Below are 140,406 nucleotides of genomic sequence, written 5' to 3'. Positions count from 1 at the left end.
CTGCGCAGGCGTAGCAATCCTTGGAGGAGGTGGGAGAAATGATGGAGAGATCGCTGAGAACGAGCGGCGTCCTTGCCTTTCTGACAGTCTTCCCGCCTAACCCAGCGTTCTTACTCTGCTTGGGTCTCATTTTCTAGGAGAGAGGGGAGGGAGACGGCGCTGGAGGGAAGCGCTCCGTTTCCATGACAACTGTGTGGGTGAGGTGGGGGCGTACGAAAACACGATTGCCGCCCGCTCTGATCTGCCCCAGCGCGGGGCTGCTCTGGATCCGCCAACCAACTATTACCCATTGGGGCGGGGCACCCTGGGGATATTCCACCTCAGGCGGGTGCAGTAACCATGACAACCCGTCAACCTTCCAACCATGCCTGGGGGGGCCCCCCTGTCCACACGCTGACGTCATGGCGCGGGGAGGGAGAATTTAGAGGGAGAGTTTGGCGAGTGGGGAGGGTGATCCTGGTGCAGGTATGACTTTAAGCAAATGCGCGGAGGCATTAGGCAGGAATGAATCTAGAACACGGGTTGGGTGAGCTGGAAGAAAGGATGATGGAGTTAAGTCAGGCTGAGAAATTTGCTTTGCATCCTGCAGGAATCCTCAAGGTCATTCAACAAACGGTGCTTCATTCATTTAGTCAACAAATAGTTATTAAGCACCTACTTGGTTCCAAGTGCAGTGAATACAAAAGACAAAAATTTATACCTTCACGGAGCTCATATTTTAGTTGGGAGTAACAGACAATATGCAAAATAAGATACATAAGTGAGGAGGTGTTGAGTACTATGGAAAAAATGGAAGTAAGAAATGGGGTTGGGGAACATGGTGCTCGTCTGTATGTCTATAATTTTAAAATAAGGTGGCTAGGGGAGACCTCCCTGAGAAGGTGACATTTCAGTAGACCCGTGAAGGAGGTGAGAGAGCAAGTGCTTCCTGTGTTCCAGGACTGCGGAGGAGGCCAATGGGGAGGGGAGGGCAGGGAGATAGATGGCCCAGATCTCCTGGATCCCTGTCAGGACGCCGGCCTTTATACTGAGTGGGAGTCACAGGAGGCCCCTGAGCAGAGGAAGGGCATGATCTGACGACTTCGGTTTTAGTAGGATTTCTCTGGGGAACTGCGTTTAGGAAGCGAGAGTGGAAGCTGGGTGCCCAGTGAGTTAAGGAGAGAGGTGGTTCAGGAGAGGGGTGGTGGTGGTTCCAGCCAGGGTGGTAGCTGTGGAGGTGAAGTGAAGCATAATGGGGTACAGGAACTGCAAGAAAGAAAGGAGACAAGGATGACTCCAATGTCTTTGTCCTTAAGCAGCAGGAAACTTGGAGCTACCAGAAGCAAGAAGGACAGGGCTGCAAGAGAATCAAGAGTTCAAGTTTGCCCAAACTTGAGATGCCCTTTACTCCACCAAGTGCCAATGTCAGATAGACAGTTGGATATTTGAGACTGGACTTCAGGGGAGAGGTTCAGGTTTGAGATATAACTTTAGGAGTTGTCAGTGATTAAATGACATATAAATCCTTAGGAATAGGAGAGGTTAGAGAGGGAGCAACTATAGATAAAAGTCCATGGCCTGAGGCTGGGGCACTCCAGAATAGACTGCTGGCATCAGCAAAGGAGGTTGAGCAGGTGCATTCAGTGAAATGAGAGGAGAACCAGGGCTGTCTGCTGTCCTGGAGGGCAAGTGAAGGGTGCAAATCAAGGACAAAGGAAGAATCAAGGAAGCCAAGTGCTACCTAGAGGCCAAGTCCAGCGAACCTGAGAACTGACCCCTGGGACCAGCAGTATGGAAGTCATTAGTAATCTTGAAGAGGGCAATTTGGGTGATGTGGTGGGGGCAGTAGTCTGATTGGATGGGTTCAAGAGAGGGTTCATTGGGGCACCTGGGTGGCTCAGTCAGTTAAGCATCTGCCTTCTGCTCAGGTCATGATCCTGGGCTCCTGGAATCAAGGAGCCCCACATCTGTCTGTCGGGCTCCCTGCTCATTGGGGTGTCTGCTTCTTCCTCTCCCTCTGCCCCTCTCCCTGCTCATGCTCTCTCTCTCTCTCTCAAATAGATAAATAAAATCTTGAAAAAAAAAGAGAGGGTTAATTGATTGATTGATGATTGAGAGGGTTTGGAGAGAGTCAGTGTATATGGTCAAAGGGGTATATCTGGAAGAGGGCTTGGGGTCTTGAGAGGTTTATTTAAGATAGGAGTTGTAATAGTATGTTGTGCGCCAATTCAGGATGATTCAGAAGAGGGGAGATTGATGGTGCAGATGAGGGATGGGAGAGTGTCTGGAGCAATGTCCTCGAATAGGCATGGTGAGTGGGACCCAGGGCAGGAGTGGAGGGTGGTCTAAGGGGCAAGAGCTGTTCAGACACAGAAAACAGTGCGGGGGGGGAGGACACGGAGGCAGGCAGGAGGCAAGATGTGATGTCAGGAACATGTGAATGAATGTTCTCTTCTGTTCCTTAGGTTGTCTCAGGCGAGTAGGAAGCAGGGTCTGAGGTGAGAGAGAGATCCTGAGGTTAGGGAAGACACAGGAGAAAGCACTGAGATAGTGAATGAGTGGCCAGGCCAGTAGACAAATAGACCCAATCATTCAAGGTCATTGGCTTTGAAATTGAAGTGAGTTGGGTTTTTCTCTGATCACATTACTCTCAGTGTATGTAGGTGCACAGTGGTAACAAGGTAACTTTCTTTTTTTTTTTTTTTTAAAGATTTTATTTATTTATTTGACAGAGAGCAGGAACACAAGCAGGGGGAGTGGGAGAAGGAGAAGCAGGCCCCCCACCGAGCAGGGAGTCCGATGCGGGGCTCGATCCCAGGTCCCTGGGATCATGACCTGAGCCGAAGGCAGACGCTTAACGACTGAGCCACCCAGGCGCCCCACAAGGTAACTTTCACCGGGGCTAGGTTTATATGAGGTCCCACCATGTGCCCCATGAGCGGTCAGGGTCCAGTGGTCACGGGCAGCCCATGCCGGGCCTTACTGAATGCAATCCTACAGGTAGTGAGTTCTGAGAAAGGAAGGACAAGGTCTGATTTGTGTTTTCGAAAGACACCCCCCCGCCCCTGCTGTTGAATAGAGAGTAGATGGGAAGAGGAAAGATTATTGGCTAGACTCAAAGGAAAAATCTGGGGTAGGGGCAGGAGGGGGAGAGGAAGAGGGATGGAGGAGACTAGGCAGGGATGGTGGGAAGGGTAGAAATGAACTGGAAGACATTTGAGAGATAGTAGGTACAGGGCACGTGACTGTCAGTCTGAGGAGGGGAGGGGAGCCCTAACAGGGTGACAGCAAGTATTCTGGTCCAGGTTCCAGTTGGAGGTATGGAGTCAGGACATGGTGAGTATAAGGTGGTCAATGAGTATTATGGGTTGAATTTTTCCCCCAAAAGAGATATGTTGAAGTCCTAACCCCTAATACTTCAGAATGTGACTTTTTTTTTGGACATAGGGTCATTGGAGATGTAGATCATCTAAGATGAGGTCATACTGGAGTAGGGGGCGCTCTTAATCCAACATGACTGTTGTCCTTATAAGAGGAGGAAAGAGGTACATAGAAGGAAGACAGACAGAGATTGGAGTGATCCTGCCACAAGCCAAGGAAGGCCCAGGGCAGCCAGAGGCTGCAAGAGGCAAGGAAGGATACTGCCCTAGAGCCTTCAGAGGGAGTACAATACTGCCAACACCTTGATTTTGGATTTCTAGCCTCCAGAACTGGGAGAGTACCTTTGTGTTTTAAATCACTGGTTTGTAGTACTTGGTTATGACAACCCCGGGGAAAACTCATATGCTGGGCATCTAAAGGAGGCATCCAGGATGCTGGTGGCCCCAGAGAAGAGTGGGTTGGGGGGAGTTGGATCTAAATCAGGTCTGGAGCTCATGGGAAGGCTGGAGACAGGGAGCCATGGGCAGAGGTTAGGCGTGTGGAGCTCTGCAGTTGTGGGTATAGGAGGTCAGAGAGCAAGGGCCCTGGGATGGGGGTAGATCAGGGAAGCCTTTCCAAGGCTTGTTTTCCAAACTGTGGGTTTGGAAAATACTTAATGGGTTGTAACAAGCACTAAAGAAACAAAATAAAGCAGAATCGGAAAAAAATCAGACTCTGCTGTATGGAGTAAGGTACATGTTGCTTTGAGGAACTTTAGTTTCTTACATATTTTCAGAGGTTCTTGAGACACATCTCAGGATAGTGGAAATTGCTCAACTCCGGAGCCAGCCTATCAGGGTTCAAATTCTCCCACTTACTTGTTATGTAATATTGGACAGGTTAGTTAACCTCTCCGGGCCTTACTTTTCCTCTCCGGAAAGGGGGGATTAACCCCAGAATCTACCTTGTTGGACTGTGATGGGTCAATATGTATTACGTATCTGAGCAGCTCCCGGTATGTAATAATTGTCCCGCTAATATTACTAAGATTATTATTTTGTGAAACTTTTGTTCTGGGTGTGTGTGTGTTGAATCAAGATGTGAAATGAATTTCTCGTTGTGGTTTGCAGTAAAAAGTGAAAGGAACAGAATTTAGGAGAGGAAGTCTCAGCTCTGTTCTTTAAACCTGTCAACTAATTGGATCAGGCCCACCCCGATTATCCAGGATAATCTTCCTTACTTAAAGTGAACTAAATATAGACTTTAATCGCATCCACAAAATACCTTCGTGGCAATACCAGGATTAGTGTTTCAACAGCTGGGGACTGTAGCTTTGCCAAGCTGACACATCGAACTGACCACCATAACCACAGACCTAATCAATAAATAAGCAGTAAAGCATGCTAGATGGTGGGAGGTGTTAAGGAGGAAAGAGAAGGAGAACAGGGTAAGAAAGATCAAGAGTGTGAGGATGGGAAGGGCCTCACAGAGAAGGTGACATATAAGCAAAGGACCGTAGGAGGCAAGGAAGGAAGCCATGTGGCTATCTGGGGCAAGGGCAATCCAAGGAGGGGGAAGGGTAAGTGCAAAGGCCCTGAGGCAGGAATGTTCCTGGAGCATTCAAGGAACAGCTAGGAAAGAGCGGGTGGGAGAAGAGGTCAGAGAGAGAGGCCAAGACTTGGGCTTTTACTTAGTGAGACAGGGACCATGGGAGGGCTCTGAGCTGAGGAGGAGCACGAGCGGACTTGTGTTTTAACGGGATCACTTTTGTTGGGGTTTGAAGTACGCTCTAGGAGGTCAAGAGCAGAAGCAGGGACACCAGCGAGGAGGTGACTGCCTCAGTCCTGGTGAGAAGTTGTGGTGGGGATCAGGTAGGTAGTAGTGGGCTGGGGGAGATGGTTAGATTCTGGGTGTATTCTGAGGGTAGAGCGGACAGGATTTCTGTTTTGGATGTAATCAGACATTTGAGCAGGTATTTCATTGACAGTGGTTAAGTGATGAGAGTGGAATGTGGTGACTGACGGAGGAGAGGGAAGGAAGGGTGGGAGGGATAGGGGAGAAGGAAGAAAGGAAAGATAAGGAGAAGAAGGGAGGGAGGAGACCAAAAGGACAGACTGAAAGACACATAAAGGAACAGGAAGAGAAACCTAAAAAGTGATCTCTCAGCATGCTCAATACAGATTAAAGTTAAAAAAAAGTTAATGGAGTTACCTTTTCCTCTCCTTCATAGGAAATCCTCCAGAATGGGGACGTCTGGGTGGCTCAGTCGGTTAAGCGTCTGCCTTTTGGCTCAGGTCATGATCCCAGGGTCCTGGAATCGAGTCCTACATCAAGCTCCTTGCTCAGTGGGGAGTCTGCCTCTCCCTCTGCAGCTCCCCCTGCTTGTGCTCTCTCTCTCTCTGACAAATAAATAAATAAAACCTTAAAAAAAAAAAAAAAAGAAAAGAAATCCTCCAGAATGGCCCCAATTCTGGTCAACAGTGGAAATTAGCTTTAACTTCTACGCACGCTTCACCAGGACACCTAGACCTCCGCAGGTGCACAAATTCATTTTCCAAGCCCCACAAAATGGTAGGCACCCATGCGCACAGTGGGAACCTGAGGTTCAGGGATTGGACCTTAGGCTCGCATGCCTCAGGGCACAATGGGAACTCTGTGGGGTTCTAGGTCAATCTTTAGTGGATCTGATTTTCCTTCCCCAGCGCTAAGTGGGTGCAGAACTGCACCTCCTAAGCCCAAAGTGGATCTGGAGGTCACTTCCAAGTATTCGCTCCTCTGCATGGAGTGCAGCCTCAGTCTCCTCCTCTGTCCTGCTCGAGAAGGGGCAAAGTGACCACACAAAGCCCCTGAGCAGACGTTTCTGGTTGCCCTTCCAGCCTACCCTGCCCCTTGTCTGCCTGCTCTGAGCCCAGGAGGCTGCCTCGTGAGCTGTCCATCTGCCTAGCTGCCTTGTCTCTGTGTTCACGGGGGACGGGGGAGGTGCTGGAGGATGCCAGCCTGCTTGCATCCTGCCTCAACTTACCCACACCTGCAGAGCTCCAGACGCCTCACTTCTGCCCCCGGCTCGCTGTCTCCAGCCTTCTCATGAGCTGAGTTAGACCAGCTCCCCTCTCAACCCAGACTCCCCCTGGTGCGAAGAGCATTCTGGATGCCTCCCCTGGGTGCCCCGTGTATTAGTTTCTCAAGGCTGCCTCAGTTTCCAAGGGCAGCCGTAACAATACCACAAAGTGGCTTAAAACAACACAAATATACTCCCCCACTTCTGGAGTCTAGAAATCCTGAAACCAAGCTGTTGGCAGTATCGTACTCCCTCTGAAGGCTCTAGGGGAGGATCCCTCCTTGCCTCCTGCAGCCTCTGGCTGCCCTGGGCCTTTTTTTTTGAAGATTTTATTTATTTATTTATTTGAGAGAGAGAGAGCACATGAGTGGTGGGGGGGGGCAGAGACAGAGGGAGAAGCAGACTGCCCGCTGAGCAGGGAGCCCCACGACTCCGGGCTCTACCCCAGGACCCCGGGATCATGACCTGAGCCAAAGGCAGACGCTTAACCGACTGAGCCACCCAGGCACCTGCTTTCCTCTTCTTATAAGGACACCAGTCACGTTGGATTAAGAGCACCCCCTACTCTAGTATGACCTCATCTTAACTGATTACAACTCCGATGACCCTATGTCCAAAGAAGGTCACATTCTGAAGTACTGGTGGTTAGGACTTCAACATACCTTCTTTTTTGGAGGGGGACAAAATTCAACTCATAGCACCCATTGAGCGCCTTATGCTCACCATGTCCTAACTGACCCCATTCCCCCAACCGGAACCTGCACCAGACACCCGCATGTCACCCAGACGTCTCCCTTCCCCTGGGCATCCAGGGGAGGCAGCCAGGACGCTGTGACTCGTGGAGAGTCTGGGCGGAGTGGGGAGTTGGGTCTCAGCCTGGTGTGGAGGTCATGGGAAGCCTGATGGCAGGGAGCCATTGGAACAGGTGCACGGAGCTCTGCAGGTGTGAGGTGTTGGAGGAGATGGAGCTCAGGGTCCATTGCTCCCTTGGCTTCTTTAGTGTCCTCACCTTCTGTCAGCTACCCTGCCACTTAATTACCAGTTGAATAAATGACTTAACTCGTTAAAAAAACAAACCCCGCCAACTTGACAACCACTAACTACTTGACTCCAGCCCTCTCCTCTGAGCCCCATCGCAGGTGTCTAGAAGCTTCCAGGATGCGTCACCCTGTGAAGTGCTTGTGGATGTCCCCAGGAGCCTCCCATCCTCCACACTCCAGACCCACCTCAGCATCTTCCCCTCCCTCACTTCTCCGGGTCTAAAGTGCACCCCGTTGTAATGCCCCCAAGTACGGCGCACAAGACCCCTTGTCCCTTTCCATACCTGCTGCCCACGCTTTGTCAGAAACGGTCCCTTTATTAAACTATGAAGCTCTCCTCCATTGCCCCATTTGAAAGGTCAGCACCTTCCTGCCCAATGCAGCTCCCTCTTCCTCTGGGGCTCACCCTGCTGCCCGGGGCCCACCACAGCTCTGGGGTTGGGGGGTCCTCTTTTTATCTATCGTTTGACTTAACTTGGGGGTCTCTGTTGTGCACAGAGCTGTGTTTTTGGAAAAGCTGTGTTTTGTGAGGTCCTGAACTGGGCTCTTTGGTTCCGTGTGACTAGCGTATACATGTAGGGGCCCACGGTGCAAGTTGCAGTCTGGAGATGCACCGTAAAGGTCAAGTTCTCACCAGGGTCTGCAAGATTCTCGACTGCCCTCCCCACGTGACTCTCTGATCTTCACTCTTAATTACTCAGCCGGCCTCCCACCACCGCAGGGCCTTTGAATCTGCCGTCCCCTCTGCCCGGAATGCTGTTCCTCCAGATGGTCTCTGCTTGCCTCATTTCGTTTGGATTTTGCTCACATGTCACCTCCACAGAAAGGCCTGCCCTGACTGCCCCGTAGAAAACAGTCTCTCCTTTCTTTCTGCACCCCTTTACCATATCTGCTTTTCCTGCAGAGCACTTCCCACCCACCTGTCATGTTACTATGTATTTGCTGATTGATGGTCAATGCGCCCCCTGCCCCATGAGAAAGTCAGCTCCGAGAGGGCAGGAGCCGTACCCACCAGTGCCTTGAAAGGCCTGGCACAAAGTAAGTGATCAATAAATATTTGTGGCCTGGTGGAATAAAAGAAACCCTGATACGATTTGTGCACGTGTGCATTTCCAAGGGGCCAGGGACCATATTTTCCGTCGCCTCTCCAAAGGGGGTCTGGGAGCCCAAAGTTTAAGAACTACCATCAAGTTGGTCCTGGAAGATCTGTGGTCTAGCGGGCCAGGAGGGGGACCCCTGGACAGAGCCCCAAGAAGGACATGGAAAAGGAATCTGGGGTTAAGGTGGAGGCTGGGACATGGGGACCAGTCCCTAGGTGACCTGTGTTGGGGGACGTGGTGGGGGGCACGTCGTGAGAGGAACCCAGACCCATTCCTGTTCTGTCTCCTGTTTCCCCCGCATTGGGACAAATGTGGTTCCCTCCCCCAGCCTCCAGGGGGAGAAGACAGAACCAGAGTGATTTCAAAGACAACCAGAAATGCTCTTTATTCACCAGAGCTGAACACCAGGACCCCAGCCCTGAGCCCCAAACTGAGCAACTTAAAATCTGAAGGGAGCTCTTTCTTTTCGTTGCCCCTAAAAGAAAATCTAGGCAGTTGCCTTTCCCATCCGGGCACTAAAACCCCTTTCTTGTTGGAGCTTCGTTGATTAAGTGTTGGAGGATGGAAAAAAAAAAAATGGGAGGGGAAAAAAAAACAAAGACCTTTAGCAAACCAGGAGGATTTGAAAGGTGGGTGGGAGTCCGTGGAGAGCTGCCCTCCTGCAGGGGGAAACGCCCATCGGTGATTTGCAGGTTGGGGGCAGGAGTGCAGTGGAACAGAATCAACAAGAAGGTCGACCGAGGGGAGCTGAAGGGTGTCGCAAGCACCCCAAGGCTCTCCACTCCCAGATAAGCCTTGGAAGACCAGGTGCCCCCGTCCCCCTGCAGCGTGTCTCCTCCCATCCCCAGCTCCTGATGGAATGCGCTGCTGGGGCAGGGAAGGAACAGTCCAGGGAGGTTTGTGATGAAACCGTGGGTCTACAGGTGACTGAAGAAGGTGGACAAGGCTGGTCTCAAGTCAGAATCCCATCTTGGAAGTTCTTGGGCTAGAGTGTCCAAGCCAGTCTTGTTCACTCTCTCCAGATTCTAAGGGCGGGCCTGGGAGAGCACGCCGGGTCCTGTAGGTCCAACGGTCCAAGAATTCCAAAAGGAATGGAACCATGGAGCTGAGAAGTCAAGGGGGCAGGGCTCATGTCACCAGCAGCCCCAGAAAGACGAAAGATCCATGAACTGGGGGCCCAGAAGGAGCCACAAGGCCGTGCGGTCCAGGGGCAGCGGTCCTGCCGCATCCAGAATCCACAGACACCCTCAGTTCAGAACCCCAAGGCCTGAGAGGTCCCGGGGGCGGGGGCAGAGCTGGCCTGGCTCCCCAGTAGCCTGCATTGTTTCAGGATCCAGCAGGGAGTAGCTCTGGGAACCGGAGGCTCCCAAAGGCTGGTGAGTCAGAGGGAGGGTCCGGGGACTTGGCAGGGAGCGAACCAGGAGGGTTGGGGGGGCGCGGGGCGGGCATCTCGCGCTCCTCAGCGCTTGACCTTGCGGCCGGCCGAGTTGCGCCCGCCGCGCCGGTAAAGAGACTGCTGGCCGCCGTTGAGCGGGCAGTACTTGAGCGTGTGGGCTTGGCCCCCGGTGGCCCCGCACAGGGGACACACATAGTGCCGCAGGATGGGGCACACCACCACGCCCTCTGAGGTCTTCAGCTGGTGTGAGGAGTAGACATGGCGCGATTCCCCGTTGTGCTTGCAGAAATTGCACAGGGTGGCCAGGCCTGTGCTGGCCCCCAGCTCTGCCAGACCCTGCTCCTGCCCCAGCTGGGGCCCAGGCTTCCCCTCCCCATTCCCCTCGGCCTCTGGCCTTTGCCCCCCACTCTGGATCAGGGCCAACACCACCTGGTTCAGGTTGAAGTAGTCCTTCCACATGTCAAAGGGCGGCAGCTGCATGGCTCCCAGGCAGAGGCGGGGGGCGGGGACGGGGGCGGGGGCGGGGGGGCGACTAGAGGCAGGCCAGGGCTTCGGGGGCGGGTGGTCAGGAGCAACAGGTGCTTTTCTGGAGCAGAGAGGAACTGCACCCCCCCTTTTATACTCCCCCAAACACCCCTCTAAGCAAAGGTGGAGCTTAGGATTTAAAGGGCCCACTCCCTGCCCACGATCCCCATCTGACCGTCATCCCCCACGGAGATGGGGAAGGAGGCCCTTCCCCTTGTCTCTGGTCCTTGCTCAGCCTCCAGGGCGCCTCACGACTTCTGCAAAGGCCCTTCCTTTCCCTGGACCTCAGTTTCCCTACCCATTCCATTAAGATCCATGTGTTCAAATGCCCCGTCGCCCCCATCCTCCCTTACTCCAAGGCTAGGGGCCTCCAGATACTCCAGAACCATTCCTGATAATAATAACAGGTCCTTACCACGAGCCAGACGCTGTGCTGCACAGTAGTTATCTGTGCGATCTGATCTCATTCTCACAAAGTCTATGTGGGAAACACAGTTATGAGCCGCACATGATAGACGAGTTACCTGAAGCTCTGAGAGGGATCCCTGGCCTGGAGTCACAGAGCATGCAAGTGCCAGAGCTGGGACTCTAACCCAGGTCCTGAACTGGGAGCCATATATTCAACAAATATTTTTTGAGTGCACACTATGGTGTTCAATGTTGTATAAATGAGATCTATGTTCTAGAAATGAGATCTGTGAGATCTATGAGATCCACATGATTTGAGCCTCATAACTACTCAGGGAAGTGGGCATTATCACTTGCATTTTATAAAGAAGGATATGAGGCTCAGAGAGGTTAAGGAATGTACTTTAGGTTGCTCAGCAGGGAAATGACACAGTTGGAATTCACTCCCAGTCTGACTCTAGAAATACTGGGAATTGATCTTAGAGGCAGCAGAGGACTGTGGCTTGGCAAAGTCTCACTTAGAATGCCCCACCATGGCCCTGTGCATTGTCCCACATCCTACCTGATCTTGGGGGCCGAGAAAAGCCTTGCCTCCTGCCCACACCCCCTCCAGGAATTCTTCCTCCACTAACCTCCATCTGTCCCCTTGACCGCTCCATGGGATACTGGAAACTCGGCAGTGACCATGCCGAATCGGGTGCCTGTTTCACGAGCTACTAGCCCACTGGGGGAACAGCCAGCAAATGAGAAAACAATAGACCAAAAACACCCGATTGTATACAGACAGGGTGCTCCGAGGGAGACTGGGCTGCGGGGAAGTGGCCTAGAAGCTGAGACCACAAAGAAGAATCTTCCAGAAAGAGGGAAACAAGATATGGAGGTCTGAAGTTTGGGGACAGCAAAGCGGTTGGGGTGGACGGAACAGAGTGAGGATCCCAAGATCCCAGACCGTGGATTGCTTTTAGGGGCTGTTTTGGCAATGGTTGGGGCCCATTGGGTTTGTCACGGTGATCGGCAGCGTGACTGGATTTAGTGGGCAGGGAACCAGGGATGCCAGATATCTCAACAATCCACATGACCAAGATCTGTCTTGGGCCCTATTTAACCATCCAGTGTCCCCACTGGACACCCATATATGTAAAAAAACGCATTTGTGATGATCTAGATGATCTAGTCTAGAACCTCGCTGTTGCACATGAACACTGGTGCTCTCATGGTATTTTCGGATACACGGACTTTTCCTGGGATGCAACCACTGTGTACATTGTTATTCAGAGCTGTTCATTATTTCTAGAAGCCCCACCACCCCAGGAGATGCTGATTGTGGCAACTGTCCAGACAACACACAGTTTGTCCCTGTCTCACTCGTGGGAGTCTACACAGAGATGCTAGTATCTGCCGAAGGAGATGTGTTTTAGATTGGCCTTTTCTGAGCATCCGTACATGAAAACAGATTATTATTTTGTTATAAATGGCTGTCTTTTATTTCCCCTTTGTAGCTCAGTTAGGACAGGATATTAATTTTTGAAAATACAACCTGTGCGTTGGTGGGCTATATTACCTATGAGTTTAATTTCAGAATATTATTATTTTATTTTTTAAAATATTTTATTTATTTATTTATTTGGCAGAGAGAGACACAGTGAGAGAGGGAACACAAGCAGGGAGAGTGGGAGAGGAGGAAGCAGGCTTCCCTCTGGGCAGAGAGCCTGACGTGGGCCTCGATTCCAGAGCCCTGGGATCATGACCTGAGCCGAAGGCAGACGCTTAACAACTGAGCCACCCAGGTGCCCCTATTTTTATTTTTTTAAAGATTTTATTTATTTATTTGTCAGAGAGACAGAGAGAGAGAGTGATCACAGAGGGAGAGGGAGAAGCAGACTCCCCGCTGAGCAGGGAGCCCGTCTCAGGGCTCAATCCCAGGACCCCGAGATCATGACCTGAGCCCAAGGCAGACGCTTACCCGACTGAGCCACCCAGGTGCCCCTAATTTCAGAATATTAAAGAAGCATTTCAAAATGTTAGATAAAGCAAGTGTTGGGTCTTACAGAGTAAGAACCAGTGATATAGGCCAAAGTCAGCCCATTGGTCTTTGCCTTCCGAGGAATAGGGAGCCACTGAAGGCTATAAGCAGGGGAAGGACATAAGAGAAATACATTTTAGGACACTCCTCTGGTTGCTGTTGACTGGATAGGGGCAGTGGAGCTGTCCCCATCAGCTCACATTGTCTCAGTTTGGTCAGGAAGCAAAGTCTGAACAAAGTCTGTTAAAAATCCCCAATGGTAAACACCACATTATGCTTTCAGAAAGAGCTTAATAAATGCTTATTGAGTTAATGTATTTTTTCTGTGGAGGGGCTCATGGTTGGGAGGCAACAAAAGGAGGAATTCATGAATGTCACAGGAAAGGTTTTCTTGCCATATGATTTCCCAGCTTTCTGTAATTTTCTTTTGAAGTAATGATTTGGATAATGACTTGTTCGATATCCGAGGACATATCTGTCCTCGGATATCGAACCCATGAGCCCTGGGAGGTCGGGCCAGGGCTGTCTCAGGCGCTGATGTGTTCCCAGCGTTGCCCAGCTCAGGGCTGGGCACTGAACAGAGCAGGAGATATTAACAAGATGAAAGAATGGGGGCACCTGGCTGGCTTAGTCGGTGGGGCGTGTGACTCTTGATCTTGGGGTTGTGAGTTCAAGCCCCATGTTGGGTGCAGAGATTACTTAAAAAAAAAAAAAAATCTTAAAAAAAAAAAAGATGAATGAATGGATGGAGGTGATCTGACTCTCCAGACCACGTTCTATTTCCTTGCTCTAAATATCCACAGACCAATTATAAGTTTGCACATTGGTGACTCCTGTATCTTGAGTGCTCACGATGGTTGTCACTGTTCAGTTCTAATGTCTCCTCCTCCAGGAAGCCCTCTTGACCTTCAGGCTGAACCCCTGGGTCAACTTCTCTAGGTGACCACATCCCAGTCCTGCCCACTCTGAGTTACCACTGACTGGGGATGGGTCTGTCTCTCCCTCCGGACTGTGGGCCCCTGAGGCCAGGGCTGAGGCTGTCCCCACAAGGCCCTGTACACATCTCAAGTCACTTAACCCTCATCCCTTTCTTCAGTCAAGTGCTATTATTAGTAATAATTTGCAAAGGTGGCAACAGATGCTCAGAGAGGTTAGGTGACTTGTCTACGGTCACACAGCTGACAAGCAGCAGAGCTAGGATTCCAACCTGGATGTGCCAGAGTCTAAAGTCTTTGCCTTTAACCACTGACCTCGATAAATACTTGTCAGCACAATGAATGAATAAATGAATGCATCCGAGCTTTCCATAGAGTCTTCCAGACCACCTGGTCTAGCTTGCCCCACTTTCTTATTTTGCAGATGTTGAAACAGGCCTCTGGATAGGAAGGATTCAAGAACTCAGTTCAAGCTACGGTTCCTGGCCAAGGTCCCTGGATTCATGTGCACACTAAGCACTTTCTGGAAACCTATAAATAAAAGTACACCCCTGGTTATATAGTGAGCTGTGAAGTTTTCTGCTGGTTCACCTCCCCGAAGAAGTGAGTCAGACCTCTCTGTTCTAGAGTGTTGGGGTCCTTGGGTCAGGCAGTGGGGTGACTTGAGCACAAAACACCCCAGGTTAGTTGGTGGACAGCATCATGGATAAATGCTCAGTAATCAGCCCCGGGTTCTAGCCCGGCTCTACCACCTGCTTGCTGAGTGGGCTTATTACTTAACTTCTCCTAGCCTCAGTTTCCCATCTGTCAAGAGGGAATGACGTCAGCACCTGCCCCAGAGCACAGAGCCTGGTTCATTGGATGTGTTTATTAAATATTAGCTAGGATAATTAAGACACAGTTAAGGCGATAATTTTAAGGGCCCTTATTTACTAAGCATCTCCTTTGGGTCAGCATCATGCTCTACCCAGACCCTGTAAAGTAAGGTGTATTAAGAGCCCCATTTTACAGATGAGCAATGGGAGGCTCAGAGGGGTGGAGGGGCTTGTCCAAGGTTATACGGACAGTGTGGGTAGGCTGGAGCTGAACTCAGGACATCCTCCCATTCCTGTGAAAGTCTCCAAAAGTGGTTAGCAGAGAGCAGGGCTGGGGCCCCCGGGTGGCTCAGTCAGTTAAGTGTCTGACTGTTGATTCTGGCTCAGATCACGATCTCAGGGTCATGGGATCAAACCCCGTGTAGGGCTCTGTGCTGGGCGTGGAGCCTGCTTAAGATTCTCTCTCTCTCTCTACTCTCCTCCCCCCAAAAAGCAGGGGAGCAGGGTGGGATTTGCCCGTGTAGGGACTGTAGGATGAGGTGGGAAACTGGGAAGGATGGGGGTAGCTGAGCCACATAGATTTTCACCGGTAGAACACATGAGACCTACTCGCCAAGGATGGACCTTCTTGAAGGCAGAAGAGACCGGAATCTACCGTGTGGAAGAACAAAGCTCCTGGAGGGAGAGATCAGGACGAGTATGGGGGTCTCCGGGCTAAGTGCGCTCCACAAAGTCACGGTGAGGACCTTTCGCTCAGCAGGTGTGAGTCCTTGCGTGTGGACAGGGACGCGGGGACCGAGTGCTGGTCGCTGCAGCTGTCGCATCGGCTGCAAGCGTGAGGGTGACTACGGACAAATGGGGGTTTAGAGGTTCCATGATTCCCCTTAACAATGGCACCTACTGTCTGGAGGCTCAGATTCTGTTGCTTGCAAGTCTGTTTTTCTTTTTTCCTTTATTACTTATCCCGCGCCCCACCCCCACCCCTACCCCCCACCCGCACTCGCTTTTTTCTAGGACTCTGTTACTAGGGCCATGGCTACCCTTCCTCCCCCTCCTTGTGGTATTTTGCTAGATCAGTAACTTCAGGACATCCCTCCTCAGACAAACTTTCTTCCCTGGAGCGGCTGGGGCTGTGTACTGGGGGAAAGGCAGAGATGATACTGATGAGAAATTCATCAGCCACGGTGTTTACTCCCTCACATCCCCCACCCCCACCATGGCCATCTTGTCTCCAGACTCCAAGGCTGCCTGTTTACTTGTGAGTTTCCCTCTCAGCCTGGTGCCTGGAAGTCCCGAGAGGGGCGGGTGGGGCAAGGGTGAGTCAGGAGCAGGGGTCCCAGAGAAAGTGGGGGAGACACAGATAGAGAGGCGGTCAGGATTCCTAGAGGGACCGAGGGGCATGCTTGTGTAGAGACCAAGATGGGGAGGGGAGGGGGCACCTGGGTGGCTCAGTGGGTTAAGAGGTTAAGCGTTTAGCCCTCATGATCTTGGGGTCCTGGCATTGAGCCTGGAGTCGAGCCCCCACAGGGAGCTCTGCACTGGCTCCCCACTCAGCAGGGGAGTCTGCTTGCCCCTTTCCCCTGCCCCTCTTCCCCTCTTCCCCTGTCCCTCCCCCTGCGCATGCTCTCTCTGTCTCAAATAAATAAATAAAATCTTAAAAAAAAAAAAAAGAGACGGGGAGGTGAGAGACTCCCCCAGGACCAAGGAAGTCATGGCCATTGTCCTCACGATCTCTATTGAGTACTGGCCAGTTGGAGCTCATGGAAGCCACCCAACAGCTCTGACAAGTAGTCTTCTAATATCCCCATTTTACAGAGCAGGAAACTGAGGCTCAGAGGGGCAACATCTCTCATCGATGTCCAGTGAACCTGGATTTCAAAGGCAGGTCTGCAGAGAGAGAAGAAGGACACCCTCACATTCAGGGCGATTGCAGGAGAGAGGCTCCAGCAGAGAAAGTTGGAAACAAGAGACAGAAAATAAGAATAAGATACGTAGTCTGGTGGTTGGCATAGAAAGATGGAGAGAGTATTTGCTCATTCATTCAACAAATATTTATTGATTACGCAGTGTGTGTCTGGCACTGTTCTCGGTGCTAAAGATACAGAAATAAGCAAAACCTACAGAAATGCCTGCCTTCATGGAGCTGGAACTTTATACAGATAACAAATAAGACAAATGATAGATAATATATTGGGTAAGGCTATGTACTATAGAGAAAAAAATAAGGGGGGTAGGGAGATAGAGAGTGGTCAGGGAAGGTCTCTTGGAGGAGGTAAGCGAGGGAGTCTTATAGACACGTGGGGAAAGAGCGTCTCAGGCAGAGGGAACAGCCCGTGCAAAGGCCCTGAGGTCAGAGCATGACTTAAGTATTCAAGGAACATCATGGTTGGGTAGATTGAGAAGGGGAGCAGGGGGAGGTGAGAGACGGTGCAGGACCCTGTGGGCTACTGTAAGAAATTTGGCTTGTGCTCTGAGTGAGGTGGGAGCCGTGGAGGGTGGGTTTTCTGAGCAGAGAAGGGACATGATTAGATTCAAGATCTAAGGGGTCCGTCTGGCTGCTGGGTGGGGGAAAAGACTATGGGAGTTGAGGGTAGAAGCCAGGATCCCAGTTCAGTCTGCAGGAGGGGTGATGGTGGCTTGGGCAGGTGTGGGCAGAGAAGGGGAGGGAAGCCGTTGGATGTTGAATATCACGTAGCAGCAGAATCACGTAGCAGCAGAATAAGGTTTCTAAAATGCAAATCAAATCGTGTCGCTCCTGCTTCAAACCTCTCATTCTCTGTGAACCTCAGAATACAGTCCCAAAACTTAGCCATGGCCTACAGGTCCCTAAATGCCATGTCCACACTCCCCTCTGGCGCCCATGGCCTCCGCTGTGATCTCTCTGACCTCGTCTCCTATCTCTCTCCTGCCATCCAAGCCTCCTTTCTGACCCTCAGATGTGCCACGGAGCTTTTGTACTTGCTGTTTTCCCCTTCCCTGAACCATTCTTCCTCCCCCCGCCTTTTTTTTTTTTTTTTTGTAAAGCCAGCTCCTTAGCTCTGTCCAAATCTTGGCCCGAGCCCAAATCAGCCTTCCCTGGCCATGCTCTGGGCAGCTCACCCTCTCACCCCCAGGTCCTCTGTCTTGCCCTCGTTTATTTCCTTTTCTCTCATTACCCTGTTGATCATCTAGTTTAACATTAGCTAGTTTCCTAGAGCATGAGCCTCACAGGGCAGTGTCTGGGTAATATTCTCTACAGTATTCCCAGGCTTGGTATATCCTGGACAGTAGGGATGCGTGAATGAATGTAATGGGTCTCCATAATTCCCCACAGTCCACGCCTTTGTTGAGTCAAAGCAGAGATAGCATGAGGTCTGGAGTCACAGGTTTGAATCCCAGCTCTCTTACTTCCTGTGATCGCTGTCACAAGTTCTTCAATCTGGCTGTGCCTTGAACAGGAGAAACATCTTAAGGATCTCTGTGAGGACTTAACACATGCTAATCAGTCAATAGGTGCTTCAAACAGTGTCTGACACCCCTCAGCTGTTTCAACAAATATTAGCAATTACTTTGATCTTTACAACCATCAGAGAGCACTGAGTAGGTAAATGTTTGTTGAAGGAATGTATGAATGCCAAGCTAAGGAATTTGAACTATGTGTTAACAAGGGCCCTGGGGAGCCTAGGAAGCTTTGTGAGCGGGAGAAGGTCATGGTCATGTCTGAACTTTAGAAGACATTCAAGGCCTTCTCTCCGTTCTGGGCCATGGCATATGCTAGTCCCTCTGCTTGAAACATTCCTATCCACTAACTTCTATTGCTGGGTCAGGTGCCTCCTCTGGGCTCCTGCAGCCCCCTGTGTTCACTTAATCCCAGCCCTGCTTACTCGAGGTTGTTACTGTCTGGGGGATGGGTCTGTCTCCCCTGCAGGACTGGAAGCCACATGATTTCAAGGCCAGGAATGTTTTGATAACAGCTGTGTCCCTAGCACCTGGGTGGCTCAGTCGGTTATGTGTCTGCCATCAGCTCAGGTCATGATCTCAGGGTCCTGGGATCGAGCCCGGCATTGGGCTCCTGGCTCAGCGGGAAGCCTGCTTCTCCCTCTCCCTCTGCCTCGTCCTCTGCTTGTGCTTGCTCTCTCTCTTTCTCTCAAACAAATAAAATCTTCAAAAAAAATAGAATAAATAAGTGTTAAAAAAAAGAGGTAAGTTAAAATAAGGCAGTTAGGATGGGCCTGATCCAATCTGACTGGTGTCCTTATTAGAAGAGATTAGGACACACAGAGAGGCACCATGTTCCCACCATGGTGACGTGAGGACACCATGTTCTCACATGTGGCCATCTGCAAGCCACAGAGACCTCAGAAGAAACCAGACCTCCTGACACCATAATCTTGGACATGTGGCCTCCAAAATAAGTTTCTGTTGAGCCACTCAGGCAGTATTTTGTTGTGATGGCCTTACTAAACGAATAAAACCTACACTCTTTTTTAATAAAAGTTTTTATTTATTCATTTAAGCAATCTCTCTACCCCACGTGGGGCTCAAACTCACCACTCCGAGATCAAGAGTTGCATGCCCTTCTGATGGAGCCAGCCAGGTGCCCTAAACCTACATTCTTCTTCTTCTCCTTCTCCTCTTCTTTTTTTTTTTTTTAAGATTTTATTTTATTTATTTGGCAGAGATAGAGTGAGAGAGAGAGAGAGAGCACAAGCAGAAGGAGCAGCAGAGGCAGAAGCAGACTCCCCGATGAGCAAGGAGCCCATCATGGGACTTGATCCCAGGACGCTGGATCTTTTTTTTTTTTTAAAGATTATTTATTTATTTATTTATTTGAGAGAGAGAGAGAGAGAGAGAGAGTGAGAGAGAGAGCGCAAGAGGGGGTAGGGTTAGAGGGAGAAGCAGACTTCCCGCCGAGCAGGGAGCCCGATGTGGGACTCGAACCCGGGACTCCGGGATCATGACCTGAGCCGAAGGCAGTCACTTAACCAACTGAGCCACCCAGGCGCCCAGGACCCTGGATCTTGACCTGAGCGTAAGGCAGATGTTTTACCAACTGAGCCACCCAGGTGACCCCCAAACCTACATTCTTAAAAGTTATTTTTGCGGGGTATACAATTTTACGTTTGAAGTTATATTCTTTCATCACACTGGAGATTTCATTTCATGTTCTCTTGACTTCCACTGGTGCTATTGGGAACTCACCTCCATTTTTTTTTTTAAGTTTTATTTAAGTACTCTACACCCAACAAGGGGCTTGAACTCACCATGCTAAGATCAAGAGTTGCACGCTCTTCTGACTGAGCCAGCCAGGTGCCCCAAAGTCACCTCCAGTTTAACATCCTTCTGCCGAAAGTAATCTGTTTCCTTCCTGGCTGCTTTTAACTGTTTTACTATGAGTTCTCAATGTGTGCATTCCTTTTTGTCTTGTGTTGGATTTGCCGGCTTCTTCAAGTTGTAGTCTGATGTCTTTTATCGGTTCTGGAAAATTTTCAACCATTCTGTAGATATTACCTCTGCCCCATTCTCTCTCTCCTTTCCTTCTAGGATTGGAATTAAGTATATGTGTTAGACCTTTTCCCTAGATTATCTATTAGCTTCTCTATCTGTGTTTTCAATTTTCCCTTTCTTGGTGCTGTCTCCTGGATAATTTCTTCCGCCTTCTCTTCTGTGGGGTCCACCCAGCAGTTAAACACACCTGTGGAGTTTTAAATTTTGGTGCTTGTCTCTTTCATTTCCAGTTGTTTGGTTATCTTTTGAAAGACAGTGTCACTTTTTATGGTTTCCTAATTCCCAGCAGATGTTCTCAAGTGTGCATGTCCTTAGTTCAACGCGGTAAGCAGAATTTTTAAAACCAGTGTCCAGAAGTCTGAGCACAACCTGTTCTGTGCTCTCGGCTCTGGTTGGTGTTGCAGTATTTCCTTGTGACCCGATTATTTCTGAGTGATGATCACTGATGTTTACATTCGATTGTGGGATTTCCTCTAGTCCTGATAGGGATGCCCCACTGCCACCACCACCACCACTGGAGGCTGTGTTTGCTTTGGCCCGAGCTCTGGGGCAACGCTTGCAATTAGAGCCACCTCAGACCCAGTTCTGCCTTAATGTCCCTTGACTCACCCAGTTATCTGTCCCAGGGGTGGCAATCTGCTCCTGAGTCATTCTGAGGCCACAACTTCTCAGGGACTTTTGAAAATTTCCTTCTCCTGTTCTGCTTAGTGTCAAGGCTGTTGCTCCTGGCTTTGGGAGAGGGGCAGCTTTAGATCTGACTTGCCCTAACTCGGAAAGACGCATTGGGGTCCCAGTTTAATGTGGGAGGGTCTTCCGTCCTACTTCCTGTCTTGGCCAGACCCTGGGCCTTTGACCCTGGGGGCCAGAGTATGAAACCCATTTGTGTACGCCCAGAAAACACTCTTAGGAGACAGCAGCTTCTGTGTATTCTTGCATCTCTGTTTATACCATAAACTCTGCAGGTTTTTATCCCGTCTGTGTTTACAGCTCATCAATGCTTTTTTGAAAATTAAACTTTTTTTTTAAAGATTTTATTTATTTGAGAGAGAGAGAGACCCTGGGTGGAGGGAGGGGCAGAAGGAGAGGGGGAAGCAGGCTCCCCGCTGAGCAGGGAGCCCGACATGGGGCTCGATCCCAGGACCCTGGAATTATGACCTGAGTCAAAGGCAGGTGCTTAACCGAATGAACCACCCAGGTGCCCCTGAAAATTACCCTTTTCATTTTAAGATAAACTGTAGAGTCCACATCCGGTCATAAGAAATAATAGAGATCCTGTGTACTCTTAACTCAGTTTGCCTAAATGATAATATTTTACAAAACAATAATATAATACCACATCCAGGATGTAGACATTGATACAATCCACAGATCATGTCCAGATTTTGCATTTAATTGAATCCATCAGTGTGTGTGTATGTTTAGTTCTATGCAGTTTCACAACGTGTAGATTTGCATATCTACCCATTATCAAGATACGGAACATTTCCATCACCCCAAGGATCACTGGCTGCCCTTTTATAAGCACGCTCACTTCTCTCCTGGCTCCTACTCTCTTCTTAATCCCTGGCAACATAGTCTAGTCTCCATTTCTATGATTTTTGTCGTTTCAAGAATGTTACAGAAATAGAATAATACAGTATGCAACCTTTTGGGATTGGCTTTTTTTTTTTTCACACAGCATAATTCTCTGGAAATTCATCCAAGCTGTTTTACGTGCCAAGAGTTCATTCCATTTTATTGCTGAGTCTCGGTCCATGGCATGGGCGTCCCACCGTGTGTTTAACCGTTCACTTGTTGAAAGAGATCCAGATTGTTTTCGATTTTTGGCTATTTGAATAAAGCTGCCATGACTATTCATGAGCCAGTTGTGTGAACATGTATTTTCATTTCTCTGGGAAAGTGCCCACGGTGTAATTGCTGGGTTCTGTGGTAAGTGCCTGATTCGTGTTAGAACAAACGGTCAAACTATTTTCCCCTCAGTGCTTCTGAGATGAAAAAATACAGGTAGCCAGCATTTCCCTTGTATTAAGTGGGAGGGTTGATGCCAAAAATTCAGCCTGCCATTGCCCGAAGCAGAAAAAACTAAACTTGCCAACCTATTATCTTTAAGAAGATGGCCAGACCACAACTTCTCCATATTACAACCTTTCCTAAAGGTCATTACTGGTTTCATTCCCATGTTTAAGCTCACTAAGGTGAATGTCTTTCTTTTTTTTTTTTTTTAAGATTTATTTATTTATTTGAGAGAGGGCATGAACGGGGAGAGAGGCAGAGGGAGAGGGAGAGAGAATCCCAAGCCGACTCCACGCTGAGTGCGGAGCCTGATGTGAGGCTCAATCTCAGGACCCTGAGATGACCTGAGCTAAAACCAAGAGTGGTACGCTTAACTGACTGATCCACCCGGGCACCCCTGAGCGTCTTTTCTTATGTTGATTACTTGTTTTGTTTTAAAGATTGTATTTATTTGACAGAGAGAGAGCGCACACAAGCAAACAGAGCAAGAGGGAGAAACAGACTTCCCACTTAGCAAGGAGCCCCAAATGAGGCTGGATCCCAGGACCTTGGGATCATGACCTGAGCTGAAGCCAGATGCTTAACCGACTGAGCCACCCAGGTGCCCCTGAGCATCTTTTCTTATGTCGATTACTCATTTGTATTCTGTGGTCCAGTGTGGCTGCTTTGTTATTTCCAGGAACCACCCTCTTCACCAGAGAAACATTTCAGAAGGTGGAGCACGGGATGGTGAGGAGAGAGAAACACTTGGGGAGGAGCAAGGAAGAGATTAGGGGGTCTGCCAGGGAAGCAGGGGAGAGGTTTCTCCGGAGCCAAGAGCCTGGCTATTATCATCCTCCCTTTTGATTAAGAATGGAATCTGACATACCGGTCTGTCAGTGGCAACTGTGCCCCAAGTTACCTGCCCCAGGGTCCTGCACCATCCTTTGGGGTTTAGTTACACCCTTGTCAGTGACAACTCTTCAGATGACCCAAATGGAATGTGCCTCTGCTTCCTTTTAAAGCAACAGTCTGGCCTTCCCTGGGGGGTCCTGAGCTTCCTTGGGGGTGGGGTGGGTTCATGTGCTGGGCTCTTCACAAATCCTAATGGCCCTGCCTCCCCCAACTGCCTCATCTCAGAGAACCCTTCCCCTTCCAGAGTCCAGCACCCCACTTCTTTGAACAAAATATACACAAGCACACAACCCTGTGGGCTCAAGGACCCCCACTCTTCAGAGAGGCTCTATGGACACTCCACAGTGAGGACCCCTGGTGTGTTTGATGTCAATTATTTTAATTTAATTTTTATTCTTAACCCAACCACTTTGAACTCTTGTAACCCCTTCTTTTGGTGTTTTGCTCCCAGGATGTTAGATAACGTGTTTAAATTGCTACTTCTTATTTTTCTATTTCACATTATCCACTGACTTCCACGGTGGAAGGTGATGGAGTTTCTTACGCACACGCCCCTTCCCCTGAAGACACTCACCCTCTCCTTCCTCACTGTAGAATTGCTTCCCAATTTATTATTAAATCAGTATTCATGCCTATATTATTATGACTAAGTAAAATCCTGTCCCCACCTGAGCCTTATAGTATGCTGTGATTGCATGTCTTTTCTCGGACAACTTTTTGTTTTCGTGAGATTGAACAGTTGCCATCCGTAGTTGTTGGCCTAATCTCCCACCACGAAAAATTCTTCACCATAAGACTAAAAGCTCCTTGGGGCGCCCCGTTGCTCACTAGGAGAAGCACGTGACTCTTGATTTCAGGGTCACCAGTTCAAGCCCCACACTGGATGGAGAGATTACTAAAGAAAAAAAAAAAAGAAACTTAAAAAAACTCCTCTCAAAGTTCCAAACGTGCTGGGGGGACATGGCAGCTATATCAAGTGCTATTAGGAATTTTTCTACAAAAATGTTTAGGTGTGATCATTGTAGTTTAGTGATGTTTTAAAAAGCCCCCCCCCCTTTTTTTTTAAAGATTTATTTATTTATTTGAGAGAGAGACAAAGAGAGCACAAGCAGGGGGAGGGGCAGAGGGAGAGGGAGAAGCAGACTCCCTGCTGAGTGGGGAGCCCGGTGCGGTGCAGGGCTCGATCCCAGGACTCTGAGATCATGACCTGAGCCAAAGTCAGATACATAATCCACTGAGCCCCCCGGGCACCCCAGTAGCTGCATTTTAAACCAGCACTGGGTGATTCAAATGCACACTGGCATTTGAGAATTCTCCCGAAGAACTTTTTATTATGGAAAATTTCAAACATACACTGTTATGGGCTGAATTGTGGTTCCCTTCCTGCCCCATTCATACGGTATTTGGTGATGGGGTCTTTGGGGAGGTAATTATGGTTAAATGAGAACATAAGAGTAGGTCCCTAATCTGATGAAATTGGTGTCCTTAGAGAGGAAGAGACACCAGAGCACACTCTCTCGCTCTGTTTCTCTCTGTATCTCTCTCCATCCCCACCAGCAGGAAAGGACATATAAGGACACCTTGAGAAGGAGAGAAGGTGGCTGTCTGCAAGGCAGGAAGAGAGCTCTCCCCAGAAACCAAACTGGATGGAACCCTGGTCTTGGACTTCCAGAACTATGAGAAAATATATTTCCATTATTTAAGCCACCCAGTCTATGGTATTTTGTTATAGCAGCCTGAGCAGTTAATACACACACAAAAGTGAAGAACATGGTTTAGTGAAGCCTCACATACCCATCACTCCACCTCCACTGTTATTGACACATGGCCAATCTCGTTTCATCCTTATTCCCACCACGTCTCTGGCATCTGCTAGATTATTTAAAGATTCATTTATTCATTTTAGAGTGGGGAAGAGAGAGTATGTGCATGTGCAATCAGGGGAGGGACAGAAGGAGAGGGAGAGAATCTCAAGCAGACTCCCCACTTAGTAGGGCCCCACATGGGGCTCGATCTCATGACCCTGAGATCGTGACCTAAGCCAAAATTAAGAGTCAGATGCTTAATCACCTGAGTCACCCAGGCACCCCTGCTAGATTATTTAAAACAAACCCCAGCCCTAACGTCATTTCAACCACATATACTAGAGTATGTAACTCTAAGATTTAAAGTATAGCAATACAGTGTATCTAAATATTAATCATAATTTCTTAATACTATCAAATATTCCTTTAAAAAAGATTTTATTCTTAAGGAATCTCTACACCTAACGTGGGGCTTGAACTCACAACCCCAAATTCAAGAGTCACTCACGCTCCACCGAGCCAACCAAGCACCCCAATACTATCAAAAATTCAAATGTTTAAAATTCAAATGTCCAAATATATATATATATGTATACATACATACATATATATATATATATATTTTTTTTTTTTTTTTGAGAGTTAGCTCCAGACATCATTCATGACTCACTCTGGTACATATTTCAGCATGCATGCACCTCCTAACAGCGGGTACATTCTCCTAAACAACCGTAGTACAGTGATCCAATTCAGGGAACTTAAAATATAAACAGAGTACTATTATCAAATACAGATATTCAAATTTTCCTAATCACTTCAATAATGTCTTTTATGCCTGTTGGCTTCATTTTTCTCAGTCCAGGATCCATGCTGCACTTAGTGATAACGTCCGTTCCATCTCCTTTAATCTAGAACAGTCCCCTACCTTTTTTCTTTCCCATGAGCTTGAGATTTAAAAAAAAAAATAGACCAGGTATTTGGTAGAGTGTCCCTCAATTTGGGTTTGTCTGATATTTCCTCATGATTAGATGTATGCATTTCAGGCAATCATAGGGCCAAGGTGCTCTCCTGTTTTTCTGTGTGGGGAGGGGTGGCACGTGGGGGCACGTGCCATCTGTTTGTGTCATCATCGGTGATGCTGAGTTGCTTGGTTAAGGTGGTGTTCAGATCTCACCGCGTATAGGTGCCTTCTTCTCTTTGGAATTACCAAGTAATGTCTGGAATGACACTTTGAGACTATGTGCAGATCCTGTTTAGGATACATTTTAAGATTTTAAAAAGTGTTAGAAGAAGACAGGAATGCTCCTTGCTCTCAGGGAGCAAACATTTTATTTGGGGGTGGGGTGGGGGAGGAAAACAACAGAGCAGCAAATAAGCAAATAGTTAAGAGGTTCAGAGTGTGAGCCCCCATGAAGGCAACGACTTTGTCTTGTTTACTGCTGTGTCTGTTGCCTAGATCAGCACCTGGCACATATACTTTAGAAAGACACGTTGAAATCAATGAATGAATGTTGTTCTTGCTATAAAGACTCTAAAATAGGATACTCGTTAGAGACGCTGAGGTGGGGGGAGGTGAGTTGTGTGGCTATTTTAGGTAGGATGTGGAATTGGAAAGATGAAAAGCAAATGTAAAAGGTCCCTGAGGCAAGACAGAATTTGGTGTGTTGATGAGCAGAGAGAGGACGAGGAATGGGGTGGGGTGGGGGAGGAGAGCCGGCCAGGCTGAATCCAGGTCCCCTCAAGATCAGGCTGATGGCCAGTGGAGTGGGACCTTGCAGACCATGGTGGGTGGTGTGGATTTTACATGGGAAGCCTAGGGTCCGGGCAGGGGTTATAAACAGAGAGTGATGTGATTAGCGGTCCCTTGTTATGGAGAAAGACACCTCTTTGTGCCTTTCTGTGGATTCTCTTACCACTTGGGGGACCCACTGGGGAATCTAATAAAAGCTGTATGTGAACACATGCAATTTTGTGTGCAGTTTCAGGGGGTTCAGACTGGTTTGGTCCATGCCACGCCCCCCAGACCGATAAACTGAGGCTCACATCTACTAATAACTAGCACGTACAGAGCCCTTAGTCTGTATCAGGCTGTGTTTTAAGTGCTTTGTAAACAGATAACTCAGTCTTTGCCACATCCCAAAAAGGAAGGTCCTTGATGTTTCATTATATAGATGGCAAAAAGAGAACCAGAGACAGCCTTTCCCATGATCCTATAAGTAGTAAATGACAAAGGAAGGGTGACGAACCTGGAGTGTCTCTTCTTAGCTATTAGGTGAGGACTCCCTCCAAGTTAACCCAATCTCAGGGGTCAAGGACACTCTGAAATCCCTGCTGGGTCTTTCCAAGGGTCTCAGGCTCAGTGGCTGGAAATTTTGGTTATTTGTGCATTGTTGGGTCAGGGGAGGACCCCAGGCTTGGAAGGCGGGGAGGCTGGGATGTGGAGTCCCACCGCTGGCAAGGTGGGCAGGGGGAGAGGATCACCCAGTCAGGGTGTGCGTTGTGTGCATTTGCTGCTTGTTACCTTGTGTTTGCTCCTGGGGTCCGTGGGAGTATTTGAGTCGTAGTAAATCAGAGCCTAGGCTCGGGAAGGAGTTTGCATGGCTTCAGCTCCCCCTCACGGCTCACTAGCTGGACGATTTCGGGCAAGTTACTTAGCGTTTCTGTGCTTCCTTTTCCTTGTCTGTAAAATGGAGATAATCACATTTCTACCTCATAAGGCCTTGTGAGGGAGGATTCAAGGGGATGGTGCATGTCAGGTGCCACCCAGCTTGTGGCGGGGGGGCCCTCAAGGGCAGCCTATTCGATCTAGTGTGTCATTCGGCAGTGTGTGCTGGGTGACCTTCCATCAGCTTCACTGTGCGTCCTCTGGGTATTCGGTTTGCCACCCCGCGTATTCCTGAGCGCTTGGAGGAGCTACATCGATACTTTCCGGATCTTCTGTTCCCAGGGCTAGTTACAAGGTTACCCCCGGCATCCACTCTCAGACCCCGGCGCGCACCCGAGTTCCGGAACCACTCCCTCTCCCCAGCCCTGCGAGCCCTAACCTTTCCTCTCCCGGAGGCCTGCGTTCCTTAGCCACGCCCAGCACCCTGTGGTCACGCCTCAGCCCTCCAATCCCAGGCGTGAGACCGTGAAGCCACGCCCACCTGTCAATTCCAGGTCTGGGTGTGTCCCCCCACACTTTACCACGCCTCCCTCCCTTCCCCCTCTAGCCTAGCCTTCTCCTCCACCGGGTCCAGCACCGACGCCTGTCCACCCCAGTCTAGCACCTGGTCCCGCCCCGCCCCCTCGATGCCTTAGGCTTTGAGCAGTCACTAGATTGTGGAGGGGTGTGGGTCCTGGAGACTTTATTTGCCCGCAAAAAGGTCTTGCCATGGTAGGTTGGCAAAGTACATCTTGCCCTAGGGACACATGAACCTCTGGGCCTTGGGGGGTAGGCAGAAGCCGACCCAGAGACCTCTGCCCACCCCCTCTTTGTCCGTAAGTGATCTGTATTTCAAAAACATCTCCAGGGATCAGTCTTCCGGTGGGGAGAAGAGAGCCAAAGGCACCTGGGGTGATGTGGGGATACCCCTCACCAAAGGCCACTTGTTTTCTACCTTCATCCTCAAAGTTCCACCCAATCTCTGGAATCTACAGCAAGAGAGGAAAGCGTTATGATTGTTTTGTTTTGTTTTTAAAGAGGGGTGTCAGAATTGGGTAGGCTCCGTCTTGCCTCTAAGATACAAAACTTAAAAAAAAAAAAAGGAAAAGAAAAGGAAAATGAGCTACATATAGCTGTCACTTTGGAATGACCCAGAGTGGGTCTTCACGGAGTGAAGGGGGAGGAGGGGAAGGGTGGCTCCAGGGAAGGTGAGGAGGGGGCCTCTGGGTTCTGCCCCCAGCCACCCTGCCTGGATTTCTCTATCTTCAGTTCTCTTTTTCTCTTTCTCTGTGTCTCTACTCACCCCCTCTTGATCTCTGTCTCCCTCTCTCTGGGTCTCTATCCCCCATCTCTCTAGCTCCTCTCTCTTGTGTGTCTCTGTCCCCTATCTAAGTCTCTTGTCCCTCTCTCTCACTTCTCCCCTCCTCTCTGCGGTCTCTGTCCATTTCTCTGTGCCTCTGAGTTTCTCTGCCTTCTCAATCTCTGCCGTCTCTCTGGACTTTCGGCCATACCCCTTCTCAGCCCTCCAATGCCAGGGTTGAAGACTGTCTGTGGATATTTCTCCCCATCAATTCCAGGGCTGTTAATCCACTCTTCTTCTCCCAGAGTCCCTTTTGTATCACTGGTAAGGGCCAAGTGACTAGTGTTCGTGAATGGAAGATTAGCAGAAGCGACAGAAAGAAGTTAAGAAGGCTTCTCCATCTTCTCCTTCCCCTTCCCCGGGCAGCATTCATTGGTGATGGTGAAGCCCATAAATGGATACCTGCTGTAGGCCCACATTGTACTGTTGTGTGAGCAGGAGCTCACCTACTGTTGTCCTAAGCCACTGAGATATCAGGGTTTACTTGGTACAGCAGCTAAAGTTACCTTAGCTAATACCATGCCCACCCTACCTCCCCATACAGAAAGCTGACAAGACCCCCACGCTAAAATTCCTGAATTTTCAACTCACATCCATCTCCAATGGTGGGACAATGTCCTCTCATATTAGGACCCAACCCACATCCTGCCAAAAGCTAAGTCAACATTTAAAGGTAATCTTACCCCAATCTTAGTCTCAGCTCCACCTTTGACCTAACCTGACTCTGACCTCAGGTAAATCCCTAGCTCTGTTGCTGTTATAAACCTAACTTTGACTTTGTCCTTAATGCCACTACTGTCTTGGCCTAATTCTCTTTCTAATGACCTGGACCCTGATGCAACCCCAACCCATTTACATCACAAGTCTAAACCTTAACCCTGGTCCCAAGCAGAGATTCACCCTGACCTTCATCCCAGCGTCAGCCCCAATCCAATCCTAGATCCGAACCAAGCCCTGATTTTAGGTATAATCCTGGCCTTGATTTTGAGTCTAGCTGTCTCAACTCTATACCCAGTCTTTACCCAGGTCTTGGGTACCTAGGCCTAACCCCAGCCATGGCCATAACCCAAATACCAGCGCTAGTTGTCATCTTTACCTGAATCTTAACCTTCTCTTCAAACCCCAAACCAAACTCCACCAATACTGATTACTACTGATCCTTAATCTTAGCCTTAGCTTGATTCTTAATTTCTAATCCCAATTGGAACCAAACTCCAGTTCTAAGAGTTTCATGTGATTTGGAGTCATCCCTGACTCTTCTTTCTCTTTCACTCCCCACATCCAGTCTGCCAGTCAATTCTGGGAGTGCTACCTTCACATTCTATCAGTGTCAAGCCATTCCTCTCCACCTCCACAGTCCCCAGGTCCGGCCACTGTCATCTTCTTCCTGGATTGCTGCAGTCGCCCTCCCCCTGGGCTGTCTGTTCATTCTACTCTCCTAGCCCCCAACCCAAAGGGGTCTTGTTAAAACCCAAGTCAGCTCACATCTCTCTGCTCAGGACCCTCCCATGGCTTCTATCTCACTAGGAGTAAAAGTCAAAGTCCTACATTGGCCCCCAAGATCCTAAATAAAATGGCCCCCTTTGTCTCCTTTCTGACCTCATTTCCTCCCACCCTTTTCTTGCTCACTCTGTTCCAGCCACCCCGGCCTCCTTGCTAGCCCATACATACTCCAGGCACATCCCACCCCAGGCCCTTTGCACTTGCTGTTTTCTTTGCCTGGAATGCTCCTTCCCCAGATATCCACATGCCCACCCCCAACTCTCCTTCAGGTCTTTACTCACATGTCACATTTCCAGTAAAGTCTTTCCATTCAGCTTATTGAAAATTGCAGTGCCTCTCTCTTCCAGAATTCTCTGTTTTCCTTCTCTGCCTCATTTTTCTTCATCACATGTATTATCATCTAGTGTAGTGTGTGGTTTACTTATCTTGTTTACTGTCCATTTTCTCCCATAGAGTACAAGCTCCCCAGGATAGGGAAAATTGTTGTCTCTTTTGTTCCTCAATGTCTAGAACAGTGCCTGGCACATACAGACGCTTAATGAGTATTTTTTGAATGACCATGTGCTCCCTGAGAAGGCTGCAGCTCCATTTCCATGTAGTTCTAAGATGACTGGGTAAGAGGAAGAATAGTGAAGAGGGGGTGGAGTGGCAGTGGCCACAGCTTCCAGGAGAGCAAGTTGAGTGTTCAATTACATCTGGTCAACAGAGGGCGTGGCTCTGTCCCCAAGCCGCTGTGGCCACTTCTCAGCCCTGGCCAAGAGCTCACTAAGCTTTTGGTTCACATTCACCTGTAGCGAGAGCAGCTGAGAAACGCGAAAGCCTGGGTTCTCTTCCCAGTTTGTCCGTGGAACCAGGGGCACCCATAAGTCCCCCTCTCTTAAGGTCTGAGCCTCCATCCAGTTCAGCTGAGAATGGGGTGAGGGCCAAGAGGGAGACTCCCCTCAACGCTGGGGCTGGAACTGGGGATAGGGGTGAGGATGAGGCAGGAACACCGCGGGGCTCGGCACAGCCAGAGCCGACGAAGGAGGAGAGAGAAGGCCATAGAGATGGAAGGACTGAAACAGAGCTGGGCAGTGAAAAAGAGGCAAAAAAGAGAAAAATAGAGACAAACAGAAAGGCCGAAGGTGAGAAGCAGAGGCACATAGAAACAGAGCTGGACAGAGAAAGAGTGTGTGCAATAATGGGGAGAAAACGGGTCCCCCCAACATCTATTCCGCCTAGCGTCTATTTCACTCTTCCCCAGCACTTGCCTGTGACTGCAGAGACTGGCAAGCCAAAACTACACTTCCCAGGATGCCTTGAGGTGGGGTTCCGGAAGGAGGTTTAGGTTCCACCAATCAGATGCCTCCGCGGGAAGCTTGAATTTCTAACTCAAGTCAGCGGGGAGGGAGGTAGCCGCGAAGCCGCCGCCCTGCCTCGCTTTCTCAAAGCTGGTGCGATTGCAGAGCCAGCAGCCGGCTCCCTGATCGCGCAGGAGGAGCGGCAGTTCCCGGGCGGATATTTCTGGAGGGTGGATTTGGGGGTGCCTTGAAGGCTCAGCCTAGAATATTTGTTCAGACAGGCTCTGTGTCCCTTCATAAGTCCTTTTCTATTTACACTGGCCAGAGTGGATTCTCTTCGCTGCCACCGAGCAATGCTGGGTACACAGACAGGGAGAAAGCGATGCAGAGGCCGGCAGAAACAGAAAGTGAGTCAGAGAGATCCCAGTCCCAGCCGGGAAGAGGAGAAAGAGTCCTGCAGGGATACAATGAGATGAATTTTTTTTTTTTTTTTTTAAAGGAGGGGGGGGGGAGGAGCGATGGAAGGAGGAAGATGGGGTGACAGAGACACCCAGAGACATACTGGAGGTAAACTGAGGCAGAGAGGAGCAGAGGCAAGGGCGAGGGGGCCAGAAACAGTGTCCCAGAGCTCTCCCCAGAATGCTGGCTTGGGAGTGTTGGTGGAGAGGACCCTTTAGAGACTAAACTTTTCCAGAAGGCAGAGCTGGAAGCCGGAGACTGGAGGGGACCCTGGGGAAGTCCCTGACTTGCCAGACTCACCAAGGCCTGGCCTGCTGACAGAGCATTTTTTTCAGTAGAACGTCTCTTTTTTTTTCCCCATGCTTATTCCCAGCCCCAAGCTTCAACAGCCCTGACTGAGGAAAGTGTGGTGTCCCTGAATGGACTCTCCACCTGCCTGCCACTCGCCGCTCAGGCCTTGCCTCAAAAGACCAGTCCACTTGACCTGGGCAGGAGCGACAGTGGTGGCCCAACCACCTTTGAGGACTGAGGCTGATTCCTGAGGGTAGAGGAAGACTGAGCGACTAAGAGGAGTGGAGGGAACGGAGAGAGGGTCTGCAAGAGAGGGAGACTGAGTGGAAAAGAGGGGACCTGAGGGGCAGAGAGCTGGGGAGACTGAGGCAGAGAGAGGCGGACCCAGGGGCAGAGAGAGGGGGACCCAGGGGAGGGACAGGGGCAGTGAGCCAGGGAGGCCAGATTTAGGATTCCAGATAGTGGACTCCGATGACCTGGCTTCTCTGACTAGTTGTCCTGGCTTCACTGTTGTCCCTCAGATCTCTTTCTTCTCTTTCTTCTCCGGTTGCCAGATAAAATACAGAATGCCCCGTTACAGTTGGATTTTAGAGAAGCAACAGCTAATGTTTAGTGTAAGTATGGCTCCAATATTACATGGGATGTATTTACACTTAAGAAAATTATTATTTTTTTAAAATCTGAAATTCAGATCTCACTGAACATACTGTATTTTTATTTACTACACCTGGCCACTCTATCCCCATGTCTGTCTTGTTTCTGCCTCTTTTTCATCTCCTCTTTGTGCTTGTCTTTCCCTCCGCCCCAGTCCACCTCTACCTTCTCTGTCCTGTCCAAGTGACCTTGTTCTGATGTTCAATGGCCTCTCAGAACCATTCCTGAGACAACCCCCCCTCGCCTAGACCCCCTCTTCCCTCCGTCCTCCCATCCCAGCCCTGTCTCTAGGGCCATCTCCCTCTTTCAGGCAACTCCTCCTTCTTCTTTCTTCATCTCTCTTCTCATCGAGGCTCCCCACCCCCAAACCACCCCCCCAGCCACCAGAGAAGTTTTGGAGGCTTTGAGGGAGTTAGGAATCCCCCATTACTCACCTGCATCCCGGCCTCACCTCCTTTCCTTTCCACCTCCTGGGTCAGAGAGGTCAGAGAGTTTCCCAACGTCACACAGCAGAACAGAGACCAAACTCCACCCTTTCCCCCAAATTCCTTTTAAGTTCCCAGCTTCCTGGTGGAAAATTCCTCTACTTTGCCAGAAAATGGCCTGGCTTGGCAATATTTCTGAACCCCAGGCAAAACTTGAGCGCCCGCAGGCCAGGACCAGAAGTGCCTGTGGTGCAAGGAATGGTAGACTTTTGAGCATCTCCTATGTGCTAAGAGTTGGGGATATGGCTTTCGGGTTTTGGCAACATGAGAATGATGACTTGTCGTGGCTGTTGCCATGTCCCTAGGCCTGAGAACATAGGAGGTGCTCAATAAATGTCTGTTGAACAAATGAATGAATGAATGAATGAATGAGTGAATGAACGAAAAAACACACCCCAAGCAGTTGAAGACCCTTCTCCATGTCTGCTACTCTCATCATTCCCATCACTGTCTCTTTCTCACTTTGTCCCTGGTCTGTTTCCTTCCTCCCCTCCCCCCTCGCTTGGTTTCTGTCCTTCCCTAGAGTAATTTTCTTGTTAGTTTTCAGTCAGAGGGGTCTCTACAGTGACCATCACGTGCTGAGCATCTCTTCTGTGTCAGGCACTGATGGGGTGAGGCGCTCGTGGAATCCTTCTGGAATATTCCAGAAGGTAAGTACAGTTTTGTAGGGTCTTTTTCATATGTGGAGACTGAGACCCAGAGAGAGGAAACAAGGTGCCCTGGTCACACCAGAACCAGCACGTGTGGCCTCACTCACCTGTCTCCTCCATCTCACATGCCATTCTCCCTCCTCCTTGGCACATTGTCAACCTGCCCTCTCATCCCTGACACCTCCAAAATGTCAGGATATTAGTATTAAGCACTGACCACAGGGGTTGCAAACTGAAATGTGTCCGGGGGCTGGGCAGGTAACACAAGAGTCTTGCAGAGCCAGGAGGGGCTGAGGCTGCCTGCCTCGGCTGATGGGCAGTGCCTGGCCCACTCCAGCCGGTTACGGCCACCCAGAGATGCCACATCTGATTTCTCAAGAGGGTCTTGCAACCCATATTTTCAGAAGTCTCCCAAGGTTTTAAATGCTGGCACCAAATTCACACAAAACGCTGTTCAGGTCAAACGAGATTATGTGTGCCCCAGATAGGCCTGCTGGCTGATGCTTTGCAACCCCTGAATTGTTTTTAGTCCCATGTGCCAAAGAAGAATTTCCAGATTCCAGTAGAATATATGATCCGTGAAGGCAGAAATTTTGGGGTCTTTTTCGTTAAGGGCTTTATCTCTAGCACCCAGAAAGGTGCCTTACACACTGTACGTGCTCACTAATTTTTTTAAGTGGATGGTGTATTGAATCCTAGCATCAACCATAGAAATAACATTTAAAAAAAAAATCTCCTTTTTACACATAGCGAGATGGAGGCTCTGAGGGGCAAAATCCCAGGGTTCCGCAGCAGCACTGGGATCTGAATCCGGATCTTACCTGACTCCAAAACCGTAACCCTAGTCTATCCTGACTCTACTTGGGGTTGTGCGTTTGCAATGCGGTGTGTGTGGACCTGAGTCCAGGGACGCGTTTTCGGGTGTCGCGTTTTGGGACGCGTTTATGAGGTGGTGATGGTGGCATCGACCCTCCTGATTGGACACTGACGCTCCCGAAGCTAAACCTGGACGCTTGCTCCCCTCGGGCACGCTTGCTCTGGGTCCTCACCCAGTCCAGAGAGAATAATCCACCCCTCCCCTCCTTCCCCCTCCTGGGCCCATCCTCAGGGGTCCCCCCACCCCCTCCCCTAGATACCCAAGAGCCCCGAGGGAAAGGGGGAAAGAATTTAGGATGAGGGTGGAGGTGCGGGGAGGAGGGAGAGGGAAGGGGATGGGTTAAGAAGGAGTGTGTGATGTCAAGCAAAAAAGACAACATTAGACACAGATGCTGAGATGGCGTTTATCGCGGCAAAAAAAGGTGAAGTCGCCGAGGGAGGGGGGGAGGGGTGTGGTGGGGGCCGGGGTGGGGGCCATGGAAGCTAATACATGGTGCACTAGGTCACACGACGGACACTGGGGGTGGGTGGGTGGGGGTGGGCGTGGCCCAGGCATGGCAATGTGGGGAGGGGGAGGGGAGAGGGCAGCGGGCCCCAGCCAGGAGCTTCTGGAGGTGGTGGGGTGGGGGGTGCGGGTGGGGGTGGGCGGCGTCTCTGGTCGCAGAGGATGGAAGGAATCAGTTAGAGGGGGTTGAATGGAGGCACTGGAGGCATGGCCACATGGCGGATGGTCTGGGCCCAAGAAATGGAATGTAGGGGTGGGCCGGCAGGCAGCGGGCCAGCTCTGGGCTTGGGCCGCTAATCTAAGGATTGGGGATACCCAAGGGACCTTACAGGTCCTCCAAGCCCCCCATTTTCCAAGAGAGAGAACAAGCCTGGGGAGAGGCGAGCTTAAGGTCCCAATAAGGATTTAGTGGTCAGTTGTCCAAAGATGGTCACACCCTCACCCCCACTCTCCTACCCTGTCTGTCCCGAACAGAGAAAGGGGGAAGAGAGATTCTAACTCCAGCATTATCTCACGGAGGCTCCTCAGGGAACCCGGAGGGCGAACCCATTTCGTAGATGGGGACAACTGAAACATTCCTGTCAGACTACACCTTTCCACGCCTCTCCCACCTCCCTGCCAGGGGATCTGTGCACCGCATCCGTCTAGGAGTAATACTGATATCTTGAAATCCTTAGCACTGGGGGCGGGTGAGGACACACCTTGGGATTCTCCCAAATGTAACCGGGATGTGGGCCATGCCTCCAGTGCCCTGAGATGCCAACACAAAGAAAAAAAAATGACTCCCCACATCCCCTGGCTCAAACCCAGTACAAAAGTGACTATTTACAATGAAGGGGTGGGGAGTGGGGGGGCAAAGAAAGGAGTGGGGCCAGAGTGAGCGCTCCACTGGCAGGAGGCCACGCCCCTGGCCCCGCCTTTGAAAGGGACAAAGCCAAACAGCTGAGATATTTATAAAGGTCACTCTCCCCAGGGCGGGGAGGACCCTAGGGGTGAGGGATGGGGGTAGGGCATGGGATGGGGTGCGAGTGGGGAGGCATGGGCGGTGGGAGGAGATGGAGGAAAGGTAGCTACTGCCCCTCGCCTCCCCCCTCCCCCTCGCCGGACACACAGTTTTCCGTGGGATGAACACAGAAAGGGTTAATCAAAAAGAGTTCGATGAGCGAGTCTGACGGTCGAGTGGGGCGGGCTGGAGCAATGAGGCCGCAGGTCCCGGTGGCCGGTGGTGATGGAGTCACTTAGAAGATGAGAGGTTGGTGGTTTTGGGGGGAGGGGTAGCGGGTAGGGAGGAGGAAAGGTGTGGGGGAGGGGGATTAGGCGGTCCCCCCCAATTATCTCTGGGAGACAAGAGTGTCCTGGACTGGCTGAGAAGGGGTTAAATACCAGCAGCCCCCCCCCCCCCCCCCCCCCCCCCCCAAGACGTTCCCCATCTCCCTCCCTGCCACCCGGCAAGCCCCAACGCGACAGGCAGAGGGCACTGAGACGGACCTTACACACACCAGCAGCGGCGCCACGGAGACAAGCCCCTCCACCACGGCGTCCAGACAGCTGACTGCAGTGGCGAGGGATCGGATAGCAGGGCTGGGTGTCGCGACTCCACGAGAGCCGTAAACTTGTGTCCCCGGCCCTCAGGGCCCCAACTTGGGCATCGCGATCCCGTTCTCCCCGTCGTGACATCCGGTTCAGGCTTTCGCGACAGCCGGCCTCGGAGTTCAAAGTCGGCGGGGGCAGGTGCGTGGCAAACAGCGCGAAGGCCTGCCTGGCTGTCGCGAGAGGTGTGCACCCAATCAGCAGCCTGGACGCCCAAATTGCCACCCTCGTCGCCACTCTTAGTGAATACTTTTTCCACCGCTCAGCGCCATCACGACCTCAAGTCCTGGTCTTGCAACAGCAATAATCCATGCAGGGGGATCCCCTCACTTTCCAAACAGTAGGCCACCAATCAGAAACAAAATAAGGAGGGCGTGCGATGGAGGAATAGGCAAGAGAAACAGAAAGAGGGGATATTGAGGGACTTGGGAGTTAAGAAGGGGGAGAAGAAATACCACTCAGAGAAAAGTGGTACCATATTCTTCCAAGTATAGGTTCCCCAACCATCTATAAGCCGACTCTTAACCAAACTCCACTTGGGGTACCCATAATAATTCCCACCTACAAGTCCAGGGCAGGCGTTAGGGCAGATAAAAATGGCACGATCTTCACCTTCTGATCCCCTAATAATTATTGCAATGAAGCCTCCTTGCCCATGGAGAGATGGTTGGGACAGGGCAGAAGAAGGTGGCTGGGGCAGGTTGGCTCAGAGCCCCCTGAGACGGGGGATGAAGGAAGTGAATTTGGCACATTGAACCCCTTCTTCTCATAAGTGCTTTGAGGTCCTTCTCTGGAATCCAGCTGGCACCAATCCCTGGGGCCAGCAGAAGAGGGGCTGAGCTTGTCTCTCCCCCCACGCAATTTCTACAGATTTGCCCGAAGGAGGCAAGTGGGGTTCTCCCCGGCTGGTGGAATTTGGGGAATCCAAAAGGTTAGGGATTAGCTGAAGGGGAGTTTTTTTCTGTCTTTTTTTTTTTTTTTTTCTTACAAAGATTCTAAGAAAAACTCAGGGTGGGAGGGGTGAGGAAGGGGGACCCAATTTAGCTAAGTGTCCACAGACTTTTTCAATGCCTCTTAGGGGCCTCCTCAGAGAGAGATGGTCCCATTTCCTCCCCTCTATCTGAGGTTCCCTCCCCCCCAGAGCGGCTCAGTTCCAAGGAAGTTTGGCACTTTTTTTTTAATCAATGGGAAGGTGGGGGAGGAAAGAGAGTTAAGAGGAGTGAGAAGAGGGAAAAAGACAGACGAAGATAGAGACAGGACAGGTAACAATGGGAGCCACAAGGAGAGAAAGTAGAAAGCCATAGGGAGCCCGAGAAAGAAGAAGAGAGAAAGAGAGGGAGGGAGACTCTGGAAGAAGATGTTGGGAGCTGGAGGGCAAATGGGAAAGAACAGGGAGACAATTCAATGCAGCAAACACTTATTAAAGCACCTACTGGGTGCCGAAGAGCAGGGTGCAAGGAGGCCACTCAGAGTCTCTGAGATCTGATTGGCTAACAGGGAAGGGGGGGAAGAGGCGGTGGGTTTTTCAATGATCCCCATCCCTGACCCCACATCTGCGTCCCCTCTGGACATACTGCAGCACGAAAGATTGAGGTCAGAATGCAGAAGAGACTTTCAAGGGATGGGGAAGATGGTAGAGTGAATTTCCTAGGGTAAAAACGGGGAAAGGTGTGTGGCTCTCCACTCACCAACCTGGTGAGTGAACTAGCTCACTGAGCTAGCAAACTACCTTTCAGATAGCCCTGGCTGGTGGGGTAGGGGGTCCCCGAGAAATGTGAATAGGGAGGGGGTAGTCACACAGATACCCCAAGGGAACACTTTTCGGGAGGCCCAGCCTCCAGAGACGTGTCTGTGTGAGAGGAGTACTGGGTCCCACTGATGGGGACCCAGACTCCCATGAAAGGGGCTATAGAAAGCATCTGACAGACCAGGGCAGCTGAGGATGCAAATGATATGCAAATGAGTGCTTTCAAATCCCACCTCCCCACTTCCAGACCGTTTTACCTCTCCCTGGCTCCTTCCCCTCTTCATGAAGGCCTGGGGTGGGGGGCTGTAGGGGGCATATCCCAGCTAGACACTGCAATACCCACTGTGGGTGGAGATACTGTGAAATACCATAGGGTCTTCTGAGAGGCAGAGGGGCGCAGTGGCCCACAGGGCCACTTCCACCTCCAACCCCAAGAGCCCGGCCCCCCCACCCCCGCAGAAGATATGTACAAAGTTACATCAAGAATTGTTTTGGCACTCGAATCTCCATCTGGGTTCAGTCTGGAGATTAAGGGTGGGGGCAGCAGCGATGGGAGATGGGGGATGGGGAAATGGGGCCTGCCCCCCACCCTGGAGATGAAGAGGGCATGGAAAAAGTCACCCTAGTGCCCAAGCTACAGCCTCCCATCAGGCGGAAGGGCCGGGGTGGGAAATTCAGTGCAAGGTACCTTGAAGGCTATTGCTTTCTAGGGATTTTCACATTTTGATTTGGGGGTGGCTCTCTAGCAAGGGGCAGGGGTCTCCCAGGCTTTAGGGGTGGGAATTGTCTCTGGCTTTTCTTCTCTCCCTTTGTGGGAGAGAGACGAGGAGGCCTGATTCCCCCAAAGCCATGGAGTAGAGAAGGGTCTGGAAGACCTAGGAGGGGGACAAATGGGGGAGAGGGTGGGCATGGGGTGCCCCTCCCCCAGAGATGCTGATGATGGAACCAGGGCACTGGGGGCCCTGCTTTGGGTTGGAGGAAGTGGAGGTGGTCTCCAAGGGGGAGGGGGAGATGGATGAGGGGAGAGGTGGGTCTCAGCTATCCTAAGTCCATAGGGTTGTCAGGCCCTGAAATCTCAGCCTGCCAACAAGGCCTTAGAGCTGACCACAGTCGCAGTGCTCAGGGAGCCACTCCCAAACCAACTCTCAGGGCTGTCTGGCTTGGCAGACTCCATCAGAATATTCTAGCTCCTCAGGGCCCATGGCAAGAGCACCAAAACATTCTGATCCCTCCAATACTACCAAAGTACTCCAGCTTGCTGGAAACCACAAGCCAATCTAATCTACTAGACCACACGAAGCATTCAGGCTCAAGGGACCCTACCGTGGCTCACTGAACTCTACACTGGGTCATGATGGCCTGACAGAGCCACCACACATTTGGCTCACCAGACTCAATGGAACAAAGCCACGCAGACACAAGCATGCACACAAAAGGCGGGGGTGGGAATGGGGGTCTTTAACAGTTTTCACTAGCTCCATCTCCCACCCCTCCCTGCCAGGTTCACAGACTTGGTGTATTTGGATAGAGATGACCCTGACAATATTGGGTCTTTTTCCTTAGAGTCCTCCAGATATGCTCCAAGTCCCACCCCTTATTCTCCTCCTAGGCAGACCCCCAGGCCAAGACCCACCAAAGAGGGGTGCGGGCGGAGAAGGAGTGTCAGTGACTGGCCATGGCCCAATTCAGGAAGTGCATGCTCCATCCCAATGACGTCACAGGAAATACCCTGGAGATACCACAGGAAGTACATGCCCCCATGATGCTGCTGAAGTAACCTTCAAGGAAGGCCCACTGAGACATCATAGGAAGTACCTGTCTGTCCTATCATCACAGGAAGTGACCTCTGGGGAACTACTTCCTGTGACATCAGAAGGAGTCCCAGCAGCACCTCAGAGAGTACTTGACTCAGGGACGTCCCAACAGGGAGCTTCATTCCCATTACTCTAGGTAAAACCACGGAAGATGCCACAGGAAGCTGTTCCAGCTTCTCACAAGAGTCTTGCCCACAGGACTGGACCAATCCTAGAGCTGGCCTCATTCCCAGCAGCACTGCACCCCCTCCCCCTATACGACCTGACAACAAAACAGTGAACAGTCCCACCTAGGAGGGGCAGCTCCAATAGGGGTAGAGTCGCTGAGAAAATCTGGGAACTCTGGGGTCCCTGCTCCAAATACCCCATTTCAGCTCAGACTCCTCGGCTACCTCTACTCCCATCCCTTCTCTCAGATCTGGAACTGAAAGCAGGAGAGGTGGGGTGTTGTTTGGGGGAGGCCCCTCATTCTAGGTGGCCCAGAGGCTCCCTCCCCTCCTCCCATATGGAAACAAAAACTTACAAAGGGGGAAAAAAATCCTTACAAAAAAAAAAAAAAAAAAAAAAAAAAAAAAAAGAAAAAAAAAAAAAAAAAGGAAAAAAGAAAAGAAAAAAAAGAAAAAAGAAAAAAAAAAAGGAGGGAAAGAAAGAGAAAATAACGCTTTGTTTTCTATTAAAATCAACAAAATGCAATATATACAGATATCACACAGACCCGGGCCCTGGGAGTGGAGGGTCAGGCCCAGTCAAGCATAGGGAGGAAGGAAGAAGGGTCAGTTCAGAGCTGGGGAGGGAGCTTCTGGGCCCCATCCCCAGCCATCACTCAATCCTGCCTATGACTACCAGAAGGAGCGGGGGGTGCAGTCAGGCTTACCCCAGCCCCATCCCAGGAGGAGCAGGACTACACCCGAGCTGAGGTCAGGAGTTGGGGGTGGGGGTGGGGGAGGGGAGGAGAAGGAGGAGGAGGAGAAGGGGCCGGGAGGAGGGGTGGGAGCACACACCACAGGCCTCATCCCACTTTCTGGGGGTTTGAGGCCCTCACTCCCTGCTCGTAGGTGACCCGCTGGCTGATGAGGTATTGAGCGGCTTGCGTGGCCGCAGGGCTGCCCGTGATGGTGACCCGCCGGTTCCGCGTGCCAGGCAGGAACTCTCCCTTCTTGGAGATCTGGATGCGCGCGCCTGTCAGCTCCTGGTACTCCACCAACGTCTTGCCCCCTTTGCCCAGGATGGCCCCCACCAGGTTCTCAGGCACCGCAATCTCCACCAGCTCCTTGGCACTCTCAGCTGCCAGCTTCTCTGCCGTCAGGAAGCCCCCGGCGGCCCCGGCCGCGGCTGCGGCGGCCACCAGCGGGCCACCCCCGCCGCCCGCCCCGCCGCCCGCCCCGGCCCCGAGGTAGCCGTTGGCGGCTGCGGCCAAGGCGAAGGACCCCAGGGCTCCGGGGGGCGGGGGCGGAGGCGGGGCGGCCCCTCCGGCGGGCCCGGCCCCGGCCTCGCCCGCGTAGGACGCCAGGAGGTTGGCGGCGGCGGCGGCGGCGGGGTTCGCACCAGCGGCCACGGCGGCCAGGACCCCGGAGGCGGCGGCCGAGTTGAGGCCCAGGCCGAGGGAGTTGGTGTTGTAGCCGTAACTGGCCAACGTGTTAAGCGCCGTGCTGATGGCCAGCAGGTCGGTGCCCGAGAAGGCGGGCAGCGCGGCCGGGAAGGCGCCCACGCCCGCCAGCCCCGCGGGGCCCAGCAGGCCGGAGGCGGCAGCGGCCGAGGCGGCGGCAGCGGCGGGCAGCACGTCGGCGGGGCTGGCGTACGGTGAGCCGGTGGGGTTGGAGTTGGCCACGGGGCCGGCCACGTTGGCGTAGCTGATGTTGAGGCAGCTGCTGCTCTGGGGGTCTTCCTGTACCTTCTGCACGATGGCGCTCACGGCCTTGTGCACCTGCTCCGGCTCGCCGCTGACTGTCACCACCCGCTCCTGAAGGTTGATGCCCTCTGGCTTCTGGGACAGCTGCACCCAGGCTCCCGACTGTTCCATCACGGCTTTCACTGTGGCGCCCCCCTTGCCGATGATCAGGCCCGCGGTGCTGTTGGGGACGATCAGCTTGGCCTGCGTGTGGGGCGAGAGGGAGGGGCTTTAGGATGGTGGGTGGAGACTGAACGGTAACATTAGTCTTCAGGCGGCCCTGCTCTCCCGTGTCCCCAGATCGGGCCCGCTGTGCCCCTTGATATACACCGGTATGGTCCTACTGCTTGTTCAAAATGGGGAAATACTTCCATATTGGTTGGTTAAAAAAAAAAAAGAGCCAGTACTCCATGTCCTCTCAGTAGGCTCTCAGCCACCCTGTCCCCTGCCCCTGGGACCCCTGGGATTTCCCTTCCGTCCAGCACCTTAAAGGCTTAATGGCTGACCCAGTGGGTGCCCTCCAGGACAGCGGGTGCTCCCAGCTTGCTTTGGTGCTCATGCCTTCTAGATCATTAAACACTCTGACTCCCAGCCCCAGTCTCACTTTACAGAGGAGCCACTTGAGGCCTACAAGGGACTGGCCCCAAGGCTACCCAGATTGTGGAGGAGTTGTAATCCAGCCTCTTGGATTCCTGCCCCTTCGTGTTTCCCACCCTATGGCAAGGTCATGGCGCTTAACCTCTTTTTGCTATGGGCCAAATTGTTGCCCCCGCCATTCAGATGTTGAAGTCCTAACCCGCAGGACATCAGGATATGACTGTATTTGGAGAGAGGGTCTTTAGAGGCAATGAAGGTTAAGTGAGGTCATTGGGGTGGGCCCTAATCCAGTAGGACTGGTGTCCTTATAAGAAGAAGAGATTAGGACACAGGCACACACAGGAAAGACGGCGTGTGACTGCGGAGGGGAAGACCATCTCCAAGCCCAGGAGAGAGGCCTCGGAAGAAACCAACCCTGCCCCAGATCTCAGACTTCTAGCCTCCGGAACTGTGAGAAAATGAATTTCTGTTGCTTAAGCTACCCGGACTGCCCTAGCAATCTAATGAAGTTGTCCTATCTGTAAAATGAAGATAAAAAAACCTTACATCGGAGACAATCGGGCACTTAAATACAGTCGTCCCCTTCTCCAGTGCAGAAAGGCCCATCCTTTGCCGCTGCAAATCCGATCCATCTTAATTCTGGGGGTGGGGGAGGGGGAGATTTCAAAACCAAAAGTCTCCTTTCACATATCCAAGAGCACTTCTACACATAGGTTCCTGTTGCTCAGTCCTTCCCACGTCCTCTCAGACCTGTGGGTTCCACCCCTTGAAGCCCCTGCCTCTCCTCTCGCCCCTGAGCCAGACACCAGGGGTGTTTGGGAAATTTGTGAGAGCACTTTTAGTTGTCATGACGACTGGGGGGGCAGATGCAGGCATGCAGTGGGGCAGGGCCTTGGATGTTGGCACCCCACAACCTGAGACTCAGCTATTCACAACGTCAAACCGAGGAGAACTGTCCGGGTCCCGTATGACTTTTAAGTGACTCCCTGGACATTCATGTTGGCGAAAAGTCTGTTTATAAATCTCAGAGCCCAGACCTGAACCCGACGGTCCATATAAGTACCTAGTATTTTCTTTTTCCCACGTGTTTAAGATCTACTGAAATTTCCAGGAATGCAACTAATCGGTCAACGAAGGGACGATTTTACTTTGTTTTGTTCTGAGCTTTACCAAGACTGGTTCATCATTATATAAAAAAAAAAACAACAAAACAACCATGACAACAGTAGTAATGCCACGTGTCTTATTTACATCTCCGATATGACACCCTGGATCACTGTGTTTGTCACTGTCTCTCTCAGGCTATGTGAGGTGTGAGCAGCTGACTATTTCATTACTTCTACTGTAGTAATATGTAACATTTACATATTAAAATTCATCTCATTTTATAACACATCACCTTCCTTTTATTTTTCCTTTACGTAAAAAAGTCTTACGGGATAAAGAAAATGTACATAAGTACAATGAAATATTCCTTGGCAATCAATTTAAATGAACAAAGTACTGATCCAGGCTACAACATGGATGAAGCTAGAAAACACGCTGTGTGAATGAAGCCAGACACCAAAGACCACATATTGTAGGATTCCATTTATATGGATGTTCAGAACAGGGAAATCTATAGAGACAGAAAGTAGATTAGTGGTGGCTTAGGGCTGGGGGGTGGTGCTGAGCTGTGGGGATTGAGGAGTGATAGCTAAAGGGATCAAGATTTCTTTCTGAGGAAATGAAATGTTCTAAAATTGATTGTGGGCATGGATGCACAATTCTGAATATAATAAAAACTTTGAACTGCATGCTTTCGATGGGTGAATTGTATGTATGTGGAATTAATATCTCAATAAAACTGTTAAAAATCTTACAGATTTAGATAGGTAATACATCTACATTATATGCACTTTCCATGTACTGAAATGAGTGTGTGTGTGTGTGTGTGTGTAATTTCAGGGGTAAGCGGGCTGGGAAAATATTTGTAGGAGAAAGAGGACATGGGATTTGACAAGCCTGAGAACCACTGCTCTACTTGCTCTGTTCTTTGTTGATCTGACTTCAACTTTTCCCTCCCTCCCTCTTGCTGACTTCATGGCAGGCGTACTAACTCCCTGCTGTTCCTTCAAGTCACAAGCTTGGTGCAGATTCAGGGCCTTTGCACCCGCTATGCCCTCACTTAGAATGCTCCTTCCCAGAAAAGGAGGCTCACCTCTCTCATCATTCAGGTCTTTGCACAAATGCACCCCCTTAGAGAGGCCTTATCACCCCAATTATCAAAGCTTGTTTATTTGCTTATTTTATGTCCTTAGCACAGACACCTCCAGACTTGTATCCAGCTGCTAACCTCAAATCTCTAGAATGATGTCGAATGGACACTGCAAACTTAAAATCCAAAGTGGAACTCCTCATCTGCTCAAATGTGTTTCTACCACGGTCTTCCTCATTTCAGTATGTGGAAAATGCACGCTTTCACTTCTCAGGCTCAAGACTTAGGAGTCCTCTCTTTTCCTCCCACTCAACATCCAATCAGCAATTCTGTTGTCTCTACCTTCAAAATACATAGTAAATGGGGCGCCTGGCTGGCTCAGTCAGTGGAGTGTGTAACTCCTGATCTCGGGGTTGTAAGTTCGAGCCCCATATTGGGTGTAGAGATTACTTAAAAAAATAAAATCTTAAAAAATATATATATGGTAGACTATTCTAGATTAAAAGACACGAACGAGCTATAACAACTCAATGCAATGCATGAATATTGACTGAATCTTGGATAGAAAAATGCTTTATAGACATAAAAGATATTTGGGGACAATGTGAATATGAACTCTTTATTAACTAATAGCATGGAATTGGTGTTAATTTTTGTAGGTGTGATAACAGTAACATAACAATATAGGACATGTCCTCAGTCTTGGGAGATGCATGCCGAAGAACTTGGGTGTGAAGAGTCATGAGGTTTATACTTATTTTCAAATGGATCAGCAAAAACAAACAAACCACCCAACAAACAAGCAAATAAAGCCAACCAGTGCTTGTGTGTGTTCGTGTGCGTGTGTGTGTGTGTAAAGAGATAAAGCAAATGTTAACGATTGGTGAATCTAAGTGCAGTGTATAGGGAATTCATTGTATTATTCTTCAACATTTTCAAAATAAAAAGTTAGGAGAAAAAAATGCCCCAGGACTCTTTCCCCCTCTTTTTCTGCTTTATTTTTCGTCATAGCACTTTTCACTCTCTGACATTTACTTATTCACTTGCTTGTTTTCGGTTTCCCCATGAAAGAATGTAAGATCTACAAGGGTAGAGATTTTTGTCTGTATTGTTTACTACTTGGTTCTCGGTGCCTAGGGGAATGCCTCGTAAGCATTGAGCAAAGAGTGTGTGAATGGACGGATGGATGGATGGATGAAAGGAATGGTGATGTGCCCACAGGACCAAGCAGGAATGAGACTGGATGGAGGTGACGAGGTGTATCTCACCTATGGTGGTGGTGGTGGTGTGTGTGTGTGGAGGTGTGTGTGTGTGTGTGTGTGTGTGTGTGGAGGTGGGGAGGTAGGGTGCTGTGCATTTCGGTACACAAACTCAGCCTGATCAGAGTTTTTAGATTAATTGGACATTCTGATTTGTAAAATGGGAAGCACCTTAGTTTTTATCTATTGGCTACCGCTTCAAAAGGTCTATGAACTACTGTGTAGTAGCAGACCACTAGTTTGCAGTTTGTGCATACGAATCCCTGAAAAGCTGCTTTGGACTCTGGAGACACTTGCTCAGGTTCGAAATCCTGGCTCCACCACTAATGCTGAGCAAGGGACCTAACCTCTTTGAGACTGAGTTTTCTCATCTATAACATCCATCCCTCCTCCACAGAATTATTGTGAAGGCTAACTGAGATCATTCATGAAATGATGAGCTTGATTGAAGGGCTAGTGCCCCTTAGTTATGTTTCTGCTTGGCCCTTATGGGCATGTCATCATCCATTTATTCAAACAAGCAACATTTGCTGAGAACCTACTATGTGCAAAGCATAGGGTGCCATGTGAGTGTGCAGGTAATATGTGCTCATAGTAGGTACTCAAGAAATGGTTGTTGTCATTGTTACCTCCATGGGCAGACCTGGATTTAAATCTCATATCTGTGGTACAGTTGCTCTGCAAAATAGTCTGACAATTCTTCCAAAGGTTAGACATATCATCTGACCCAATTCCGTCCATAGATATATACTCCAAAGAACTGAAAACCATACCCACACATATGTTCATAGCAGCATTCTTCATAATAGCTAAAAAGTAGAAACAACCCAAATGACTATCAACTGAGAGACAAAGTGTGGTATATCCGTACAGTGGAATATTATTTGGCCATAAAAAGGAATTAAGTTTTGATATATGTTACAATACAGATTAATCTTGAAAACGGTATGCTAAGGGAAAGAAGCCAGACACAAAAGGCCATGTATTATGTCATTCAATTTATATAAAACATCCAGAATAGGCAAATCCATAAACACCAAAAGTAGGTTAGTGGTTGGGACAGGGAGGGGGAGCTGGGAGAATGGACAGTGACTGCCAAAGAGGATGGGGCTTCTTTTCGGAGTGGTGAAAACGTTTTGGAATTACATTAGGTGATCAATGCACAACTTTGTGAATATACTAAACACCACTAAATGGTATACTTTAAAATGGTGAACTGTACAGTATGTGAATTATACCTCAACTTATATATTAAAAAAAATCATCAGAAAAAAGTCTGACAAGTCAAGAGGATAGAACAGAATGCATGAAACCAGACCTAAGAGTCAAGAGGTATTCAGTATGATACAGCATTTCAGAGGGAAAAAGGAAGGATGAAGTAACTGTTCACCAAGAAATGGTAAGAGCAAATGCCTTCACCTTTCTGCACCTCGTTTCCTCTCCTCCAACATGGACGTAACCACAGCTACTCCATACAACCATTGGGAATAGTCAATGACTGGAGTGGCAAATGGTTAACTGTCTTCATGATAGGCCCAGGTGGTAGACCCACAGCATCTTAGAGAGATCACAGGTGCAGTTTCATAGAATCCTGGAGTGCCAGGATGTCAGTCAGAACAGTAGAATCTTAGAATAATGTACATCGAGAATCTTGAAATTACAGAGCCATAGAATTGTAGGAGTTTTAGGGCCAGAAAGACCTCAGAGAACATCTGTCCCCATGATTTGCAAGTCTGTGGAGATTTGCAAATAGTAATAGTATAATAATAATTATATAGCTAACAGTCTTTCCATTTGCCAGACACTTTGGTAAATGCTTTTATATAGTCACTTAATCTCTACAACAACCCTACAAGAATAGGCAGGCACTTTTATTATCGAATTTTATGGCTTGGAAAGCAGAGGCAAGAGAGGTTAAGAAACTTGCTCAAGGTCACACAGATAGTAAGTAATAGAGCCAGGATCTGATCCCAGTCCAGAATCTGTGTTCAGATTCCCAAGCCTTCACTCCAGAAATTCTGATTCAGTGGCTCTGGGCTGGGACCCAGGAATCTGCATTCTAAGCTACCTAGATGATTCAGATACCAGCCAGGACTGAGAACCACCAGTCTAGCCCAGAGGTGGCAAATTGGTGGTCCTCAGGCCACAGGCAGCCCACAGCCACATAGTGGTTTTAAGATTGAGCCAACCTTTAAAAACCAGTTGATGTCAAATATTTCTGGCTTCTTCTGAAAAATTTGTAAGATGTGGCAACACTTTGTCTACATTCCCAAAGGGCAAGAATTGAGTCGAGTTGAGTAGCAGCTGCCCCCTTTAGGGATGGCATTATATCTCTTTGAGGAGGCCAGAGTCCCCAATTCTTTATGCTCCCTTGCTGAATCTTGGAGGCATTTCAATTTATAATCCCTGATTTGGCCCAGCTTCCACACTGTAAAGAAAGGAAACTGAGGCTTACAGAAGGGAAAGGAACCTAGGGTAACACAGCAAGTCCAATGTAGAAAGAGAGTAGACCCGTCTCCTGACTTAAAAATCCCATAATAATATCAGCAGCTAACATTTTTTGAGAACTTTCTATGAATTAGGCATACATGCTAAGTCCTTTTCAAACATCAGTGAACACTGATCACTGCCCTTAAGTAGGTGCCATAATGAATCTCATTTTGCTGATGAGAAAAATGAGGCATGGAGAAATCAAGTCACTTGTTCAAGGTCGCACAGGTCTAAAGAAGTATGTTATCGGAGTAAGATTCAACTCAACATCTGACTCCAGAGCCTGAGCCTTCAGCCATTATCTTTCATTCTTTAGAGCCCCCTAAGTAATAAATAAGGAGAGGAAAAATCCTGGTTCTATAACCTTTCAATTCCACTATCTCAGAGTTCCTGTGGATTAGGGGGTGGGGTGGAAGGATCAGGCACAGATGGTGCTGACCCCATTTTCCCTGAAACATGTGCAAACCCTTCATGAACTCTGAGCCCTTTGTGGCAGCGACCAAAGTAGAGGGAAGAGGCAATATCCTTGCCACCGTGTAAACGGTGTGGCCTGCTGGTGGGAAGGGATTCGGGAGAGACCTGGCAGAGCCTCTTCAGCACCAAGGACAGCAGCCGTGCTCCAAGCTCCAAGCCCCAAGCTCGAAGTCTTTTTTGGGAATAATTCGCTTGGCAGCATTCTTCCAGGGCTTTCCGCCCACCGTTTCCCCAGGAGCTTGGGGGAACTCAGGTCCATGGTTTCTCCCATCTCAGGGTAACAAGAATTCCAGATTCCTTTTACCAAGGGTCTCTCTCTCGTCTTTGCTTCTAGGCAGACGTTAAGGAGCCCTCACAAGTGGCCTGTCCTCCTGCCAGGGGCTCTGGCCCCTCTGCATCTTGTGTGCAAGTATATGGGAGTGGGGAAGGGGAGAGAAAACGGGGAGTGTGCGCAGCTCCGCTCCCCTCCCCTCCACCTCCTACCCATCCAGGGCCATGCCAGGGGCTTTGCAGCAAGCCCACCTGCCCGGTGAGCGCCAGGGGCTTTGCAGCAAGCCCACCTGCCCGGTGAGCACCGTGGTCATGGCAACCAGAGAGGCCAGGGTAGTGATTGGTCCGCTCCCTGCCACGCCCCTACGCCACCGCTTCCCCGTAACTGAGGCAACCAAGAGGCGTTGCCCTCCTTCCATCCCTCCTAGAGAGGGCTGTGTAGGAGAGGGACCTGCCCCCTCTCTCTCGCTAGCAAAACACCCATTTCTCCAAAATGGTGACTTACCCCATACCATAATTAATGGAGAGAGGGAGTATGAGGCCATTTCTAAACTCTTCTGGATGTGAATGGGTTGTCAATGAACTCACTTCCGGTGAGAACAGGAAGTGGGAGGCAGGTTGCTCTGGGAGACAATGGGATGAGGTGGAAGGAAGGAGAGGAGAGGGTCTAGAGAATCCCAGGAAGGAGGGATGCGGGGGGGGGGGGGTGTGTGGGACAAATTCTCCCAGACCTTCACTCTCTCTCCGCGTCAAGCCCACTCTAAGAGGTTTGGAGTCCCTAGGCTGACTCCTTAATAATACAACTGCTACCATGTATTTGATTGACAAACGTCTTATCGGCGTTATCCCATTCCATTCCCACAGTAATCCAGTGATATGGGAGAAGTGTCTTCTCCCGAACCTCACCGGCTTTACAGAAACCCAGTCTTTGCCCCTGCTGACCTGCTTGGCTCTGTCGGGGTTCATCGTGGTTTGGGGTTGAAGGATGTTGACCACCTCAGGCTTGGTCATTGCTTGTGGGATTTCTCGGACCTTCTCAGCAATAAAGCTGTGCACAGCATTCAAGGCCTCTGCTGTGCCCTGTACCAGGCATACTCGTTCTGTGGTTCCTGTTGAGCAAGGGAGAGAGAGGGCACCCTCATCACACAGGAATGGGAAGATTCCTGGGAGACAGGCCCCATTTAATGGAAAGAGAAAACCTAAATCTAGAAAGTGGACCTAACTGGGCCCAGGTCACATGGGTAAGCCTGGGGAAGCTGGCATGGACTCCCAGGCCATGATGGGTAGCTGGGAAAGTGAGTGGAATGCCTGTTTTATAATCTGCACTCCATGTCCCTCCCCCAAAACAACCCCAGGGGATGGAAGAATGATACTTAAGTGCTTTGCGATGCCCACAGCAGCCCTGGGCAGGGGAGACAGGGCTCAGCTGCCTCTTCCCAGTCCTTGCTGGCTCCCGGTTGCTCTGGCAACCATTCACTCACTCCCCCCCCCCAGAAGCCGAGAGCTCAGGCCTGCAACGGTTGCCACAGTAACTGGAACCCCCTTATCGGTCTGGCTGGCCGGGTCCTCAGCCCACCCCCAGGGGGACGAGGGACGAAGCCCCGTTGCCGTGGCAACCCCTGAAAGCCTGCAGCGAAGGCCTCTGGGCTTTTGGAGAGGATGGGGAAGGGCTGGGGGATGGGGGAGACAGAAGAGAGGCCAGAGTGCCCGCCTGGACCCACCAGATGGAGGGCTGAAGGGTGGGGGAGGGCAAGGGTATGGACAGGAGAGAGCAGAGACAACTCATGGAAGGGTAGGGACTCAGGGATGGAGAAAGGAGGGTGAGGTGGATGCCTTTGCTGGAGATTGTCTAGATTTTGGCTGCGGTTCTAACCTAGGCATCCTCACTCTGTGTGTGTGTGTGTGTGTGTGTGTGTGTACACACTAGAGGTAGGGAGGCAGTGGGGAGAAGAGAAGCCAACTCTGGGTGATGTTGGGATATATGTGTGTGGGACAGAGACTCTGGGTGACACTCTGACCAGTGCGACTATATCTGTGAGGCTGTTTGGGTGAGTGGTACGTGTGTGTGTGTATGTGCACGCATGCATGTCCATGCATGTGTATACCTGGGCTGGACTGGTTAAATTATCTTTATCTGTGTATGTGTATAAGAGAAAGAGTGGGAGAGACTGAGATGTCAACAGACAGTGTGACACAATGAATCCCGTAAAGCTATGTGCACTCTTGCACATGGGAAAGACTTTGGGTGTCACCATGATGTTCAAGGTTATGGATATACTGTTTGTGAGACCGAACTGCTTGTCCAGGAGAGTTTGAGAGAAAGAAACAAAGAGTCTCATGAAGCAGCACTGGGGCTGTATGATGAATGAATATCACTTTGAGACTGGATGTCAGCGTGAGTGTTGGCAGCAAAGAGACAACCAGACACCTTTCGGTGTTCAAAAGACTATTTGGATGACTGGTGTGTGATATGTGTGTATATGTGTGTGAACCTGTGCGTAGGAGACAGACAGACAAGACTCTATCATTGGTGTGTGTCAGTGTGAGCAAGAGTGAGAGAGAGAGACCGACAGGCAGACTCAAGTGTCAGTATGACGGGAGGACTGGTGTGTGTGTGTGTGTGTGTGTGTGTGTGTGTGTGTGTGTATCTGGGTGTATATGCATTACAGCCGGACAAAGACGGCTCTACCGTGACCATGGTGTGACAGGGTGTGTGCCCGGCTGAGCTGTGCATGTTTGGTGCGTGGAGTGGGTGTCTGTCTCTCTCTCTGGGTGGGACTGTCTGCAGGGGCCAGTTAGCTCCTGGGTCTGTGAAAGGTCTTGAGTGTGCGCCAGGTTTCATGTGCCTGAGTGTCTGGGACATTTGGGGATGAGGGTCCAGTCTCCTGTGGGCATTTTAGCGCAGCATGATGGTGCCACCATCCTGACCCCTCGCTGGCCGTCTCTCAGCCTGGCATGCCAGTCTCACCATGTGTCCGGGTGTCACTGTCTTGGGGGCACTTGGATAGTTGACATCCTCCCTCTCCTCTGGGCCACTGTTCCTCACTTATTGCCCCCAACCCCAGAACAATGGACTGGTCTGAGCCAAGGGTGAGTCAGCGTGCAGGCTGCCTCCGTCTGGGTGTAAATAGGAAAGGGTGTGGGTCAGGGTGGGAACTTGGGGGGGGCGGGGTAGCCCTAGGGAGAGCCTGGCTGAAATGGCTCTGCTCTCCACTTCTGCGAGGATCCCTTCCAGCTCAGGGAGGCTGGGATTTCCCACCCTTTGTGGTTCCCAACTGGGGTCCACGAGGGCTTTGGGGGGCTCGGTTAGCCCCTGAAAGAGTGTCCAATAATGACAGCTGGTGCTTACAAAATACCAAGTGTTAGGCACTATTCTAAGCACTTTGTATATATTTGTGCACTTCAAGTAGGAGGTAGGCAATATTATTATTCTCAATTTACTGCTAAAGACACTGAGGCACAGAGAAGGTTTGGGATCTGTCCAAGTTCACTCAGCCAGTAGTGAAAGTTCAGGGTTTCGAACCCAGGTGTCTGGGTTCAGAGTCTGGGCTTTTAACCACTGAGCTACCCTGTGCTCAAGCTGGGGTGTGCGGACTCTTGTGTGTGTTTGTGTGTGTGTTGGGAGAAAAGCATAAGATGACTCCATTTTTGCTACTGTATTTTTGATAGTAAAAAAGAATATGTATGGATTTATTAAGTAATCACTTAAGATTTTGTACTTCAAGGCAATATGTTATAAATAAATTTTTTTTTTAAAGTGTGTGTGTTCTGTGCTTTTCTTCTGGGGACAGAGCTTCAGGCAAATGCTCAAAATCAGAAGGAGTTTGGAATCACTACGGTGTTTGAGTGGATGGACGGAAGTCTGTGTGTGTGGCTTTGGACAGCTGCCTGCTTCTTTCTGGATCTCAGTTTTTCCATGTATGATCTGGAAGGATAGAGTCTGGGGCTTGGTGTTTCCTGTACCAAGGAGGGGACACCCTTTGTGCTCTGCCCCTCCCTTGGGGTTAAGGGTCAGGTAGGTTTTTGTTTCATGTAGTAGACACAAGTGCAGTGTGTGTGTGCGTGCGCACGTGTGTGTGTCCATCTGTCTGTGGGTTTCACCATTGTCATTTCTCATTGTTCTGTATGCTTCAGTCACAGTGAACAAACACCCCCTCCAGCCTTTGAAGATGCTAGTTCATCTTTCCGGAGTACTCTTCCCTGCTTTTATCTAGCTCACTCTTACTTATTGTTCCGGGCCCCTCCTCCAGGAAGCCCTCCCTGACCTTCCCAGGCTGGGTCAGGTGCCCCGTCCGGGCTGCCACCATCCTCTCGGCTTCCCCATCCTAGCCCTGACCACGCTGGGTCATTGCTGGTGTTCAGTCTGCCTTCCCTACTGGGCTGTGAGATCTATGAGGGAAAGGGGCTGTGAGATCTATGTCCTCATCTCTATCCGTAGAACAGGTGCTCAGAGAATGCAGGTTGAATAAATGAATGAAAGGGTGTTAGTTAGCCAGGAGCAGAGGGAAATACGCTCTTCGTTTCAAGCAGTAGCATTTTCATTTCTTGTGTTCCTGTGGGTCCTGGGAAGTCCTAGGGGCAGGACTAGGATGTAGGGGGCCGTGTCCCGAATCTTGGAGCTGGCACAAGCCATATGATCTGGAAATCCCATGTCAGCAGTGGGGGGGCGGTGCTGGATGCCCGTCCTGGGGCTGGGGAGAGATGCTGGTTCACGTTGCTTGTTTGAATAGTATTTGGCCCAAGAAAGCCAATGACTGTCCCATCCTCTGGGGTTCTCAGCTGCCTGGCCTATGCGGTGTGTCACTGAGTTGGGAGGAGAGGATGTGTCTCATGTCACAGAATGTGATCCAGGCATAAGGAACCAAGTGTCCTCGGATAAATGCCCCAAGCAGAGGTCTTATCCGTATCTTGTAGCCTAGGGGGCATGTGAGGGAAACTGGGCCAGGGTGGAAGAGGAAAGTGGGGTTGGGGGGTGTGCCTGGTTCCCTGGACGCTTCTCTAAACCTCTTGCCAAAGCTGCTTAGTGAGATGGGAGGCAGGGCAGGTGGAGGGAGGAGGGAGAGAGAGAGAGAATATGAATGTGTCCTGACCCTGGGCTCCAGCTCTGGTGTTTGACCTAAAAAATCCAAGGGGATTAAGGATGAACTAGAATCAGCTCTGGACCAAAGATGCAATTCTGGGGGCCTTCCCTGGGGGCCATCCTTAGATGTCAAAGCCCAGGCATTGGTCTTGGGAGGGGAAGATGGATGGGGTGACAGATAATGCAGGGAGCAGTAGAGAGGGAGTGGAGGGGTCTTGGAAATGTTATGGTTGTAGGGAGAAAGAGAGCTGGGGGGGAGGCAGAAAAGGGGCTGGGTTTGGAGGAAGGAAGGAAAAACGTGGGGGCTGAGACTGGGAAGGAAACATGAAGGGAGAGGTGGGTGAGAGGGGCAATCCAGCAGATCGTTGAGGTGCTACTGAATATTGTTGAGTGGATGACTGACCAGAGAGAGTTCAGGAGCAAGAGAAAGAAAAACATGAGATTATGAGAGGTGGAGGGCAAGGAAAAGATGGGGCGAGGGGTGGGAAGACAAGAAGGGGAGGACAGAGCAGGGAGGGAGGGAGGAAGAAAAGCAGAGACGGACAGGACAGATGGATGGGGACAAGGGGTGCGGGACATCCAAACAGAATCAGAGAGATAGAAGCAAAAAAGAGGAGCCAGAGAGAGGTGGATGGGAATGGAGACTCAGGGAACAAGAGATGGGAAAGTCAGAAACAGAATGAGAGAGACGTAGGAAGAATGACACAGACAGAGAAAACCAGCGAGACTCAAACTGGGCAAGATGGGGTAACAGAGAAATCCAAAGGGAAAGAGTGGGGGGAAAGAAGTGTGTGTGGGGTGGAGTGTGCAACACGCTGGCTGGCCCCCCAACCCCAAGGGACACCCTGACACCTGCCTCCCTGCCCACCCTCCTCCAGCAGCTCCAACTGACCCAAAGAGGCAGGTGTGTGGGAAGGGGCACATCTGCCAGCACATCATGCAAATGCGCTCATGAATATGCAGCAGGCCCATTGTCTTGCCCTGCCCCCACCCCCATCTGCTCAGGCGTGGCCCCTGGGGCTGAGGGCAGCTCTGTCCCCTTAGGAGGAGGGGAGGCCCCCCATCACTATGACTGCCCCAAGGGCAGCTCTTCTTCCCCCTTATCCAGGGCCCAGGTGGGAGGGACAGGAGGCCAAGGGCAGAGTCCTGGGCCAGGGCTCACCCGGATAGAAGTCTTTGGACTTAGAGAGCTTGATGGTGGCTCCTGTCTCCTTCTGCAGCTGCACGATGGTCTGCCCGCCCTTGCCAATGATGGAGCCTGCCGCGTAGCTGGGGATCAGCACCTTCAGGAAGTATTCGCCTTCCTCTGCAGGGGCACATGGGTAGGGGAGGTAAGGGAGGCAGGGGAAGGGGTCTTCACCTTCGGCATGGTGTGGGCAAAGGAAGCCACCGGCATCACGGGAACATACAGGAGCAATGGCCAGGAGAACAGCAGCAGGGAGAATAATACCAATAATGATCTTTATTCATTCACTTGCTCATTCATTCATTCATTCATTCCACGAATAGTTACTGAGCACCTGCTGCCACATGCTTGGCACTATTTTAGTGAAACAGCCATGAGGAAAACAGACAAACTCCCTGATTTCACAGGCAAATGAGGCAAATAAGGCCGAGAGAGTTTCAGTGATTCAGCCAAGAGCTCACACAGCTACATTCTTCTAGAGTGGGGGAGACAGACAGTATGTTTTATGTTGGATGGCGGTCAGCACCAAGAAAACAAAAAGGGGCAGGAGAAGGGAAGGGGGATTGTAGGGGCTGCAGTGTCAGATCCGGTGGCCAGGAAAGCCCTCCCCAAGAATGTGGTATCCTTTGTTTAACAAACACTTCTACAGAACCTAGTATACACTAGACTCTGTTCCAAGTACTACACAAATACTAGTTCTTTTAATTTTTCACACTGATGCTATGAAAGAAGTACTTTGCAACCTGGCTTTAGAGTCCAGGCTCTAGACCCTTATGACTGATTGTTTCCAGGCTGTGGAGGTGGGAATGGAACCATGTGGCTCTGTGGGAGAGCAAGTGCAAAGGCCCTGGGATGGGATTGTGCCTGAGTTGTCCGAGGGAAGGTGAGGTAGCCAGTGTAGCTGGGGCTGAGGAAGAGAGGTGAAGAGTGGAAGGGGATGAGGGCTGGGAGGGGTGGTGGTAGTGGTGGGGCCATGGTGAGATTTTTGATTTTTACTCCAAGTGAGATGGGAACCATGGGAACCAGAGATGGCTCTGAGCAGAGGAGGGATGGGATCTGACTTAGGTTTCCAGAAGATCCCTCAACACTCAGTATGGACCCTGTACTGTGATTAGTGCTTTGCAAGCTTGACCTCAACCATTCCCTACAACTCCCAATGAGGGGGGTATAATGAGCTCCATTTTTACGTGGGAGGAAACTGAGGCATGGAAGTGGTGAAGGCACCAGCCCAAGGTCAGCTGCCCAAGGGCACCAAGAAAGTCACTGGCTTGAGATTCCAATGCAATTCTGCTTCATTCTTGGCCCTCACTTGCTTAGCACCTTCCGATGCTGGTGGCCAAAGACAAATGCACTCAAAGACAGTCTCCAAGACCCAGGGGTGGCGAGGTGGTGCCAGTGGTCACTTGTGGGACTGTGGCCATTCTTTGTTATGGACCAATTTTCTTGGTCATGTGTAAAGCGCTTTGTTAATGCACTCAAGGCACATGCTTAACCTCTCCTACCTTTTAACCCAACTGTTGTCCCTAAGTTCTCATAGGGTAGAAATTCTGGAGCCTTCTCAGCATAAAACCCTCTGTGATTTGGCCCTGCACTTCTTTCCAACTTCACGCCCTCATCTTCCTCCACGTGCATCAGACCTACTTCCTCTTTGTTCCTTAAACGTTCCCTCCTCCCACCCACCTCAGGGCTTTTGCACGTTCCTTTTGCTTGGAACTCCCCTCCCCCAGTGAATTCCTCTTGTCCTTCAGGTCCCCACTCAAATGTTGCTTCTTCTTGGAAGCTTTCTTTGAACCCTGGGGAGGAGATGGATCCCCTCCCGTTCGTTTTGTGCCTTCAGAGCAATGTATCACATTAGTCCACTGGAGCTCACCCCTGTGTCCCAGGGACTCATGCCATGGCCCAGCACACAGTAGGCATGCAATAAACACTAGATAAAGGAAAGGAGGAGCCAGGTCACTCTGCTTCCAAAGCTTAAGGTCTTAAAACATCCCCCAGTGGTTTTTAAATTTTTTTCTTTTTAAGCAAAGGAAGCCTATTTTCAATGTCTCACATGAAACTCCAACACACAGAGCAGATAAAAGAGAAACTGTTCTGGTAAAAGTGGGGGCAGGGCGGGGGGACCGGGAGCCCTGCCCATGTCTGCCTGATCTCTTAAGATTGAAGGTTCTGGGCTCCCTGATGTGTTAAGATGGGGGTATAGGGGCGAGGGGCTGGATGTGGCTTCGCAGGCATGGGGAGGGGGTCCAGGATGAAGGGGTTGTCCTGAGCCCAAGGCAATCCACTTAAACTTGCCTCATCAGACCATTAAACCTATTAGGTAATTAGCCCCCCAGAGTGCCTTCCCATCAATCATCCTGACCCCCCTGAATTCACTTTCTTCCCTGGGCTCACAGAGGCAGCCTCTTCCCTGCCCCCGCCCCGTCCCTAAACCTGTCACAGAGATGGGGGACCAGTCCTCCATCCCTGAAAGGCTCAGAAAGATGGGGAGGGCATTCTCCCAAAGGACTCCATCCTCTTTTTCCTTCTTTGACTTCAATCCCTATTTTCTCTCCAGCCAGGGCCTCTTCCCCAACTTCCTTCTTGAAGGTGGAAGGTGTTCATCTACTCTGAAGAAAACTGGGTACACCCCCCACCCCATTTTCTGTGCCCTCTGCCTTCCCCTTCTCCAGGAATCTCTGTATGCAACAGCAGAAACAGCCTTAGACTGAGTGTGAATTTTGTCCCTGACGGACCACGGGGCCTTGGGCAAACCACCTCACCTCATGGGGCCTGAGTGTTCTCATCGGCACAATGGGGACGTGATGGCACTACCTCAGAGGGCTATGGTAATTAATTAAGTGATAAGCCGTAAAATACTTAAGATGGTCTCGGGCACGTGGAGCACTTGAGAAATGTTCGCTATCATTACCTCCACCATCATCATGACCATTACTGATGTCAGGAACACAAGCAAAGTTCTTCTCACAGCGTCTGGCCCAGGGTAAGTGCTCTACAAATGGGGAGACGAGCCTCTGAGGTCTGAGGTTTTCATTGAGTGATGGGAGAAGGAGGGGAGACCCCACTTCCTTCATCATTTGCCCCCTGGGGGCTGTCCCAGGCCTTTCTCTGCTTCTGGGAGGAGGAACGAGCTCTCGCTGATGGAAGCAAGACCCTGCCCAGCATCTCTCTGACTCCCTTCCTTCTCATGCCACTTCTTGACTTTGCCCTCGATGTATCCCCTCGGTACTGTTTCCTTCCTTCTCTCCCCCTTCTCTCCCTTCCTCCAACAAATCCTCCCTGAGCACCCACTCTGTGCCAGGCCTTGTTTGAGGTGCTGGTGACACAGCAGGGAACAGACAGTCCATTTCCTTCAAGTCCACTCACTTTTAAAATTTAAATGCATCTCTTTAAAGAGGACACTTAAAAACCACTGCTAATAATCAGAGTCTGAAGCCTGGTTATGTTTTCCCCTCCAGAGCACAGAATATAAACGTACAATGGTAAAAAAAAAAAAAAAAAAAAAAAGTTTGTCCATGGACCCCCTTAAGCCACCTTCTGGGTGCTCGAGGGTCCCTGTATCAGAAGAATGTAAATTGGGAGCCTTCACCTGAGGCTAGCTTCCTATGGAGAATGACTCCCACCTGCAGAAGCTCAGAACTCAGGGCAAGAGTCCCCACTATGGCCAACAGACCCCTCTGACCCTCTTCAGAATCTTCTGCATGTCTTTCCCATTTGGGAGCACTCGTCCCCCACCTTTAACGCCCTGTGTGAGTCCCACGTACCCCAGGAAAAAGCCAGGCCTCTGTTTCCCAGCCTGCTTTGCAGCAAGGGGGGAGACACATACCCTCAGCTGAACCCAGAGCCCCCAGACCTCACATGCTCCCACCCAGTTTGAACAACCAAGTCTCTGCCTGTGAAAAAGTTCTTCCTGGGGCGCCTGGGTGGCTCAGTTGGTTAAGCAACTGCCTTCGGCTCAGGTCATGATCCTGGAGTCCCGGGATCGAGTCCCGCATCGGGCTCCCTGCTCGGCAGGGAGTCTGCTTCTCCCTCTGACCCTCCTCCCTCTCATGCTCTCTGTCTCTCATTCTCTCTCTCTCAAATAAATAAATAAAATCTTTAAAAAAAAAAAAAGAAAAAGTTCTTCCTTCTACTGAATAGGATCTAAATGCCAGAACTCCACACCCACCTATCTCCACCCCCCTCTTAGCTTTTCAACCCTGGGGTTCAGGAAGCTCCCTTTACCCTTGACCATGACTGGAGAACTAGAGATGCCCACTTCTCTCCTGCTGGTTTTCCTCCTGCTACAATGTCAAGCATCCCCTCCCTCTTCTAGTCCCCCACCACCACCTCCCTGTTGTGCCCACTTTCTTCAGAAATGCTTCTGGAGTTTCCAAAGAGCAACCAATACCCCTTAAATAATGGAGACCTACCCAAGAGATTTGGGGTGCTGTGTGATAAGAGCCGCACTTTTTATCAGAGAGTTGACCCTGATAGGTGGTTTTAAAGGTGGAGGGATGTCATTAAGGACAAAGGTAGAGCTGAAGGGGTGGGGGGTGTTGTAGGGATGTTTTCAGTGACAGGAGATCTAGGGGGAACCAGAGTTGGGGTGCCGTGCTCCTGGGACCTGCTCTGGCTTGCGGGTTGGGGACGGAGGTGTTGGTGTGTTCCACGGAGGTGTGAGGCGGCAGGGGTGTGATGTTGACCTTGTTGTGGGAGCGTGTGGGGATGTGGCTGGCGGAAGACAAGAGCACACGGGCGGGGTGCGGTGCGGGGAGCAGCACCGCTCGGGAGGGCAGGGCCGGAAGGTGCGTGAAGCGGTCTCTGTGAATAACGGTGTTGCCCGTTGGCGCGAGAAATGCAATCCAGCCGAAGCTGGGGGGGACGGCATGCCCAAGGTGTGATGCCGTCTTCCAGCTGTGACACTGTCTCTGAGTGAGAGAAAGGTGGATGGGTAGGATTTCCTCGGGGCGAAGCGCCGCGGGATGGTGCAACAGGCCTCCGATGACATTCTGGGTCGGAGGCACGGATAACAGTAGTAAGAACAGCTATTGTGTATTGACGCTTTGCTGTGTCCTTCATATATACAATCTCATTTAACCCACACACCAGCCAGGCTTACAGCTCGCAGCTCCCATTTTCCAGATGAGACTGAGGTCCCACACCGAGCCCATGGCAGTGAGGAGATGGATCCTGGAAGGTCTCACTCTCGGGGCTCTTAACCCTGGTGACATTGTCTTTATGGGAAGCAGGGAGGATGCTGGGAGCAAGACTTGGCGGCTGGAAGCTCGAGGCAGGGCGGGGGGGGTGGGGTGGTCGGTGACTGGTGCGCATGTGCGTGTGTATGTGGGGAGGGAAGTTGCTGTTTCTGTTCATGCGGGGGTGACAGAGGTGGGAATACAGTCAGGAGTATGCCATGCTCGTGGCACCTTAGGAGTTTCATCTGTACTCAAGGGCGGCGGAGGGGGGCATCGTTTGGTATTGATCCGCCCAGACTATAGTCGTTTGTCTCTCTGATGAGTGAGTTCCTAACCCGAGTTTCCATTCAACTTCTTCACCCGAGTCCTCCTGTCCTTAGGTGCCTTGTGTCCCTCTCAATGGCGTCTGGCAGTCATAGTGCCCAGACATCAGTTGGAACAGCCACCATCTCCTCTCTGAGCCCCTGAGAATGGGCAGGAGTGGTAGGCAGGCCGGCGCTGAGGGCAAGAGCTCGATCTGCCCGGTCCGCCACGGCTTGCTGTGACACCCCAGAAGACTCCCTCGACCCTCTGGGCCTCGGTCTCCTCACCCAAAAATGGGGTTCACTATAGCATCTACCCACATAATGGAGCCAGCCTCCCGGATTCGAATCCCAACTCTGCCTCTAATTAGCTGACAGACCTTGGGCAAGTTACTTAACCTCTCTGTGCCTCGGTTTGTCATCTGTTAAGAAGGGTAACATAAAAGAATTGGAAGGATTACATGATTGGTCTGTGCCAAGCATTTTCCATAATACTTCCTGGTATACTGCAGGCCATAGACATTAGCCATTATTATAATTTATTATGGTTAATTATTACATCATAGAGTGTTGGAGAATTACATGAAATATTGCCTATAAAGCAGTGAGCAATAATATTGGTAGTGGTTATTACTATTATCCTTGTAGTTATTGTGATTTTCCCACCTGACAGATGGTGACTCTTGAGGCTCAAGAAAGGGGTGAGGTTGACCCAGCATCCCCCAGTCATGACAGTATTATTGCAAGGAGCCCTCAGTTTTGAGATGAAAGTCCTGGGTCCTTGCCCAATGCTGCCTCCTGACTGTTTCTGTAAATGGAGGACTGTCCCTTTGCATCTCCAGGCCTCAGTTTCCCCACAGGTCACCAGGAGGGGAGGTGGAAGAGTCTGGAGGAGAGGGTCCCTAAGGGCTCATCCTAGTTTTCCCCGCTGCTGAGGGAGGCAGGATGCTCAGTAGCTAAACACATGAGCTCTGGAGCCAGACGGCCCAGGGTTGGATAGATCCCAGCTCCACCAACTTATGAGCTGTGTGACTTTGGGCAAGTGGTTTCATTTTGCTGAGCCTGTTTTCCTCATGTGAAAAAGCAGCTCAAATCATCTCCCCCAGAGGGTTGTATTAGGAAATTAACCCATATCTCAGAGCCTGACTTCTAGTAGGTGCCAAGTACTTGGGCCTGACCGTCCTTGGCAGCATCTCTATTGTTGTGCTCAGAGCAATTAGATTTGGAGCACCTCAGCCCCTTTAAAAGAAGGATGAGACACCTCCCCCCCCCGCACCAAGCAGGGGCAGGGCCGGGCTGCCAGGTCAGGCTCAGGGACCGCCTGGGTCCCCGCCTGGGTCCCCGACTCTCTCCAGGACTGGGAATGGCAGTGGAGCAGGAAGAAGGGAAGGAAGTTGGCTGGGACATATTCATGTGTGTGCTGGGGGTGGGGGGAGCAGGAAGAAGGACAGGAAACTCCCTCCCACCCCTCCCCCAACTTCCCTTTCCTTCAATTTCTGCTGGACACACTCTCACAGGCAGCCAGGGGGTCCCTGATTCCTGTCCCACCTGGACAGGAGTTGGGGGGGGTGGCGCTGGAATGGAGGAATGAGACTTGGCTTGTGTTCCATAGAGGGGAAGAGATGGGAGGTCCCCACCCCACCCACTACAAAGCCTGGTGGAATGGGGAGCATGCACTGTGCCCCAGGTCATCCCTCTCCCATCCGGAGGAAAAGGCCAGAGGAAGCAGATTTTGGCCAAGGTGATAGCAGGGAGGGGCTTGTCTGCTCTGGGGTCTCCCTCCATCCAGGGAGTTAATAGGCTGGGCTCTGAGACTGAGAATCCCTTCCTCTTTCCTGAGTCCCTGGCCAGAGAGACACCCACTAGAGTTTCCAGCTTGTCTTTTATTCTCTGGTACACATACCTCCTCAGGCCACACACACAGTGGGGGCCCTCCTGTCTTACACGCGCATACCTTCTGTGTTGTCAAACACTCAGACATCTCACACACACACACACACACACACGATCCCTTGTCTCTCACACACGCAGAATCACTCCCACATCTCTAGTGGTACATACTCAACCATTTCACACACACCCCCTCCCCTTGTTACAGATATATATATACACACACACCCCTTCCCTTTTCCTACCCCTTGGGTGTCATATACACACATTCCCTGTTCCCTGTCACACGGGCACCCATCCTTCCCTCTCCCTGTTACACACCCTCGTGCAGCTCACCAACAGAGCCCTAAGCTCTCCCGTCATACACCCACCTTCCCTTGTTGCACACGCCCCCTCTGATGTCACTGTCGCACACCTCCATGTGTCACACCCAGCCACAGCCTCTTTGGAGTCACACCCACACCCTTTTCTTGTCACATACCCTCACCGGCCCCCTCTGGTCCCCCCCCCCCCCCCCCCGCCTCCCCCGCCCCCCCCCCCCCCCCCCAGATACGCCTGTGTCACACACATTGAACTGTCTTCCTTGATCCACACAGCCTCTCCTGGCTCACACCCAGAGCTGGCCCATTGAGCTTCCCCCACACACCCCCTTGCATGTCACACACACCCTCTCACTCATGTGTCACACTGCCACAGCCCCCTCTAGGGTGACATGCACACACTTTCCCTTGCCACACGTACCCCTTTGAGGGTCTCAAACACACAGCCCAGCCCCTCATCTCATTCTGTCTCTTACACACACACACACACCTTTCCTCTCATATCCATGATCCCTAATGTCACACATCCAGGCCTTACAGGGCCCACACGCGCACATACACACAAACACACACACACCTCTCCCAGCCACACATTCTCCCACCTAGCTTTACACACCCACCCATTCCTCCATCTCACCCAACACACCCACCCAGCTTGTCCCCACGCACAATCTCACCCATGGCCCACTCATGCCTCCCTCTGGGACAACCCTTGCTCAGGACATCCCCAGGGAGGGAGGCTGGGAAGCTCCAGGTCCACAGGCCTCCTCTTCTCCTTCCCCTCCCCCCCGCCAGGACACGCCAGCCCGGGAACACCCCTGCCCCGAAAGGGTCACATCACACACCCCTCAAGGACACAGAGACGCCCGCCCAGAGGGACCCACGCCCCCCATCCTTTGCGCCCCCCAAGGACACTTACCACCTCCTCCCCCCCCATCCCCTCTCATCGCAGACAAAGCTCCCAGCCCCGGGCAGCGGCGAGAGGGGGAGGGGGTCCGGCCCCCTCCCCAACGCCCCTCTCAGCTCCCGGGTCTAGGGAGGGGCGCCCTTCCCCGCCCCGGAGCCCTTGCACCTGCCACGGCGGGGGGAGGAGGATGGAGAAAGGCGAGGCCCCCTGCCCGCTCCCCCACGCCGAGTCGCAACCCTTTCTCACCTCCCGTGTTGCTGCGCTTGGTGCAGACCACCTCGGGGGGCGTTTCGAGGGGCCTCTTGCGGGAATCCGGGGCCTCGGGCTCCATGGGGGGGGCCTGGGGCGGCGGCTGCTGCTGCTGCGGCGGCTGCGGCGGCGGCGGCGGCGGCTGCTGTGGCGGCGGCGACGGCTGCTGGGGAGGCTGGGGTTGCGGCGGCGGCGGCGGCGGGGGCGGCGGCGGCTGCGGGGCCGCGGAGGCCGTGAAGAGGCCGTGCACCGCGCCGGCGGCCATCATCCTCATGGTCGGGGGGGGGGGGGGGGCGGGGGGGGGGGGGGGGGGGGGGGAGGGGGGGGGGGAGGGGGAGGGGGCGGCGGCGGAGGGATGGGGGAGGGGGAACCCTGGAGAGGGAAGGAGGGAGGGAGCTGGTTCTGGGGGGCTGACAGAGCCTGGAGAGCGGATGTGAGCAGGACGGGAGGGCAGGGGGGGGTCCCCGATAGGGTCCGGAGAGAACTGAGGGGTGGGGTCTCTCTCAAGATTACCGAGGCCAGGGACTGGCCGCGCCACTGGGGGGGGGTCGGGACCCCCTTCTTTGCTCCCCCGGGTGGAGGGCCGAGCCCCCCAGACCCTGCTCGGGGCGGGGGGCCGGAGGAGCGGGACCGGAGGTGGGAGGCGGAGGCAGCCGCTAGTGGGGACCCCGGGGGCGGCGGGTGCGGGCGGCAGCGGCGGCAGGGCTGGCGGTGGCTGCTGGCCCGAGCATCTTCTTCCCGGAGGCTCCCACAGCGGCCTGGCCCCTCCCACCCGATCAAAGCCACGCCCATGCCGGTCAGGGCCGCGCCCTTTGGCGCCCCCATTGGTCCGTCCTTGAAGCCTGGGCCACGCCCCCTGAGTTGACCACGCCCCTTTCGGCGCTGGGAAAGGGACCAGGCTACCCCAGGCTGCAAGGAGGACCCTGGGCTCATCCACACCTTCCCCACCCCTCACCTGTAACGTACGTTTATTGAGCACTTACTGTGTGCCAAGTCCGGTTCTAAGTAAGCGCTTCACAAACCTTACCACGTTTAATTCCCAGAGCAACCGACTCTGTCTGGTACTCTTATTATCCCCATTTTACAGAGAAGGAAACTGAGCCTCAGAGACTTGACGTCACTTAGTCGCGATAAAAATTCTCACTTCACAAGTCTCCCACCTCTGACAGCTGAGAAGTTCTCCCCTCGAATCTTTCATCCGTCTTTTGAAGAATCAACGCAGGATTACTGCCAGGGCCCTGGGGATTGAGTTGAATGAATACCTGTGTTAGGCATGTAGAGCTGAGCTTAACATCCTGTTGGCGCTCAGGTCAATCAACAGCACTTACGAACCACCTACAAGTGTCAGACACTGTCCTAAACACTGGGGTACAACAGGGAACAAAACAGTCTCGGCCCTTGTAGACTAAGGTATTACTATTCATGTCATTAAGAAAACCTGATTTTCAGACAACAAAGCAGACACTCAGGAAAATGGAGTGTGGTTCACCCAAGGGCACACAGGTAGACAGACAGAGGGGAAACTGGGATTTGAACGAAGGACAAGCTTTATTTCAGAACCTGAAGTAGGGGGCCCTTCTTTGGAGTGGATCATTGCTAATATTCACTGTTCTCTGATATATGAATTTTCTTCTCCCTGAATTTCTTGTCTTCAAGGATTCTTCCTAGGTCAGCCAGATGCAAGATTAGGCTCAGAGGGGGCCTGGGTGGGGGTAATTGTGGCAGCTGGGGGGGGGCCTCCCTCTGCTCTATCCCACTCCTGCCCCACCCTTGCCATGCTCTCAGGTCCCCAGGTTGGGGAGGGTAGCAGATGGCCTGGGGAGGATGAAGTGGCCTCCCATCTGTCCCATCCCCCCCATTGTCCCCGGAGCCAAGGGGGATTCGAGGGGGTTGTGGTCCACTGCAGTCTGGATCCTCCCCCTCCATCTTCCTGGAGGGAGCTGAGGAGCTAGTTGCTATGGAGACAAGGAAGAGGCAAGAGAGATGCAGGGAGGCACCGGGGTCAGGGTGAGATCCACACCTTAGACCCTTTGATTCACATATACTCACACCACACAGGTACATATCCCAACATCCATGGAGTATGGCATGAATTTCCACATCCCCAGCACACGCACAGTCGCACCAGCCCTCCTGCAGACACAGAGGTGTATACTCAACAGTTTCACAGAGGCACACTCTGATGTATGAAGAAGATTCATGGGGATAGGTACACACACACACACACACACACACACACACACATACTCTCCCATAATGCATAATGCACATTCAGTCGTGTGGACTGTATATATCATAGGCTCTCATGCAAAAATAGATAGACACACATCTGATATCCAAGTATGTCCCAGGTGCACATGTTCAAAGCCAAAATAACTCCACACTTGGCCACACACAACCTGTGAAGTTACAAGTACATGATCAAAGCCATAAGACATAAACAACCTATGTTACATAAGGCATACATGTTAGTGACATGTGATATATAGACTGACAAACAGACCCAATCCTGTCTTCCACACAAACTGGATAATCACACACATTTAGATACATGGCTCTCGTAGTCTAATGCACAAAATGCACGAGACCTCACAGGCCACTCAGTGACATGCTCAACACACACGGAATCCCGAGTATTGGTCAGCCCCCACCCCCAAGTCATGCCTGCAGCCCCAGCTCACACCCCCCCACCAAGCCCTCCCATTTGGACACACACGACAGCACGGTTGGTCACGCACTCACACTCACACACAAACACAAACCTCCTCCTAGATATTTTTAAACCCAGGCTAGTTCTGCTGCTATGGCAACCGCCCCAAACCCATTGCCATAGCAACCTAACGTCAGCTTTCCAAGCACCAAATCCTGGGGGATTGCAGGGCCCCAATCAGAGGCCAGAGGAGGGGGCTGCTGCACCCTCTGCCATCATCCGTGCCACCCCGGTACCTCCACCCCAGGGCCCCCAGGGGAGCAGTCACCTTATGGTGGGTAGGGAGGGGCTGGAGCCAAGGATGCAAGACCCTCCAGACCAGGCACCCCTCGACGTGCTTTTTCCTCCTGCTCCATCAGAGCTTTATGGAGGGACTCATGAGGCAAAGGTCAGCCTGCTCCTGGACACACACAAGCCAGGGTTTGAGTCTTGGCTCTGACATTTACATGCTGTGTGACTTGGGCATGTCCTTACCCTCTCTGAGTCTCATGTTCCTTAATTTGGAGAACGTTCCTGCTGTTGCTATTGATCCTGATACCCCAAGGGTTATTGTGACTCAGTGGCTAAAAGCCCAGCCCAGAAGTGTATCCAAATTCTGACTCTCCCATTTTCTAGCTGTGTGAACTCAGGCAAGGGCCTCTGAGTCTCTGCAACAATGTTGGGGGGCACATAGTAATCTAATTACATAGGGCTGTTGGGATGATTCCCAACAGAGGGGTGTGGCTGCTGAGCTAAGAACTTTGCATGTATTCCAACTTATTTAAGTCTTAAGCATGGCCTTATGGGTAAGTACTATTATTATTCCCATTTTGCAGGAAAGGAAACTGAGGCCCAGAGAGGCTGCCTGAGATCACCCAGTTTTGAAACATGAGATTTGAACCCAGGCAGTCAAAGACATGGCCTTAGCCATTTCTCTCTCCTGCCACTTAAAGAAGTTTGGAGGAGGGTGATGGAATGGTGGATTCCTGGAAATGCTTGCTAGCCTCAGTTTTCCAGCCCACAAAATGGGAGTTCAAATGGTACCACCAGCCGAGGTGTTGGAGGATCTATGAGGCACTTTGCACCTGGGGCGCTGAGGATGGGTTGGCACACCTGAGCGCTCCATGTAGACGGGGAGCAGATGAGGAGGGGCAGGGCAAGCTGGCAAGTGGGTAGTCTGAGGAGGGAGGTTGGCTCTTCTTCCCAGCCCTGTGACCTCAGGCATGGGCTTTCCCCAGTCTGAGCCTTATCTCATCATCTGTCAACTGGGAATCATAAGAGTGCTGAGGGTGCGGCAAGGAGTCCAAGAACCAAAGCAGGTGAAACCACTTGGCCTGGGTCCCAGCCAGCGAAGAGAAAAATCTGAGCTGATATCAATACACTCCATCCCATCTGTGCATGGGATTTAGGAGTCAGGACTGTGGAGTGCAGGAGTTTGCAAACCGTTTTGACCCAAGGTAAGAGATATTATATCATCATTCAATGCATATAACACTGAAACAAAAGTTTCATGAAATCATACTTCACCTACACTTTCGTCTATACTCTGTTTACACGATGTGCACAGACTCCCATCTATTCTTTTCTATTGAAAAATGTTGGTTGATTTCACAGTCCCCTAACCAGTTGTGACCAACAGTATGAAAAACCCCAGCATGGCGGTTTGGAGTGCAATCCTGGAGTCGTTGGAGAGTTTTACACAAGGGAGTGGCATGGACATCAAAGGGGCAATGGAGGGGTTGCCAGCCTGGGGGCTAGGATGGAGCCAGACTCCAGGGAGGAGGAGCTCTTTGCCTGGACCCTAGCAGGGGCAGGAGAGAGGGAGAGATGTGATCAGAAGCCAACACATGAAGAGTTAACACAGTATTTTGAACATAATGTATGGTGGTTACGAGCATCAGCCTTGAAGACAGACCCTCACTCATCCATTTGACAAAAGTATTTATTGAGCATGTGTTACGTGTTGGGTACTGTTCTAGGCACTGGAGATATAGCAGTGAAGAAAATAGGCACAAATTCCTGACCTCATGAGCTCACATTCTTGGGGGAAATAGACAATCAACATGCAGAAGAAGTTAAAAAAAAAAAAAAATATATATATAGTATGTTAGATGATAAAGACTGTGGAGAAAAACATATCAGGGAAGGGGGAAGAGGGGTTGGGGTACAAGGGGGTGAGAGTAGGGCTTTGGGTTTAAATATAATAGACAGGGGAGGCCTCACTGAGGAGGTGGCATTTGAGCAGAGACCTGAAGGAGGAGGTGAGGGAGTGGGCCATATGGGTCTCTGGGGGAAGAGGGGCCCAGGCAGAGAAAAGAGCAGGTGCAAAGGCCCTGAGGCAGGAGTGCACCTGGTATGTTGGAGGAAGAAAGAGGAGCCCAGGGAAGCTAGAGCCAAGTGGGGGAGGGGAGAGTGGGAGGAATGAGGCCAGTTAGGCAGGGAGTAGACAGTGTGGGGCCTTGAGGGCCACTGTAAAGGCTTAGCTTTGATTTGGAGTGAGATGACAACCGTGGGAGAGGTTTGAGCAGAGGAGAGACGTAAGTTGACATAGACTTTATTACAGATCCTTCTGGTTGCGTATGAAAAACATGGTGTGTGGGAGGGTGGGGGGTAGAAGGAACCCAGTGAGAAGGTGATTGTGACCATCCAGGTGAGAGGAGCTGGTGGCTGGCTGGACCAGGGTGATAGGTAGCCGTGCAGGTGCGGGGACATCACTGGAGTCCTGGTGCTCCTACGTGGCTTTGGGCAAATCATTTCAGCTCTTCAGAGCCTCAATTTCCCCATTTACAAATGGGGGCTGATAATAAAGCACCCACCTCTCAAGGCTCCTGTCTGGTCTCAGTGTGATAGAGCATGGACAGCCCTTGGCACAGAATGTGTGCTCGAGAAATACTGCCCGCTGTTGTCACTGATATCACGCCCCTCCTTCCCAGACCAGAGAAATTCTGTGTCCCGTCCAAGGGGGCTTCGGGAAGGAGGATTAAAAAGAAGCAGTTGGTCCTTGAATAATGATTGGGTATTTATCTGATCCTGAGAGTATTTGAGTCAGAGAATCTTGGACCAAAAATACTTGCCCCGAGGGGGCCTTTAGGGGTCTTTTATTCCTACCAGGCTCTTTGTAGGATGGAGAAATGGAGGTCTAGAGAACAGTTTTATCCTGCCCAGGAGCCCAGAGTGAGTTGGGGGCTGAGCCAGGGCTAGAATCCATCCTCGTGGCCTGTCTCCCAGGCCTGTGTTCCCAGTCCTGGCTGCCTCCTTGGTGATTATGGCATCTGACCGAGTCCCCTCCCCCGCCAAGCCTCAACATCTTCCTATGACTTCCGACTGCCTCCGGGATAAATTCCAAACTCTCCCTGTCGCTCGGGCCAAAAACCTTGCATTTGCCCTTGACACCCCCTCTTTCCCTCACACCTACATCCAATCCATCAGCAAACCTTTCCTGCCGCACCCTTCGATTCTCAATCTGACCCTGTCTCGCCCACCCCATTTGTCAACACCACTGAGGTGCAGGCCCCCAGTGGCTCCCCATTGGACCCTCTCACAGGAGCCTCTTCCTGGGCTCCCCGCTTTTACTCCTTGCCCCCTTTCCACGGCAACCAGAGCCAGCCTTTTAAAAGGCAAGTCAGATCATACACTGGGTTGTATCCAAGAGAAAGAAAAATGGGCTTTCCGTAAGAACATCCAGGAGCAATATAGATTTCTTGCCTTAGGTTCGTGGGCGAAGAAGGGGCTTTCCGTGTTGTCTCTCTCAAGGGTGTGGGCTTACAAATATTAGGGAGGGTGGATGCCTGGCAGGCTCAGTTGCTAAAGCACATGACTCTTGATCTCGGGGTCGTGAGTTCAAATCCCACATTGGCATTAAAAAAAAAAAAGTACAGGAGACAAAGGCACAGGGAAGTCGAGTTCCTTGGGGTTGAGTTGGGATTTGAACCCTGGCAGCCTGGCTGCAGAGTGACCCTCTTAACTTTACCAGCCTGCCTCTGTTTCTCACTAGCCCCTCTTCTCTGACCAAGTTTCTCCAAGGTACATGCGCCCCCTCCACACACACCCCCCACCCCGCCATCCTCCCCTCCCGGGAGTCTCGATGCTTCCTACCCTGGAACCACAAGCACAAGGACTTGAGCCGATTCTATGCAATCATCTTTGGTTGAATTTAATTTTAGAAATTTCTCCCTTTCATCTGCCCCCCTCCCATAGGCATCCACTCTAGCATGCTTAATTTTTGGCCTCCATCCTTCTTCTGTTCTTTTATTAAGATTCATGTGTATCCTTACAGTTAGATTCTTTGTGTGTGTTTTAAATTTGCAACAGTGTCACTGGGCCACAAACCTCATTATCTTTCTTTCATTGTGCTTTTTGAGAGCTCTCTGTATGGCTATGCTTATTTCTAGCTCAGGGTGAGTGAGTCTTGAGAGGATTCTGAGAGGCTGCCTGGGTTTAAGTAACCCACACTAGCTGAATGTCCTTGGGCAAGTTTCTTAACCTCTCTGTGTAGAATGGGAGGTTGTCAAATAATGGCACTTTTGGGGGCATCTGGGTAGTTCAGTTGGTTAGACGTCCGACTCTTGATTTTGGTTCAGGTCATGATCTCAGGGTCATGGGATCGAGCCCTGCGTCAGGCTCACGGGCTGGGCGTGGAGCTTGCTTAAGATTCTCTCCCTCTTAAAAAAAATAAATATATAAATATATAAAAATGGCACTTTTCTCATAGGATCATTGCCAGCTGGCGTCTTAAAGCATTTAGCACCAGGCATTTACTAAGCACTGCATTGACGTCTGCATCTTTCTCTTCTCTATGGTTGTGGGGTATCCCACCACATAGTCCACATTCTGCTTCTCAAGCCCTAATGATGGACATCAAATTCCCTCCAATTCTTTGCCTCTAACTGCACTCAATTCACATCCTCATACGTACTCCACGTATAGGCCTGTTGGAGAGTGGAGAAATTGGGTTGTCAGGCATCCTCATCTTTAATTTCTCCGAGTATTACAGATTGCTCTCCAGCAAGGATGCACCTATTTATACTCCCGCCATCCATGCCAGATGACCCATTCTTTCATATACTTCCCCAGAACTCTGTGTTCCAAGACCACCTAATTTTGGCCGATCTAGTGGATGTGAAAATGTTGCTTTATGTACTGATGTAGATCAGTTTAGCTTCTCTGGGCTGCTTTATTTTTCATTTCTACCCAGAATTGCTACAAGCTCTGTGTGTGTGTGTGTGCGTGTGTAAGGCTTTGAATACTAACCCTTTAATACTTTAGTTCCTGTCACAGTAGAAAAGGGATCATAATAGTACCTCTCACTTGTTGTTAAAGAGATTGTTAAAGGGATTCAATGATAGGATAATGGCCATGGTTATTTTGTATTTCCCTCCATGGCAGGTGCTATGCTAGGAGCTTTACATGTATTAACCTATTCATTCCTCACAAAAAACACTATGAGGCACATCTGCTGTTATCATCCCCATTTTACAGATGAGAAAACTGAGACACTTCTCCGTGAAGCAGAGCTGGAATTCAAACCCGGGCAGACAGGCTCCTTAACCAACTCACTGCCTCTCACTGAGACATACAGGAAAACACCTATGGCTTAATGACTGCTCTATATTAATCAGCTGTAATAACCAGACAGGACAATCCAGGGGGGCTTGGGGTACGTTTGCTGATGGCCTCAGTAAATCTGATCATGGGTTTATCTATTGGGAAATTTTATAAGCATAATAATTATAGCACCTCACATTTAAAAAAAATCATGTTAGGGGCTCCTGCGTGGCTCAGTTGGTTAAGTATCTGTCTGGCTCAGGTCATGATCTCAGGGTTCTGGGATCAAGTCCCACATGGAGCTCCCTGCTCAGCGGGGAGCCTGCTTCTCCCTCTCCCTCTGCTGCTCCCCCTGCTTGTGCTCTCTTTCTCTCTCTCTCTCTCTGTCAAATAAATAAATAAAATATTTAAAAAATTTTTAAAAAATCGGGGCGCCTGGGCGGCTCAGTTGTTAAGTGTCTGCCTTCGGCTCAGGTCATGATCCCAGGGTCCTGGGATCGAGCCCCGCACCGGTCTACCTGCTCCGCGGGAAGCCTGCTTCTCCCTCTCCCACTCCCCCTGCTTGTGTTCCCTCTCTTGCTGTGTCTCTCTCTGTCAAATAAATAAATAAAATCTTAAAAAAAAATTTTTTTTTTAAATCGTGTTAAGGTGTGGGAAACCTGGACCCACCTGGGCCTCTTTTTCCCTATCTGTAAATCGATAGGATTGGATAAGACCCCGGTCCCTATCCTTTTCATAGCCCCTCTATTTCCCAAATCAAAGCATTCCCAGCCATTACAGTTGTCCTCCTTTCTAGCACTCCCTGGGCACCGGGTCCTGTTCCCAGCTTTTATGTAAATGAGACTGGTGGGCAATTCTCACCCAGCTTTTTGCCTACTCTGTGCCTGCACCAGCTGAATGTGGCTGGACACAAACACATGCTACGTGATCACTCACCTGGGGACCTCCTGGAAACCTTCCTCATGTCCATTCACTCTCCCACGCTCCTGGAATAACTACACACCTTCTCCTCCCCCTTGAACCTCTAGCTCCGTGCCTCTCGTCATTCTCACCCTTGACCCTGATCCATTCTCAGGGAGAGAAGAGAAGCCATCAGAAGGTTCCCAGGGCATCTACCTCCTACCTGCATCTGAGACCCTGTTCTCTGCCTTCCCTCCTGTTAGATAAGGAAACACTCTGAGTGGGCACTAGATCCCATCCTCTCTTGTCTACTCAGGGACATAAATCAAGCAATTCTCCCTTCTCTCTCCTGCACCATCCATCGTCCTCTCTCTTCTGGATCGTTCTCATTGGCATAAAACATGTTTTAATACAAATATGCTTTATTAACCTCATCTAGCTAAAGCTCCAGTGTTTTGCTGCTCTTTATGGTTTTACAGCAAAACCCTAAAAAAAAAAAAGAGAGAGAGAGATCTGTACTAATGTCTCCTGTTCCATTCCTCAATCCTTCTTGAATCACCCAACCAGGGTTTGGCTTCACCACTTGGCCAAATCAACTCTTGAGGCTACTGCTGACCTCCAAGTGGCTCAATCCAACAGTCCAGTGACCAGCCCTCATGTCACTTGAGCCTTCCCGATGATAGTCACACCCTCTTCCTAGGTTTATTTTCTTCCCTTGGCTCCCAAGACCCTCCACACTCATTATTTCCCTCCTATCTCAGTGGTTGCTCCTTGTCTGTGGTTTCTTTGTGAGCTGAGGGTGGGGAGGAAGAGGGAGAGGAAGAAGGAGACAGAGAATGCCAAGCAGGGTTCACACCCAGCACAGAGCCCCATATGGGGCTCGATCTCACCACCTGGAGATCATGACCTGAGCCGAAATCAAGAGTCAGATGCCTAACTGACTGAGCCACCCAGGCGCCCTGTCTTTAAACATTGGGGCTCAGCGTTTGGTCTTCTTCTCTTGGCCTCCCAAATTCATATATCTCTCTAGGCTGGACCTTACCCCAGAATTCAGACTCATATTCACTTAGCCTCTCAACACTTCCACTTGGAAGTCTGTTAGGTACTTCATCATGTCCAAAACCAAACTCCTGATCCCTGCTTCTCCCTGCCCCCCACCTGCTATTCATCTAATCTCAATAAATGGAAACTTCATCTTCGCAGCTCCTCAGATCAAAAAGCCTCGCAATCATTTTGACTCGTTTCTTTATCTCCCTCCCGACACCCAATCCATCAGCGAATTCTGTCAGCTCTACCTCCAGAACATGCAGATTCTAACTACGTCTCACCACCTCCGCTGCTAACCACCCTCATAAAAGCCGCCATCATCTCTCATTTGAATGATTTTTTTAATCTTTTGCTTAAAATATTAACCATTTTAAAGGGCACAAGCCAGAGGCATCTAGTACATTCACAGTGTTGTGAAAGCATTATCTCCATTTAGTTCCAAAACACTTTCATCATCCCCAAAGGAGACCTCACACCCATTAAACAGTGACCCCCACCCCCAGTCCCTGGCACCACTAATCTCCTTTCCGTCTCTATGGATTTGCCTTCTCTGGACATTTCATATGAATAGACTCATGCAATGTGTGACCTTTGTGTCTGGCTTCTTTCACTCAGCATGTTTTCAAGCTTCCCCCACGTTGTAGCATGGACCAATACTCCGTTCCTTTTTATGGCTGAATAATATTCCATGGCATGGATACATCATACCTTGTCTATCCACTCATCTATGGATAGAAGACATTTGAGTTGTTGCCACCTTTTGGCTATTATGAATGGTACTGCTGTGAATATTCATGTACAAATATTTGTCTGAACACCAGTGTTCAATACTCTTAGGTCAATGCCTAGGAGTGGAATTGCTGGGTCATACGGTAACCCGATGTTTAACTTTTTGAGGAACTGCCAAAATGTTTCCCACAGGTGGCACTATTTTATTTCATTTGAATTATTTTAATAGCTGATTCTTTTAAAAAATATTTATTGATTTATTTGAGAGAGTGCGAGAGAGACGGGGGGGAGGGGCAGAGGGAGAGAGAAATTCAGGCAGACTCCATACTGAGAACGTAGCCCAATGCGGGGCTCGATCTCACAACCCATGAGATCATGACCTGAGCCAAAACCAAGAGCTGGAAGCTCAGCTGACTGTGCCACTTGGTGCCCCTTAACAGCCTATTCTTAACACAGCCACCAGCATCACCACTTATGACATGAATAAAAGTGTCCCTGCTGCCCTCAACCTTCAATGGGTCCCATCTCAGAGCAAAACCCAGAGACCTCACAATGGCTTACAACATCCTGCATGACTTGGCCTCTGGCTCCCTCCCAGGTGTCTTATTCCACACTCCCACTCACTCAGTATTGATTTCCTCCCTGGTTTTTGTTTTTGTTTTTGTAAGTAAACTCTACCCCCAACACTGGGCTCGAACTCACCACCCCAAGATCAAGAGCCACGTGTTCTACCAACTAAGCCAGCCAGGTGCCCCTCCTCACTGTTTTTTTTTTTTTTTAAGATTTTATTTATTTGACAGAGAAAGAGAGTGAGAGAGGGAACACAAGCAGGGGGAGTGGGAGAGGGAGAAGCAGGCTTCCCGCTGAGCAGCGAGCCGGATGATGTGATGCAGGGGCTCGATCCCAGGATCCTAGGATCATGACCTGAGCGGAAAGCAGATGCCCAATGACTGAGCCACCCAGGCGCCCCCTCACTGTTCTTTAAATGCATCAGGCAGGCTCCCACCTCCGGGCTTTTGCACTCATTGTTTGTTTTTCCTGGAATGTTCTAGCCCTGTACCCGCAAGGGTGGTTCTTTCACTTTCTTCTGGTCTCTCTTCTAAGTCACCTTGTCTGAGATACCTCTGACCACCCTGTCCCCTTTACTCTGTTTTATTTTCTCCGTAGCACTTATCACAATCTGACATATATACATTTGTTTGTTTATAATTTAATTATTTCCCTTTCATGAGGCACTGACTTTTTCTCTTTGTTCACTGATGTACCTACCCCTAGCACCCAGAAAAGTGCCTGGAGTATAGCAGATGCTCAGTAAACGCTTGATGAATGAAGGAATGACTTGAACTCCATTTATGGATGAAGAAAGCAAAGCTCGGGGAAGAGGCATGACTTATGGGAGCTTCCACAGCTAGTAAGAGGATGCTTTGGGATTCCTTTTTTTTTTTCTCCCCAATGTGTCTTGGATTCTAATCCTGGCCTCTCGGACTGCAAAGCCCAAGTTCTTAACTGGACTGTTTTGTGAACTTTATATCTGGGCCTCCTTAACAACCCTAAATGTTAGTCTTTTTAGCAATACTCAATTTACAAGTGGGAAAACTCTTATCTGGAGAGGGAAGGGGGCCCCACAACCAGTTGGTGGCAATGGCAGGACTGGCCCTGAAGCTTCAGGGCAAGATTTTTGGCATTAGCCTCACAATGGACACTCAAGTGCATGATGACTGGTGTTCAGGATGGGTTTATAGCCAAGCCCATGCCAGCTTCAGGACCTTGATTTGCAAAGGTCCTTTAATGCGTTCCTAAGGTCTGAGGTCTTCATAACATTTGCAAAAGGAGGATATTTAAAATGCCATTGGTGAAGACTACTGTCTTTCTGCAATTCTACTCCCCCCTGTTGTACTTCTTTTACCGTGGGTGGTGCTGGAGTATCCTCAGGCATTTGTGGGATCTAGCGGAGAGGAAGGTGAGTTGAGGATACATTTAGGTTGGGTTTCATGGGATATGCTGATGTGGTTCATAGCCGCTTTCAGATATACTTGAATTACCTAACTAGCAGTCTTGGTTTAGGAATGGCTTCCAGGAATGCTCCTATTGTTGGAGGTGCTAACTCACGAGGTACAAGGCCCCATAGTCTATTGTGGCATGACCCTATGCTCTAGTGACTCACTCCACAAGCACTTGTGCAATGGAGGTGAGTCAGTAATTAAAAGGACTGAGCGAGGGGCGCCTTGGTGGCTCAGTGGGTTAAGTGTCTGTCTTTGGCTCAGGTCATGATCCCAGGGTCCTAGGATCAAGCCCCGCATTGGTCTCCCTGCCCAGCAGGGGAGTCTGCTTCTCCCTCTGCCTGCACCCTCCATCCCCAGTCATTCTCTCTCTCTCAAATAAATAAAATCTTAAAAAGACTGAACCAGAAGCTAGTCCATGAAAGCATTTTCCAAAACATAGCTAACATGAATTAAACTTTGTGAAAGTTTTCACAAATTTCCAAAATGTTTCGATAACATCACCCATACTGACTCGTGAAGGTGAAACTTTTTCTAAACTATAAGGACTAAAAGAAAGTTCCATCAAGCGTACTAGAGGGAAGATAATTTACTTTTCTCTTCTCTCTGCAGATTAGGATATTATGAAATAAGTATTTGCAGCCAAAAAAGTAGGCGACTACCACAGAGGTGTGTCAGGCAGTAAATTAATAAAAACATTACGTTATCTTTTGGGATTTTGCAATGTTTGTGGTATTTGTCAGCCCTTCTAAATATGTAATTTGTTATTATTTCATATTCTAAATTTTCACGTTCATACCCCAATTTTTTTTTAAATATTTTATTTATTTATTAGAGAGCGAGCACAAGTAGGGATAAAGGCAGAGGGAGAAGCAGACTCCCCGCTGATCAGGGAGCCTGATGCGGGGCTCGACCCCAAGATACTGGGATCATGACCTGAGCTGAAGGCAGACGCTTAACCGACTGAGCCACCCAGGCGCCCCTCATACCCAATTTTGTTAGTAATTTTGTATTTCTTTTAAGGAACTCTCCCCTCCCATACTCCCCCACCAAACTCTGTAAATTCTATCAGCCCTGTTGATGACTCATTGGCTCAAAATAGGAATACGTTCCCAAGCTGTGTGATCCCCGGGCAGTGGCTATACCTCTCTGAGATTGTTTCCTTAATAGCAAATTGGGGCTCATAGTAGCCCCTACACCGCAGGGTTGTTGTTAAGTTTAAATAAGCCAAGGCCTGCAAAGCGCTTAATGCTGGTTTGGAACGCACTGAGCAACGATAAACCTCTGCCACTCTTTACGCTTAGAACTTCCCTGCAGCTTCCGGACCGGCGGCGGCCAAGACCTTCCTGTGCGCATGTGCCGCCGACTCTCTTTCAGCCCGCCCCTCCTCGTGGGCGCGTCTAGTCCGCTGCAGGGGGTGATGGGCGGAGTCAAGGGGCTACTTCCAGGATTTCCTCCCCCTCCGAGGAACAACCCTCTTTGCATGACTGGCAGTAGGGATTAGCCAGTAATGATTGGAGAGAAGACCGACGACCAGGCCCATTTAGGAATCTCTCATCCGAGTTGGCCAATTGCAAGCTTTGGAAGGCGGGTTCGTCTCTGAGGCGGGACACGGAGTGACGGGCGTCTGTTTTGACTAATGAGAACTTGGCTGCGAGTAAGCCAGGGCCAGTCAGAAGCGAGAAGGCCGGATCCTGGGGCGGGGCTGGAGCTTCGGCAGTTGAACTGCTCGCGAGGAGGGGTGTCTGTGGAGAAGGTGAGAGGCGGCGGGAGTGGCGGGTGCGCGGGCCAGGGTGGGGATCCTGGGGGGAGGGGATGCTCTGGGGGGGGGTGGGCTGCGGCGGGCAGCTGACCGGGCAGTGTAGGAATCGGGAGGGGTGACCTTTAACACGGATAGGCACTTTGACGGGGGTTTGTGAGGCAGAGGGCAGTATCTGAGTCGGGGGTGGGGGGAGATGTTTTGTATCTTGCAGGAGGGTCTTTAATGGGCGAAAGTGTGTAAAGCTGGAGACAGCAGGCGGTAAAATACAGAAATTCCCCTGTAATATAGCCTTGGGATTTAATGGGAGGTTTTGAGGCGAGGGGTTATTGTAGCGCGGTGTGGAGGAGCGGAGGTCCTTGGGATGAGTTACAAGCTTTGATGTGGGTGGAGGGCAGGTGAAGCCCTACGGAGGGAGAGAATGAGTGAGGACTTCGAGGATGGAGGTGTGCTTTAGGGAGGTGTGAAGCCACATGATACATGCAGCGTTTACTCAGGGCTTACTATGTGCCAGGTTTTGTATGAGTTACTCTTAAACTTCCTAACACCCCTCCCGGTGGTTAAGACTGTGGGCTCTGGAGTTGGGTTGCCTGAGCTTAAATGCTGGCTTGGCCACTGGCCCTGCCACTGAACGTCAGGGTGGCTTTGGGCAAATTCTTTAACCCTCTGTGCCTCAGCTTTTAGCATCCTTAGAATGACCTCATCTCTTCTCTGTCTGTACCACTCACCTAGTCTCTTGGCTTCACGTGCTCTTTATATAATGATAACTCCCAAGTGCCGGTCTGCAGCCTGGATCTCTCTGAACTCCAGACTCATTTGTCCAATGGCTGACTCTTCTCTACTTGGAAGTCCAACTGACATCCATGCTTTAAAAACTTGTCCCTAACCAAACTTGTAGTTTCCCCCTTCCAAACCCAGCTGATGGCAGTTCTATTCTTCCAGGTACTCAGGACAAAAACCTTGGAGTTGTCCTTGACTCTCCCTTTTCCCTTTCCTGCATGCCATCCGCCAATCAGCAAATCTCATGGGTCTATCTTCAGAACACTTCCAGAATCCAGCTGTATCTCACCATCTCCCTTGCTGCTCTGATTCCTGCCATCATTTGCCCTTACCTGGTCTGCTGCAGTGGCCTCCTCGCTGGCCTCTGCCCTGGACCCCACAGTTGGGGGTTCCTGTTGAAACAAAAGTCAGATCATGTTACTCCCTGGTCCAGGCACTCCCGTGGCTCCCACCTCACACAGTATAAGTCCTTGCCAAGCTCATAGTGCTCCACCTTATCCAGTTCTCCCTCCAGCCTGCCCTCAACTCCTGCCATTCTCCCCTGTTGACACTGCTTCAGCCACCCTGGCTTCCTTGTTCTTCAGACATAGCAAATACATTCCCACCTGGGGAATGTCATTGCTGTGCCCTCCGTCTGGATCATGTTCCCTCTAGATGTCTACATGGCTTCTCCCTCACTTCCTTAGGTCTCTGTTCAAATGTCAAATCCACAGACAGGCCGTCTCTGACCACCCAAGCTAAAATAGCTCCTGTTATTTCCTGGCGCCTCATCACCTGGTTTTGCTTTTCTTCAGTAACACTTACCAGTACCCAACATATATTAGGGTTTGTTTATATCCCCTGGCTTCTTAGACTCCCACCCCCCACTAGAGTGTTGACTCCATGAGAATATAGAGCTTAGCACCTAGAAGGACCCATAGACACTTAAAAAGTGTTACTTGTATTATACCATCAACATCACCATTTCTGGGCAGGGGGCGGGGGGAGGCTCCCTGTAGTATAGGGCAGGGTTGTTGAGCTGGGAGAGTCTTGGGTGGGGTGGTGGGGTCAAGATGGGGTAATAAACTGGGCAGGTAATAAACTGGGAGGAAACAGAAGGGTATCCAGGGGCAGAAGCTCTCAAATCTCAGAGCTGGGAGAGCTTGTAGGAAATGCAGATTCCTGGGCCCACTCCCAGAGGTTCTGCTTCTGTAGATTTGGGATCATGCCCAAGATCCTGCATTTTTTTAAGTCAAGCACCCGTGTTCATGCTGAAGGTCTGCAGTCCTCTTGAAGAAACAGACCAGTTCGGAGCTTGGACTGGAGCTCTCTCATCATTAAACTACCCCTCTGGGGCTGCCCCTCTGCCAAGCAGTGCCGGGGACACTGGTGATTGAAACAGCTCTTTACCTAGCCTGGGAGTCAGGGAGGGCTTCCTGTGGGAATGGACATTGGAGTTGGGACCTGATGACAAAGCAGTGAGCTGAGGGGAGAGGACCTTGGCTGTATCTCCAGTGCCTAGAACCCCGTTTCCTGGCATCTCGCATAAATTCACAAGTAGTCCCTGATCTGTGCCAGGCCCAGGGTGCTGAAGATACAAGAATGATCAAAATGGCTCTGCCCTCTTGGGCTTCTGGTCTGTCAACTAATTGTCAGCTAGTTGCACAGATGGTAAGCAGCTGACCAGGTGCCAGGCACTGTTTGAAACTCCTTACATGTATTAATTAATTTAATCCCCACAATCATCCTATGTGAGATGGGCGCTCTTATTATCCTCACTTTACTGGTGGGAAAAACCCAGAGAGGCTAAGCGCCTTGCCGTGGGTCACATTGTGGGTAAGTGGTGGAGCAGGAGCTGAACCCAGGAGTCCCTTTCCCGCAGTGTGTGTCATGTTTAAGGTCCGAGGCCACACATAAGGATTGGTGCCTGGAGGGAAAGGAGCAGAGAGTAATGGGAGGAAACAGAAGGGTAGCTGGGTAATGGGAAGCCCCTCACTTCAGGATTCTAGGCATACCTCAGTTTCATCCTCTGTAAAATGGGGGATGGTTACAGCATCTACCAGAGAACAGAATTAAGGACAGGTCACTGGTTGATGGATGTGTGTAGTCCTGTTTGAGGGATAGTAGGGGGGAGGTTTGGATATTCCGGGGGGGGGGGGGGGGGGGGGGGCTGCAGTGTGCACTATGGAGGGGCAGATTATGGGGAGTCCTTAAAGGTTTTTGTGTTTATATATTCCAGGGGGACAGTGTGGAAGGCTCTGGTCTATATTCTGGGGGAGTGCAGGGTGAAGGGAGGGGAATTCTAGCCAGCTAAAACTCACTCACACGGCGGGGAGGGGTCACTCCGGCCAGGCCAGTGTGTGTATGTGAGGTGGGGGGTATACTGTATAGGAGAGGCCAGCTAGGTCATGGCCAGGCTGAAATATGGGGTGTTGGCGAGAGAGGGTGCTGCAGACAGTGCGAAATAGCCATCAGGAGTGGGGGCTGACAGAAGTGGTGATTTACCCGTGTCCTGTGTGGGAGATGGTGATGTGGATTTGTTTTGGGGGAGCCCAGCGTGGAGGATTCTCAGCTTCCACCCTAGGGCGAGGGCTGCGAAGTCTGAAATACCCAGGGAGCGCTATTGGGAGGAGGAGGAGCCAGGGACCGTGATGTAACCCTGGAAACCGAGAGGGGAGTCACCTTAGTGAAAGATGAGAGGGAAAGGCCCCGGGGTCGGAAAGCTGAGTGTGCCTGTGCGTGTGTGTGCGCGCGCGCGTGCGTGTGCGTACGTGTATGTGCGTGTGTGCTGAAGTCGTGATGTCACGAGGCCCGAGAAATGGGATCAGGTGTGTGGGCCAGAGTGGGGTGCTGGGGTGTGCACGCGGAGCTCGCAAGGTTGAAGTGCTGACGTCACGGGTTGGCGGGGGCGGGGCCTCGAATGCAGGGTCTAGAAGCTGAGACGCAGAGGAGCTAGGAGAGTCTTGGGACTGGAACGAAACCAGCAACCAGGATGGGCCACTGGTCACAGAGCAAGGATGGAGGATGCAGGTAGAAGGACAGGGGGGGGGGGCGGGGAGGGGGGGGGGGGCGCGGGGGCTGGGGAATCCCAGAGTGGGGGGGGGGGGGCTGTCCTGGGAAGGCTCTGCAGGGAAGAGAGGTGGAAAATGTGGGGAGGGGGAGAGAGGGTTTACATAGAATTTGGGAGGGAACAGAATCCAGGTGAAATATGGGGATAATGTAAGACAGGCTGAGAATGGGGTAGATCCCCACCGTGGAGTAGAACCTTGGGCGAATATGCAGGCAGAATCCAGGCGGAATAATAGGAGGGAGCAAAATTCAGGTAGAATATGGGGGAAACCCCAGGAGAACATGGGGGCTGGTGTACAGAGAAGGGGAATGTGGCCCCCTGCCCCCAATCTGGGAGAGCCGAATGGCAGTAAGGGACTTGGGGAAGGGAGTGGAGAGGGCTGGTTTCCGGAACGTGGTAGAAGGGGTGAGGCGGGAATATGGAGGGAGGGAGGTTCTGCAGCGGGGAGGGGAAGGGAGTCCAGAATCTCTAGGCCCTCTGGGGAATGAGTGATGGGGAGCTGGCTGAGGTGTGGGGTTTATTTCATCAGCAAGTGTTGAGTGCTCACGACAAGCTGAGAAGAGGGGATGAGGGGAGGGGAGCGGGCGAAGTTTGTGGAGGTGTGGGAGGCAGTTGTGTGTAAGGGGACAATGGAATTCGGGGGGAATATTCAGAGGCTTAATATCTGGGGACTGAGATGGAGGCTAATGACATCAGGGCAGTTGGATACGGAAAGGCCCTGTGATTTAGTGAAGGGCTGCTATTCTCTGGAAGAGAATGGGGAGCTTATGCGGGGAAGTGGGCAAGGAGGAGAGCAGGGCTGGGTTGGTGGTGGAGATGGGGTGGGACGGGCCCCTTTAGTCCTCTCTCCTCCCTGGAGTTGGGTACCACGAGGGGGTTGGTGAATTGGGCAGTGAAGCTGTGCGGCTCCTCAGGCGTTCTGCAGGTACCTCCAACGCCTTGGTAACCAGAACGGCGCGACTGCTGATTGGCTCGCGGAGCTGGAGGGGGCGGGGTCTGAGGCGGGGTCTAGGACACCCGGTGGGGCGGGGCCAGCGCTGCCTGGCACCCGCACTGAGGACCAGGGGATGCGAGATATGCTGAAACGTGTATCTGTTTGTTTGCCTATAGGTCGGGGACTATTAACCCCACCTCTGAACCTACAGAGAATGTGAGAGTACCTAATTGTGAGAGTGGATTTTCAAGGGGAAGAGGCCTCTCGATTTCATCGCTTCCAAACACGAGAGACCCCTCTCCCAAATAAACTTAAGAGCTTGGGTCTAGAGACAGAGGAGCCTGCCAGAATGCCTGGGGCTTTGGCGATTGTCCTTGGGTCTTTGAGAAAGGGGATGTGTGGATGGGCCTCAGGGTGGTATTCTGGGAGCCCCTGAAATTATTTGCAAAGGGTTGTGGGCCTATTCATTTATCTGGGGAGGGTTCAGAGATCTCACTAGACTATCAAAGGTGCAAAGACTCTTAAAAGGTTAAAAACCACTGACCTTGAGTTTCAGGGTTCATCATTTTCTGGCCTCACAATATTATATTTTCTGATATCCTCCTTTAGGAGGACTTCTTGGGGAAAGTGTGAGGAGCAGAGGATGTGGCGGAGTGAAGGAGACCAGGCTTTGGAGGGGTCCCCAGGATCTGGTTTAGGGCAGCCCTGGGTAGCTCTGTTTTGGGGGCAGCTGTGGGACTCCACTGAGTCTCAGTTTCCCCATCTGTACACTGGGAAGAAAAATGGGCTTGCCTTGTTTCTGTACTGCCTTTCAAGACACAACAACAAAGAAATCATGATAATGATAATAATAATAATGCCAGTGTGTATATGAGTGCTTTGCTGTGTGTCAGGCATTGCTCAATCTGTTCAAGGATTTTAACGTGATTAACTCATTGAATCCTTACACCAATCCAAGGAGATGAGCACTGTCACCCTTCTATGGGCTTACAGAGACCTGCATGAGCATCAGCTGGCCCATTATATCTCATCTAGGTCCCTCCCTTATGCTGACCTTGCTGTTCTTAGAACAAATCAGGAACATCCCACCTTGGAGCTCTTGCTTGGGTGTTCCCTTTGTCTGGATACTCTTCCCCCAGATATTCACCCATCTCCTTACCCCTCTCTAGGCCTCTCCTGAGAGAGGCCTTCCCTGGCTACCTTAGCTGAAAGAGCAACCCCTACCCCCAGCATCTCCTTTTTCCACTACTTCACTTTTTTTTTTTTTAAGATTTTATTTATTTATTTGACAGAGAGAGACACAGTGATAAAGGAACACAAGCAGGAGGAGAGGGAGAGGGAGAAGCAGGCTTCCCGCTGAGCAGGGAGCCCGAAGCAGTGCTCGATCCCAGGATCCCGGGATCATGACCTGAGCTGAAGGCAGACGCTTAACGACTGAGCCACCCAGGCGCCCCTACTTCACTTTTTTTTTGGTTTTTTTTTTTGACATTTTTATACCTCTGACTGTTGCCGCCCTCTTGAGAGTAGGGGCATAATCTGGTTTCCCATCATATCCCCAGCACCCAGGATGGCATGTGCTTTAAAGATAAGGAATATGGCTCCAAGAGAGGTTAAGTAACTTGCCTGTGTATGTGCACATAGCTAAAGCTAGATATGAACTCAGGCAACCCGGGGCTCTCATTCTGAATCATCCCCTAAAATCCAGGCTGAAGGCAGAGATCTGCTCCTCTCTTCCACCTCATAGAACTAACAGCGAGTGGTAGCCCTATTGGCTAAGAGAAGGTACTTAGGCTTACAACAGACCAATTAATAAAATAGATTATTAATTCCTTGGACATGATTTAAGTGTATCATTGATAATACATAGTGCTGCTGTTCTCTCGACTTGGACCACTTTCCCTAGATAGCCATTTAGCATGCTCCCTGCCTTCCTTCAGTTCCCTGCCCGTAGGTTACCTCCTCAGGGAGGCCTGCCCTGACCCCCTACCTAAAATCTGCCCTGTCTGACCCCAGTACTCTCTGTCCCCCTATGCAGCTTGATTTTTCTCCACAAAAAAAATTTTTAAAAGATTTTATTTATTTATTTGACAGAGAGAGACACAGCGAGTGAGGGAACACAAACGGGGAGTGGGAGAGGGAGAAGCAGGCCTCCCGCGGAGCAGGGAGCCTGATGCAGGGCTCGATCCCAGGACCCTGGGATCATGACCTGAGCCGAAGGCAGACGCCTAACCATCTGAGCCACCCCGGTGCCCCTCCACAAATGTTTGAATGAATGAATGAATGAATAATTAATATATAATGAGTGTAAGGATTAATAAATTAATAATAGTATTAATCATGATTCTCTTGTCAGAAATCCTATATTCTGTTAGCCAGCATGTGTTGGGCATGGACACAGTTCAAAATGCTTTTATGTGTATTGTCCAATTGAATCCTCATGACAGCTCTGTGAGATAGATAACCATTATTATACCCATTTTCCAGATGAGGACATTGAGGCACAGAGAGGGAGTCTCTTTCCTAAGGTGCCAAAGCTGGTAAATGGTGGAGCCAGGATATGAATTCTGGCCTTCGGGCTTCTGAGCCTGGGCTCTCAGCCCCTCTGGGTCTCTGTCTCCTCCCTTTCTCCAGTGACACCGGCCATGGACCAGCCAGCTGGCCTGCAGGTGGACTACATCTTCCGGGGTGTGGAGCATGCTGTGCGGGTGGTGGTGTCTGGACAGGTGCTAGAGCTGGAGGTGGAGGACCGGATGACGGCTGATCAGTGGCGGGGCGAGTTCGATGCCAGCTGTGAGTGTGCCACCCTGGGGTGGGTTCACCTGTCCTTCCCTGGGATCACCTTCTCCCTGAAGATGAGACCAGCTCGGAACCTGCCCATCTGCCTCTTCTACCTGACCGGAGACTCTCTGAGGTGGGGAGGGGGAGTGGAGGCCTCATCCCTCAGGCCAGAGGCACTGGAGTTGGGGAAAGTTGAAAAGCTTGGATGCATTGATCTTGGGCTGGGCAAGTGGTTAGACTCCAGGAAGGACTTTTCTCTCTACCCAGTCATTGAAGATCTGACCCACAAGACGGGGAACTTCAAACAGTTCAATATCTTCTGTAACATGCTGGAGTCGGCTCTCACCCAGGTAGGGGCCAGGGCTGGGGGGCCAGGGGAGGTTTCTGTTTTCTGGATCCCTGGGGAGGTCGATGCCCATCTGATGAATGCAAGACCCTCTACTTTCTCTTTCCTTAAAGGGACAGGGCTATCTTTTTCTTTCCCAAATGTAAGTGGTTTATTCTGATCCTAGTGATAGTTACTCTCATGTAGAAAATTCATGTCACAGAGAAATGTAAAGAAGAGAGTAAAAATCACTCTACTCCTAATACTCATTCCTGGTAATATTTTATTAATATTTTGGTGAAAATCACTCCAGCCATTTTTCCACTTCTTTGTTTACTTGTGAAAGTGTGTGTGTGTGTGCGTGTGTGTATTTGCAGATATATAATTTTATATAGTTGGTATACTTCCCAAAGTATTCTTTAACCTGCTTTTAAAAAATTCAACAATATTTCATAAACATTTAGCCACATCAGTGAATATAGGTACTCATTTGTGTCATTTTTACTGAGTATCTACAGTGTGCCAGGTACTGTGGTAAACATTGGGATACAGCAGTGAACAAAAGAGACAAATTCCTGTCCTTACGAAGCTGACATTCTAGTGGGAGAAACAAAAAATTGAAAAAATATATAATGTCAAGTAGTTAAAAGTATTAATAGAAAAAAAATCAGGTTGGAAGTTAGAGTGGCAGGGATGCTATTTAGACATCATTTTAAAACTATGAACTACATTATTCCTCTGATTATAGATAAAATTTGCACTCATAAAATTATGACAGTGTTACAGGGTGTGATTTAGAAAGCGACAGTCTCTTATAATCCCCTTTCTGTCCCCTACTTTAGACTGTTAACATTTTATTATGTGTAGACAGTATAGCATAATGGCCAAGAGCATGAACTCTGAAGTCAGACTCATCACTGCTGGGAGCCCTGGGCCAGTTACTTCCCCTCCATGCCTTAGTTCTTTCTTTCTTTTTTCTTTCTTTCTTTCTTTCTCTTTCTTTCTTTCTTTCTTTCTTTCTTTCTTTCTTTCTTTCTTTCTTTCTTTCTTTTCTTTCTTTCTTTCTTTCAGAGAGAGGGAGAGAGAGAGAGAGCGCGCACAAACGGGCGGGGGGTGGGCAGAGGGAGAGAAAGAATCTTAAGCAGGCTCCACACTCAGTGCAGAGCCTAATGTGGGGCTCGATCTCTTGACCTTGAGATCATGACCTGAGTTGAAATCAAGAGTTGGATGCTTAACTGACTGAGCCGCTGGGTGCCCTATGCCTTAGTTTTCTTAACTGTAATGGGGGGATAACAGTAGTTCCTATTTCACAGTGTGGTGAAGATTAAATGAGTTCTATGTAAAAAGCTTAGAATAGTGTCTGGCTCATAAGTGCTTTACAGATATTGTCTTTTTATTATTGTCATCAACTTGTGAGTTTGTCTTCCTTGTTAGTGGTTGCTTAGTATTCCATTATACCCATGTGGCATGATTTGTTTAACCCAATGGTTCTCAAGTTTTTTGGTGTCATGACCTCTTATGCTCTTAAAAATTATTGAGTACATCAAAGAGCTTTTGTTTATGCAGATTTTATCTATCAATATTTGTTTGCCATATTATAGATTAAGTTGTTTTATAAATTAAAACTGAGAATAATTTAAAGATATTTATGAATTCACTTAAAAATCACTGTAATAAACCAGTTATATGTTAAATAACATTTTTATGAAAAATACATTTTCTAAAACAAAATAAAATAGTAGGAAATACAGCATTGTTTTACATTTTTGCAAATCTCTTTAATGTCTTGCTTAATAGAAAACTGCTGGATTCTTTTTTTTTTTTTAAGATTTTTATTTATTTGACAGACAGAGAGAGAGAGTACATACAAGCAGGGGGAGCCGCAGGGAGAGGGAGAGGGAGGAAGCAGGCAGGGAGCCTGATGTGGGGCTCGTTCCCAGGACTCAGAGATTATGACCTGAGCCGAAAGCAGACACTTAACCGACTGAGCCACTCAGGTGCCCCCAAAACTTCTAGATTCTTATATGTGCTTCTGCATTCAGTCTTTTGTGATATGTTTTGGTTGAAGTATATGCAGGAAAATCTCACTCACATAGATAGATATGTGGTTGGAAAAGGGAGTCCTTTAATCAGGAAATCGTACAGATCCTTCTTTGCTAAAATACTAAAAGTGGACAGGTGGTAATTTCTTTTTTTTTTTTATTTTTTTTTATTTTTTTTTTAAAGATTTTATTTATTTGACAGAGAGAAAGACAGCCAGAGAGGGAACACAAGCAGGGGCAGTGGGAGAGGGAGAAGCAGGCTTCCTGCTGAGCAGGGAGCCCGATGCGGGGCTCGATCCCAGGCCCCTGGGACCATGACCTGAGCCGAAGGCAGACGCTTAACGACTGAGCCACCCAGGCGCCCCAGACAGGTGGTAATTTCTTAAAGATTTGTTGTAGTGTGAAGTCCAAAAGCCTATCAATGAACTTTTCATATTACATTACATTAAAATCTATTGATGTATCTTGAACTTCACTTGGATCTTTTATCCATTTTATGATATCATGCATTGGTCATTTAGAAAATACAGTTCACTGAGTTATACAGATCTTCTGAATGTTGACACATTTCATTATACAATATCAGGAAGTCACATTTTTTTTTTTTTAAAGATTTTATTTATTTATTTGACAGAGAGAGAGAGAGACAGCGAGAGAGGGAACACAAGCAGGGGGGATCGGAAGAGGGAGAAGCAGGCTTCCCGCAGAGCAGGGAGCCCGATGCGGGGCTCTATCCCAGGACTCTGGGATCATGACCTGAGCCGAAGGCAGACACTTAACAACTGAGCCACCCAGGTGCCCCCAGGAAGTCACATTTGTTAATATCCTCACTGATCTCACCAGGGAAGTCTTTCAACATCAAGAAGCTATCGAGCGCACAGTGGCAGATCCAAGTTTTCCAAAATTCTAATTTTTGCTGTGAAGTTTGAATTTTACCATTGGCAACAAATACCGTTAGCTGTTTTTCTTGAAGTGACAGGCTGACTTTGTTCATTTTTGAGAAAATGCCTGCCAGACATCCAAGTCTGAATAACCATAGTTATGTCTGTCAGTCGTTCTTTCAAGTAAAAATAGAGTTCCATGAAAAAGCGTCTAATTTAGCCCCAAACTCGGATTACACAAGTGTTCTTCCTGAGACAACTGTCATACTTTGGAATGCCACAGAATGTGTGCTTCCTTTCTTGTCACAGAGTAGTAAAAAGCCATGTACTCAAGGATGGAGATTCAAAAAAATTAATAATTTTTACTGCTTCATCAAGAACATTCTAGGTTTGGGGTGCCTGGGTGGCTCAGTCGGTTAAGCGTCTGCATCTGCCTTCGGCACAGGTCATGATCCCAGGGTCCTGGGATTCAGCACCATGTCGGGCTCCCTGCTCAGGGGGGAGCCTGCTTCTCCCTCTCCCTCTGTCTGCTGCTCCCCCTGCTTGTGCGCTGTCTCTCTCTGTGTCAAATAAACAAACAAAATCTAAAAAAAAAAAAAAGAGGGAACATTCTAGGTTTGATTTCCTGTGTTAGGTTTGCTTGTTTCTTCTTCCTTCCCGGCCCCCCACTGAGACTGTGTGGCACCAGAGACTACAGTGGCTTCCAGTACGTTTGCCGCCACTGGCTTGATTTGTGCTAATGGGCACCTTCACTTTTACCACCATTATTTTGCACCATTGGTATAAATGTCAGCACAGCAAAAAAAGGCATATGACATCTTAGTATTATTATGATAATTGTTTTGACCTCATGGACTCCCTGAAAGGGTCTCGGGGACCCCCAGGGGTCTTTGGACAAGACTTGGAGAGCCACAGCACTAAGCTGCCCCCCCATGGTTGAGGGTTTAGGTTCTTTCCAGTTTCTCCCTCTGGCGTCCTTGTGCCAGCCCCTAGGGCAGGGCCATCTTGATCATTGGCCTCAGTGTAGGAAAAGCCCAGCGAGTCCAAAGAATGGATGGGGTGTGGCCTGGGTAGGTGGGTTGTGTGCTCTGGGTATGGCCATGTCCGGTCTCCTGGCATTTCCTCCCGTCCTCTTCCAACAGAGCAGTGAGTCGGTCACCCTTGACCTGCTGACCTACACAGATCTGGAGTCCCTGCGGAATCGCAAGATGGGGGGCCGCCCGGGCCCCTTGGTCTCGAGATCGGCCCAGCTCAACTCCAAGCGCTACCTGATCCTCATCTACTCTGTGGAGTTTGACAGGTGGGGATAAGGGACTGGCTCCGGGCTCAGGCTGGTGGGCAGGTGGGAGGGGATGTGGTTCAAACTCAGGAACTCCCTGAGGGCTGGGGTGGGGGTGGGGTGGCGGCGGGGGTGGGGGTGTTGCCTTTGGAATCTTAAGTGTTGAGATTTGTATCATTTAGTATCATGCTGGGCTGTAAGTAGCAGAGTAACTATTACTAGTGCTTTAAACAAACAAGTTTATCACACAACAAAATGTCAAGGTGGGTGGCTACTACCCAGCAGTTTCATTAGGGCCTCAGGCTCCTTCTGTTTTGTTTTGTTTCCTTTTGTCATCCCTGATGTGTTGGCTTTTGACCTCCATCCTTATCTCTTCATGGTCACAAAATGGCTGCTGGCCCTCCAGGCATTGCTTCTGTATGAAAGCAAGAGGAAGAGAACAGGGCTGTACTGGCTAATGGCATCTACCGTTTTTTATCAGGAAAACAAAAGTGTTCCTAGAAGATGCCCAACAGATTTCCTATAATATTTGGCCAGAAATGGTCTTATGGCTATTTCCTTAATACTTGGCCACAAGCAGTCACATGCAGGGGATGCTAGGATAATAACAAGCTGGCTTTTTTTAGCCTGTTTAGTGGGAGGCAGCAAGGCAAAAAAGAGCTGGGAATGGCTCTTGGGTAACCAGGGATGGTATCTGCCCCATTTGATAATAGCACCTGGATTTTCTAGTGGGAAGTTGTCAGCCCCCTATGCATAGCATCTGGTGGTGCAGTTAATCGAGGTGCCCTATCTTTCCTTAGCCAAGAGGTGAGACAGGTCAGGCCATTGAGAATCTATGCCTGTGGAATCCGAATTTTGTTTTGGCGGCAAGTAACATGATACCCATGTTACAAGTCAGTTCAGACTGCACCAGGCCTGTCAATGCAAGATTGCTAGATAAGGGAGTCTGAGGGATGGCCGGCTGGCCAAGGGGTAGGGGAGCAGGGAGCGGGCTTGAAGCTGCATTCGGAATGTACGCATCTAGGAATGTGAGGTTTTGGAATTGGGGGTTTTCATACTCGAAGGCTCTCAGGGTCTGGTAGCTACCCTGGGGTGGATTCTTGGCCTCTGAGCTGCCACGGTTCTAATCCTCCTCAGGATTCACTACCCGCTGCCCCTCCCGTACCAGGGCAAGCCAGACCCTGTGGTCCTGCAGGGCATCATCCGCTCACTGAAGGAGGAGCTGGGCCGCCTTCGAGGGCTGGACGGCCAGGATGCTCGGGACACCCGGGAAACTGAGATCTGGCACCTGAGGGAGCAGTGAGTCTGGGAGGGGAAGGTGGCTGGGGCTGGGTGGGGGAGGCATTCTATTGGGCGCCGCAGGGCCCCGTGCTCTGCACTCCTGAGAGAATGGTGGTCCCTCATTCACCAAATATTTATTCTGAGCCCCTCCTCTGTGCCTGCCTTGCGCTGGGTGGTGCTGGGGACACAGCAACGACTGAGACAGTCCTGGCCCTGCCCTCCTGGGACTCCCAGTCCAGTGGAGGAAGATAGCTCTGTATGCAGACAGCGACAATTCACAGTGGGTGGAGCTTGGGAAGCCCGGAGGGGAGACTGGAGCCTGCCTGGTAAGGGAGGGGTGTTGTAGGCAGAGGGAGCCGCATGCATAAAGACAGGTTGGGAGGTAGGGCTCTATCTAGTGCCTCTTTTGTATTGACCCCCTCCTTGCCCTTCACGTAGTGGCCTGCCCAGGGAGCAGGTGGATGTTGATCGCGTAACCACCTGAGTATAGCATTGCCCCAGAAATGGGGTTAGGCAGAAAAGGTGGTCTGTGCTGTAGGAGGCGGCAGTAGGAACCTGATGGGGTCTTGGGGTAGGTCAGGTGAAGGGGGTGGGGAACAGTGTTCTAGGCAGAATGAACAGCATGTGCAAAGGCTTTGTGTTTGGTCGGACGTGGTGAAAACAAGGGGACTAGAAGAGTAAAGTGAAGAAAGCAAAGGCTTTTTGGCACATTTCCGAGTACCTCCTGTGTGCTCTGCACTGTGGGGTGCTGAATCAGGGATTCCATCCCCATCTGGAGGAGGCCCCACCCATTGGGGAGCAAATAATATTTTTATTTGTTTTTATTTTTTATTTTTTTAAGTAGGCTCCACACTGGGGCCCAGCACGGGGCTTGAACTCATGACCCTGAGATTAAGACCTGAGCTGAGATCGAGCTGAGATCGAGAGTCGGACACTTCAACGACTGAGCCACCGAGGCGCCCCAATATTTTTAGTAATAACAATAATAATTATTACAGCAGCTAACATTTATTGAGCATTTCACTGTGTGCCAGGGATTCTGCTCAGTGCTTTATGACTTCATTCCTTTAATCCTTGCAAGGTGGGCATTGCTGTTGTCCCTATTTTGCAGAGGAGGAACACTGAGGCCCAGAGAGGCTAGAGAATTTGCCCCAGGTCGCACAGTGAGTAATATGGCCAGGCTAGACCTTGAATCCAGGCGGCCAGCACCAAGTATAGCATTGTTGTTTGTTTCCTTTAGCTGCTGAGCTCTGTTGGCAGCTGCTGGGCCCCGAGGCCAGGACTGAGTGTTGGGGCTGACAGGGAGGAGTGGGAGCTTATGGAGCTGGAGAGCCTTGTGGGTCTTCCTGGAAGAGCTTGGCTGTGCATTGCTGGGAAGCAGGATAAGCTTTGGCCTCAGTTCACCCTCAGGACTCTCTGGTGTGTGGGGGTGTATGTGTTTCCCAGACTGGCCACAGCATGACGCCCTTTGCCCTTCAGAACCAACCAGAACTAGCGAGGGTGGCTTGAGATCCTATAGCTGGTCAGTGGCTTCTTATCTTTCTCTTCCCAACTTCCTCTTCCTAACTGGAGTGAGGGAATTTGGGAAGACTCCAGATTCATTCATTCATCCAGCCAACATTTTTCTGGTTCATACTGTGTCCCAGGCACACTGCCCAGCCCTAGTTAATGTTTCTTGAACCCTTACTCAGTGCCAGACATGGTCCAAGCACTCTTCATAGATTCTTACAGCCTTATAGGTAGGTATTATTATTATTATCGTCCCACTTCGCAGAGATGTGAGATCAAACTGCATAAGGTCACCCAGCTTGTAATAAGTGGAGTAGAGTCAGACACAGTCAGCCTGGCCACAGAGCTCAGGTCCCTCACAGTGACCAGACAGCTGGAGTGAGGATCCAGACAGAAAACAGATAATCACACTGATAAGTGCCAGCTCTAGGAAGGAAATGTACAGAGAGCCACGAGAGCAGAGAAGAGAGGGAAGTGACCTAACCTCGCTGGGGGCAGGGGATGTGACGTTTGAAGGGTGAGAGAAAGTGTTCCAGGAGAAGGGACTTGGATCTGCAAAGAGAAGCTTGGCTGGGGAGGAAGTTGGGGGGAGAGGAAGGGAAGGGGGAAGTCAGCTAAATGGGGCTGAATGGGAAGCTCCCTGGAGAATACAGGGGAGCCACAGATTTTAAGAAGCGTTTTATTAGGAAAAATTCCAAGAACACACAAAAGTAGACAATAGTATCATGCCCATGTACTTGTGCCCCTGATTCAATGGTTACCTACATTTTGCCCATCTTGTTTGATCTACACACTCCCCTCTCCCTGAGAAGCAAATCCCAGACATATCTCCTCTTAAATACTTCATTCTATCTCCATGGTTAATGTATTCCCCTGTCCCCTGTATTTCCTGTGAAGTAGTTGTTAAACCTATAGGCTGGTCAGATTTAGGTTTCTGGCAAGACACCTTCCTCGGTGGTGCTGTGTGCTTGCTCACTGTCAGGTGGTGTTGGGGCTGATGAGTTCGGATGTGGAGACCTGGTTCCTTCTTATTAAGGTCCCATCAGCCCAGCATCTCTTGATACTTTTTATTTGCTAATTACCAATGAGGTTGAGCAGATTTTCATATATTTAGTAGCCATTGGGATTTCCTCTTTTGTGAGCTGTCTGTTCACCTATCATGTCTATTTTTCTTTTGTCATCTACTTCTTACTGATTTCCAGGAACTCTTTATATAGTCAGGATATGAGCCCTTTGTTAATTTTATGTATTTCAGAAACCTCCTTGCCCTCTATAGCTGGGCTTTTTACTCTCTTAATAGTGCCTTTTGATAAACAGATGTTCTTAATTTTATGTAGACTAATTTATAAATTTTTTCTCTGAAGTTACTCATTTTTATGTCTTCTCTTAGAATCCTTTTCTCCCAGTATCATGAAGATATTGTCCTATATCATCTTCTATACTTTTTTGTCTTTTGCTTTACACAGTTATGTCTACAGTCTACCTGAAATTGATTTGGGGGGAGGTAGGTGTCCTTTTATGGTTTTTTCACATTACCAGTCAATCAGCCCAGTGACATTTATTGAAAAGAGTATCATTTCCTTGGGGCGCCTGGGTGGCTCAGTTGGTTAAGCGACTGCCTTCAGCTCAGGTCATGATCCCGGAGTCCTGGGATCGAGCCCCACATCGGGCTTCCTGCTCAGTGGGGAGCCTGCTTCTCCCTCTCCTCCCTGCTTGTGCTCTCTCTCGCTATCTCTCTCTCTCTCTCTCTCTCAAATAAATAAAATCTTAAAAAAAAAAAAAGAGTATCCTTTCCCTACTGCTTAGCCATTGTCACCTCTATCACAAAGCATGTTTAGGTATCATCCATCAGATGAGGTTCTGTGCTCTGTAGTCCATTGGTTTGTCTATGCTTATGCCAGCAGCACACCGTTAAATTATTGCAGCCTTATAATTAGGCTGATACTGGGTAGAGCAAGTCTTCTGACTTTTGTTTTTCCCTTTTAAGAATTTTTTTGGTTATTTTTGGAAATTCACATTTCTTTATAAATTTTAGAATCAATAGGTTTTTCAATACAAAAACATAAAACTTGTTGGAATTTTTTTTTTTTAATAATAGGCTTGAGATTTTATTCTTTTTAAATAAAAATACACCCAACATGAAGCTCGAACTTATAACACTGATGCCAAGAGTCAGATGCTCCACTGACTGAGCCAGCCAGGCACTCCAAAACTTACTGGTATTGCATTGAATCTATAGAGTAATTTAGGGGAAGCTGAAATCTATATAAATAGTGAGTATTCCAGTATATAAACAACATACCTCTGCCTTTATTTAGGTCTTATTTAATGTCTCAGTGATGTTATTCCATCCTACTTTTGTTAGATTTTTTTCATCTTTGGACGATTTTGCTAATGGTTTCTTTACTTTAAATATAAATCATGTTGATGTTTATATAATTGTATTTATTTATTTAATTTTTTCAAAAGATTTTTTTTTTATTTGAGAGACAAGGAAAGAGCAGGAGCAGAGGGAAGCGTCAGAGGCAGAGGGAGAAGCAGACTCCCCAGTGAGCAGGGAGCCTGACGCGGGGCTCAGTCCCAGGACCCTGAGATCATGACCTGAGCCGAAGGCAGGCGCTCAGTTGGTTAACTGAGCCACTCATATAATTGTATCTATATGTTGATTTTGTATCTAGTAACTTTGGTCCGTTTTCTTATTTCTTATAATTTGTAGATTTCCTTTGATTATCAATATTTATAATCATTTCATCTGCAAATGACTGTTTTGTTAATTCTTTTTTTTTTTTTTAAGATTTTATTTATTTGACAGAGAGAGACACAGCAAGAGAGGGAACACAAGCAGGGGGAGTGGGAGAGGGAGAAGCAGGCTTTCTGCTGAGCAGGGAGCCCGATGCGGGGCTCGATCCCAGGACCCTGGGATCATGACCTCAGCTGAAGGCAGACGCTTAACGACTGAGCCACCCAGGTGCCCCTTTTTCTTGTTTTATTGCATTGGCTAGGACGTTTAGTGGATATACCATAGAAATTCAACTTATTTTCTGTTGGTATACATTTTGGTCGTTTCTACTCTTTTTGCTATTACGAATAGTGTTGCAATGTGTGTACATCTTTTCTTCAAGGAAGGTTTTGAGCATAGTAGGGGATCTGATTGGATTTGCATTTTATTTTTTTAAAATTTTTATTTATTTATTTTAGAGAGTGTGTGAGAGAGTACAAGCAGGGGAGGGAGGAAGGACAAGCAGACCCCATGCTGAGCGTGGAGCCTGATGGGGGGCTCCATGTGGGGCTCAATCTCAGGACCCATGACCTGAGCCAAAATCAAGAATAGGAAGCCCAACCAAATGAACCACCTAGGTGCCCCATTGGATTTGCATTTTAGAGCCTTCTGGTGAATAGGAGGTAGTGAGACTTGGCTGGGAGGCCTGGGGGGAGTCTAAGGCCAGGACTTCGGGGCTAGCCGTTCAGGGTATAGAGAAGGACAGATTTATGATTTATTTTGGAATTGGAGCTCGCAGGGCTGTGTCCTCCCCGTGGGATGAATGAGAGTGATGTGGCCGTGTTCCTCCTCATGTGGGAGAGGTGGAGGAGGAGAGATGATGGGACCACAGGGGCAGCTGGAGTGGTGGGGCTGCATTTCCCTGTTCCTGGAGCAGGTGAAATGGTTCGTGCCCACCCCATGGAGAAGTGAGAATGATGGGATCCTGAGAGACCCCCTCCCGACTCTCGTCTTCCCTCTACCCACTTCCCCCAGGGTTTCACGCCTGGCATCTGAGAAGCGAGAACTGGAGGCGCAGCTGGGCCAATCTCGAGAGGAGGCCCTGGCAGGGAGAGCTGCGCGCCAGGAGGCCGAGGCGCTGCGTGGGCTCGTCAGGGGCCTGGAGCTGGAGCTGCGGCAAGAGCGGGGCCTTGGACACCGCGGGGTCGGCCGCCGCAGCCAGGATTACCGGCGCCTGGCCAAGGAGGTGAGGGGGCGGGGCGGCCGGCGGGGGTGACCGGTGGGGCGTGGGCCTCGGCCTCCGTGTGGTCCTCTATGCCCCTTTTCACTCCTGGCAGCTCGAGGAGGTGAAGGCTTCGGAGCGGAGCCTGCGCGCCCGGCTTAGGACAGTGAACACCGAGCTGGAGGTGTACAAGAGGGGGTGAGAGACGAGGCCTGCGCGGGGGGGCTCGGAGCTGCGACCCGGCTGCTGCGGGGCTGGGGGGTGGGGGGGCGGGGCCTGGGGAGTAGGTGCAGTCTGTTGGGTGGGAGGGCGGGGCCTGAATGGAGGGGAGGCTGAGAGTGGGTGGGGATGGAGGGGTGGAAGGAATCTGATGGACTGCATGGGGCGGAAAGTTGGACACGGCAGGGGGCGCTTGAAGCGTCAATCAGGAGGAAGGGCTGGAGATAAGGTGGGGGGGGGGAGGGGGGGGGACCTGAGGATCTTGTAGAGCGAAAAGGCGTGGCCCAACTGGTGGGGATCTGGTTGACGTCCAGTGTTATTTATTGGGGTGGGTGATGGAATATTGGGAAGGATTTCTAGGGAGCTGTGGGAGACCTCAGGAAGAAGGGTCCGATGAAGGGGGTTTGTTCGGATGTAGGGAAGTGACAGTTTCTTTTGGGGGGGGGGGTTCTCTGGGGCTCCGAGAGGGGCGGAGCCTGGGACAAGGTACCTGTGAGGGTCATATGCAAGGGCGTGAATGTCTAGGAGTTGATGGTGGGATGGACCTGAAGGTTCGGAGATGATGTGATCCGAGAAGAGGCTTGAGATAGGAGTTGACATAGGAGCTGGCCGGCGGGAAACTGACAGTGGGCCTTGTGCTCCAGGAGACGGACTCCGCCGGTGCCGCCGCCCCGGGCCCGGGAGGATCGGGCTTCGACGTCGCGGGAGCGCTCCACATCGCGCGGTCGCGGTGCCACCCGCTCTTCTTCCCGGGAGAGCGGCCGGGGGGGCCGGAGTCGAGGCCGCCCTGCCCGCCCCTCACCCTCGCCCACAGGTCTCTGCCCTGTCCTGCCCGTGGGAGGGTGGGGGATGGACTGGAGCTGTGGAGGCGTGCTCCTGTGACCCCAGCCTCTTCTCTCCTCACTCTCCCACCCCATCCTAGGTAGTCGCGTGCCCCGTTTCGACCCCACAGCCTTTGTGAAAGCCAAGGAGAAGAAGCAGAGAGAGATCAAGATGAAGTTAGCGCCCATTTCCCCCTTACCTGCCCATATCCCTGCCCCTTTAACTGGCCCCCCGACCTGTGCTCTCATCCATCCCCGTCTCCCATCTGTCTCCGTCATCTGTCACCTGCTCCGTCTCTCCCTTTCCCTTTACCTGCCCCTGCTTTTCACCTGACCTCCACCTCCTCCCCTGACCCCCACCTGACCCGGTCTGTGTGTCCGCAGGCCTTTTCCTTCCCTTTCTTATGTGACCTCAACTGTGCCCATAGGGGCCCAGCGACGCCATTCCTAGCATTAGCTGGGCACACAGGTGGGTGTCTCCTTATGCGCTCCCCAGGCAGCAGCAGCAGCGGAACCGATTGGGCAGCGGAGGAAGCGGGGACGGCCCGTCCATCTCCTGGTCTCGCCAGACTCGGCCCCCCGTTGCCGTGAGCAGCCGAGGAGACGCGGCTAACCGCTCCCGAAACCGCAGCTCCTCGGGTAACTTGGGCTGTAGCGCGCGGGGCGAGCTGGGCGCCCCCGGCGAGCGCGGGAGGCTCACTCTCTCCTCCCCCCTCTAGTGGACAGTTTCCGCAGCCGCTGCTCGTCCGCCGGCTCCTGCAGCGAGTTGGAGGATTTCTCCGACTCCCTTCCTAGGGGGTAAAACTTGGGCGCGGGGAAAGGACCACCTCCACCCAGGTGTCTGGGGAGGCTGGAAACAGTCTTTTGCAGGGAGGTTGGGTGATGGAGGCGGGAGCCTTGAAACCACCGGGGAGGGCGAGGTGGGAGGTGCCCAAGGCTCCTCCCGCTAGTTCCTGAACACTCTCTCCTGTCAGCGTTCGCCGCCGCGGGAAGCCTCCCAGCCCCACCACCTGGGGCGGGTCCAACACGGTGAGTGTATTTCCCCAGACCATGGAGGAGGTAGGGGCAGCATGAAGCTACCAAAAGCCCATGATTCCATTCTGGGGGACTCAGGTTGCAGAGGTGTCTTTTTTTTTTTTTTTTTTAAGATTTTATTTATTTGACAGACACAGCGAGAGAGGGAACACAAGCAGGGGGAGTGGGAGAGGGAGAAGCAGGCTCCCCGCGGAGCAGGGAGCCTGATGCGGGGCTCGATCCCAGGACCCTGGGACCATGACCTGAGCCGAAGGCAGATGCTTAACGACTGAGCCACCCAGGCGCCCCGCAGAGGTGTCTCTTGAAATGCGTCTGGACGCAGAATGTTTTGAGACCATTGGATTGGAGGGGAGTGTGGGGGTGGGGTGGGGTAGATGATACCAGCTAAGGGCACCAGCCCTGGCCTCAAATTGCCAGCTCTTAAAACCGGGCCCCGCCTTCCTGTCGCCTGTGTGGCTCACGCTAGTTCTCAGCCTCAGTCTCTTAATTAGTTAAATGGGGATGGTAATAGTATTCATCTGAGAGGGTTCTGGTGGAGATACCAGGAGGTGATTTTGCATCTAGTAAGTGCCCAGTGGGCGTCAGCCCTTGTTCTTTGAGGTCCTTAGGTTCAAAATTTCCAGTGGGATCTGGGGGACAGGAATAGAGGGAGGATACCTAACCCCCTCTTCCTGTCTCCCCCAGCAGCAGAAGCCCACCCCTGTGGAACGCAGCCGCCATCAGAGATGCCTGACCAATTCGGGGGGCTGGGTCCCTATGAAAGGTGAGCCTGGGACTCCACATCTCCCCCTCCCTTACCCCCCCCCAGCCCAAGGGCAGCGTATTGGGCCCTCACAGCCCCTGCACCCACACCCACTCTCACAGAGTACAGCTCCGACCACCAGGCAGCAGACATGGCCGAAATAGATGCCCGCCTGAAGGCCTTGCAGGAATATATGAACCGACTGGACACACGGTCGTGACGTCGACCCAGAGCACTGCCCCTCCATCCCGCACCCACTGCTGGATTCGGAGTGGGGGGGCGGGGCCGGCGGTTCCTTGCAGCCCCGCTCAGGCTCCTCTCCTGCTGGTGCTACCCGGGTTTCAGGTTTGTGAGGCCTTGACCCCCCCTCGCCCCCCGCCATGCACTGCATGCTGGGAGGGAAGGTATGTGCATTTTGTAAATAAACTATTTGCTGTTGGGCTCCTTCAGCTTATGACTGAAGGGTGGGGCTGGAGTGGGGAGAAATGAGGACTGGGTGGTGGCCGTAATTGGGACCTGGTGTATTTCTGGGCATGTCTCTGACTGGGAGGCACTTTAGGGGTCAGAGTCAGGAGAAACTTGCATACTCTCTAAAGCAATGAATGGGGTGGACCTGAGGGGTGGGAGTGAGCAGCTCAACCCCAAAGGGGTCCAAGCAGAGATGTGGCACAGGATATCTTTGGCCGAGTGGTAGAGAAGGGGTGTCTTGGAGCATGGTTCACGGCCCCGCGGGACCGCTGAGCTGCCGTCAGTGACATCGGGGCCAACTTGGTGCTGATTCCTGCGCTCTGGCCTGAGACCTGGGTTCTGAGCTGTGATGTTCCTTACAAGCTGGGATCTCTGGGGTCTTGGTTTAGGGTCGGGGCCTCTGGGTTCTGAGGACCAGCGAGGACAGAGTGCTGGGCCCGGGGCGGGTGGGAACGGCTGGGGTCTTGTGGGAGGTAGAGGGAGGGGAGGCATGTGGTGGGACATAGGAACACAGTTTGAGCTGCACCTTTATTGGAGGGGGAGGCGGTGGGGTTTCTAGGCGTGGAGGAGATAGGGTGTCACTCGTGGTAGCGTGGCCAAGTCTGGATGATCTCATAGAGTTGGTCGCCTGGAGAGAGTGTGCGCTGCACATCCCGGTGTCCTTTGACCTCGTATCTGGGGCTCAGTTTTCCCTGAGCCACACCCCAAGCTAGCAGACTCTGGGCCGCCCTGAGGGCCCGGGGTGGAGGTGACCGCTCTGGGGGAGACAGACGCAGGAGTTAGGCTGGGGCTTCCTTGAGGGACAGAGGTAGTGTGGGGTAGTGTTTCCAGTTGTGCACCCTGCCCCACTGGGGCCCAGAACCGGGTCTGCCAGTCCCCTAGCAGGGACTTAACCCTGCTGTGCCTCAGTTTCCTCATCTGCGAAAGGAGAGAATGATGGCACCTGCCCACAGGGCTGTGGGACAAGAAAACGAGTTCTTTTACGTAAAGCCCTCACAGAACAGTGCCTGGCACAGGTTAAACCCTCAGCAGGTGTCAAGATTAGAGCTCATCCTCCCTCCTCTGCCCCCAGACCTCTGCCCCCAGACCTCTGGGTCCTACTCACGATGGTGGCTGTTTATCATGGGCTGGCCGAAGAACTTTTATGCAGATTAACTCATCCTGGCCCAAACCAGGCAGTTGCAAAGAAATGGTCATTATCCAAAGGAGGAGATGAGGCTTGGAGAAGCCGACTCAACTTGCCCAGTGTCACAGAGCTTGGAGGTGACAGAGCCTCCCAAGGACTACATACCGTGCGGCGCCATCCCCCAGACCCCCGGTCGGCCCTCCATGCCAACGGCTGGACACTTACCCATGTAGTTACCCATGAAGGAGATGCCAATGGAGATGGGGTTCCAGGTGGGGCCTGTGTGATCGCCCTTGGTGTCCCAGCCCCGGCCCTCATACACGAGCCCATCCTCTCCGATCAGAAAGCTGTGTGGGTGGGGGTGGGGTGGGCTTGATGAGTAAGGGAGGGCATGCCACCCCCTCCCCTGCCCCCTGCTACTCACACACAATTTTCCCCAACACCTCCCTCTTCTGTCATCCAATGCCTCTGGCCCCTGCCATGTGCCAGGCCCAGCACTACACCCTCACGGCCACCCATGAGTTAGTACTGCCCCCATTCTGCAGGTGGAGCATCAGAGAGGTGGGGACATCTGCCCACAGTCACACAACACAGCCAGACAGGAACAGAGTCTGGATTCTCACCCGGGTCCCTGGAACTCCCACCCACGTGATCCTATTCCTTGCTTCCTCCAGCCTCCTGGGAGGATTTGTTGAGCTCTTGATTTGCTGAATGCCCTCATGCTCTGGGGCAGGAGCTGTTGTCGTCCCCAAGATCATGCCCCATAGACCCCTGCCTCTCCAAACTGTCCTCCGAGAAGCTTTTCTGCCCTTGGCCCAGCCTGCTTCCTGCTTTCTGTTGCCTGCTGGGGTACACTGAGTGACAGGATCTGGGACTCAAGGATTCGCATCATAACCAGATATAGACTCTGGAGTCCCAGCATCTGCCTCTTGGAAGTTTCCAGTCCTGGCATCAGATCCTTAAGACTCATTTGACATGCCTTGATGGAGCGAGTCTGATTTGGCACGTTGGAAATAACTAGAAGATCAGCACTTTGGAGTTTCAGGATCTGCTGCCTCTGCCCTCTTGCTCTCATAGTCACCAAGGACGTAAAGAATGTTGGCACTTAAGAATCTTTGCGTCCTGAATGTCCCACGCAGGAAGCCCCAATCAGAATCCGGCTCTGAAGAGACTAGAAATTCCGTGGTGATGCTGGCCCCCAGGACTGGGCTGCTTATGGCTTTATCACAGCCCCAACACCTGGCACAGGCAGTTGGGACTCCCTGTGTATTTGTGAAATGGAAGCATCTAGTTTAAACCTCCACCACCACTAGGTGGGTCGAGTGAAGAACCTTTTTATAAGTAAAGACACTGAGACTCAGAATGTGATGTGACAAGAAGGAAGATCCAGAATGTTGGGATCAGACTCTAAATCCTAAAATCCAAGAAACAGACTTCAGTCTGCTTTTCTGTAAGGCGATTGAGGCCAGAGGCTGGGGAGCCAAGCTTTGTCTTCACTACCTCATGGAAACCCTTAGCATCCAAGCACCTGAGTCTTGGAGACAAAGCCTGGAAGTTGGAGCCCTTGAAATGTAAAAGCTTGAGCCAGAAGAGCTGGGGATACCCTCGGAGGCGTCTAGACTTCCAATGAGGTCATCGGCTTCCCGAGCTTCACCCCACCCCTATTGGAAGCCATCTCTAAGGGCGGAACCCGGGAACCTTGATTTCCAGTACGGTGACTGGGGTTTACCAAGGTCTGAGAACCTGTAGGGTTCAAAGTTCACTCCTTGCGGAAGCCCTTGTATGGGGCCGCGGCCTGTTACCCCAGAAAGGGAGCTGGGGGCACGGCCCCCAGATGCAGATCTTAGCAGTCCTTTTGTTTCTGCCGTCACCCACCTGCAGGCTGTTCTCCCCACAGCCGCCAGGGGGAGCTGCTTCCACCTAGCAGGCTCACATCCCTCCCACGGCTCCTGTCTTCCTTACCGTGGTCCACAAGGCCCTGCCGATCCGGTCCTCCTCGTTTCATGTCACTCCTCCCAGCTCCCTCCAGCCATCCTGACCTCTGTCCTTCAGGCGTGACCCTCTCACTTGCCCTCATAGCTTTTACCCCTGCTGGACCTTCAGCTTACCACTCTTGCCGCAGCCCCCCATCCCAGAGCCACCTGAGTCTCCCCCCCCCCCGCCCCGCCCTATTGCTTCTATCACCATCTGAATTCATCTGGTTGCCTTTGCTTGTTTCCCACCTGTTCTTCCCTGTTGGTCTTTAAATCCCATTGGGCCAGATTCGCACTGTTCATGCCTCCCCCATCCCAGCACCCGGGCAGGGCCTGGCACATAATAAGTGCCTAAGGCAAGAGCCCATGAACTTGGGGGTTCCCATTGCATGCCAGGTGGTGTCCTAAGGGCTTTGCATGTATGTATTGGCTGATTTAGTGACCTGGTGGGGGCAGAGGAGGGAAAGGAAACCAAAGTGGGGAGAGCGTTCGTGACCCTGCCCCAGGTCTCAGCCAGCAACAAGCAGAGCTGAGACTGGACCCCACCCCCACCCCCGCGCTGAACCCGCCTGCTTGTCTGCTTCCCAACAGAGGCGGCAGACTTTATGAAGGGACTCCAGTGTAGAGGACTCTTTCTTTTGTGTTGGTAGTCTGTCCCTTCCTCCGGGGAGCAGGGCTTGGACTTCAGCCCTTTCCCTTCCTCCTAGCACCTGCGTGCCGCGCGCACATGCGCAGTCCTGTGTGCCCGCCCCGGGGAGAAAGCAAGCTGGGAGGACTGTCAGCCAGGGGGCTCTAGATCTGCGGGGGGTCCCTCAGGCCTGCACACATTTCCCTCCACCCGCTAGGGCACCGGCCTTTGCCTCCGCTCCGCACTCACTTGTAGCCCACGTCACACCAGTCCAGCGTCCCCGCGTGGTAGTCGCGCACGTTCTGCACCTGCTTCAGGCACGAGGCCGGACAGTCGCAGGGGCTGCCGGCCGTGTGTGACACCACCACGTAGCGCACGGGCAGTTTCAACTTCTTGGAGCACTTGGACGCCGGGGCCTCCCACTCTGTCCGGGGCACTATGGGGCAGCAGAGGTTTGGGGGGTCTTCTCCAGGCCCTCCGAGCCCAAGTCCGAGGAGAGCCAGGAGGGCCCAGGCGAGCAGCGCGCAAGGGGCGGACATGGCAGGTGAGGCCCGCAGGGACGGCTAGGAGTTCGCCGCTGGCCTAGGCCGCCTTTATCTGCTGGGGCCGGGCAGTGGGGAGGGCCTTGCTTCACACCCTGGCGGGACAGGCAGGTCACACTGGACCCCAGATTCCACTTCCTTCTCTGGCAGGACCGCAACAGGATGCGGTGTGGTGAGGTGGGGAAGTGGGGAGCCCATGGCAAAGCCAAGGGGACTCTCTCCTAGCTGAGAGTCAGGGTGGGGAGGGGTGTACAGGCCTCTGGCCACCTCGCCCTGTGGTTTCTGGAAGAGCAAGGGCCTGGCGCCCTGCCCAGCTTTGTCTCTCCTTTCAGTGGGGCTTTGAACAACTCACAGGGAACATTAACACAGGGGCTGGGGGCCTGAGCCTCCTCTGTCTTTCTCCTGGAGGGACCGGGGTAACAAAAGCTTCCCCCCCTTTTTTTTAAATTGAAGTGTAATTAACATACAACTTTATGTTATTTTCAGGTGTACAACATAGTGATTGGACAGTTCTGTACATTACTTAGTGCTCACCGTGATAAGTGTGGCCCCCAAATGTCCCCAAACAATGCAGTAGTGATCTTGTTGACTACATTCCCTATGCTGTACTTTTCATCCCTGTGACTTATTTTATAACTGGAAGTTTGTACCTCTTAATCCCCTTTATCTATTTCATCCACCTCCCCTCTTGCCAGTTTGATCTCTGTATTTAAGAATCAAAAGCTCCTATTTTAAAACCACTTCTCCCAGGCCCAAGCCCGAGGTCGCTTAACCCTTGCAGCAAACTGAAGATGTTGAGTGGTGGGAAGCCCATTTTGCAGTCGAGTGAACTGAGGCGGGGAGAGGGGGACATAGTAGGGCCTGGTGGTCCACAGCCTGGATTCAGAACCAGGCTGCCTGCATTTGAATTCTGGCCCCATTCCAGTGTGTGAGCTCCTGCAAGTGAGCTTTCTGTACCTCAGTTTTCCCCACCTACAAAATGGGGATAATAATATAAAGTACCTGACTCAGAAGGCTGATGTGAACTAAGGAATTAAGGGGGTGGATAAAGGTCGAGCCCTTCCAAGAGGTCTGGCACCTGGTGCCACATAAGGGCCACTGGGACTCAATAACCAGTCCAACTGATACAAAATGTTAACCCCCTGTGTCCCACTCCCCTCCGGCTCTGTCTGCTAGCGCTCACTAACAGTGTGGCATGATTTCCTCCAAGGTGTTGTCCATGCTCCGGAGATCATGCTTACATCTGTGATCTGGAATGACGCACCAGGCATCGCTAAGCACTTTTTCACTTCACATGCTTCCAATGGGTCTGTGAGGTAGATACTATTTTTTTTTTTAATTTTATTTATTTATTTGAGAGAGAGAATGAGACAGAGAGAGAGCACGAGACGGGGGAGGATCAGAGGGAGAAGCAGACTCCCTGCTGAGCAGGGAGTCCGATGTGGGACTCGATCCCAGGACTCCAGGATCATGACCTGAGCCGAAGGCAGTCGCTTAACCAACTGAGCCACCCAGGCGCCCGAGATAGATACTATTATTAACCCCTTTTATAGTCAAGAAAACTGAGGCCCAGAGAGGTTATCACATATGGGGAGAAGATGGGGATGCTGGGGTTTAGCCACAGGCTTCCAGGAACCCAGAGATGGAGTTCTAAATCATGGTCTGCTTCCTACAAACATATATAAGACCATATATATTTTTTTTAGTTTTTTTTTTTTAAAGATTTTATTTATTTATTCATGAGAGACAGAGGCAGAGGGAGCCTGATGCGGGACTCGATCCCAGGACTCTGGGACCATGACCTGAGCCGAAGACAGACGCTTAACCGACTGAGCCTCCCAGGTGTCCCTATTTTTTAGTTTTTAAGTAATTATTTTATTATCTTTTTCGAGTTTTTTTGTTTTTAAGGAATCTCTACACCCAACGTGGGGCTTGAATTCACAACCCTGAGATCAGGAGCTCAAGAGTCGCATGCTCTACTGACTGAGCCAGCCAGCTGCCCCTATATATTTTTTTTAAATAACAAAATCAAATCACACACATCACTTTGCCTTTCGTGACCTCCTATCCCATGTGCCTCTCTCTAGGTGAACACAACTAATTCTAACTGAATCTTCATAATAGTCACATAGTATTTCATGGTATAGGCTTGCCATTTTGACAGAATCTTTGCTTTTTTTTGAAGCTTTGCTGTTCTTCATCCCATCCCCCTGCTGCACAAAATATTATCAGCCATCCAGCCATCCATACTGGAGCACTTATAATTGATAAATACAGACTTTCTAGGTCAAAGACTCTACATATTTAATAGTTACTACCAGATTGTTTTCTGCCATAGGCTGTTAACAATTCATATTTCTACCAGTAAAGTATTGGAACCCCCATGCACCCCAGAAGTGGGCATTATCACCTCTTAAATTTATGGGTGTAAAGCGATATCTCTTTGTAACTTTAACTGGCATTTTTATGACCACCCAGGAGATTTTTTTTTCCCCCTATGTTTTCTGCCCACTTGGATTTGTCTTCTATTGATTGCCTGTCATGTCCACTGTCCATTTTAAAAAAAATTTTTTTTAAAGATTTTATTTATTTATTTGAGAGAGAGAGAGAGCACAAGAGGGGGGAGCGGGAGAGGGAGAAGCAGACTCCCTGCTGAGCAGGGAGCCCGATGCGGGACTCGATCCCGGGACTCCAGGATCATGACCTGAGCCGAAGGCAGTTGCTTAACCAACTGAGCCACCCAGGCGCCCTATTTTTATTTATTTATTTGAGAGAGAGAGCACAAGCAGGGGAAGTGGCAGGCAGAGGGAGAAGCAGGCTTCCCGCTGAGCAGGGAGCCTGATGCGGGGCTCGATCCCAGGACCCCGGGATCATGACCTGAGCTGAAGGCAGACGCTTAACTGATTGAGCCACCCAGGTGTCCCCATTGTCCATTTTTGAAAAAAATTGGGCTGGAGGTGCCTGTCTGGCTCAGTCAGTGGAGCCGCAAGCCTCTTGATCTCAGGGTTGTGAGTTCAAGCCCCACATTGAGTGTAGAGATGCCTTAAGAAAAAAAATCTTAAAAAAATAAAATGGGTTGTTTACCTTTTCGTTATCAATTTGCAAAATGAAGAAAAGAATCCCATAACTGGGATTGTTGAGTCTTTGGGTATGTACATTTTGTGTCTCCGTTCTTTTTGAAAGCATTAAGGAATAACATACATATAGAAAAATGTGCAAGTGTACTTTTTAAATAGAGTTTATAGAATTAATAGAGTGAAGAACTGTGTTAATTTTCACACCACAAATACACCATGCATCCAGCACCCAGATCAGGAAATAGAGCTACATTAAAAATTTTAATAGAGGGGCACCTGGGTGGCTCAGTCGTTAAGCATCTGCCTTCGGCTCGGGTAATGATGCCAGGGTCGTGGGATGGAGCCCCGCATCTGGCTCCCTGCTCGGTGGGGAGCCTGCTTCTCCCTCTCCCACTCCCCCTGCTTGTGTTCCCTCTCTCGCTGCCTCTCTCTCTGTCAAATAAATCTCCAAAAAAAATTTTAATAGATATTGCCAAATATTATACTAAAAAAGTTTTAGTATTTCTTTTCCCTTGTAATGGAATCAGTTTTAAAATGCTTTACCGTCCAAGGAATGGTGTCTCATTATTGTTTTATTTGCATTTCTTCAAGCATCAGAGAGGTGGTTGTCTCTTTACATATTTATGGCTGTTTGCACCGATCTTCTGTGAACTGTCTGCTCATCTCTTTGAATCTCTCAATTTTCTTGTTGGGTCGTTGTATATGGGGAATATTAACACTGTCTGTCAAATGTGCTGCAAACATTTTCCTCTAGTTTATTTTTAAAAAAATTATTTCTTTCTTTTATGGTTTCTGTGTTTCCTGTCCTGCCTTAAGAAGACCTTAACATGCAAAGATTATAAGACTTTTTCTATTTAAAAAAATATTGTTATCTTGTGTTTTGACTTTTAGACTTTTACCTCGGCTAGAATTTATAATTGCATGTGGTGTGAGGTAAGGGTTTAATTTTGTTTCCAAATGGCTAGCCATTTGTCCTGGCACTGTTTATTAAATAGCTAGATCTGGCTTTTGAATTTCAGCCCTGCCACTCATTAGCTGGATGACCTTGGGCAATTAGGCGGCATTTGACATAGCTGACCACATCCGTCTTGAAATGTTCACTTTCCTCAGCCTCTGTGTCATAAGACTGTTTTGATTTTCCTTCCGCTTCTCTAGTTGGTCTTTTTCTCTCCCTTTTTGACTCATTCTTCCTTCCTTGACCATCATAAGATACTTGTTCTGCTGGGTGATTTCATCCAGGTCATGGCTTCAGCTGCTACTGCAATGCAGATGACTTATAGATTTTTATGCCTAGCCTGGAGCTTTCAGATGAGTTCTGCATCCGTGTATCCACCTGCCTACTTGACATCGATACTTGGATGTCCCACAGGGACCTCAAATGCAAGATTCCCCAAATGGTTTATGATTTGCTCCTCCATAATCAGCCCTCTTCCAAGAGTCCCCAAGTAATGCCATGTTGTCTTCCACTTACAAAAGCCATGCGTGAGAGCACTATCCTTGACCAACCTCTACTCTCTCTCCTCTTGTTTCCAGTGCCCGAAACAAGCCCAGCACATAGCAGGTGCTCAATAAATCCTGAATGACTGATAAATATCCAGTTCGCCCCCAAGTCATGTTGCTATTATCTCCTAAATATCTTATGAATTAGACTGCTCCTATCTATTGCCACTCTCCCCGCCTTGGTCCAGTCACCATCTTGCACCTGGATTTTGCTCCCAACTCCTTGGTGACTTCCCAGCATGCACCTTAGCTCCTATGAGGCCAAAGCTCAGATCTGATCAGGTCACCCTCAAAAGTGAGTGACAGTTTCTGTGGCTTCTCGTGACTCTTTGGATGAGTCCCAAGCACCTACCATGGCCTGCCGTCAACCTAGCCTCACTTGGCTTACTCCTGAGACCCTCTTCCTGAGTCGCCTAGCTTTCCCTGCCCTTCTCGCTGCCCTTGAGGATACTTCCATACCCTGTCCCCAGGGGACTTTCTTTGCAGTATATACGAGTTTTAAATAGAGGAAGCTTAAGAAATTCGGCACCTGGGCACCTGGGTGGCTCAGTCGGTTAAGCGACTGCCTTCAGCTCAGGTCATGATCCCAGGGTCCTAGGATCAAGCCCCGCATCGGGCTCCCAGCTCGGCGGGAAGCCTGCTTCTCCCTCTCCCACCCCCCCTGCTTGTGTTCCTGCTCTCACTATCTCTCTCTCTGTCAAATAAATAAATAAAAATCTTTAAAAAAAAAAAAAAAGAAATTCGGTACCTTTGTACCTTACCTTTAAGATTACAAAACACTCAGCTCGCCTTTTGTAAAAAGACAGGGATATTTACACATCAGACTGCCGATACTAAGAATATAATCATTAGTCAGGTGGTGTGAAGTCTTCCCTTGTTAGAATTGTATTTATTCTGTATCTTGTCAGCCTAAAATTGAGACATGCCCTTGTGAGCATTTACAAGAGCTTCAATGGGTAATTGTTATATTACCTCTAATCCTGAGACTGTATTACTAGTGTATTTTTTAAATAGGAAATGAGATCTACTCCCTGTACGTTTTAGGAAGTTGAATTTTTAAATATTTAATTCATCAACTGCCTTTCTTTGATCTCATTGTAATTAATTCAGCCATTATAAAAACTCCTCAGATTATCTTGCAGTTAGCAAAAAACACTGGTTTTCTTTGTTGTATCGACAATGAAAGAAGTCAAATTAAATGCTGATTATAGCAAAGACAAGGTTAAAACACAATGCAGGATCTTCATTTTTTCCCTTGACGTTCCCAAGCCTGGAATGCTCATCCCCCTCACTTGTCCCATCCTAACTGTCACTTTTCTTCCCTTGTCACCTCCTCAGAGGTGACGAATTCCCCTAGTTGCTTCCCCACATCATTTCCTTTCCTTCATATTTATCACAAGCATAGTTATTAATTTACCTGTGCAATTCTTTGATGAATTTCTGTCTCTCCTACTATACAGTGAGGTTTATAAGTATTGTCCAGATCGTGGCACTTGAGAGAGCAAGAGGGAGCTATTGCTGGGTCAGTAGGCATACAAGGACTGTCCCAAACAATCCAGGATGTATCATCACCCCACTTAATAACAAGGAAGGGGCTACCATTTCCCCCCTCTCGCATACTATAATATCCCCAATTCCTTGCATATAGCTGGTGATAGATAATGTGAAGATCACATTCTAAGCCACCCTCAGTTTCTCCATCTGTGAAATGCATTTAAGGACAGTTCCGCCCTCAGAGGGCTGTTGTAAGCAACAGGGCTGCCCCTCAGATGCTTCCCCCCCCCACACAAGAGTAAAGATAGAGCCCCCGGGCACCGGAGTGGCTCAGTCGGTTAAACTAAGCATCTGCCTTCAGCTCAGGTCATGATCCCAGGGTCCTGGGATCAAGCCTCGCATTGGTTTCTCGCATTGGTTTCCATGCTCAGCAGGGAGTCTGCTCCTCCCTCTCTCTGCCCTTCCTCCACTTGTGCTCTCTCTTTCTCTCTCAAATAAATAAATAAAATCTTTTAAAAAAAGAGTACAGATGGAGGCCTATATACCCTATTACTAAATATTGAAAAGTTATACATTCAGCTAACAGCTGCTAGGCAAAATACGTCTTTGTGTCTTCACAAAAACAGCTTCAAAAAGACAACATAGAAGGATATGTGCAAAGCAACAGTCCACACCAAGTGACTGTGCACTTTCAAAATGGATTTGTTTTTCCTGCCAAAGACCATGGTTCACTCTGGGCCGTTGGAGGGGAGGTGGGGAGGTGGGGGAAGGGGACTGCTTTCTCCTACATTTGCTGAATCTGTCAGTCAGTTGGGATTAAGTCATGTGATTAATACCTTTTTGTTCTTGTTCCTCTTTTTTTAAAAAATATTTATTTTTATTAAAAATTTTTTTAAATCTTAAAAAAAAAGATTTTATTTATTTGCCAGAGACAGAGAGCACGAGAGCACAAGCAGGGGCAGCGGCAGGCAGAGGGAGAAGCAGGCTCCCCGCTCTACCTGTTGCAGGTGCTGGGGATTCAGCGGTAAATAAAACAAGAGTCCCTTTACGCACTTTCTAGTGGGGAAGACACACAGTAAACAAAGAAACTTATAACTATTTAAAATAACTCCAGATATGCTATATTTCACGTGCGTGGCGCGGCTAGCGTTAGGCCTGACAGGTAGCAGGCCCCCAAGGAGCATCATCATCAGCTCTGACCTTGGGCTTGGTTTTGGTGCTGGGAAAAGGCGCGGCATCCTTCTCCGCCGTTCCCTCCTTTCACCGCCAGAGGGCGCGCCGTCCCCATCTGTCCCCACCCTCCTTGGCACGCTTTTCCCCAACCTTAACAGTAATAGGACAGCCTCTTAGCCTCGAAACGGTCCTGTTCTGTGATTTTCCTGGGGGCCTGCTCTGTCCCAGGGAGTGGTTTGCTCCTAATAACAGCAATGGCAACCACCCCATGAAGAACTAAGAGCCCAGAGTTACTGAGTTTTATGTTGATCACACAGCACCTATAGGCACAATCAGCCAGGGTGCAGAGAGAGAGAGGGCTGTTCTGTCAGAGGGACCAGCGTGACTAAAGGTATGGAGAAGAGCAGCTGCAGGGTGATGTTCTGGGGCTACAAGAAGGTTGTTGTTGCTGGGGTGGAAAGGACCAGCATGTGTGGGGAGCCAGCTCAGCAGAACCAGACTACCCTGGGACTTGTCTGGCTTGGTAAGGGTCTGGATTCATGCTGTGAGCACTGGGGAGCCACAGAAGAGCATGTAAGGAGTGATACTAATCCACTTTGCATTTTTATTTTTATTTTTTAAAGAAGGTTTTTTATTTTTAAGTAATCTAGTCCACTGTGGGGCTAGAACTCACAACCCTGAGATCAAGAGCCTCAAGTTCTGCTCCACGGACTGAGCCAGCCAGGTGCCCCACCACTTTGCATTTTTAAGAGATCATTTTGGGGAGCAGAGAGGGCGAGGGAGTGGAAGATAGCGGACACTGTTGGAGGTCTTTAACTATATACATGGAGACTTCTGGAAGCCAGTTTTCAACCATGAGGGAAGCCACAATTAGTGTGGTCAACTCTTTGGAAGGTGGAGAAGAGACAGAGAGTCTGTGATAATATTGCTGAGCCTCTGGATCTGGCCTCACCTAAGATCAGCCCTCTTATCAAATTCTTCTACCCTTTGACACTCCATAAATTAGATAGATTTTTACTAATTTCTTGTTTCAACCTCTCAATTGATTAGGACTGTTGCATTTACTGTATCTTTGAAAGGTTGTGTAATATAATGGATGTGGTAGGCTGAAAAGTGGTCCTCCTCAAAGATACCCACGTCCTAATTCCTGGAACCTGTGTTACTTTACGTGGCAAAACGACCCCCAAAAATGTCTTTGCGGGTGTGATTATGCTCAGGATCTTGAAATGGGGAGATTATCCCGGATTATCCAGGTAGGCTCTAAATACAATCACACTTAGAAAGGGGAAGGAGAAGGATATTTGACTAGAGACAGAAGAGAAAGCCATGCAGAGACAGAGGCAGAGATTGGAACAATGCAGACGCAATCGGAGGTACCAGCATCCACCAGAAGCCAGAAGAACAAATAGAGCACATACAGCGAATTCTCCCTTCGAGCCTCCAGAGAGAGGCAACCCACAGTAGGAGCTGAGCATCCCTGTACTTTCTTGCTGGGCGTGACAGGAATCCAAGCCCTGATCGCTGTTTATCCAGGCCATTTCTTAGGATCGTGGTTACAGCCAGCAGCCCTGAAGGGTAAGGTAACATTTCCTCCCAGATAAAGAGGAGGCTTGCTTCCTGCTCTTATAAAAGTGGTGGATTCTTGAGGTTCCGTGTTCTTCAGTTGTGATATAAGCCCAGGCATGCAGGGCAACCTCTGACTCCCTCTGCATGACCCATGGTACCTGCAGGGGTGTGGGGAGATGAATCAACACAGATATGCTAATACTCTTCCTTTCAATATGCTCTGAATACCAAAGTCCTTTGTCTCCAATCCAGTTGTTTTATGCCTTCTGCCAACTTTTATGAAACAATTATAGAATAATTTGTTGGCTTGTAAAGGAGAGCAAAATCCCAGACCCTGACAGTTCTACTGGTGGATTCAAACATTCAAAGAATAAAGAACAGTTTCATACAAACCCTTCCTGAAAACAGAGGTAAGTTGTTTTATGAGACCAGCGTAATCCAGATACCAAAGCCAGAAAGAAAGATTTTCCAGAAAAAGAAAAAATCACAGACCAATATCCCTCATGAAAATAGATGCAAAAATCCTTTAACAAAGTACAGACAGAATCCCACGAGATCAAATGAGGTTTAACTCAGCAGCTCTGGGTGTACTTAACATTCAAAACCCAAAGTCAGTGAAGCATGAATGTTAGCGTCTTATGTCTGGAGCGACCTATAGCAGCGTGGAGGGGAAGGGCCGGTTGTGATTTCCACCATGGCCGTCAGAGATTCTGTGACTTAAAGTTTATAGCTGCCTCGAGGAAGGATTCTCGTTCCTAAGGAGATCAATATTGCAGATCTGGCAGAGAATGGAAATTATGTGGCCATCAAATAATTTTGCAACTGGAGTTGATTAATTCATTAGTTCCTAAGCAGACAGATGATGAAGAGTGGGCTGCTTGAGAGGGAGAGGCACCCACAGGGGTAAAGACCGAGGGAGAGGTGGGAATGTCGCCACAGCACAAAATATTTTGGAACAACTGGGACCCAACTGTTTTAAGGATGAGACAATGACTATAAGGAAAACTCAGAAAATCATTATTAGGAAGAGTGTGTCATTGCAGCACCTGGCTGGCTCAGTTGGTAGAACATGTGACTCTTGATCTTAGGGTTGTGAGTTTGAGTGCCACGTTGGGTGTAGAGATTACTTTTAAAAAAAGAAGGAGGAGGAGGAGAAGGAGGAGGAAAGAACAGGAGAAGGAGGAGGGGGAGAAGGAGGAGGAGGGAGAGGAGGAGGAGGGAGACAGTGGGTGGGAGAAGGAGCAGGAGGAGGAGGAGGGGGAGGAGGAGGAGAAGAGGGAGGAGGAAGAGGAGGGCAATGAGCCATTAAGTTTTGGCCTCCCAGACAGTTTCTCTGGTTGATTGGCAGCTCCGCAAGATTTGGCTTTTCCCCATCAGTTTCCTGAATTAGGTGACAGAGATGCCTAGCAAGCAAATACCAGGGCATGGCAAGAAGATGCAAGCTGGCCACCAGATGTTCTGAGGCAGCAGAAAATAGCAAAGGGAGAAAAGAGCAACAGAACAACAAAAAACATGGAAAAGGAAGCACAGCAGCTGAAGAAGAAGGAACAAACCAGAATTAACGTGAAACTTCTGTCACACACGTTCTTCAAATGTCAAAGTGCCAGTAAGAGAGATCTGAGCTCCACATCCCTGGCATGCGTATGTATTTAAGAGTGTTTTCAGAATATAAAACTTGATTAAAAAATATATATATTTTTTATTTTTAAGTCATCTCTGCGTCCAACGTGGGGCTCGAACTCACAACCCTGAGACCAAGAGCCGCATGTTCTGCTGACTGAGCCAGCCAGGCTCCCCCCAAATTTGATTTTTGATGCATTCAGCATCAAATGCATTCAGCACACCACCCAGCACACCAGGATTCTCCCAAAGTACCTGGGACTTTTAGTGGTTGAAACTCAAAAGAACAGAAAAGACTCACGAGACAACATTTTCTTCAATATACTGCAAATATGAGACAATTGTTCGTGGGAGAAAAATTATTATAACTGGAATGTGCCAGGACCTCTTCAAGCTAGTGCTTCTAGCAAATAAAGGGGTAGAGGTGATCTTGTGGTGGAAGAGAACACGGCAGTCTTTTCTGCTTTCCTTCAATGTGCAGAACGATAAAATATACTCTTAAATTTTCCGATGATTTCCTGACCTCAATTAGCCAAACTTCAGGACCTGAAACTTCCTTCTTTTTGTTGTCGGAAGCTGGCATGTATTATTGGCATGTATTATTTCCTCTAGTTTGAACTGATATTGTTGCTGTTCGATACAACACTAAGGAATTTGATGATTTGGTTTCTAAGAAAATAACATTAAGTGCAATGACTATATTTATCATTAAAAAAACCCTGATCGATATAGTTTGCCATGGCAACAAGGTAAAGAAGAATGTTGTATGATGGTCTCAAAAGACACAGAAAGGCACTTGACAAAGTTCACTGTATATTTAAAAAAAAATCAGAAGAAAACAAAGGAAAATTCTTCCAGTGGTGAGTGACCAATGGGTCCACCATGCTTGTGGTTAGGGTACTGGGAATTATGGAACACGGACCCTTCCTCCCCCTACAAAAAAAGCCCAAAAAACAAAACCCAAGGAAAATTATATTCAAATAACCCTATCCAAAATTTTGCTTTCATAAAATGTTTAATAAATCTATTCTTTTTTTTTTTTTTTAAACATAGGCTCCATGCCCAGCATGGAGCCCAACGTGGGGCTTGAACTCCCAACCCCAAGATCAAGACCTGAGCTGAAATCAAGAGGTGGACACTTCACCTACTGAGCCATCCAGGTGCCCTTCAAGGAAGGTAATATTAAAAGTCATTTTTCCTTGTAATTGAAGATACAGTGATGAAACACATAATATTTTGAGTTATATATAAATTATGAAGCCCTGTTTGGTTTCTTGGACAACTCTACAAGTTACAAGAAATGTCAGGTGAAACATCAAAATACGCTTGGATATATTTGCATTTAAATAAGTCCATACTACACAGAACTGATTTGTAAAGTTAAATATTTTTAGAAAAGTTGTCCTGAGAGAATCATCAGCTCCAGAAGTACTGAAATTTACATTCAGAATGGACTTAGCTGAAATTTGCAATGCTGTCGGGGACTACAAAATACTGGCAGGAGCCTCATGCAGTTGGATCAGCAGGAGGCTAATTCTAAAAATTAAATATTATCACAACCGTGTGTGACTTCGCATTTTTATATAAATCAAAAATGAAGTTGCTCAAATATACATTTTAAGGATGTCATCAATTTGCAGATGAGCAAGCTAGGAAAATCTTATAATCAACCAAGCTGTTGAATACAAATTTTTTTGGGTTATATTATTTTTTTTTTAAGATTTTATTTATTTATTCATGAGAGAAAGAGAGAGAGAGAGAGAAAGAGAGAGGGAGGCAGAGGGAGAAGCAGGCTCCCCAAGGGGCAGGGAGCCCGATGAGGGACTTAATCCCAGGACCCTGGGATCATGACCTGAGCCGAGGGCAGATGCTCAACCATCTGAGCCACCCAGGCGCCCTTTGGGTTATATTAGATAAAATCCTGACACCATTAATAGTGGTGGAGGGGGGCCTTCCCCTCCATCTTATGTAACAGCATCCCTGAAGGGGAGTTGGGGTTCCTCCTTATGGGCAAGTGAGGTGACTCTTGGTTCTTCACTTGTCCTTTGCTGCCAGGGGTGGGGGTGGGGCCACAGTTCTTTGGTGATATTTTCCTGGAGTAGAGCGGTTACTGTCTAAAAGTATATGCCTCTCTAGGTTGCCCCTTTCCTGGTCCTTTGGCTAGAGAGAGAAAACTTTTGGAGGGCTTTGTTTATCTCCTTTCATTGGTATTTCTGGGTCGCTGGCTTCTTCAGTTGCATCTCTGGGGTATATGATGGTCGAAGGAAGCCTGGGGAATTTGTGATTGTGTTGTGCCTTCTTTTCTCTGCCTTTCGGAGTCTCCTTGTGTTTGCTTTCTAGATAATGTCCGGGACTTTTGGCTTTATCTGACAAGAAGAATAGAGAAAAGTGTGTCTACTCCATTTTTCCTGAAGCAGAAGTTCCTCTTTGATGTTTAATAAGTCATAAAATAATTTTAAAGGAAAAACCTTTATTTTAGTACTTTAAAGAAGTTTTTATTTAAATTCCAGTTAGTTAACATACAGTGTAATATTAGTTTCAGGTGTACAATATAGTGATCCAACACTTCCATACAACACCCGGTGCTCATCATGACAGGCGCGCTCCTTCATCCCCATCTCCTATTTCCCCCATCCCCCCACCCCACCTCCCCTCTGCTAACCAGCAGTTTCTTCCCTATGGTTAACAGTCTGTTTCTTGGTTTGCCTCTCTCTCTCTCTCTCTTTTTTTTTTGCCCTAGCAAATGTGTATTTTAAGAGAGATTTTAAGGGCATAAAAAGTAATATATTTTAAAAATATATTTTATTTATTTATTTGACAGAGAGACAGACAGCACAAGTAAGGGGAGCTGCAGAGGGAGAGGGAGAGGGAGAAGCAGACTCCCCGCTGAGTAGGGAGCCCAACAGGGGGCTCCATCCTAGGACCCTGGAATCATGACCCGAGCTGAAGGCAGACGGTTAACCAACTGAGCCACCCAGGAGCCCCAACAGCCTGGTTCTGAAAGCCCAAGGGCTTAAGGCAGCAATGCTGGAAGCAAGGCCAGAAAAGGGCAGCAGGGGCCACAGAGGCGAGTCAGGTTCAAGGGTGGGATGGTCCCCTCATCACAGCACTGCCGCAAGGGGTTGTACACCTGGGCGCTGGCTGGCACAGCCACGGTCCTGTGTCTGGGGGAGCCACTGCAGAATGGGCTCCAAGGACCAGACTAGGACCTCTGGAGCCCCCACCTCCATCCATGGCACCATGTCCTCCCTCCACACTACACCTGCTCTCACCTGCGAGTCCTTCCGAGCCTGAGCTCAGGAGTTCAGAATGGAAGGCGGCAGCTGAGAAGCAGAGGGGCATGAGAATGTTGGAGAGAGTATTAGCCCCAGGGTACAGAAGATGATGTCACTGAGCTGCTTTCACTGTGGGCCACAGCTCAGAGTGGATGTTGACACGGACTCGGGGTGGCAGGGAGGGCTCCGGGAAGGGCTGGGTCTAATAGTTGCAGGTCAGGGGAGAGACTGAGGTGCAGTCAGAGATCCCCTGGGGATGATTACCAAGTAGGAAGCCAAGAATTGAACAGGCAAGAGAGCATTATGTTTGAGGTCCAGAGGTACATTAGGGATGTGACGAGACAGAAGTTTGGGACCCGAGTGTCCCATGGATCCTTACCAAAGATCCTGGGCACCATGGTTCTCGATTCTTGGCTCCAGAGCAGCTGAGGGCAGAGCAACCCCAGAGCTGGGTCTGGGACTTTATACTGGGACTTTGATAGACACCCGTACCCCTCACCTAGGGAACCTACTGGACTCACATGACAACAGAGGAGGCCAAGCTGCTGAAAGGGGAGGGGCATGCCACCCCCTGCTCTCTCTCACACATAAAATAAATAAATAAAATCTTTGAAAGGGGAGGGGTCGTGAAGACTCAGGGTTCTGTGTAAGACAAAAGCCCATCAAGAAATGTTGCTAAACTAGCTCCATCTCGCCACCACCTTCCCAGCTGTCTCCAAACCTCAGGGTCAATGCGACCGTGGATACGCTCAAAGTGGTGACTCTAGCAAGTGCCTTTCTCTGAAGGCCACTAGGGGAAACCCAGCTGGAAACACTTGCTTGTCAAGTCACCTGCCAGACACCCACTTTTTCTAGACTTCCCATATTGCCCTGCCCTGGAGGTTTCAAGGGGTCCCTATACTTCCCCTGCAAGGGACCTCCAGACCCACCCTGTGTGTCTTTTTCAGACTCATTTGTGGGAAATGATGGGAGTTGCGGCATGATCTAGAAGAAGAGCAGGGGCTGCAGAAACTCCGCTGGAGAGAACCAGAAAGGAATAGGGAACCACGGGATAGACTTCCAGAATTCATAAAACAGACTATAAGGCATCAGATTATAGAGTGTCTTGTCCAAAGGAACGCTCCATCCACGCTTCTTCCTAGGATTTTATTGTTACCATTAGCGTTATTTGTATGAGGAGAAAATACGGGGGATATTATTAGGTGCGCCCCTCTGTTTCCTGGTGGCTTCCTCCCCACGGCACAGGGAAAAGATCGGGAAGGTGAAAGAGCGAGAAAGCAGAGGCTTTATTTACATCCTTGTAAATGTGCATTGTTGCTGGGGGGGACTCCTCCCTCTCCTCTCTAAGTGCATGAGCAATATTGAGTGGGAGTGGTCTTGTTCCCGAAACCCAAGTTTGGCTGCCTTTCCCTGGAAAGGTCAATACTCAAGAGATGAGTTTTGATTGGGAAGGAAGAGGAGCATTATTCAGCCCAGCCACCTGGGGAGAGGTGGGCTCTTGTCCAAAGGCCAACTCCAAGGTTTCTGCCTGGTCTGGAGATTTTTTTTTTTTTTAAAGATTTTATTTATTTATTTGACAGAGAGAGACACAGCGAGAGAGGGAACAAAAACAGGGGGAGTGGGAGAGGGAGAAGCAGGCTTCCTGCAGAGCGGGACCCTGGAATCATGACCTGAGCCGAAGGCAGATGCTTAACGACTGAGCCACCCAGGCACCCCTGGTCTGGAGATTTTTTTTTTTTTTTAAAGATTTTATTTATTTATTTGACAGAGAGATAGAGAGCACAAGTAGGCAGAGAGGCAGGCAGAGGGAGAGGGAGAAGCAGGCTCTCCGCTGAGCAAGGAGCCCGATGCGGGGCTTGATCCCAGGACTCTGGGATCATGACCTGAGCCGAAGGCAGCCGCTTAACCGACTGAGCCACCCAGGAGCCCTGGTCTGGAGATTTTTAAAGGGGTTTAATCAGTTAAGGGAGCGCAGGGGTCTGTGACATTTCTGGCTTACGTGCAGACTGCATGATACCAGCTACTGAGTTACCTCTGCGCTGGGAGGTTGTGCAAGAAATTCTAGTTCCTTGGTGCCCAGGGTTTGGGCGGGTTGCACAAGAAGGTCTGATTACTCCATACCCAGGCGTTGTGCAAGAGTACTCTGTTCTTTCTGCAAAGGAGGGCAAGGTTTACAGATGTGCAAAGGGAGGTCGGTGAAGTCCTGTGTGTGACCTTAAAAAGAAACATTTTGCTAAAAGAGTTTTGGGCGGGTCAGAAAGCCCAGGGGCTGTGGCCTGGAAAAGTTCTGGTCCCTTATTGCCCAAGGCCAGTGGTCTGTAAATTTTAAAGAAAGCAAATTAATTCTGTTACAGATAAAGGGCCTTAAGTCCGCAAACAGGGAGTGTGTTACTTTGAAGCAAGATAACCCTTAAAACTGGCTGGAGGGCTGTTATAGTCTGAGGATACATGCATATAAATAAGCCCTCCTCCCCTAATTTGGCAGGAGTCTGTGTGGGTTGGTATATGTTTTTGCTTTTGTTTATTTGTTTATTTTAAATATGGAATGCTTCACAAATTTGCGTGTCATCCTTGTACAGGGGCCGCTCTAATCTCTGTATGGTTCCAGTTTTAGTGTATGTGCTATCCAAGCCAGCACTGTGTGGGTTGGTATTTGCATACGCGGATTTCCACAATGTCTCCTTGTGCCCATGGCACCCCAACAGGAGACCCAACCTTGGAGACGCACACTCACTCACACAAAACAGCCGAAGGGACCGCAGACCTGGAAGAATTACATTCCTGTCTTCTAGATGAATTAGCTGGGTACTTCATTCATAATTCTGAACCTACAAGCGAGGAATTCCTGGCCACATGAAGGAGAATGTTCTAGATAAACAGTACAACTGACTATAAAGCCAAATCATAAAAGTTATTAGTAGAAGAATTAATCTCTGTATAATTAAATTATCTTCATAGAAAGCTCATGAAACCTCTTGTCAGTCAAGAAGCAAGGCTGGTGGATTCAGCCAGTAAAAACCCAAAAAAGCTGGAGCACTCAACTGGCTCAGTCTGGGGAGCATGTGACTCTTGATTTCACGGTTGTGAGTTCAAGCCCCACATTTTAAGCCCAATGCGAGGCTTGAACGCAGGACTCTGAGATCAAGACCTGAGCTGAGATCAAGAGTTGGACGCTCTACTGACTGAGCCACCCAGGCACCCCCCAAAATAAAAAAATCTTAAAAAAAAAAAAAGAATCCAAGTTCTTATGTCCTGAAACATTTCTATCCAAAATGTTTCTGGAAATGGACTCAATTTGGATCATAAGGAATATGCTGGAGTCCCCAGTTTCCATAGTATTTACAAATGCATTTACTTTATTCAATACTTTTATGTACCAGCTAGAGGAAGTGTGATTATTTCGTTGTATGCAAAGAGCACGCTGAAGTTCTGAGACGCTAAGCCATTCAACAAAAAAAATCCCACAGCTTGTAAATGGTAGAGTCGGGTCCCTAAAGTCATCAAAGAGAATTATAAGCATATTATTTAAAATGATGAAGGGGCTAAGGCCAGAAATTGGTAATAACATGAGGCTCAGGAGTGTAGCTGGGGATGGAGGTCAAAGGAAGGGAGTGCAATTTTTATTTTTAATTTTTAAAAAAGCATCAGCTGGAAGTTTGCCTTTGAAAATTTAAAAGGAACCCGGGTTGGGCAAAGAACCAGGGCAGTCTCCACCTGGCCGATAAGCAAAATGTTAGTGTTAAGCATGGGCGCTAAGGGGGACAGATAGAATGGGTTCGTTCTTATTTATTTATGTAATTTTTTTTTTTTTAAGGGAAAGCGTGCCTCCTAGCGCACAGGAGTAGGGGAGGGAAAGGGGAGGGGAGAGGGAGAGACAGAATCTTAAGCAGCCTCCACGCCCAGCACAGAGCCCGAGGCAGGGGCTCTATATCACATTCCTGAGATCCTGACCTGAGCCGAAATCAAGAGTTGGTCGCTTAACCCAGTGAGCCACCCAGGCACCCCTGGATCCTTCTTCTTTTTTTTTTTAATGTTTTATTTATTTATTCATGAGAGTCAGAGAGAGAGAGAGAGAGAGAGAGAGAGGCAGAGGCAAGCTCCCCGCCTAGCAGGGACCTCAATGCGGGACTCGATCCCAGGACCCTGGGATCATGGCCTGAGCCGAAGGCAGACGCTTAACCATCTGAGCCACCCAGGTGCCCCTGGATCCTCATTCTTTATCAGTGGGGGGAATTGGCAGCACTCGGAGGGTGGGGAGGAGGGGCTGCCTGAGCCGAGCCCTGAAAGAGGATTGAATGACTCAGATGAAGGGCCAGGGGGGCATCAAGCGGAGACCCGCAGGTGAGCCAGGCTTGGAAGCCCGTTTGGGGAACTGTGGGGAGTGAGCGTTGGGGTGCCCGGGTGCTGGAGAAGGAGACAGTGCTGGAGAACAAGCAGGGCAGATCAGGAAGGACCTTGCCGGATGTGCTGGGCAGCTTGGATTGGGTTTCATCCTGGAGGCATCGCGGAATCGCTCCATGATTTTAAGCAGCCTCAAAGATCCAAACCAGGTCACGTTTGGGGCGTACTGCTGTGGGTGTTTCTTTGTTTTAATATTGCTTGCCGGGAGGTATTGACTGTTCTTTCTTCCAGGCTCTTTTCAAGAATGTTTGTAGTGTGAATAGCCTTGAAGCCTTGAAAGATAAAAGGGAGTATCTCCCTCCAGGGGGAAGGACGGATTTGTTTAGTGTCCTGTGAGATAGTGGTAAGATCTTCCCTAAGGACAAAAGCCAGGCAGGCTTACCACCCATCATGAAAAATTCAGATTTCCTGACTTCAGATACAGATTCATCTTCTGTAATGCAATCCACTTGCATCCCCTGGACCTCCTCCCTTGCCCTGTAGGAATTGTGGCTCAGGGGACAGGTGCACATGCTGGTACCTGGTGACTCCCTGTTGCTGGGAGCAAAAGCTATCCTTTGTCTCTGACCCAGAAGCCTTGTGTCTTCTGGGAGAAACCATAGGATGTGGCAGGATACAGTAAGGTTAATAGCAGTCCCTTCCTAGTTTCTGACAAATGGTTTATTTATGTTTGTCTTTATTTATACTTCACCATTTCTGAAGAGCCTTATATGTTCTGTGCTGCTATTGACCATCAGGGTAAAGAAAGACAAACTCGGGGCGCCTGGGTGGCTCAGTCGGTTGAGTGTCTGCCTTGGCTCAGGTCACGATCCCAGAGTCCGGGGATCGAGCCCCATGTCAGGCTCCCTGCTCAGCGGGGATTCTGCTTCTCCCTCTCGCTCTGCCCCTCCCTGCTGCTCGTGCGCGCGCGCGCTCTCTTGCTCTCTCAAATAAATAAATAAAATCTTTAAAAACAAAAAAGAAAGACAAACTCATACATAAGTGATTTCATCTTATTAATAAAATTTATACTACTTTTGAGCAACTTTATTGGGATCTAGTTTACACATCGTAAAGTTTACCAGTTGGAAGTGTATGCGATTCAGTGATATTTTTGCAGACTACATTTTGAGATTTTCCATTTTGTGTCTAAGGGCACAGTCAGAGACTTTCCAGGAACATGTTCTAGGAGAAGACGGTTCCCACCGGGCAGCGAAGCCGTCCAGGCAACACAACCACAGCGGGTTACATTGTGGGAGAAAACCCACAAGAGTTAGGAAATCGGAATCTTTCTTCATTTTGCTGGTTTTATCCACTCCATCACTGAGAGGATTTGTTGAATTCTCTTGGACTTCTCCTCTCAAAGCATCTCCATTAGTACTGTCCAACAGAACTTTCTGCAATGATGGACACGTTCTCCATCATACTGTCCAACGTGGTAGCCACCACTTTAAATGTGGTTAATAAAATCAGGGGACTAAATCTTACATTTTATTTAATTTTAATTGATTAAAAGAGCCACTGTGATCAGTGGCTACCATATTGGAGACCATAGTTCTAAAAAAAAAAAAAAAAAGTCAAAACTGTGGCTTAGGAGAGACCCTCAAGATTTGTGATGAGGCCGCAATGTTCTCCAGGATTTCCTCATCTGGAAGACATTTCTGAGCTGTGACCTGAAGTCAGCAGGTCCTGGGAGAGCTCCAGGTTCCAGCAATTCACTCTGGGCTTCAATCTCTCTGGCTAATTGCAGGCTGCAGCTGACCCTGTCTCTGGTGGGTGAGCAGAGCGCTCCGGGGCCAGAAAAGACTGTTTCGGGGGGCAGGTAGCAACTGCAGTGAGACCCCCATTTCAGGCACACACACTGGGGAAGCAGTTGTTCCTTGTTTCTGATCCATAGCTTGGTTTCAAAAAGAGCTAGAACTGCTAGGCTGTGTGCTCATTTTTCCAGCCCTCCAGCTGATTCTCGGGGCTCCCCTTGTACCCTTTGTATCCTTTCGATAAATTCCTTTTCTAACTGAATTACTCCGGGTGTGTTTATCCTGATTGAAATTTAGACTCCTCCCTGATGTAGAGGATATTTAAAGTTATAGCCCTGAGAAGATTGTTTTCCAATGTTTCGCCAACACTTACAGGGATATTTACCAGGAGACATTGTTCTGTGTGTCTTACAAATTAGACACATTTGTCATGCTATGTGCTCCTGGATACAAACACTAGTACCACTGAATGTATATATATAATAGGGTTTACTGGGGTGAAATGGAGAAATAGCTGAGCAGACTCGGTCCCCAGAACATTTAGTAGCCCCCCCAAATTTGTGTTTGGGCCAGGCGTAGCTTGATGGGATGCACCATCCCAGCCCCTCCCATGTTGCAGAGAGCTCACGTGAACTTTCCTCATGTCCATTCTGGTTCCCTTCAGAGTGATTTGGGAACTGGGAATTCTTCCAGGGTCCCAGAGAGCCCAAGACCAGCTCTGGGGACACTGCCCACTTCCTGCTGGAACCAGATCCCAAAGAATCTGCTTCAAACTAACACTGAGCTTTAGCCAGAAGCCAAACCATCCTCAGAGCATACCCCAGGCAGGAAACATGACTCTAGCTCGGCACCATTGCCAACCCCGTTCCTTTCCCATGAGCTGGTCTGCATCCTCATGCACTTGTGCTCAGACTCAGAGGGAGTCTAGGTGAAGATAAGGAGGAGGGAAGAAGCAATTCACGGGGTGGTGGGGTGGGCTTCTATATGACCCCAACTGGGAACCAGGTTTATTGCTCCCTGGGGACCCCAGCTGCTCAGACTGAGGCTCCCCCTTGAGCTCTGGGCCCTGGCCATGCCAGCTAGCCAGGTGTGGGAACCAGATCCATGCCGCCACAGAGAACTGCTGTATCCAAGGACCATAGTGCCCTTTGTGGTATGTGTGGCTGTAAGTGCACCTACTGGTCCAGCTTCCCGTCTCACTGCCTTGAAATTGTTGCTTTCCTGGGGGAGGTGACATTAAGGCAAAAGGTGCCAAGTGGGACCTCTGACTGCATGTCTGTTCCTGTCATCAAGAAATGACAGACAGATGCTTCTAGGCTGGAGGCAGGAGAGGAGAGAGCGGGGAGGGAATTTCCATGCGTGGGTCCTCCTGGTAGGGCACCGTACTGCATCCTCCCTCTCTCCACCTCTTGCCGCAGATGCTTGTCATCCCCAGTCTCAAAACGTGCATCTCTCCATCTTTCCAGTAGAAGAGAGGCTTGCCAGAGGGACTGGAGCTGATATTTCCCGTGGCAGCCGAAAGAGGAGCCTGGAGTCAGCCTGGCCTGGGATATAGGGGCGTGCAGGGCACACCGAAGCCTTTGGAGACCACAGACCTACACCCGCTATCTCATCGCAATACCACTCAAAATCAAGTAATGCTGAATGTGAATGCCATGCTGAACTGTGTGTGGAATTGCAAAGAACCGTTCTTTCTTGATTTTTTTTTTTTTGCTTGCAACTTGTGGAATAAGGTAACCAGATCCGAACTCTTTCCTTAATTGTCCTCCTGCTTAGCTAGTTTTTGAAACAAGGGTGTGCTGTGCATTTTGAGGGGCGGAGGGCTGCCTCTGCATGGCCTGTCTTGCCTATGGCTTTCCTCCTGAGAGATTGTTGGGAAGACTCCAGACAAACAGTCTAGTTTTTTGTGATTGCGGGTGTTGTAAGAGGAAGAATTTCAACTGGCTCAGGCATCTCTGGACCCAGCCGGCCCCAGGGCCCATCGGGGTGGTGCTTGGCAAGGCAGGTCTACTCTGAGCTCTGGGGACCTACATCGTTTTGTCCAACTGACTTAAGTGCCCACTCAGGGTAGGTGGGTCCTCATCTAGGGACAGTTTCACCAGTGTTTAGGATGGAAAGACCTATCTCCCCTCTGTTCCTGGATTCTGGCTGGAGGGTCGTGCTTGGTTCTAGCTCTGCAACTGCAGGCAGCAAATGGAAAGCTGTCCAGTCAGCTCTGCATAAAGCAGGTGGTCAGGGGTAAAAGGCTCCTGGGCTGAGAATATCTATTCCTATTACTGGCTGTCCCAGAAAAGAGGGTGGGGGGGACAGAGAGCTTTGTTCCAGGGCCCACCCCAGAGGCCAGGCCAGCCACTGCCAATGCTAAAAACAAAAGCTCCTGTCTCTTCCCCCCCACCTTTCTCTCCATCCAGATTTTCCATTGCTGAGGACTTTTGCTTTGTCTCTTTCCACCCTCTGTGACTCTTCTCTCCTATCACTCCATCCCTCTAATTCTTCTTTCTTTCTTTCTTTCTTTCTTTTTTTCTTTCCTTCCTTCCTTCCTTCCTTCCTTCCTTCCTTCCTTCCTTCCTTCCTTCCTTCCTTCCTTCCTTCTTGTAGGCTCCATGCCCAACATGGGCTTGAACTCACAACCCTGAGGTTAAGAGTCGCATGCTCTGGGGCACCTGGATGGCTCAGTCAGTTAAGCGTAGGACTCTTGATTTTGCTTAGGACTCCTGATGATGCTCAGGTCATGATCTCAGGGTCATGATCTCAGGGTCGTGAGATCAAGCCCTGCGTCAGGCTCCACTCTGTGTGGAGGGCTGGAGTCTGGTTGAGATCCTCTCCCTCTGCCCTCTTCCCCACTGCCCCCCCCAGCTCGTGCTCTCTCTCTTTCAGATAAATAAAATAAATCCTTAAGAGTTGCATGCTCTAACAACTGAGTCAGCCAGGTGCCTCTCTTTGCCTATTTTTCTTAATCTTTAAATATAGCTTAAATTTACAATATGGAAAATGGGAATATATTTTATTGAAAAATGTTCCATCTGTTGAGAACTAGAAATTATACAGTGAGAAGTGATAACCTTCTTCATTACACCCCCTCCCCTCCCACATGGTAACTGTGTGTACAGTGTACTGTTTGTATTTTTCTATAAATTATATATATATATATATACACACACACACACCTATAAATACGTGCACATATATACCACACTTTTCCATTTGTAAAATAAGACAATATTATACATAACCCTTTAAAATCCCAAAAGCACAGAGGTATTTTTTTTATGGCTGCCTAGATTTCCATTTTACAAATAAATTGTAATTTATTTCATCTGTCTCCTTCTGAAAGTTACCTAAGTTTTCCCCGATTTCTCAGTCTTACCCTAAAAATGTGGCAATAAATATTCTTGTACTTAAGTCTTTGTGCATATATTAGAGTATTTTGCCAGTAACAGCATTAGAAGAAGAAATTCTACAGCAACTTGGGTATGATGCACTGAGTCATGTGTAAAGGGAACAGTGAAACAATATGCCAATTGATTATGTCCTACATAAAAAGAAGTATGACTAGGCTGGGCCCAGGGTTTTAGTTCCAAGTGTTGGATGGCCTCCAACACAATTTGCACCGATCTCAAGCCCTCCAAACGAGAGTTAGTCATGTTTGTTGGAAATTTTATTTCTGAAGATGTTACTCATTGTTATGCAATTGTGCAGCCCTCAGAGAACTTCTGATATAACCATCCCACACCTGGGTCAAAATTTCCAATCCTCTTGTAGGGAATTAGAATTTATTCTGTAGAGTTTGGCATGGAGAAGCACCCTTACTAACTCCCATCAGAGATTACATCTATCGGCTTACCAGCTCGCCTGCATTTTATTAAAATGAAGCTCCCCTCAAAAATTGAGACCCAGTTTAGGGAACTAGAAATTCCTGCTTCTATGCCCTCTCTTATGTGGGTGATCCTAAAGTATTCTTTTTTTTTTTTTAAAGATTTTATTTATTTATTGACAGAGAGAGAGACAGCGAGAGCAGGAACACAAGCAGGGAGAGTGGGAGAGGGAGAAGCAGGCTTCCTGCCAAGCAGATTACCTGGATAGTCAAGCTTTCTGCCTGGGGACATTTTCCCCAACTGAGTTGTGCAAGCAGCAGGGATCTGAGTAGAGCACAGTCATCCTTTAGAAATGAGGTTGTTCTGGAAACTGGATGGGGCTGGAACCTCATAGGTATGTGGTGTCAAAGAGAAAGTGCACAGAGTGAGCCCCAGAAGTTCACGTGGGCAGAGGGCCAGGCTGCAAATACACATGCAAGACCTCCCAAAACTGACCAGAGAGGGAAAGCTTAAGGAAGAAGTATCTGGCTCATTTGTACCCAATGTATGAAGGTTACTGAGTGATGACACAGGCCAATGCCATTGAAAGGAGTTTGATGTTACTCACCGTTTCCCTAGAAATGAGACACATGCCATGCAGGGTCACATGGGGAAGCATCAGGTTTGGTCATGAGGAAGAAGCAGGAGGGAGAGGAAATCATAGGCTGGAGACTTATTGTGTTTTCCAAGGAAAGGCAAAGCAGGGCACAGGAAACAGTTTGGGATTGACTAGTTAGATAATGTTGCTGGGCTCTGGGCTTTAGTGGTGATCTCTAGTTGTCTGGTACCTGCTTCTGGGTTGATTTAGGGCAGGGACAATATTGGTTTTGTGTGCAAGAGTAGATAAAGGGGGTGGGCCAGAGCATGACTACAGATCACAGGGCAGATGTGACCTTTAGTTTGGTCCTATCATGGATGCTAAATAGACAAATACAGACTAAGAAAACACAGAACACTATTCCAGATGGAAGGGCACAAAGGAGTTACATCGATCAAATGTAATGTGGGCTTCCGGATTGGATCCTGAGCATGTAGTGGACATCAGGGGACAGTTGGCGAAATTAAAATAAGGTCTGTAGATTAGTTAATAGTATCATGTCAATGTTAGTTTCCTGATTTCAATAATTATATTAGAATCATGTAAGATGTCAACATTATGAAAGATAAAAACTCTTTGTTGTCTTCGTAACTTTTCTGTAAGTCTAAAATTTTCAAAATAGTAAGTTAGAAAATATTTTATGATACATGTGAAAATCTTATTATCATCGCGAAATCCATCTCTGCTAAACCAGGAAGAAATCCAATCATTGGGAGATCTAGAGGAATGAGACCTTGCCTTAATTTGGGTGGGCATGTCTGCTAAAACTTCGGATACATTGGCAGAGTCATTTGGGATATATACACAACATTTAGTCTCAATATTAGCATAATAAGTTCCCCTTTGACTTGTAGTCAGGATATCAAGGGCCATTAAGTTTTGGAGGGCCACTTTTTGAATTTGTGGGTGACTCCATGTAGGGTTGGGTTAAAGGTGACCCTCTACTTGTAATTTTACATCTATAGAGTGGCTCTTGGGACAAATAAGGCTAAGGGATAAAACCATCAAGAAGCCCTCTTTACGGGCTGCCTGGGTGACGTAGTCGGTTGAGTGTCCAACTCTTGGTTTCGGCTCAGGTCGTGATCTCAGGGTCCTGAGATGGAGCCCTATGTCAGGCTCTGCACTCAGCTCAGAGTCTGCTTGAGACTCTCTTTTTCCATAAAATAAATAAATAAATCTTAAAAAAAAAAAGTCCTCTTTGCCTGATGTCTAGCCATAACGATATCCTCATTATGAGGAATCACTGTCAAGTGGGAGATGACTTGTCCTGGGAGCTAAGGGCTTCCCCAAGTGCATTCTCCAATCCAATTATAAAGATCCTTTATCTCCACAAGTTCATAGTTAGTCTCATGGAGTGAGGGGTACGCTCTGACTTTCAAGGAGCGATTTTGTTATCCCAGCCACATTGAATTGATCAAGGTGACAATTCCAACCACAGGGCTTACTCCTTTCAGCTGAGCTTCCTGTTTGGGGCACTGGAAACCACCACCTAGATAGTTGCAAGGCATCCCAATAAAGATGTGTGTGATGCTGTCATGGTGCATGTTGGGTTTCCCTCCTATGTCTTTTTAACTCTGCTATGCCGAGTTGCAGCCCTATTTTGGCTTGTGTACGTGAATGTCAACCTGAACAGAAGAAATCTGCTGCTCGTCATACATAGTGGTTGTAAACAGAAAACAGACATAGAATAGGGAAACTCAGTGTAGCTTCCAAAATACACAAGTGTTATGCTCAGAAACAAGAAACTCCACCCAGGAAAACCAAGGCTTATCTCTTAAACTGTTCTTTGTAGTCCAGATAATGCAGGCCCTCTGTCTGGCTCTATGTGTCCATTTGTTACCTGAAACTGGGTTCACCTCTTGGCCTCTTGGTGTGGGTTGAACCAAAAGACACAACCAAGTCAAAGAATAGGAAAAGAAATGGTTTTATTTGAAACAAGTAAAGGAGAACACTGGGGATCTTTCCCAAAGTAGTGTCTCCCTGAACAAAATTGGAGAAGTTTTAAGCTAAGGGTGCATCCATAATCATGAAGGGACTTGCGCAATGGGGAATACAGCATGGAATTGGGTGAAAATCATCTTGAAGTGACTTGAGTCCATGACAGAGTCACCAGGGTTGGCAAGGGTCAGGATCATCAATTCTCTGGCTCCTTTTGGTCCAGTATCTGAGTGCTCAGAGGGGTTTAGATCCAGCAAAGATAACTCATTAGTGTGCGTAAGGCTGTCTTCACTTATGAATGAGTACTGTGAGTTTTAACACTGATTCATTGTTCTGATATGATTAGTCAACCCCCTGGCCATTTGTTCTTACATTCTTTCACAAGATGGGGGATGGGGACAGCTAAAAGAACTTTCTTATATCAAGAAATCTATGTTTGTCTTTCTTTTTCTAAGGATCTCTAATTCTTTTTGGTCACACATTCACAGTTCTTTTAGTCCAGATCGGGCGTCCTCTTAATGATAAACAATGTTTCCTGATGACACAGTTGACACTCCACATTTATCCTAACCCAGGATGGTTCCAAAGAAACTGTATGGAGAGAAGATTGCCTGAGGTCAACTTCCCACGGAGAAGAGGCTAAAACTTATCCTGAACCTTTTTTCACTCACCGCTCCCCCCCCACCCCAACCATGAACTTGCATGAACAAATTTAACATAGACCACCAGGACCTTACTATCCAAAGAGGCATCAGTGGACTCTTCACCCCGTAAAGGATCGGTCTGGATTTTGGTCATTTAGTTTTTATAGGGGTTATAACATCATCTAATCATGGGATCAAGGGCGGGTTTAAAATGCACCAAACAGAGCAGCATATTGCATTTACACTGTCGCTTAAAAGCATGCAGGCCACTGTCTCCTGGGATCTCCCGGCCAGCATCCCCAGCTGTCCTGCCGCACGGTAGGAGGAGACTGAGGTCGCGGTGCGGGACAGCCCTGTAGTGCGCAGGCGCCTGCAGTAGAGCTCGCGCATGCGCACTGCTGCGGCGGAGGGGCTGCCGTGTTTCACAGCGAGGTAGCCAGTCTGGGGTCGCTATGTTGTCCGTGGCTTTTGCTGTCCCTGGGGCGCCCCGGAACCTGGGACGCCGCTGAGTTCGTGGCTAGGACCACCCTTGCATGGGACTGCGATCCTCCTTAATGATTTCTTTTGGCGGCCCCGGGACTCAATGTCAGGTCGCTGCCGCCTCTGGGGCGTCAGGCCTCCCAAGTTCCGCGTCTCTGGAAGGGAGTCCGGAGAATCGTGCCTCGTGCAGCGCACCTGGCCAGGTTACACAGGTGCATCTTCCACGGGGCAGGAGCCAGCGTGCACACCTTTATCCAGGCCGAGATCCCAAGTCACACACGTGGGGCTCGGGCCCCCATAACCTGCGTCTGCCCCGTCAAGGCCCTGGCGTCCCCAGGCAGTAGCCCGCGCTTTGGAAAAGCCGTGGCACCTCCGTGGCTGGCAGGGGCCCACCTGCTGCAGCTGCATGGACATCTGTGTGACGCCCGCCAGCCTAGCTGCCGCTGGATTTGGGTTGCTGACTGTTCAAGGTTGATAAGGAACCTAGATGTGCCAACGGAACCGAGGCGCTTGCCCTCCTCAAAGGAAGCTCGGGTGAGAGATAATGTGTCTGTGTAGAAGCCAAAATGCACCCCGGAGGGAAAGAAGCAGCTTTAAGTATGTGCAAAGCCCAGGGGGTGTCAGGGCTAGACTACCATGATGGTCCTGGGGGAGGAGAACTTCAGTGCCCCCGTCTCAGAACTCCCTGAGCTTTACTGTCATCCCTTCCCCGGCTCCTTCAGCGATAGGTTCGGAAACTAAGTCAGCAGACTGGGAGAAGATTCCTAAAAGTGCGTGGGGGAGAGAAGAGTAAAAGGTGCCCACATTCCTTCCTCGGTTTCAGCCTTCCACTTTTCCTGCGGGCCAGAGCTAGGAGGGAGAAAATGTAACTTTCAATCAAGATGGTTGTTTTCACTTTTACATACTTCTGGACATTTTACTTTTTACTTTTTTTTTTTTTTTTTAAGAGAGAGAGAGAGAGAGAGAGCCCGTGGGGCAGAGGGAGAGGGAGAGAGAGAGAATCCCAAGCAGGCTCCACACCCAGTGTGGAGCTGGATGCCGGGCTTGATCTCACAACCCTGAGATCAAGACCTGAGCAGAAAGCAAGAGTTGGATGCTTACCCGACTGAGCCACCCCGGGGGCCTCTGGACATTTTAAATGGGTCAGAGGAGGATATTTATTAAATAAAAGGGACCAGGAAATTTCGTGGGATTTGATCTTTTTATCCAGGGGCAGGGGAAAAACTAGCACTACAGAAAAATACGTAAAAGGAAAGAGGTGGGAAGACCAAAGCTGCTTCGTAATTATATTCCATGAGGCATGCTTTGTTCATCGAAATGATGCCATTTAAATGTTTTTTTCAGCTTTATTGAGGGATAATTGACAAACGTACTGTGTATGTTTAAAGTATTCAGTATGATGATTTCATACGCATATAATTTGTGGAATTATTACCAAGATCAAGATAATGAACGCATTCATCACCTTACAGAATTAACTTTTTTGTGTGTTGTTGATGTGGGAAATAAAGGCAAAGAAAAAATTAAATTTCCTTACTGCCCGCCCCCACCAAGATGTCTGGTGGCAGTTGTACTCCCAAGCCCATTGTATACACTGAAAAATTCATGACTGAATTTTTACTAAACAGTAATAAATGACCTTTTCCTAAGAATGGTTAGTCCCCTTAGGGTCCTGGAAACCTTGTTTGCAAAATATCTTGGACGTTTGTGCTGTCGGTAACCCCCTTCCAACTTGAAAGTTTATCATCAGTTTCCTGTCGCAACCCCAGTGAAGCTCTTTCTGCCCCCGGGTCCTGTCCCCGTGCTATAGAATTCTTTCTTGGCCCTCGACTCTGAACCCTGACATTTTCTACATCATTGTTAGCTTTAAAAATAGACTCAGCCAGTTATTCTGTCAGCAAAAGATGGGTTTATTGGAGGAACACAGGAGAACTGCAATCCCAGACAAACAAGCTGTGGCCAAACCACAGGCAAGTTTGGAATTCCAAGAGTGGTGGCTTCTCCCTGAGGGAGCTGTTGCTTGGAGGGATGAGGAAAGCCGCTTCCTTCCCCCTGTGAGTGGTATCCTCCTGCGAGTTCAAGATCATGCAAGGTCAAGTCCGTCTCTTCCTGTTGGGTGTGCAATTGACTATGAGTGGTAGGGCGTGAGAGCTCCCCCTGCCCAAACCTTCCCACTTCATTGTAATGAGGTTTGCCGTTACTGATTTTCACCATATACGTTTATATTGTGGGGCTGTTACTAAGATAATTAACACATTCATCACCTCACGTAGCAAACCTTTGTGTTTTTTGAGACTGCTTAAGATCTGCTCATAGCAACTTTCAAGTATACAATACCATATGTATTATTAACTATCATCACCATACTGTACATGAGATCCTCAGAACTTTTTTTTTATGACACTCTTTTTTTTTTTTTTTTTTTTTTTTAAGATTTTTTTTATGAGAGAGGGAGGGAGCACAAGCCAGAGCGGAGAGGCAGAGGTAGAAGCAGACTCCCCGCTGAGCAGGGAGCCCAATGTGGGGCTCGATCCCAGGACCCGAGATCATCACCTGAGCTGAAGGTGGACACTTAACCGACTGAGCCACCCAGGCGTCCCCCCTCAGAACTTACTCTTATAGCAGAAAGTGTGTAGTCTTTAACCTCTCTCTTCATTTCTTCCTCCTCCCAGCCCATGGCACCCACCATTCTATCTATGCTCTGTTTCTATGAAATCAGCTTTTTGTCGTTGTCGTATATTCTCCGTTTAAGTGATATTATACACTATTTGGCTTTCTCTGTTTGGCTTCCTGCATTTGGCATAAAGCCTTCCTGGTTCATTGATGTCGTCACAAATGGCAAGATTTCCTCTTTTTATTTTTATTTTTTTTATTTTTTTTTTCTCAAAGATTTTATTTATTTATTTGAGAGAGAGAATGAGAGAGAGAGAGCATGAGAGGGGGGAGGGTCAGAGAGAGAAGCAGACTCCCCGCCGAACAGGGAGCCCGATGCGGGACTCGATCCCGGGACTCCAGGATCATGACCTGAGCCGAAGGCAGTCGCCCAACCAACTGAGCCACCCAGGCGCCCCAAGATTTCCTCTTTTTATGGCTGAACAATAGTCCGTGGTATTTATAATGTCTCCCACATTTTCTTTACCTGTTCTTCTGTCGATGGCTGTTTAGGTTGTTGGGTATGGATGTCTTGGCTGTTGTGAATAATGCCACAGCAAACATGGGTGTGCGGCTGTCTCTCGTGGCTGTGCCAGTCTCTTCGAGACAGTGATTTCGTCTCATTTGGGTATGTAATGTCGACGTTAGAAATGTTATTTTACCAGCCTGTCTCCCCCCCCCCAATTTTTTTTTCAGGAATAGCAGAGATTTAGAATCTGATCCAAGCCATGGCAAAACCACAGGCAAGTCCAGAAAACAAAGGGGAGACTAATTTTTTATAGAGGAACCCGGGGAGGTGGGAGGGACTATTAGAAAGGAAAAGCCCATTGGAGTACACCAGGAGTTCTGAGAGTAGTGGCTTCTCATTGACTGACTGGGCTTTTGCCAGGACAGAATCTTCCTCTTGCTGAGGTAGTCCTGGAGGCTTCTTCCAGTTGGTTCTGCGAAGAGTTGTGTGTGTTATAGCATGAAAGCTTCCCTTTCTGGGCTCCTGACTCCATTTTAAGTGACGTTTGCTTTATCCAGTTTCAGAGGAGATTAAGCCAATGAGAAAATGAAAAGAGAAGTTTCGATTTTATAAATTCATGCAACACGAAGCCATCAGGTAGATATTCTAGAAGCTGCTTTCTAAATTTCACACGTCTTTGTTGATGTACATTCTTTTTTAATTTATGTGTTTCCATTTCAAAATACACATGCACAGTTTTCAAGAAAAGGGTTTTCATCTCATCCTGCTCCCCCTTAATATTCAAATCCTGAGAATCTTCCTTACAGTGCCTCAGTGGCTCAGGGAGATGGGTATTACCCCTGTTTTACAGATGAGGGACTGAGGCACAAGGAGATGAAGGTCTTGGGGGAGTCTCTGAGTGTCCCAAGATGGGCAGCCCAGGGCCCGGCACAGGATCAGCTTCTCTGTTTTCCTGCCTACCCTGCAGGAACTGGGGGGAAGCTAGTGATGTAGGTTGGGGCCTTTGCTAGCATGTGGAAAACATCACATTTTCATAAGGAGCTCGTCTAGAAAAGTTTCCTTTGGCCACAGAGAAAGAAAAATTAGGAAATTATGAGACACAGGCAAGGAAGAGTGGGAAGATTCCAGAAATGGCCAGAGGTAAAACAACAGGTTGTGGGGAGGGGGTGGTCTGGCTGGCTCAGTCGTTAGAGTGTGTGGCTCTTGATCTCGGGGTTGTGAGTTTGAGCCCCGCGTTGGGTGTAGAGATTGCTTAAATAAACTTAAAAAAAAATTAAACAAGAACGACAACAGGACAGGGGATCCTCTTGTGACCCTCTACGTGCCTCATCCCTCCTTCCTTCCCTCAGCCATGAGCAGTTAGGGGCCCTTGCCTGGGGCAGTTTCTGGAGGTAGGGGATGAGAAGCACCGGGACTTGACACCCAGGACCTTCAACTTCACAACAAACTTCTGGGGGCCAAAGGACTCAGGGCAGCAGCGTTCAAAGCAGGGCCAGAAGGTGCAGTTGGGGCCACAAAGGCGAGTCCGATTCAGAGGCAGGATGGTGTCGTCATCACAGCACTGCTCCGGGGGGTTGTAGATCTGGTCCCCACACCTGGGGGCAGGCTGGCACGGCCACAGCCCTGAGGCCATGGGGGCATCTGGCAGAGACACTGATGGTGTGGGTCCAAGGAAGACCAGATACCCACTTTCTGAGGGCAGCCTCCTCCCTCCCCATTCTTCCCAGTCCTTGTCCTTACCTGTGACTACTTTTGCACACTGGAGGAGGAAGATTGTTACGCAGACAGGAACTATGGGAAAAAGAAGGGGGCGGGGCTCTTTTATGGTTCCCCGAAGTACCAGCATTTGGGGGCTTCCTGCACACACAATGCCAAACAATTCTGAGACACCAGCAGGGTGTCTGAGAATTCAACTCCATTCTGTGGCTGTCTATGCAGAGATAGAATCAGATTCTAACAGGTTATGGGCTCAGTCCTACAAGGCTGATTCGGTCTCTAGCCCCTCTCTCCTCCCAGGAGCTGGGGAAGGTGGGAATGAAGTTTCCACTCCTTCATTCACAGGGTTGGGCCTCCTGGCTACCGGCACCCATTCTTGGGTGGGTCCAAAAGTTACCTTCATTAATAACAAGACACCCATTTCACCTTTACGGTTCTGAGTCATTTTCCCAAACTGTGAAGACCAAATATACCTGAGGAATATATTTTGGTTATCTGAATGACCAAATATATGTTTCTTATAAATCATTATACGGCAAGGTGGAGCATGGGGCGGAGAAAGTGGCCGTGGGGTCCTCAGGGAAGGCAGGTGAGTATGGAAGAAGCCACAGGTTAGGGTGATTTAAAGGTGCGTCTGCAAGGGAGTTAGCTCAGCCAGGCCCTGAGTAGCTGGGGCTGTCCAGGGGAGGGGCATTCAGGGAAGACTGAGTCCTCAGCCTTGGCTCCCAGAGAGAAGGTTTCTGGTTTGTTAAAGAAGGGAGCTGTTTGTCAGAGATGCTTCTGAGGTTCCCAGGGGTGGGGAGGAGCCCGGGATGATGTTGAGGTTTGGGAGCTGCGCTGGGTTTGGGGTGATATGATGGTAGCATTTGGGGGTCCTCCTTACCTAAGATGGAGCTTCGTGATGTCATCGCTTCTGAAGAGGCTCTAGGACAGTGAAGGAGGGCGATCGAGTCTGGAACTTTATTGTAGACAGCTGCCCCAAACTTCGTCACCAGTTTCTGATTGCGCTGTTCCGATCAGGCCACCCCCAGCTCTCCAGTGGATTCTATTGGAACCACCAGCACATTGTTGCTTTAGGAGGGGACTAACTGGTCTGCCCTTAGGTGTGAACTGAAAACAGTGTCACAGACTGGCTCATTGCTGCTTCCTGGGCTACTTCAGGTTTCACCTGGCTGCAGCTTGGCCTCAGCCCAGTTGAACTTCTCAGCAGTTTGCATCCTGGGCACTGAGGAGAATGAAGACTTCATCCTAGCAACACCCGTTCCACATCCCCGGGCTTAGCTCCATCCACATCCCTGATTCAGTTTCTCAGCTCGTGCCCAGTGCCATACTCATCTTGGTTCCCACTCCAAACTTAATTCTCTAAAATTTTTTTTGATTTTATTTAAATGCAATTAATTAACATATAGTGTATTATTCATTTCAGAGGTAGAGTTCAGTGATTCGTCAGTTGGATATAACATCCAGTGCTCATTACATTACTTGCCCTCCTTAATATGCATCACCCAGTTACCTCATCCCCCTACCCACCCCCTCCAGCAACCCTCAGTTTGTTTCCTAGAGTTAAGAGTTCCTCATGGTTTGTCTCTCTGATTTCGTCTGATTTTATTTTTCCCTCCCTTCCCCAATGATCCTCTGTTTTGTTTCTTAGAAATTCCACATATGAATGAAATCATATGATATATGTCTTTCTCTGATTGACTTATTTCGCTTAGCATAATACCCTCTAGTTCCATCCGTGTTGTAAATGGCAAGACTTCATTTTTTGATGGCTGAGTAATACTCCATTGTGTGTGTGTGTGTGTGTGTGTGTGTGTGTGTGTGTGTGTATACACCACATCTTCTTTATGCATATTTCTGTCGATGGGCATCTGGGCTCTTTCCATAGTTTGGCTATTGTGGACATTGCTGCTATAAACATTGGGGTGCAGGTGCCCCTTTGGATCACTATGTTTGTATTAACTTCATTTTACGAGGAGGAAAAGGAAGTAAAGATGCGTGCCCACTGTCATGCACGTGGTAGGGGCATAGTCAGGAGTCTAACCAGGCCTGGCTCCTCTGAAGACAGGTACCCTATCTTCTTCATTCTGGGATGTCACTATCCCCTCGGCCTGCTCTGGTCCAGCTCATCCAGGCCCTTTCATTATCATCACTTATCAGTCATCACTCACCTGGGGACAAACAGTGCTTCCCCTCTTTCCCCAACAAGGCAG

The 140,406-nt window shown here is 49.6% G+C and overlaps 6 protein-coding genes and 1 non-coding gene across 18 annotated transcripts in view; 1 reads left to right on the top strand and 6 right to left on the bottom strand.

The window, feature by feature from the left end:
* Positions 1 to 118, bottom strand: part of MYPOP (Myb related transcription factor, partner of profilin) — an 8,285-nt gene extending 8,167 nt beyond the window's left edge. Inside the window, exon 1 of the mRNA XM_032388436.1 lies at positions 1 to 118. This exon is cut by the window's left edge and continues 261 nt beyond it. The gene's annotated coding sequence lies outside the window, so the exon portion shown is untranslated.
* Positions 119 to 9,996: 9,878 nt separating this feature from the next.
* Positions 9,997 to 10,413, bottom strand: NANOS2 (nanos C2HC-type zinc finger 2). The gene has a single exon (XM_032388280.1). It carries the CDS (start codon positions 10,411 to 10,413, stop codon positions 9,997 to 9,999), a length of 417 nt encoding a protein of 138 aa, XP_032244171.1.
* A 30,905-nt stretch (positions 10,414 to 41,318) lies between these two features.
* Positions 41,319 to 65,129, bottom strand: NOVA2 (NOVA alternative splicing regulator 2). The gene is made up of 4 exons (XM_032388400.1): positions 64,977 to 65,129; positions 56,114 to 56,257; positions 50,814 to 50,980; positions 41,319 to 42,788 (listed from the first exon to the last, which is right to left on the bottom strand). The coding sequence occupies exons 1-4, from the start codon at positions 65,059 to 65,061 to the stop codon at positions 41,706 to 41,708; spliced, it is 1,479 nt and encodes a 492-aa protein (XP_032244291.1). The 5' UTR covers positions 65,062 to 65,129; the 3' UTR covers positions 41,319 to 41,705.
* A 14,472-nt stretch (positions 65,130 to 79,601) lies between these two features.
* Positions 79,602 to 107,387, top strand: CCDC61 (coiled-coil domain containing 61). Of its 12 annotated transcripts, XR_004297533.1 has the most exons (15): positions 83,248 to 83,436; positions 87,042 to 87,538; positions 91,579 to 91,736; positions 92,853 to 93,014; positions 98,260 to 98,470; positions 98,562 to 98,644; positions 99,310 to 99,479; positions 99,588 to 99,663; positions 99,983 to 100,125; positions 100,206 to 100,284; positions 100,461 to 100,515; positions 101,206 to 101,284; positions 101,386 to 101,608; positions 102,804 to 103,129; positions 103,532 to 104,976. XR_004297533.1 is itself a non-coding variant. In XM_032388344.1 (14 exons), the coding sequence occupies exons 1-14, from the start codon at positions 83,424 to 83,426 to the stop codon at positions 101,481 to 101,483; spliced, it is 1,569 nt and encodes a 522-aa protein (XP_032244235.1). In that variant the 5' UTR covers positions 83,248 to 83,423; the 3' UTR covers positions 101,484 to 102,182. The 12 variants fall into 12 exon arrangements, 9 of the variants coding, with proteins under 9 accessions (XP_032244230.1, XP_032244229.1, XP_032244235.1 ...); XR_004297534.1 differs by lacking the exons at positions 102,804 to 103,129; positions 103,532 to 104,976 and adding an exon at positions 107,211 to 107,387; XR_004297535.1 differs by lacking the exon at positions 102,804 to 103,129.
* PGLYRP1 (peptidoglycan recognition protein 1) lies at positions 102,241 to 107,212 on the bottom strand. The gene is made up of 3 exons (XM_032388346.1): positions 105,708 to 107,212; positions 103,083 to 103,204; positions 102,241 to 102,488 (listed from the first exon to the last, which is right to left on the bottom strand). Exons 1-3 carry the CDS (start codon positions 105,995 to 105,997, stop codon positions 102,310 to 102,312), a joined length of 591 nt encoding a protein of 196 aa, XP_032244237.1. The 5' UTR covers positions 105,998 to 107,212; the 3' UTR covers positions 102,241 to 102,309.
* Positions 107,388 to 122,239: 14,852 nt separating the features above from the next.
* LOC116622508 lies at positions 122,240 to 122,343 on the bottom strand. The gene has a single exon (XR_004297575.1). It is a non-coding gene; the product is annotated as a U6 spliceosomal RNA (small nuclear RNA).
* Positions 122,344 to 137,767: 15,424 nt separating this feature from the next.
* Positions 137,768 to 138,331, bottom strand: LOC116622224 (insulin growth factor-like family member 3). Its single transcript, XM_032388492.1, has one exon. It carries the CDS (start codon positions 138,321 to 138,323, stop codon positions 137,823 to 137,825), a length of 501 nt encoding a protein of 166 aa, XP_032244383.1. The 5' UTR covers positions 138,324 to 138,331; the 3' UTR covers positions 137,768 to 137,822.
* Positions 138,332 to 140,406: the final 2,075 nt, after the last annotated feature.

Source organism: Phoca vitulina, unplaced genomic scaffold, assembly GCF_004348235.1.
Source record: "Phoca vitulina isolate PV1807 unplaced genomic scaffold, GSC_HSeal_1.0 scaffold52, whole genome shotgun sequence".
Classification (NCBI taxonomy): domain Eukaryota; kingdom Metazoa; phylum Chordata; class Mammalia; order Carnivora; family Phocidae; genus Phoca; species Phoca vitulina.
This window is presented reverse-complemented; position numbering and strand designations above follow the sequence as displayed.

Coding starts and splice junctions, on each gene's coding strand:
- CCDC61 (XM_032388335.1), top strand. Junction 100,126..100,205: donor CCGAAACCGCAGCTCCTCGG/GTAACTTGGGCT, acceptor TCCCCCCTCTAG/TGGACAGTTTCCGCAGCCGC. Junction 100,516..101,205: donor CCTGGGGCGGGTCCAACACG/GTGAGTGTATTT, acceptor TGTCTCCCCCAG/CAGCAGAAGCCCACCCCTGT.
- LOC116622224 (XM_032388492.1), bottom strand. CDS start 138,323: ATGCTGGTACTTCGGGGAACCATAAAAGAGCCCCGCCCCCTTCTTTTT.
- NANOS2 (XM_032388280.1), bottom strand. CDS start 10,413: ATGCAGCTGCCGCCCTTTGACATGTGGAAGGACTACTTCAACCTGAAC.
- PGLYRP1 (XM_032388346.1), bottom strand. CDS start 105,997: ATGTCCGCCCCTTGCGCGCTGCTCGCCTGGGCCCTCCTGGCTCTCCTC. Junction 103,205..105,707: donor TGGTGTGACGTGGGCTACAA/GTGAGTGCGGAG, acceptor CCACCCACACAG/CTTTCTGATCGGAGAGGATG. Junction 102,489..103,082: donor CTTCATGGGTAACTACATGG/GTAAGTGTCCAG, acceptor TGTCTCCCCCAG/AGCGGTCACCTCCACCCCGG.
- NOVA2 (XM_032388400.1), bottom strand. CDS start 65,061: ATGGAGCCCGAGGCCCCGGATTCCCGCAAGAGGCCCCTCGAAACGCCC. Junction 56,258..64,976: donor CAAGCGCAGCAACACGGGAG/GTGAGAAAGGGT, acceptor GTGCCCCTGCAG/AGGAAGGCGAATACTTCCTG. Junction 42,789..50,813: donor ACCCCGACAGAGCCAAGCAG/GTCAGCAGGGGC, acceptor CCCCACACGCAG/GCCAAGCTGATCGTCCCCAA.